Raw genomic sequence first — 144,179 nt, forward strand, 5'->3', positions numbered from 1 at the left:
TGTTGCTGTGTATGTTCTTTCCGTTTGACACTTCTCTGTTCGTCTTGGTCCATCGACCTTTTCCTTCCTCCCTTTGTGGGGAGAGGAAAAATAGGAAAAAAGCTTTGTGCCCTCTTGTTCCATGGACATTACTGAAGCGTTACTTGCTATAAGACTGTTTGCACGTAATGTGACTTTGAAATTACAGTTTAGTGATACTATAAGTAATGAAAGTGCCACTTTTAAAAAGAAAAGTTGCTATAATCCCCATTTGCCTTCGACTATAGAAGTCTTTGTAAAAGCTGTAGAGAATGATTAATATGATGGTTATAATAACTTTAATATGTGTTTGCAAGATAATTTAAATGCAGATGAAAAAATAGCCTTATCCAATTTGAAGAAAAATGTTGATATTATTGTTCGCCCTGCTGATAAAGGGGGTCCAGTAGTAGTCATGGACAGGCAATACTATATAGAATCATTACAACACATGTTAAATTCAAACAGTTATGAATCAATTTGTCAGCAGGACATCTCTACATTGATACAGCGAGTGTATTCCATGCTACAAGACTGTCTTATGTCGGGACTTTTTAGCTCAGACATGCATAAATTCTTTTTGGTAGAGTTTCCGGTCATACCTAGCTTTAATGGACTTCCTAAGGTCCATAAAGACATGTTCCATCCCAAATTCAGACCCATAGTGGCAGGATCAGGATGGCTTACTGAGCCCATTTCAGTGTTTTTGGATGCAGAATTAAAACAAGTATTACAACATTATAAGTATGTACTCAAAGATACTGCTCAGTTTCTGCAGGACACTTATGAATTTGTTGAGACCTGCACCAATAAACAAGGCATTATTTTAGCAACCATGGATGTAGTATCTCTTTTCACTTGCATCCCTAATGACAAGGGTCTTGAAATGGTTAAAAAGGTACTGATGGACTACTTGCCTTTGACTAAAGTAGATTTAATAATTTTGCTGTTAGAAACAGTACTAGAAAACAATGTTTTTCTGTTTATGGATAAATACTATAGGCAAATATGTGGTGTGGCAATGGGCACTAGCTGCGCCAATTCGTATGCAAACTTGGTGATGGTGGCATGGGAGACAGAAGTGATTTTATCCAATCCACAAGTCATCTTTTTTAGACGTTTTGTGGATGACCTATTTCTTTTTTGGGAAGGGTCTAGTTCTAGTTTGGAATCCTTTGTCCAATATGTCAATGAATTGGATGGGTTTTTAAAATTTACCATGGAGTATTCACTGACTAGTGTAAATTTTTGGATGTTAATATTTTTAAAACTAAAGATGGTTTTAATCTCTCGTAAACCCTGTTATAGACCTTCATACCTCCATAGAGAGAGTATGCATGCACCGTTTGTATTCGACAACATAATAAAAGGACAAGCACTAAGAACTTCAAGATTATGTTGTGATGAAAACAGGTTGGCAACTGAGTTGACGTTCCTTAAACAAGGCTTAGGAAGGAGGGGCTATAGAACAAATGAGATAAATAGTGTAGATTCTATAGTGCGTACCTTTAGAAGTACGAAAGGTAAGCTTTATTTTTCTAAAAGTGAAACCAGAGATGAGAATAGACCCATAGTGGACCGTAAACTTCCTATAATACTGCCGTACAGTAAGAACACTCCTATAATACAAAAAATAATACAGGACAATTGGAATATACTGCTAATAGATGACAAAATTAAAACGTTAATAGGTAATTGTCCTGTGTATTTTTTAGTAATAAAAGGACCTTAAAACAACAACTTTGTTTCCCTAAACTTATAGGTAAAGCCTCCCAAGAAGTTATGAATTATGGCAGAACTAAATGTAATCAATGTGCCCAATGTGGCTTTATTGATGAATCCAGGTTTTTCAGGCATCCTGATACAGGAAGACTCTGGGAAGTTCTTTGCAAATCAACATGCATGACCAAAAATGTGGTCTATGTTGCGTACTGTAAATTCTGTTTTCATTTTTATGTTGGAAAGACAAATAGGACTTTAAGGGAACGTATCAAGGATCATATGTACTGTTATTCAAGGGGCGATAGCAGCAGTGCCATAGCTAGGCATATAATACACTATGGTTCTGGACACACTTTCTTGTTTCAAGTTTTGCATGTTCAAGAAGAAAGTATGAGGGGAGGAGACAAGGTAAACCTTACTGAAGTAGTTGAGATGAAGTGGATTCTGCGCTTGGCAGCACATAGAGGTAGAGGGCTGAATGACACAGTCCCTCTAAAACCTGCACTTAAAGCGAGATCCATTAGATAATTATTTTTATATAAGTGGTAGATTGTTTGTTTTTACTTGCTGCCTTTACTAGTTTTAGGCATTGCAGCATTAGAACTATTTTTGTTATTTTTTGCAATTTAAGATTGTAATAACATTTATGTGCATTTTTACTTTTTATGAATCAGTTTTACGTATTAATTTTATAGTATTTGTTTTTCATATGCTTATATATTTAATACATAGAGCTTGACTCAATGTGTTAATATGTCTTTAAATTTTAAATTTGGTATATAATGTTAGTTTACCCAAGATGCAGTACGTCTGAAGAAGCAGAATTTGTAATCTGTGAAAGCGCTTACGTTTCTTGATTAAATGCTTGCGATTTTATCAGCAGAAGTGCCTTATTCTTTGGAGAATCTTGAAGTGCTTTATTTTTGGTGAATTTTGAAGTGAACATAAAAGACTTAAACATATTTTGAGCTGTTTCTGCTTTGCTGGGATTATTTGTTTCTCTATTTTTACATCGGCCTTGGGTTTGTCTGTTCACTTATATATATATATATATATATATATATATATATATATATATATGTGTGTGTGTATATGTGTGTGTGTGTGTATATGTGTGTGTGTGTGTGTGTGTGTGTGTGTGTGTGTGTGTGTGTGTGTGTGTATAGATCTATTACTTTCCCACCCTTTAAGGTATGGTATGTCGCTATACTTTCATGTTTATTAATGCAGAGCCATCACTCTATAGCTGGTCTGGAGCACTGACCGAATTGTCCATGGTAGTGCCACATGGGACAAAATCTGTGGCATCACAGGTTCATAGGTAGGTACTAGGCTATTGGCCCAAGGGCCTAAGTAAGCCTAGCCAACAAGGTTCCCTGGCTTACGCCACCCAATAATGTTATTTTCCTGTGTCACTGTTGAGCAGAGCCAAAGAAGTGATCCTCAGGATGTATTTCCTATTTCCCATCCACTCATCAAGATTTTTCTTGAAGACTGCTAATGAGGAACTTTGCTTGACATAGATGGGTAGCTTGTTCCAGAGTATGGAAAGTCTCTGGGACAGGAATCTATCCCTCCAGCATGTCCTGTTTATTGTGGTGGGAAGGTTTAGGTCCCTAGAGCATGTAGCTCGGAAGGATTGGGATTTATTTAGGTGTAGCATGTCACATTGGAGTAGGCAATATGCTACGGAGTAAAGCTGGAATTTTTTTGAGACGGTCAGTGTAGGGCATCTGTTTAAGGCCAGTAATCCTCTTTGTGAGGTTCTTCTGTGGCCTTTCCAGCTGCTGCAGATGTCTTGTGAGGTACATTCCTAAAGGGGCATTGTACTCTATAATGGGTCTGATGAGTGTCGAGTAGAGGGGGAACAATGACCTCTTTTTTCCTGGATGAGAACCCTTTTGTGATGAGATGTGCCATGTAGAAGGACTTCCTGACTACTGTGGCGATGTGATTATCAAAGAAGAGACTACTGTCCACCTGGGTCCCAAGGTTTCTTATCATACATTCGGTGTTAAGTAGACTGCTGCCTATGTGGTAGTTCATGGGTACAGTCTTTTTACCAAAAGGGACGACAATGCACTTTTTGGCATTGAGCTTGAGGCCATGGCTCTGACACCAGGCATCTGTCTCAGTGAGGCCCTTCTGTAGGATGTCCACATCATTTGGGAACTTGACTATGGCTCCTAGTTTGCAGTCATCTGCGAACTTCATTAGCCAGAGGCCTTCTGTGTTAGCTTGCACTTCAGAGAAGTAGATACCATCAGGAGAGGTCCCAGGAGTGAACCCTGTGGTACTCCACTTGTCACTGGTTTGAAGTCAGATTTGGAGACTGCAACATTTACAGTGTGGGTTCTGTCAGTGAGCCATTTGACAACCCATCTTGTGATGTAGGGATTTATACCTAGTTTAGTGAGTTTAGCTATAATTCCAGAATGGGGGATGGTGTTGAAAGCCTTGGCGAGTTCAAGATAGGCTGTGTGAACCACTTTACCCTCATCTACAGCTTTGGTGACTGCCTCAAAGAAGTCGATCAGGTTCAGAAGGCATGATCTGCCTTTCACAAACCCAAACTGGATGGGGTCCAGAGCTTGGAGGTTACCAATGTCTTTGTTTATGAGTTCCATGATGATACGTTCCATGGCCTTGCAGACCAGGCTCTTCAGGCTAATAGAGCGATAGTTCCCAGGATCAGTAGTGGCTCCCCCTATGTGGAGTGGGATAACTGTTGCTGTGCACCATTCAGTGGGCACAAAGCCTGATGTGAGGCTATGATTGAACATGGTGCTTAGGTGGGGAGCCAGTTCGTTTTGAAGTTTGTGTAAAACGCAGCCTGGGATGTTGTCCAGTCCCATGGATGCTGTGTTTTTGGCTTTAGAGAGTGCAGCTTTTACCTGTGTAGTTGTGATTACAGTGACCCTGCATTCTTTCTGTATAGATATGGGCCCTTTAGGGCGTGAGGGGTGGTAAAGTTAGCACTGAACCTGTCTACCAGGATGTTGGCAATATCAGGTGGTTCTGTAATTTTCATGCCATTGTGCTCTAACTCAGAGCAGATCTGGGTATTGCCATTGCGATTCTTGACATAGCTATAGAATGCTTTATTGCTGTCCTTAGAATCAGTGGCAATTTTGTTTTCATAGCTAGCTTTGGAGGATCTTATAAGGGAACTCAGCTTCTTACTGAGGCTGACCAGGGAGCTCCTCCACTCATGGGATATTATCTCTTTTGCAACAGTTTCTTCCTTTTGTTGTACAGTTTGTTTATGGCAGGGGACAATCAGACTGGCTTCCTTTTTTTGGAGGATAGCATATTGGTTCTGTTTGGGATAGCACGATCCATGCTCTCGTGTAAGTGCTTATAGCGTGCATTTGTGTAGGATTCAGCAGTCCTAACTGTATTGTCCATCTGCATGGGTGTCATGAAGTTCACCACTTCTGTATTAAGAAACATGAAGTTGGCTTTGGAGAAATTGTTTACCGTGGTTTCCTTAATGGGGGAGGTGGGGGCAGGATGTGGATATCTAGGGTGTTTAGCTTATGGTTGGATCGGACCAATGAGGAGTTGACTTCAGGTGTGGAACACCAGTCACTCATTTTGGTAATGACTAGGTCTAGTATATTGTTGCCCTTGGTGCGGGTGTGGATAAGTTGATCCTGGACATTGGAATTTATGAATTCCAGAAAGCGTTGAGTGAAGGAGTTGGTACATGAGTAGTTTTCCCAGTTAATGGCGGGGTAGTTGAAATTGCCCATTATTAGGGTGTTTGGTTGAACCCTAATATTTTCCAGTATATCAAGAAAAGATGAGTGGGAATCCTGGGGCATGGTGAGGGATCTGTAGCAAGTTACAATTTGGATTGCAGTTTTGCCCAGACTTAGTTGCACTTGGATAACCTCGGATGCATTATGCTGAGCAACTAGCCTGGAGGTGTGAATATCTTTAATGAATATGGACACACCTCCACCTTTGGTGTTCTGGGCCAGGTTACATGCCCGAAAAGTGTGCTATGAGTTATAGCCTGGTAGTGCAGGGGTACTCTCTGGAGCCTTGAACCACGTCTCAGTCATTGCACAGATATCGATGTTCTCCATTTGAAGAAGTGCCTCGAGTGAGTGCATTTTGAGATTTAGACTTCTAGTGTTGAGTAGCATTGCCCTCAGCTTTTGCTTACCTGTTCCTGTTATGGTGGTGAATTTGTCATTTGAACCATGCCTAAAAAAGGCACTATAGGGGTGGCAAGAGCCTTAGCCAGTATCCAGAATTGCCGGGGCAACAGGTGCAGGCCATCTCTGGCAAAGCATTGTGGTCTGTCAACCATGTCGTCCCAGGCAGACAGATACTGGATCCCCTTAGAATGACACCAGAAGCTAAGCCAATTGTTGAAGTCAATCATTTTGTCCTTGTACTGCAGTATCATTCTGGGTGATGGCAGAATGCTACTCAGGGCTAGGGTCATACCTGCCTGGGATACAAGATCAGAGAGCTCTTCCATGTCTCTTTTTATGTAGTCCAGGGAGGTACGTCTCAGGTCGTTCACACCAACATGGACAATGACAGAGTCATATTTGTACTTGTTGTGGAGTGACCTGAGTGCGTGGGTTATGTGGCGGATCCTGGCACTTGACAGTAACGTTATCCTTGTTTAGCCTGGTGAGTGGGACATCAGTGTGCCTGACTATAGAGTCACCTATGACTAGTGTGTTGGGTACATTGTTTTGCCTGATGGGCTGTGGTTGAGTGGCACTCTGAATCTGTGGGATATGTGTGTCATTTGAGTTGTGTTGGGGGGTGGAAGTTGCTTGTTTTTCTGCTTTGGAGGTCTCTGTTGCTTGTGCAGATTATTATTGAGAGTCTCCGTGAATGTTTTTGTGTTTCTATGTGTTGATTTAGATGGTGTAGATTTAGTGGGACTATGTGATGAGTGTGGTGTGGTGCAAGTGTTTACCTTCTCCTCTTGACTGTCAAGTTCAGTCTTGGTTGGAGAGAGCTTTACCTCCAGTTTGGCTAGATAAGTGCATCTCTCACAGGTTGTAGTGTTGGGTGGTAGGAGGAGAGGGTTGTCTGTGTACATGAGGCAATTTCTACATTGCCCCAAGATGCCCAGATTCATCATATAGACAGGAGAGAACACTGGGAGCTGACCCTTGGACATGCCTGAATAAAAAAAATATTTAACTCTAGACAAGTTAGGAAAGTGAGTACAAGAGCTGTTTTTCTCTAAGCAAGTGAGGAAAGTAAGTGGGTGGCCATGGTGGTGCAGCGGTTAGCGTTGCCTCCTCACAGCAAGAGGTTTTCCGGTTCGATTCTCGGCTGGGGTGCCTTCTGTGCGGAGTCTGCATGTCCTCCCTGTGGTCACGTGGGTTTCCTCCCACATCCCAAAGACATGCTGTAGGTGGATTGGACACTCTAAATTGGCCCTAGGCATGAGTGCGTGCGTGTGTGTGCCTTCTGTGAAAGGTTGGGCGCCGGGCTGGCAACTTGACACCATAAAACTTCACTGCCAATCATGAGCAGACAGGTGATCTACTGTGGCGACCCCTAACCGGGAAAAGCCGAAAGAAGAAGAAGAAGAAGAAGCAGGAGTGAGGAAAGTAAGTACAAAAACTGTTTTCCTCTAGGAAATGAGAAGGTTCTGAACAAGTGCTGAGCATGAATAAGCAAATTCAAGTGCTAAAACTAAGAATCTGTATCTGGATTAGTTACAGGAAAGAAACAAGTGCAAATGCAGGCTTTCAAATCAGAAAGTTGAGAGGGGTGGAAAAACTGCCCAAACGGCCAGTAACTACAATTTCTGGGCCAGAACCACTCATTTTGTGGTAGATAGGTTACCTAGTGCTTACTACTCCCACTGATAAGCTAGAAGGCTTCCCTCCAACATAGAAAGGCTTGGGGGGCTCAAGAGCTTACAAACCGTCCTGGATACAGCAAATCTATATCTGGACTAGACTAGTTACAAGAAGTTGGGGAAACAAGTGCAAATGCGGGCTTTTAAATCAGGAAGTTGAGAGAGATGGAAAAACTGCCCAAACGGCCAGTAACTACAATTTCTGAGCTAGAAACCACTCCTATCAACCTGCAATAATTTAAAGATATGTTTAAAGTGACAAACTATTTTTATTTTTACATAAAAAATGTTCACATGCATCCTGGTGCATGCAAACACTATTTTATATAAAAATAAATGTCCACTTCAATGCAGTTTTTTAAAAGTGTAACTTTTCAGAAAGCTTCCAGACTCAGAAGTATACGCTGTTCATGCTACACATATGGCATTAATATTAATATGCCAACAGACAGCATGTAAGTCACTATGGGGATCGTGTCCATTATAGCAGATTAGCAAGATCAAATGTCTGTAAAAACTATGTATTTACTTGTCAAGTGTTAAATTAACAGTTTGACAAAAAAATATTTTAAAGTTGTTTTCCAAACTATATAATTTAACAGGTTTACAATTTAGGCAAATGCAGTATGTATCTTTTAATCATTTTGAGCTGTGTGTAACAAATGTCTGAACTGCAATGCAAGTCCCAGTCAGGGTATCGCTTGCTTCAGACAGACGTCACCTTAATTATGTGAGTTTTCTTCATGAATAAAAATAATATATTTAGTCTATATTGCATTATATTTACAGCTGTATTGCTTAGGTAATTATAATTAACATTACTTAGGAACAGCATGACACTGTTATTATAGCTGTATTATGTTACAGTACAATATTTGGGCTTTAGGCCAGTTATTCTACATTAAGAAGCTTTTTGGTCTGCACTCTTGTAGGAGGAGAGGCTGGATTCTGCCCTTCTAAGCTGGGAATTTCTGATCACAGGCTTATTGTGCCTGCTTATTTGAACTGTTTCTTTCTGAAAATTGGTGCGCCTTGTTGCTGTAGCATAGACCAGATTCAGGCCTACTGAATCTAGATTTGTTTGTATAACTTGAGCACTGATCCAGGCCATCTTTTTTTGGAAAAGGTTCCCCTGCACCCTAGTGGCAGGAGTGTGCAGTTAGAACTTGCCTGATTGAAGACTGCTGGAACAGGGCTCAGTTTTGAGCTTTTTTTCTGGTTAATTGGGTAATTTGTTTAAATCAGTTTGTTCATTTCATTTTCTACTGTTTTATATATATATATATATATATATATATATATATATATATATATATATATATATATATATAAAACAATGCACTTTATTCATCTGATTTTACTGTATTTGTTTTTCTTCCTGCTTTATTACTAGGGGCATTGATTACAACTCTGATCTGAGATATATAACAATAATTATCCTTCTCTGTGCATTTAAAGTGTTTTTTTATTGTATCTGCTTTATTTTCTGAAAAAAAATACTTGTTTCTGCCTTTCTAAGCTAGTATAGTCCAGTTTTCAGGTTAGTGCTGAATTCAGGGCTGTGTTAAAAGTCTCTGTGTTTGTCCATACCTTACTTCGGTAGAAGGAAGTTTCTCTGCTCACCTTTGAGCAGCCTATCTGTCCCTGAAGGAGTGGTATCAGCCCAGAAATTAGTAGTTTATTGGCCATTTTGGGCTAACTCCTATCTCTTTCATTTCCCTGTTATAAAAAAACACATTTGCCCAGTTTTGCACGCTGGGCAGCACCGGTTAGCTAGGTTATAACTATTCCCGGCTCCACAAAGTCTCCTCTTCAATTTCTCCCTTGGAACTAGACAAACTTTCAACTTAAGCACTCAAACCATTCATTTCTCAGCCCAGCACTTGCTCAAAACTCATAGCAAGCACTTATAAACCCTAGCACTAGACTTCCCCCCACCTATACTGTACAGAAGGACTAGGCTCTCTATTCGACCTTACCAGCCAATCAGAAAAACAGTTCACTGTACCTATCCAGGCATGTTCAAAGAGCAGTTTCAGGTGTACTCTCCAGTCCAACTGGTGAATCTGGGCATTTTGAGGTAATGTTACAACTGCCTCATCTACACAGACAGCCCTCTCCTCCTACCACCAAACACTAATACATGCAATAGATGCAATTATACAGTCAAACTGGAGGCTAATCTCTCTCAAGCCAAGACTGGATCAGATGGTCAAGAGGAGAAGGGAAATACTTGCATCCCACCACCAGTCTCACATAGACCCATTAAACCAGCACTGGCAAAAAACACACATAAATACATGAAAACATAATTGGAGGCTCTAAATAAAAATCTGCAAAAGCAACACAGACCTCCAAAGCAGGCATCCAAGCAACCTCCACCCCCCAACACAAACCATGAAACACATACTTCACAAAACCAGTGTGCCCTGCAATCACAGCCCTTAAGGCAAAATGACATACCCAACACACTAGTAATAGGTGACTCTATAGTAAGGCACACTGATGTCCCACTCACTAGGCTGAACAAGGAGAAGGTTACTGTTAGCTGCCTGTTGGGTGCCAGGATCCACCACATAACACAAGCACTCAGGTCACTCCAGAACAAGTACAAATATGACTCTGTCATTGTCCATGTTGGTGTGAATGACCTGAGCCATACCTCCTTGGACTACATGAAAAGAGACATGGAAGAGCTTTCTGATCATGTAGCTCAGGCTGGTATGACCCTGAACCTGAGTAGCATCCTGCATCACCAAGAATGATACCACGGTATAAAGAAAAAAATTATCAATTTCAACAATTGGCTAAGTTTCTGGTGTCATTCAAAGGGGATCCAGTGACTGTCTGCCTGGGATAACATGCTTGACAAGCCATGCTGCTTCGCTAGAGATGGCTTGCACCTGTCACCCTTAGGCTTTCGAATACTGGCTAAGGTTCTTGCCACCCCCATAGTACCTTTTTTAGGCAAGGCTCAAAAGACAAACCCACCACTGTAAATAGCACAAGTAACAAAAAACTGAGGGTAATGCTACTAAATCCCAGAAGTCTAAACCTCAAAAGGCATGCACTCGAGGCACTCCTCAGTATGGAGAAAATTGGTATATGTGCAGTAACATAAACCTGGTTTAAGGCTCCAGAGAGCACCCCAGCACTACCAGGCTGCAACTCATACCATACACTTCGGCCACAGAACCCGGACCGAAATGCAAAAGGCGGGGGCACATAAATATTCATCAAGGATACCCACATCACCAGGTTAGTGGCACAGCACAATGCTTCAGAGATCATCCACATGCAACTAACAATGGGCAAAACTGCAATTCAAATTGTAGCTTGCTACAGATCACCCACCATGTCCCAGGACCCCCATTCCACATTTCTGGAAACACTGGGAAACATAAAGGTCCTATCAAACACCCTAATATTGGGTGATTTCAATTACCCAAACATTAACTGGGAGAACTACTCAAGTGCTAACTCCCTTGCCCAACATTTCCTAGAATTTATAAACTCAAACGCCCTGGATCAACTGGTCAGCACTCCCACCAGAGGTGACAACATATTGGACCTGGTCATCACCAACATGGGCGACTGGTGTTCCACACCGGAGGTCAACCCCTCACTGTTTAGATCTGACCATAAACAAATCACTCCAGATATCCACATTCCGCCCCTACCCCCGGTCAAGGAAACTACCATGAACAACTTTTCAAAAGCAAACTTCATGTTACTTAAGACCGAGATGGAAAGTTTCAAAGCCCCCATGCTAAAGAATAACACTGTCCAAGCTGCAAAATCCTTTACTAATGCATTCTACGGGCACCTACAAGAATGAATGGATCGTGCTATCCCAAGCAAAACCAAGACTCACTCCTCCAAGAAAAAGAAACCAGTCTGGTGGACCCTTGCCATAAACAAGCTATACAACAGAAGGAGGAAACTAGTACAGAAAAGAGCAAAATCCCAAGTAGGGAAGACATCCCTGATCAGTATCAGCAAGAAACTACGATCCCTCATAAAATCATCCAAGGCTAGCTTCGAAAGAAAAATTGCCAAGGACTCCAAAGATAACCACAAGGCATTCTTTAGCTATGTCAAGAATCTAAGTAGCAATACTCAGATCTGCTTGGAGTTAATGCAGAATGACACAAAATACACTGAACCAACCGATATTGCCAACATTCTGGCAGACAGGTTCAGTGCAAACGTCACCCCCCTCTCACCCCCAAAAGGGCCCATAACCATGCCAGAAGAATGTAGACCACCTGAAATCACAGGCACTCAGGTTAAAACTGTCCACTCCAAAGCCAAAAACACAGCATCAGTGGGACCAGATGGTGTCCCAGGCTGCATCCTACATGAGCTCAAAGATGAACTAACCCCTCACCTAAACACACTGTTCAAACTCAGCCTCTCCACAGGCTACATACCCATAGAGTGGCGAACAGCAATGGTTATTCCACTCCACAAAGGTGGAGCCACAACAGACCCGGGAACTATCGCCCTATACACCTGACTAGCTTGGTCTGCAAAGCTATGGAGTGCATCATCATGGAACTCATTAACAGAGACCTTGGGAACCTCCAAACACTGGACCCTTCCCAGTTCAGCTTTGTTAAGGGCAGATCATGCCTCCTAAAACTGGTGGACGTCATTGAGACAGTTACCAAGGCTATAGATGAGGGAAAGGTGGTACACACAGCCTACCTAAACCTCGAAAAGGCCTTTGACACCATTCTCCATTCTGGTATTATAGACAAGCTCACCAGCCTGAAGATAAACCCCTATGTCACAAGATGGGTTGCCAAACTGGCTCACAGACAGAACCCACATAGTGAGAGTTGTGGGAGCTAGGTCCTACTCTAAACTGGTTACAAGTGGCATTCCCCAGGGCTCAGTCCTAGGACCCCTCCTATTCGGCATATACTTCTCAGAGGTACAGGCAAGAGCAGGAGGACTATGGCTGACCAAGTTCACAGACGACTGCAAACTAGGGGCTATAACTGACTCTCTGGCTGACACAGACATCCTCCAAAAGGGTCTCACTGAGACGGATACCTGGTGTCAAAATCATAGCCTCAAGCTAAATGCCAAAAAGTGCATAGTCATCACCTTTGGAAGAAAAAAAAAAGTACCCACAAACTACCACATAGGTGGTAGTCCCCTAAATATGGAAGACATAATAAGGGATCTGGGGACCCAAGTAGATAGTAATCTCTCCTTTGATAATCACATTGCCAAAGTGGTTAGAAAATCCTTCTATGTGGCCCACCTAATCACAAAAGGGTTCACATCCAGATCAAAAGAGGTAATTGTGCCCCTCTACTCATCACTCATCAGATCCATCATAGAGTAGAATGCCCCATTTGGGATGTACCTTACAAGACACATGCAACAGCTGGAAAGACCCCAGAAGTACCTCACCAAGATAATCACTGGCCTCAAACAGATGCCCTATGCAGCTTGACTTGAAGAAACTCCAGCTGTATTCGGTTGCATACCTCCTACTCAGAGGTGATCTCTGCCTGACATACAAGGCCATGTCCGACCCAGAATTGATGGATATGTTCCACCTAAAGAAAACCATATCCCCTCGATCCACATGCTCTAGGGATCTAAACCTCACCACAACAATAAATAGGACATACTGGAGGGATAGATTAATGTCCCAGAGACTTCCCATGCTTTGGAACAAGATTCCAATCTACATTAGGCAGAGCTCCTCACTAACACTCTTCAAGAGAAACCTTGACGAGTGGACAGGAAACAGAAAGTTTACCCCAGGGATCACTTCAGTGGCTCTGATGGACAGAGGCACAGGGAACTAATCTAAGGGGATGGTGAAAGCCAACACATTCTGGCTAGGCTTATAAATGCCTTCGGGCAGATAACCTAGCACATACCTATGAACCTATGAACCTATCAGCGAAAAGCCACTGCTGTCCAGTTTGTTCTAATGGTCTTCCTTTGCATAGCAAGCGGTTAGAATGACTACTTTTATAGATTATAGTTATCTCAGTAATATTTGCAAAGTTTAACACATTTTTAACTGCCTATTTCATTTTATAGTGTTTACATAATCAAATTATATTATACTTACAATGAGCTGATACCGGCTCCCTATGGAAATGTCAGCAGTCAGAATTTCACGTGCCACCAAGCTGGAAAAAAGACCAAAAACTCAGGAGAACAGTGAATCTCAAAAATTGCTCTTCTTTAAACTTCTCACTCTAGCAAGTCCTAGACATTTCAAAAAGTAATGCTGACACCTGTACTTTAATAATCATTTGGTTTGTGGATAAGGCATGGTTGCAGTGCAATAACTTTTCATAGCTCTGTATATAATGCAACTTATCTGAGTTAACTATTGCTGTTATTCAGATTTTATTCTTTATTCCTCTTAACATGCTGTCTACTATTATTTTATTTATTTATTTTATTTTTATCTTAGATTTGTTTAGCGGGAGAGTCTGACTGGGTAAGAAGCCCATTTTCATATCAGAGGCCCAGGGAGAAAAGCTCCATTAAGGTACAAACAGTAGACATAGAAGCAGTGCATATAAAAGGCTTGAGTAGAGACCAGAAACATGGTTATAGCTGTTATCAATACATTACATTACTATCTCAGTTGAAATAAAGCAATTAATAAAGCAAATTTATTGTACTTTCCTGTCCACTTTATCTTTAATGCCTTTTGTTCTATTTTATAGAGCCTGTAACTTTTAATTTTGTCCAAAACATTTTCTGGCCAAATATATTCTGCCGCTGGATTCCTTCACATTTTCTCTGTGAAGTAACCTGCATTTAACGAATAACAGCACTCATAAGTAATGGCTTTTGCTACATATGCTGTCTACCAGTAAATATTATTTACACTATTTTGCTGAATAGTTTTCTGATCTGATCTACAGCTGTGTTACTATTGTGTAAATGTGTTCTAACAGAGTGAATATCTTTTTACTAGATCTTCCCTTGTCAGTGATAAGTTGGGGGAGTGGCTAGGAAAAGTAGGTCGACCCATTGACTGAGAAGTCCAACTGGTGTCCGCTGATTGTTAGATGTGGGAAACAAAAGTAAAATTAATAAAAAACAGTCAACAGTTTATATTTTGATAAGCACTCAAATACATCACCTCAAAATAAAAAATAGGTTTGCTCAATTAATCCAAAACCTGCCTAAATGAACCAAGTCAGCTAATAACTACACAAACACTGCGTCTTTATTCCTTATCCATTCTAATAGTCCAAAATTTCAACAACAAAAACAAACTCACCAGAAAATTGTCAAGGAGACTGGAAATGGCTCTAATAAAGATTAATATTGCGAAGCATTATGCAACATTAATTTACTAGAATTAAGATTATGCAACATTAATTTACTAGAATTAAGACGTGTACTAACTGCTAAACAATTTAAAACAATGCAGAATCTTTTCTACAAACCAATAAATAGGTTGTATTCTCCATTAGTATTACAAAATATGTTCCCACGGGATCCATTGGATCCCAGAGACAAAATTTGATAGACATACCCCCAGATTCACGAATCCTCTGTGTAAGACTTAATAAGTCTTACTCGGAGGCTGCAGTTGAACGGTATGATGTCAGTGTGCCATGAATATTCATGAGGGCATGCTGACTCAACCGTAACTCCTACATGGACCTAGTATGAAAGCAGGGGGCGTGTCCGATTGCCGAGCAGTCTAAATGTCCATTCCCCTGCAAATGTAGTAAAACCAAAATGTCAACACACAAGAGCGAGTTCGCTCAGATGTACTTGAACCCAACACCACACACCCTAATACTGTAAACCCCCATCACAGTTATAAAAAGTAAAATATTTATTTATTTTTTTTAAATCCATGATATAGCTGCCCGTATTTGCGAGTGTGTGCGCGGCTGTGCCCATTGCTTAGCTATAGTTAGCAATTCCGACATGGAAGAGCATAAAAAGAATGTTTATGCAAATCACACCAAATTGCAATAGTGTAATGGTAGAGTGTATGCACAAAGAGGAGGCATTCACGGTTCGAGTCCCACCACTCCCCTTCTTATTTATGTTTTAAATCAGTATTTGAAATAATACCAGACATATATGATTAAAATATTACTAAAAGCAGTGAAATGGCCAATGTACCAGTGAACAAAATATATATTTTTAAAGGATCCAGATATATAATAGCCTGCCATTAAGCAGTGCTTTACCCAGCTTAACAGAGGTGCCCATAGTTTAATAGCACTTTACCCAGCTAAGCAGAGGTGCCCATAGTTTAATAATGCTTTACCCAGCTAAACAGAGTTGCCCATAGTTTAATAGTGCTTTACCCAATGCAATAGAGTTGCCCAAAGTTTAAAAGCACTTTACCTAGCGCAATGTGTTTGCGTGGACGTGCACGCCGCGCCAACCAGGGCACCGAGGAGCAACATAGAGCAAAGTTGCTTAAATACAGCCACACCCCCTAGCCTGTCTGGACAATATGAAAATAAAATGAATGACAAGGCTTGAACCCAGGACTCTGTGCATCAGAAGCAAAGTACAGAACCACTAAGCCATGACAACATAGGGGAAACATCCACTGTTAACATTCATATACTTACGAATGATAGTTTAACCATTACTAAGCAGGTCTGCAGTCAGCCGAGAATTTTACAAAATGGCCAATCACAAAAAAGTGCAGGAAATGCGGCATATTTAAGCCCCACAGGTGGGAATACATGCCATAACTGATTGTAGCTTACATCTGCAGTTAAAATGTCTGGTGTTGGAGAGGGAACACGCTTCAGAGCGCAACGTTGGGGCATCGAGGAGTCCAAATACATGGTTTGGCTCCTTGTCCACTGTCATGAGTCAAGACTCCTGCAGGTCCAGTTCCAAGGGCGGAGTACAAGGCAGAGGCTTGGAACCAGTTAGCTCGTGACCTCATCAGTACCACAGGCATTCCTCGGACTGGTGAGCACGTCCGTCACCACCATGCAGACCTGAAGAGACGAAAGCAGGACCACCTGAACCAATGGATACAGGAGGCCCACAGGATGCGTGATGCCCAACAACTGAGTATGTAGCCATGGAATGTAGTATGTAAGAATTGATAATGGAGTATGTATAACGGATAGGTATGTCTCAATATCCCTTCCTTTACTTTACAGTTGCAGGTGACCGTGCTACGAATCAGCAAGCCTATGCTGATAGGCTGCTAAGGCTGCACCACCAGGCAGGTTAGTGATTATTCTGCATGTATTGTTATATAAAATATGGGAGAGAGCATGAAAGAAAGTGTTGTAGTCCAATAATACAGCCATAAAATTGCCTGAGTAAGTCCTCTGCATGTACTGTCAGATAAAAACGACAGAGAGGCAGAAAAAGAGTGTAGTAACCCATTAAGAAAGGTAACATTTGTCTGGAATAATATCTCTGCAGGCACTGTCAAATAAATAAGTGAGTGAGCCTGAAAAAAAGAGTGTGCTAACCTGTTAATAAAGGTATAATATGTATTGAACATGTCTGCCATATACACCGTTAAAACAAATAAAGGAGTGAGCCTGTGGAATCTATTTCCTATTTGGATACCCTTATTACTGTGGAAAATGGAAAATTTAAATCTAAGATTTATAGAAAGGAAACTTTTAGTAATTGTTACTTAGAGTATTCTAGTTGTCATCCTTTTAGCCAGAAAAGGAGAATAATAAAAGGACAATGTATACGGGCGGCCAGGATGACTTCTGAATTTTCAGATTTGATAGTAGAACTAGATTTTATAGGGGGATTGTTCACAAAGAGGGAGTACCCCCTTGGCATGGTGACTGACATTGTAGAATATGTTAAGAACGAATGGGGGAAGAAATACAAACCTTTAATATGGAGTGGGCCATTGAACAAAGGATGTGGTAGTATGGATATGAATACAGACAACCCCTGTGAGTTACAAGGGCATGTACATTACAATATGCTCTTTACAGTTCCGACATTAAGAACATTATTTCGAGAAATTGGAATATTCTAAAAACTGATAAGAATATTTTCAAGATTGTGGGTAAAAAACCTAATTTTGTGTCAAGGAATGGTAACAATATGAAAATGGAATTAGAAAAGAAAAAAGCAATGAGAAATATCAAAGAAGTTTCGAGGGGTACTACAAAATGTGGTACATGCAACCAGTGTAGGTTTATTATAAACACACCCCTACTTAATTTGGAGGATATTAATAAGACAGTGGTCAAATTTCAGAAGGGCAATTGTAGATCGCAACATCTAGTGTATTTAGCAAAATGCACAAAGTGCCCTTGTTTTTACATAGGAAGACCGATAGATGTCTTAGGCAGAGAATTTATGACCACTGTTATTGTATGAACAAAAAAGATGTAAACAATGCCCTATGGAGACATTTGGATGGTAACAAAATATGTGAAACTTTCCATTTTGGTATACTTGATATAGTTAGAGGTAATCCCAGGGGTGGTAGTATTAAGAAGAAACTAGGAGAGTTGGAGGCTAGATGGCAAATTAAGGTGAATGCCTCAGTACATCCTGGTATTAATGACCACATATCCATAAAACCTATTCTAGAAAACCTATTCTAGAAAACTTTAGTAGATGGTTCGCTAATTGAACTGCCTTGTTATTGTCCTACAAAATAATTACTATTATTAACTATTATTAACTAGGATGGTGGGTGCATCTAGGAATGTACGCACTAGAATGTTTTTACAGTTAGGATGTATGTATTTCAATGCGTTGCATAGAGATAAGGATGAGTTATTTAATAAGGATTTTAAATGTGAATGAAAATGTATTTTATAGTTAATGAAAAGGGATTAATACACTGGCACTTTAAAGCGTTAATATGAAGAAATTCAATTAATTTCCGATTGGTTAAAGGCTATATATAAACTGTGAGTATTTTAATTTGTGTGTTCTGATGAAGTCTATACTATTAGATGAAAGCGCTTAACAATTTGTATTTCGGAAAGAATAAAGTGGTTTTGGAGACATTTTATCGTACTTGGTGTTCAACTTGTGCTAGTGTAAAGTTCATGCTGCATCTTGGAACAGAATTTTTGTGTTCAGTTTACAGTGTTGGCCGTTTCCAGCTTTATTTCTCTTTATAGATATATTGAACTAGCCAAACCAACTACACAACCTAATGTATGGTGGCAAGTGTAATAATACATGTAGGGAATATACACCTGCAGTCACTAGGAATGTAGTGTAGAGTAAAAGTGTTTATAAGATGTTAACGGAGGTTTTTTCTACACCCTACTGTTTGTGCATAAACCATGCAATTCCACACCTCAATGGGTATGTGTAATCTTAAATATTTGTTGGAACATATGTCCTATCATTTTATAAATATTTGCATTCATGTTGATGCATGTGCCCTGTTCAAACACCACGTTCATGGTGGCCTGTTGCTACCAAACATCCCTGCATGCTGTTGAAATATCCACTGTCATTCAATATACGCATGTGTTATGCTTGCTGTTCAACTGTTGGAACCTTGGTGTGTTGGGTTAATGGGAATATTACTGCATGCTGTTACAACTAATCTGGAATGCTGTTGCTTATGTTGTAATTAAACACACCTAATCACAGAACGTATGGGAAGGCCGGTCCCGGTGGACCCACCTGTCCATCCTCAGCAGGCGAGTGCACCTGGCACCAGCAGCTCTGGTGCCCAGCTCGGGCTCCCCTCCTCTGTTGGTCCTGTGCCACCTTCAGGTGGAAGCACTGCAGGGGATGGGACTCGTCCCCCCATGCAAGCATGAGCGGAGAAGAGCCACCTGTCACCCTTCGAAGGGTCCGGGCTGTGGTGCGTAGGGAGATCCAGCGTTCAGTCGCTGATCCCCTACACCAGCTTGAGGTGAGAGTGGCGCGTCTCTCGGGTGATTCTGCCTGTCCTACTCAGCCCCCAGCACAGCCACCCTCGGGGCTGTGAAGGTGCAGTGGTGACTGCCCATGGGTGGGGATCTCAGATCCACTGTTACCATCTGTGGGCTCATGGGCTTGCAATTTCCAAACAACCTTCCCTGTCCATTGTGTTCATTCACCCCATGTGTCAAATTCCACCCCTGTATGCGTCTTGTTTGTCTTGTCTGTTTACCTCCCTAACCTACCTCCCCACATATACCTACTTCTTTTACCTCACCTACCACTCTCACCTGAAAAAAAAAAAAAAAAAAAGGGCAATCTGTACCCCAAAAAAAGTACGCCCCATACATAGCTTCCCATTTCGCACACATGTCCATTGGACATGTACACCAATAATTCTAATTGGCAGTGCAACAAACTATGTTGTCCTCACCCCTCTCTCAGGGGTGGAAGGTTTCAAATCTCACTCCAAATTTTCAACATATGCACAGCTGTTGCTGTTAAAGAAATGGGCAGCTATGGGCCTTCCCTACACCCTTCCTGCACATCCCGAGCTTGTTTCCCTACTGTCTTTCCCTCTCTGTGTCCCCTTTTCACCACTTTCCTATCTCCCCATTTTCTTTTCTTTAAAATAAATTAGCATGGGGGTTAGCGGGAGTAAGCACTCTTAAGCAGTAGTAAGCTGGATTAAGCGAGTGTGTGCATGTGTGTGCTTAGCTAAGCGTAGCTAAGCATCACGCAAACCCACGCAAACCCACTTACAACTGCTTAAAAGTGCCTTATTCACTCTGTATGACAGGGCCCTTGTACTGCTCCACAGCAAAATAAAATACCCTTGTCAGTTCCAAACCCCAGACCTTGGACTCACCAGTCTGCATGACGTACCACTAAGCCACAGCAGATATACAATAACTTGGTGCTGAAAGAAATATAACATGCATTACAATGAGTGAATATAAAGGGAAAATAGGAAAGCCATAGGAATACATTGCAATAACTACTGTTGTATGCCAGTTAATTCTCTAATTTGAAATTAAAGTACATACTCCCATGTCTCCAGTGTTAGCATTAGGAGGTGTGAGTAAACCTACACACTGAGAAGAATGTACTGGAAGAAGCGACAGTCAGGTGTCAGTACAACATGCATTCCAATGGCTACAACCCAGCTGCAGATATGAGACATATACCAACCTTCTGACTGAGGCAACAGTGTCCACAGCAAACAAGCATGGTCCCCACCTTGCAAAACTGAAAGGGCTACACCTACCTAACCTATCATTTATAGCAATGTCCTGAAATCACAGTGAGAACTGCAATTACCACACAGCAGGCTGCATGCAATTACTAAATGGTGGGCACCAATTGCTGCAGAGGCCATCACATGCACATGTGCAGATACCTAGAAAAGCAGCCTGTATCTGCTGTCCACACATGCAATAATATCATTGCACCAACTGGGAGAGAGAGAGAGAGAGAGAGAGAGCGCAAGCGAGAGAGACAGACAGAGACAGACAGACAGACAGATGGATACAAACAGGCAGTAGGAGACAGACACTGAAAAGAAAGACCAACACACAGAGGAAACCAAAACCAAAAAAAAAAAAAAAAAAACAATAAACCTACAACAGACGGAGGTGGGGAATACAAAGGTAAGGTATGCTACAGATATGTATTTGCTGACATTTGAATTATGTGTCTGAAGTGTACTCTACATACTGTGAATCATCCATATGTGGCAGCAGTCCATATCTATATGTACATGCACATTTGCATAGGGCAAGGGACATACTGCAACTGTTAGTGAAGGCTGGACATATGAATGTTAGTGAAGGCTGCTATGTGCACATATGTAAGTAGGTGGTATGTCCATTGCGAGTCACATGTGAAGGCACAGTGGGGTTGCTAACTGTGATTGGCAGACCTTGATGTCATATGTATGGGTATGACTTTGCACCCCAGCCTCTCAGCTATTTACATCTGTTATCCCTGTATGGTTGACATTGTGATATATAGTAGGGCCACCATAAATGAAATTAGCAAAACCCCTCCACATTGCCCACAGGTGTCACAAACTCACACCCACATCTACACAGGGCACCAGTTACAAACACACACACAAACACACACATACCTGTCACGTCTGGGAGTAGAACCCCTACCTAGCTGGTTTACTACACTACAGCACTACAGTTATATTATGTGCCACGGACATTACTGAAGTTCATCTTCCCCAAAGGTGTATTTCATAATTAATGACATCAGCAGGACTACCAAAATAGGGCATTTGTAATGTACTGCGAGTGAGTAGCCTATAATGCATTGCTCCATACACAGACACTGAGACACACACATCACATCTGGAATTGACATGGATGTTGATGAAACACTACTACCATTCTAAATCACACTACAGCAGTATGGAGTTACAGAATGTGCTACTGTAGTTGCTGGGCTATCAATTTCACAGAGGTGTACTTCTAGATGAGTAACATTGGCAGCTTTGGCAAAGTAGTGTATTTGTATTGTATGGAGTGTGGGTAGCCTAAAAAGCATTGCTCTCTACCCAGTCAGACACACACACAGTTGCCAGGGCTGAGGTTTGAACAACTGCCTAACTAGTTTATCACACTACAGCAATACGCAGTTACAGGATGCACCACAGCGATTACTGAGCTATCATGTTCCCAGAGGTGTACTTCTAGATGTGTGACATCGGCAGACTTGGCAAAGTAGTGTATTTGTATTGTAAGGGGTGTGGGTAGCCTAAAAAGCATAGCTCTCTACCCAGTCAGACACACACACACACACACACACACACACACACACACACACACACACACACACACACACACACACACACACACACACACACACACACACACACACACACACACACACACACAGTTGCCAGGGCTGGGGTTTGAACACCTACCAAACTAGTCTATCATACTACAACAATACACAGTTACAGGACATGCCACGGCAATTATTGGGCTATTATGTTCCCAGAGGTGTACTTCTAGATGAGTGACATCAGCATCCTTGCCAAAGTTTAATATATGTATTGCACGGAGTGTGAGTAGCCTAACAAGCATTTCACTCTACACAGTCAGAGGCAGACAGGCGCACACACAAACACACACTCACACAATTGACATGTCTGGGGTTAGTGCTACTACCTAACTACTCTGTCACTACAGCAGTACGCAGTTATGCGATGCGCCATGCATTTTACTGAGCTATAGTTCTCCCAAAGGTGTAATTCACATTGGATGCCCTCAGCAGGCTTGTCATACTACTGCTATGGAGAGGGCAGTGTGTGCATGGGCCATACCCCATTCATGTAGGGGTTGACATGCCACATGCAGGCACACACAGGGTCATATGTCACAGGTGTGTGTATACAGCTACTAGATGGCTGCTTCCTTGTACAGTCTTGTTGCACAGCTTGCACATACAACACATAGTCTGTCATGCTGACAGGTACTGGTGGCTAGTATCCGCAGTGGGTTACATCTGCACCTCATGTGTTTGGGGCCCTTAGACTGTATGCCAGTTGGGATAGTCCCTCATGGCTCCTTGTCACAGTCACCCTCTTCCACACATCTATGCCTGTGTGCCTGTGGCTTATTATAGTGTGTTGTCCTTACATATTTTTATATCCACTATCCACTATTTTCTATTTTCTATATTTTCTATTCCTATCCACTGTGTGCAAGGCAGGGGTGGTGCATATTTGACATGTGTTCACACTGAGAACTGCAACTTCCAGATATGTCTGGTCCACTGGTATTTGCGGACATGGCCTTCATGTGTTTGTGTGAGCATGCCCAGTATGACCTCTCAGTATGTTGTTGACTGACATTGCCTTCATTCCTCTAAGTATGTGAGCATGCCCAGTAGGCCATCTGTGTTGCATGTGTGGACCACGTCCAGGTTGTTTGTACTGTGGTGCTAACCTTTTGTTGTACACCAGTGAGTAGCATGCTGTGTCTGCAGGGTATCCATCGGTCATTTGCCATTGACTGTTGCTACATTTCTGCCTAGCGTGGGGGGGGGCACCTTACTGTTTCTAATGTTCTACACAGAAATGGGGGGGGGGCACACCTGACTGTTACTCTATGTGTATGTTGGATGGAGGGGTGCACCTGACACTTGTACACATTTGCTAGGACTGTGCTGGTAAGTCAGGTACTCCATTTCAGTCTGTAGTCTTACCTATCCTGCTGGCTAGGGCTTACGAGTGTAGTACAGATCCTAGCTTTGTTTACCTACATATTAGTGTCTGACTTCCTAGCCTTCACAACTTACATCCGAGTGCCTGGCCTGCTGTGGTCTGTCTGTGTAGGCCTGGAGGAGGGGTTATCCATAGGGCACATTCGGAGGCCATAGTACAGCATTTGTTTGTGTTTATCTTCACCTGTCCTGCTGGCTGAGACTGATGCTGGGTATGTGATCCTTCCTGACTGGTATGTGTGGCTCTTATGGACACCCCTGTCACTCAGGCCATTTCCTGCAGTGGGTTTTGTCACCCTGTGTAGTACTGGCTACTATGGTGACTCCAGTATGTGTTAAAGATCTCATGCTGCCACTATGGGTGTAAACTCTCTGCTGCCTTGACATCTGGCCACCCAATTCCCTTGCATGTTCACATCCATACCATAGTTACAGGTAAAAACACATTCTACTCCATTTGACAATTGGTAGGTTGATTGACTTACCTTGAGGGTGAGACTTACCTGGAGGTATACAGAGCTGAGTATATATTTCCAGCACTTCAGAGTTGTGTACTGGTAATTGTTGTTTGACTAATTTTATATCACTGCTGGCTGACTTCAGAGTTTTGCACTGTTATGTTTGCTTCACTGTATAGTTTTTCAGATGTCTGCTGAAGGTGTTGGTTTTCCCATACCCACCCTCCCTATTCCTGTGTTGTTGTTTAAATTTGGAGGTTTTTGCAGTTGCCCACCCCCACTGTAGATTTGATCTGGGACACTCCCCCCAGTCCCATCTCTTTAGCTCATTCTACCTAATAGACTCCTTCTGCATTGTTTTTAGTAATTTTTAATTTAATTGCATTTTTAAACTGTTTGGTCTAACATTGCTACATACTCAAGTGGGCTAGCTTGCATTGCATTTGAATTGTTTTGACTGCTGTTTTAGCTACTTTTCTGTATATATATATATATATATATATATATATATATATATATATATATATATAAATATATATATAAAAAAACTTTAAACCTTTCCTGTAACTAGTGTAGTCCAGATTCAGATTTGCTGTATCCAGGACTGTATGTAAGCTTTTGAGCCCCCCAAGCTTTCTGTGTTGGAAGGAAACCTTCTAGCTTATCAGTGGGAGTGGTAAGCACTAGGTAACCTATCTACCACATAAGGAGTGGTTCTGGCCAGAAATTATAGTTATTGGCCGTTTGGGCAATTTTTCCATCTCTCTCAACTTTCTGATTTAAAAGCCACATTTGCACTTGTTTCTCCCCTTTCCTGTAACTAGTTTAGTCCAGATACAGATTCTTACTTTTAGCACTTGAATTTGCTTATTCATGATCAATACTTGTTCGGAACTTGTAAGCACTAAATAACCTACTAATTACTACAGCACTCAACCTTCCTCATTACCTAGAAAACAGTTTTGGCACTTACTTTCCCCACTTGCTTAGAGAAAAACAGCTCTTGTACTCACTTTCCTCACTTATCTAGAGGAAAATAGTTTTTTTATTCAGGCATGTCCAAGGGTCAGATCCCAGTGTTCTCTCCTGTCTATCTGTTGAATCTGGGTATCTTGGGGCAATATAGAAATTGCCTCATGTACACAGACAACCCTCTCCTCCTACCACCCAATACTACAACCTGTGAGAGATGCACTTATCTAGCCAAACTGGAGGTAAAGCTCTCTCCAATCAAGACTGAACTTGACAGTCAAGAGGAGAAGGTAAACACTTGCACCACACCACACTCATCACATAGTCTCACTAAATCTACACCACCAAAATCCACACATAGAAACACAAAAACATTCGTGGAGGCTCTCAATAATAATCTGCTCAAGCAACAGAGACCTCCAAAGCAGAAATGCAAGCAACCTCCACCCCCAACACAACCCAAATGACACATAGCCCACAGACTCAGTGTGCCACTCAACCACAGCCAATAAGGCAAAACAACATACCCAACACACTAGTCATAGGTGACTCTATAGTCAGGCACACTGATGTCCCACTCACCAGGCTAAACAAGGAGAAGGTTACTGTCAGCTGCCTGTTGGGTGCCAGGATCTGCCATATAACCCACGCAGTCAGGTCACTCCACAACAAGTACAGATATGACTCTGTCATTGTCCATGTTGGTGTGAAAGACCTGAGATTTACCTCCCTGGACTACATGAAAAGAGACATGGAAGAGCTCTCCAATCTTGTAGCCCAGGCAGGTATGACCCTAGCCCTGAGTAGCATTCTGCCATCACCCAGAATGATGCCGCAGTACAAGGACAAAATGATCGACTTCAACAATTGGCTAAGCTTCTGGTGCCATTCTAAAGGGATCCAGTATCTGTCTGCCTGGGATGACATGGTCGACAGACCATGATGCTTTGCCAGAGATGGCTTGCACCTGTCACCCCTGGGATTCCGGATACCGGCTAAGGTTCTTTCCACCCCTATAGTGCCTTTTTTAGGCAAGGTTCAAATGACAAATTCACCACCGTAACAGGAACAGGCAAGCAAAAACTGAGGGTGATGCTACTCAATGCTAGAAGTCTAAATCTCAAAATGCACTCACTCGAGGCACTCCTTAAAATGGAGAACATTGATATCTGTGCAGTGACTGAGACCTGGTTCAAGGCTCCAGAGAGCACCCCTGCACTACCAGGCTATAACTCATGCCACACTTTTCGGCCATGTAACCCGGACCAGAACACAAAAGGTGGAGGTGTGTCCATATTCATTAAGGATATCCACACCTCCAGGCTAGTTGCTCAGCATAATGCAGCCGAGGTTATCCAAGTGCAACTAACTCTGGACAAAACTGCAATCCAAATTGTAGCTTGCTACAGATCACCCACCATGCCCCAGGATTCCCACTCCTCTTTTCTTGATATACTGGAAAATATTAGGATTCAACCAAACACCCTAATAATGGGTGATTTCTACTACCCCACCATTAACTGGGAAAACTACTCATGTACCAACTCCTTCGCTCAACGCTTTCTGGAATTCATAAACTCCAATGTCATGGATCTACTTATCCACACCCCCACCAGGGTAACAATAGCCTAGATCTAGTCATTACATTTATGAGTGACCGGTGTTCCATACCTAAAGTCAACGCCTCATTGGTCCGTTCCAACCATAAGCTAATTACCCTAGATATCCACATCTTGCCTCCACCCCCCATTAAGGAAACCATGGTAAAAAATTTCTCCAAAGCCAACTTCATGCTTCTTAAGACAGAAGTGGTGAACTCCATGACACCCATGCAGATGGACAATACAGTTATGACTACTGAATCGTACACAGTTGCACTTTATAAGCACTTACATGAGTGCATGGATCATGCTATCACAAACAGAACCAAGACGCTATCCCCCAAAAAAAGGAAGCCAATCTGGTGGTCCCCTGCCATAAAGAAACTATACAAAGAGAGTAAAATCCCACATGTGGAGGAGCTCCCTGGTCAGCCTCAGTAAGAAGCTGCGGTCCCTGATAAAATCCTCCAAAGCTAGTTATGAAAACAAAATCACCACTGATTCTAAAGACAACCACAAAGCATTATATAGCTATGTCAAGAATCTCAATGGCAACACTCAGATCTGCTCTGAGTTACAGCACAATGGCACTAAATATACAGACCCAACTGATATTGCCAACATCCTGGCAGATAGGTTCAGTGCTAACTTTACCCCCCTCTCACCCCCTAAAGAGCCCATCTCTATACCGGAAGAATTCAAAGTTCCTGTAATCACAGCTGCACAGGTAAAAACCACACTCTCCAAAGCCAAGAACACAGCATCCATGGGACCATAGAACATCCCAGGCAGCATTCTACACAAACTACAGAATGAACTGGCACCCCACCTAAGTATCATGTTCAATCATAGGCTTACCTCAGGCTTTGTGCCTGCTGAATGGTGCACGGCAATGGTTATCCCACTCCACAAGGGGGGAGCCACCACGGACCCCAGGAACTACCGTCCCATTAGCCTGATGAGCCTGGTCTGCAAGGCCATGAAAAGTGTCATCATGGACCTTATAAACAAAGACATTGGTAATCTCCAAACTCTGGATCCCACCCAGTTCAGGTTTGTAAAAGGCAGATCATGTCTCCTAAACCTGATAGACTTCTTTGAAGCAGTCACCAAAGCTGTAGACAAGATTAAGGTGGTGCACACAGCCTATCTAGATCTTGCCAAGGCTTTTGACACCATCCCCCACTCTGGAATTATAGATAAACTCACTAAACTAAGTATAAATCCCTATGTCACAAGATGGGTTGCCAATTGGCTCACTGACAGAACCCACACTGTGAAAGTAGCAGACTCCAAATCCGACTTCAGACCAGTGACAAGTGGAGTACCACAGGGTTCAGTCCTGGGTCCTCTCCTGTTTGGTATCTACTTCTCTGAAATACAGGCTAACACAGAAGGTCTTTGGCTAATGAAGTTCGCAGATGACTGCAAACTAGGAGCCATAATCGAAACTCCTAATGATGTGGACATCCTACAAAAGGGTTTCACTGAGACAGATGCCTGGTGTCAAAGCCATGGCCTCAAGCTCAATGCCAAAAAGTGCATTGTCATCCCCTTTGGTAAAAACTCTGTACCCATGAAGTACAACATAATTGGTATTATACTTAACACCGAAAGTGTGATAAGAGACCTTGGGACACCGGTGGACAGTAATCTCTTCTTTGATAATCACATCGCCACAGTAGTCAGGAAATCCTTCTACGTGGCACACCTCATCACAAAAGGTTTCTCATCCAGAAAAAAAAGAGGTCATTGTTCCCCTCTACTCATCACTCATTAGACCCATTATAGAGTACACCGCCCCTTTTGCTATGTACCTCACAAGACATCTACAACAACTGGAAAGGCCGCAGAAATACCTCACAAAGAGGATTACCAGCCTCAAACAGATGCCCTATGCAGACCATCTCAAAAAACTCCAGCTTTACTCTGTCGCATATCGCCTACTCAGAGGTGATCTCTGCCTAACATACAAAGCTATGTCAAACCCAGAGCTGTTGGACATGCTGCACTTAAAGAAATCCCAATCCCTCTGAGCTACATGCTCTAGGGACCTAAACCTTGTCACCACAATAAACAGAACATGCCGGAGGGATAGATTCCTGTCTCAGAGACTTCCCATACTCTGGAATAAACTACCTATCTATATCAAACAAAGCTCCTCATTAGCACTCTTCAAGAAAAATCTTGATGATTGGATGGGAAATAGGAAATTCACCCTGGGGATCACCTCTGTGGCTCTGCTCGACAGTGGCACAGGAAAATAATTTTCTTGGGTGGCAAAAGCCAGGGTACCTTTTTTGCTGGGCTTGTATAGGCCCCAGGGTCGATAGCCTAGTACCTACCTATAAACCTATGAACCTATGAGTCACTCTGTACCTGCACAGGCCTTGGCAATGGTGGGGGGCTGTGTGTCCCTGCCCCATGCTGCTCTTGCTGCAGCTGTTTCTGCAGGATCATATTGTGTAGCATAGCACATACCATTACTATTTGGGTACGTGTAGCTGGTGAATACTGCAGGGCTCCACCAGATGTGTCCAGACACTGGAACCGTGAACTGACCATCCCAAACACATGCTCTATTATAAGTCTGGCCTGTGCGTGTGCATCATTATGGCATTGTTGTTCCGGTGTGTGCATTTCTGATGGGTGTCATCAGCCATGGCTCCAGTGGGTACCCAGCATCCCCCACTAGGTGACCATAGGGGATGTCCACATCGGCAAATGTGTGGTACAGCTGCATCAGTTGCCATATGTGTGAATTGTCAAAGCTTCCAGGGCAGCCGGCACACACATTCAGTATAATGCCCTGGGCATCACATACGATCTGGCAGTTGATGGAGGGGATGTCCTTGTGGTTGATGTAGACCCTACCCTACTCACCAGGTGGTGCTTTGATGTGTAAGTGCATGCAGTCTGCAGCACCCACTACCCCAGGGTAGTTAGCTATTTGGTGGAAGAGATGCATATTGCGGGTCAACACCTCATGTGTGTTGAGGAAATATACGTGCTCACTGGCATGTGCTGACATGGCATTCAGGAATTGGTGGAATACTCTGGATGCTGATGCCTATGAGGCACCCATGTTATCCCCAGTTGTAGTTTGGGAGTTACCTGTGGCTAGTATAGCTAGGCCTCCACATACCTTGGTTTCCACTGGGATGGGTTCCCCTCGGCCAGTGTGGTGTGTTAGGTGTGACCTGCACAGCTCAACGATTTGCTGTAGGAGGTCTCTGTCCACCCTATAGCGCTCCACTATCTCCAGCTCATGTAGCCCCTAGTAGGTTTCCCTGGGTCTGTACTCTCTTCTCTGTCTCCTCATTGTGGGTTGTTCGGCAGCATTGACATCCTCACCACCCTCAGCCTCTTGCACATGTTGTTCTATGTTGCCTGCTGCAGCCCTTCTCATTTTGTAGGTTTGGTTTTAAAGTGTCCCCGCTTGTATACACAGGTGGTGTATAATGTGGAAAAACCAGGGGGGTAGGTGTTTGCTTGGCTTATAGTGGTGTTCTGGGCTGGGCTGGTCTGCTTCTTGTGTGATTAGCTGATTCTGATACATTTCACCTGGCAGCTCAACTAGGTCTCCTTGATTACCTTCCTACTGCTGTTTTCCCTTCCCATTGCCTCCCTGTTTAGGCCCGTGTGTGCACCGCGCAAATGGAGTGCTCAAATGTACACAGAGCTGCTTTTTCCTGGTTTAACTTCCTTTTTCTTCCTGTACAACCTGGTGTGCTGCACACACACCTGCTTACACTTTGTAAAGAGTGCTAGGCAAGTTTAGACACACCCCTAGCTTAGCTGTGCTACACTAAGAGCAATCCCGAGCTACAGGTCTTTAATCCACTTACAGTATGCCTGACACACCCCCACATGATGTCCTCTATAGTCTAGTCTTGCACCCAGCTATTTATACTGTTACACTCTTGGGACCTACCTCACACCCTGGGAAAATTTGGGATTCACTAACCCTTCCCTCATTTGCATAGGATTGCTTGCTAATGCATAGTTACATGTCCCACACTGAGCCTCCCCCCTTAGCAACCATTATGCACTGGCCAAGTTGTCTTCTGACTGCCATTGACTTGCATGGCAGAACACTGATTTGTGCTAGAATGCTTATTTTAGGTTTATTTTATTAATTTCCCCCTGATCCCATTTGTGTGTCGCTGCCCTATGCTTAACCGGGCAAGATCAGCGATGATAAAATAAAACGTTGTTTTAATTTTTTCTTTTACATTTTGCAATGCCAATGGCCTTCTACTTGGACATTGGCATGTTTCCTCAATGATTTGCAGCCTTTATTTGGAGCTGTCATAGCTCCGTTTTGTAGATTGCTGAACTGTATTTGGTTACTAACTGAGTACATTTCTGCACACTGCACTCGTCCTGCACAGACGGCTGCCAGATTCCTGGATCATATATTACCCTCATTTGCATGGGTTTCACCTGAAAATTAGGGTAATTTGCATACAGGAGCTCGGTCCATGCAGGATTAGCCTAAGAGCTCATGTGCACGTCCCGGGAGCTCGTTCCTGGATCGCACATCGACCATATTGCCGAAAATAGCTCTTAAATTAATCCTGCATGCTATAAAGGGCTTCATAAATTTGGGAGACTCTCTATCACATTTCAGTTTTAAGTCTTTTTGCCCCTCAAAAGACAACTAAATCACTATCATCTATCTATGTACCAAACATCATTTGCCACCTGTATGTTACAGCCTGTTTCTTCAAGCTAGTCTATGATATTTGCTTGTTATGAAAATCAGTCAGACAGTTTTTATACAGTTTAGACTTCTGCAGATAAAAGAGATAAAGTGCCCTTCATGTCTTACCAGAGGAGCAGCATGTCTCTGAATTGTCTAATGCAGTTCTGCTAGATCAGGAGGAGTAAGATGGCTTCCTCTTATTTAGGGAGAGATGTTTGACATTCACAGGTGGCACTAGATGTGGGCACATGGGAGCACTTGTCCACACCCTCATGATTGTGTGTGCTCCCTAAGTGCCCTAGTCTCTGGAAATAATAAAAACTGAGTGAAACTGGGAATACTAAAACAAATGTGTAATGCTTTCAACTGAGTGTATGCAAAAGGATGTGCACCCATACATAAGCGCACCACACAAGTGCAGTCAACTCTTTAGTGAATCTTTTGAATGTCTTCTGGTCGGGAGATTAAGTGAAAGAGTGATATCCATTACTACATTTAAGTGACTTGCTCTGAGTCATACAGAGGAGGTTCAGATAAGCAAACATTGTACCCTTGAAACAGCTCATTAAGAGCTTGGAGCTTTAATCCTCTACAACAAACCTTACATAACTTTTTTGGTAAATCAAACATAAGAGTTTCATAGCTCTCATTGTTCAGAAAATGCATGTCCATACAGCACCCATTGTAGTTCTCTTAATGTTTTAACCGAGTTAGATTTGTGCAGCACTTAAGGTTCTGAGCTGTTAATGAACTATTCCTGTAATCAAAGGTGTAGGGTTTCAGTCCTCTCACCTCCATTTGTCTATCCTATGATGTAACTATGAGAAAGCTACTCAGACAGTATTTTGTCCAGAGAGTTTACCTGGTTAACAAACAAATAAAAACAATAGTATTTAAAATTTGTCCCTTTGACATTTACAGAATTATTCATCATAGAAACTGGGAATTATTTTGGTCTGTTACTTATAAAACCTGCAGCTTTCCTGGCAAACTGTTGTGGATTACAGTCACTAAATAATGTCAGGAATGTGAGTTTCAGACTTTGTATACTTGAAAATGCTTGCTACTCAAATGTTGAAGTATATAAGAGAAAAATTTCAAATATGTTCATGATTGTTGAGTCTTTGTCTCTGATTCTTGAATTAAGAATTTGGGAGGGCATGGGGGTGTGCAATAGATTTCATTGTATTTTTCTTACAGTAGTGAGCTGAAATACATGTCTGGTCATTATTTATATATTTATTTATTTGTTCATTTTATTGCAAGCAAGCATCTGAATATACTCAGTCTTACAAGGGGGTTGTAACTGATGATCACATTTATTTGTTGGTGTAGTTATTGTATAAAGGAAGGAATCAATTGTTGTAAATGTGGGCTTCATGACATGACCCATGTGCTTGGGGTACAATTTTTGGTTTACAAGTTCCATATGACTGTTGACAGTGTGTTTATTTGTCTGTGAATAAACTTTACATCATTAAGTCTAAAAGTTTCATGTTAAAATATTCCCTATGGATGCATTTTAATTTAACTTATTTTTGCAGGCAGAAGGATGTGAAATGCACTGTGTTGAGCTACAACAGTTTGGTAGTTATTGCAGATTAGTTAAAGCTATGAACTTTAAAGAGTTGCTTACTGTCATGCAGCCTTTGAGTCCATCAGCAACTCTTCAGTAAATGCATTTTGATGCAAAAATATTCTGTTAAAATTTTAAGTGAATTAGAGAAGTCCTTCCTGTAGTCATATATAATTGTTTTTGAACCTGCTTAGTACCCCACCTCTTAACTATAATTTTTAACATGTTATTCTGTATCAAGTTTCATCCCTCACTTACATTTCTTTGGATTTCTAAGCACTAATAACAAAATCTATCATGTGTTCAACAAACCCCTAATACACTTCTTCAAATACGTAATGCTCAACAGCTTCTTAATGCAGATGACAAGATGACTTGAGTTCTCACTGATATGCCATAAGATAGCACATTTTATATGGAACACATCAAAAATACGACACAAAAATCTAGACAGTCTGTGAAAATCTGGACCTTTGAGGGGTATGCCCAGGTACATGGTTTGGTTATGTGTTCAACAAACCCGTAATACACCCCTTCAGATACATAATGCTCAACAACTTCTTAATGCATAAATATCTTTTATACTGTAATAGGTGCCTTTATTTCATATGAATGTAGTCTAATTAGCAAAAGTATGTGTAATTGTTGTTGCATATTACTTAGTGTCGGTTCATGCAATTACTGAATGCCTATCCAAAAATGTATGCAATATGATGAAGCTTTTCTCCCCAATCCACTGCTAAAAAAAAGTTTTTTTTCCACTAAACCCAGTTGGACAAAGTCAGTAAACAAAAGCAACATAAAAATAATTAACTGCCTCTTATCTGTGTTTAGTTTTGCAAAACTTCACTGATTCTGCCTCATATATATGCCCTGTGCTTCATTATCTTCTTTCTTCTGGTAAATCACTGAGGATTACTGTCAGCCAGTAATGCCAGTAATTATAGTTTCATAGTTTTTGTTGTTCAGAGAATACTCATCCATGCAACAGTTATTGCTGTCTTAACATTTCAAGCGATTTGGAGTTGTCTAGTACTTATGTTAACAAACTACTTTCTGTTATCAGAGATACAAAGGTTGAATCCTTCCACTTTCACTTGCCTATTGTTGTGACTTTGAGCAAGTCACTTAAACAAACCATGTTCCTGGGCATACCCCTCAAAGGTCCGGATTTTCACAGACTGTCTAGATTTTTGTGCCGTATTTTTGATGTGTTCCAAATAAAATGTGTTAACAAAAAGAGTAGGGATTCTTTATTGATTGTCACAGCTTATATGCTTTATTTACATAATTACAATAAAATACAGAAGCCTTGTTACCGCAGTAGGTAGTGCATCAGTCTCATAATCTCAAGGTTATGAGTTCAATCCTCACACAAGACAGTTTCAACTTTGGGTTAAGAGGTTGGTATAATTGTTAAGGTATTAACATTACAACTATAAGGTGCATGGCTTGATTCTCACATGAGGTAATTGGCTAGGCTTAAAATGGCCCAAAAACGCAGTTAATCTGGTACTAATCAATGAGCCTATAAATATTAACATTATTTACATTTTTCATCTACAATATAATGCAGTTACATATACTTTAATCATTTCCTCCACCCTTTTTCCATAACCAAAAACATATTTTCTTTAAAATTTTAGAAATGATCTATTTCTCACTAAATTTTATTTTGTTCAGTCTCTCATTCAATATCATCCATAAAATATAGAACAGTTGGTATCAATTTCTTTCACCTTTCATTTTCTATTACCATAGTACCCATATTCTAGCATGTTCATATTTATATCTTCAACACTTTTAACATGTTTCAGTACCTTATTTTCACATACTTTCTCCCATAATTCCTTTACTCTCAAACAATTTAAAAAAATAAAAAAAAACATGTTCTGTTGTTTCAACTTCCCCACAATAACTACACATCCTCTCTTGTATTCTTTTGTAAAGCATATTAGCTTTGACAGGTAATTTACTTATTGTCGATGTCCACATAAAATCATTACATTTATAAATTTTCTACACTATGCAAGTATTATTTTAATCACATTTCTTTTTTCATTTTCTAACAATCTGTCATATGGCAAAACAATCAATCTGGTTATCTGGTTAATAAAGTAGGTGTCTCCCAAGGCTCCATTCTTGGACCATTACTTTTTAATGTATTTATAAATAATCACCATACTGACTCCCTACATAGTTCTCATCCAGTATGATGATGATTCTACCATTATATCCTCAGCCAGCAACTTCCCAGATCTCCTCAAAATAACACCAAATACCTTCTCAAACATAGAAACATGGCTAGACAATGCTTAGCTACTACTAATTCCCAAAAAATCCAAACTACTAATATTTTCATCCAAACCACCATCACAAAACTTTAAAATCTACTCCCTAAATAATACGGAAATTGAAGTAGTGAACACAGCTAAACTTCTGGGCATTACTATAGATGATAATCTATCATTTAAACAACACATTCATAATACAATCAAAAAAGCATACTAAAAACAAGTAAACTATATAGACATAAACTGTACATGGATATGCCCACAAAAATAAAATTGGCAGATTCCCTCCTACTTCCCTAACTCCTCTATAGTTCCCCCATCTTTACCAACCTTCACACATCCTTAAGAAATAAACTACAATCATGCTAGTATAAAATTGCCAAATTTGCTTCTGGACTGTAAAACCAAACTTACCGCTGTCATGCCATTAACAAATTGAAATGGTTGGAATCCAACTAACTCTTGCTCATAAACTAATATACAATCCAAGTAACTACCCCTCACTCCATTCTATTTTGCAATCCTACATCCCAACCCAAAAGCTTTGCTCTACTAATAAACAGCGCCTTACTGTATATAAACCCAATATGAGAGCTGGACAAAGCTTATACTCTTTCCTCCATAGCAAAGCTATGGATTGCCCTACCCCCCCTCCATAACATAAATTGAGTCTCTGAAAACCTTCAAAGTCACCCTAAAAAAATCAATTTCTTAATAATCACATCTGTCCTTGTGTTCAAAACTTCAGACCACCATAAACCAACACCAGTGAATTTACTGACTAGAACACTCCTTTTCTAGATCTACTGAAATACTAGTAAACCAATTGTACTTCTTTGACTTTCTTTTAAACAAAGGAACTTCCACAAGGCAAAACATATTATCTCCTTAATTTTGTATTTAATTTACTGTGACTTATGATTGTTTACATTATATGTCCACAACAAGTTATCCATTTATATACTGAACGAGTTCTACTGTCTTTTATTTTGACTGCATAATAACATAATACTCTGTATATTTCTATCACTAAGACATGTTATTTATACTTGTATTGTTTCTTATGATTGTAAATCTTATACTGTTGTATAATAATTTTGTTTAGTTGTTTGCTGTAGGAATTTTAATTTGTTACTGGAGCTTTTCTCTCCGGGTTTCCACTGAAAATGTGTTATTCTGACCCAGTGGACTTTCCCAATCAACAAATGTCAATAAATAAATAAATAAATGCTTCCATGGATAAATATATGCTCATTCATTTTATTTAAATACAATTATTTTCTGTTTTTCCTACCTTTTTTATCTTCAATTTCGATAAAACACTTTTGCTCTGATACTCTTTTATGTCTTAATTTATATAATTTTATCATCTTTTCCCTGGACCTATTTTCTTCCAAAAATCTTTATATTTCATTATGACATCTATTAAATTCCTGTTTTCTTCTTTTAATTCTTCATGAACAATTTAGTTAATTAACCCTAATCCTTCTTCTTCTTCTTTAATATACAAAATCCTTGTTTTAATTGGATTGAATCTTGATCCCCCAATAAATGAGAATGCAGTAGGTAATAACACTTTTTCTTACTTCAACAGGATCATATATACAGTTGCTAAATAAGCAATTTACCCAAAAGAATAGATTTGTTTTCTTATATGACAATTTATATGACTTCCAAAATACACACATCTCTCTTAATTTCTGTATAATTTTCTCCCACTGTCTTTCTATATGCATATTTGTTCCAAATATTATCCTCAACATATCTATAACCACATCATTACATTGAATGCCTTCTATATTACCCATTAATCCAATCCCTTTACTTTTGTCTTTATTTATACATAAAGCAAAAATCTTTAAATTCCAATTTAATTTTCTGATACCTTCTTCCATCTGCCCCTTATTCTTAATAACTTAAATGATATTATATGCATAAGTAAGAATTATTAGAATTTGTACTTCATCTGTTATTTTATATCTTGCCAATTTTAACACTATTAATCTTTTTAAAAACTACATTAATAACTAATGCAAAGAAAATTCTACTTGCAGGACATCCCTGCCTTATCCCACACCCTATTTTTATTTCTTCACTTAATCAACTATTTAATATCACTCTCACATTATTATTTTCATACAACAGCATCATTATTTTTATTTTATCACTTATATTATAATTTCTTAATATATCCATAAACTGTCATTTTAGTTTCCACCTTTTTATGTGTAATATCAGCTATCACTTCTCTCAATATCCATAATAGGTCTTGACTTCCTTTCCTTTTCTTACCAAAAATCGTATTCTCAAGCAATTTATCTACACTATTTCCTAGACTTTTCTCCTATTATTTTCATAAATATCTTATAATCTGTATTACTCAGCACTACTGGTCTCCAATTTTTATATTCTCTTTTTTTCCTTTTTTCCATATAAATTTCATGACCCCAGTAAATATTTTTTCTAGTATTCCTTTTTTAACCATTCATTTAATGCTTCCACAAAATACATTTTTTGCTTTTCTTTCATGTTATTATAAATGTAATATTCAATGCCTTCCATCCCCGTAGCTTTTTCTGTTTTTAATTCTTTTAGAATTTGATTAAGGTCTTTTACACTTACATTTTTTCCATATTCTTATTATTCTTTTTACTTATTTTTTTTATTTTCATTTCTGCCTCTGTTTTATCTCCTTCTTTTAAATGTATTCTCTATATACTTCCTTATTACCTTAAATATTCTTCATTATTCTTCAAATTTCTTATTATTCTCTCATTTTTTTCTTACCATCATATTTAAATACGGTGTGTCTCTTCTTTTTTTCCTTGCAAGAAATACCTTAGCTTATACTGCATTTTCTTAATCTTCTACTGATTCATTCCATATAGCTTCTTTTCCTTTTCATAAAAAACTTATTTTTAACATCTCTATAAATATTTCCTGAATCAACTGCCTATATTTTAGTTTTTATTTCATTTTCCTCACAGCTTGAAATTCCAAAAAAAAATGTTTTTATGCTTTTCTTTAAAACTTATCCACCAACTCATTCAATTTTCATAAAAAATTCTCACATCTTCATGATCTTTCCATAATTGAATAATTTATCTTCCTTCTTTCTCATCTAAGTCTTTTTCATTAAATCTCTAAATGCCTTTACCTAGTCTTATATATCATTCCTTTTCCTGCATATCTACCCATATAGCCAGATCCAAGAAGCCTGTTTCCTATATTCCTTCTTGTACAGTTTTCAGATTATCATATATTAAAAAATAATGAATTTCTGTTTCTATCTGATTTGTAAGTCCAATGTTTGTTATCCTATATATATATATATATATATATATATATATATATAAAACGCTCTACTTTTCATTACTTCATATACATTCTTCACATCACTTCCTTCTTTCTTTATTTTTCTTAAACCACAATTAAAGTTCCCCACTAATATTATTTCTATATTCACTCCTACATAATTTAGAATGTTTTAAACATTGTCTCCCTTTCTTTTTTTATGACATATGCATATATTTCAATAATTGTATACGTCTTTCCATTTTATGTATATCACTGTTGTCCTACCTAATTCTACTATAGTGTATTCTAAAACTTTTATTGTTTCATTACATAACACACCAGCTCCTGAACATGTTTTTTTCCTATATTCCAAATAATAATTCTAACCCATAACTCTTGCATTTTTAACTTTTCTTCTTCTGTTAATATTCTTGTGTCTTCTAATATAATTATATGCATACCAAGTAATGCACACCATTCTAAGACACCTATTCTTCTTTTAATATTCTTTATACTATTAACATTTATAGATACAAATTTCAACTTCCTTTTAAAGTACGTCTATTGTCCATTCCACCTTTACCCTTTACCTTTTTTTCTTTTCTTTTGGAATTACACTTTTAAACTTTTTTTTTCTATCTTTCATCCTTTTCACTACAGAATTCTTTTTTCCTCTCATCACCTTTAAGTTTGCATATTCATCTTCACTTGTTTCCTGTACTAATCCCCCCCCCTTCAATTTCCATTTACTAATTTTTCTTTATTTTCTGGTGTGGTTATCTGTTCTTCATCTTCTTCTTTTACACTCCTTTCTGTATTATGTACACATTCCTGTATCTGTACTTGTTCTTTAACTTCTATATGTTCCTCACAACCCACCCATGCACGTCCAATTTGTCCACATTTTTAACACATCATATCACATTTCTTAGCTTCATGCAGTGGCTTGCCAAAAATAAAACATTTTTTGGAGACAATTACTGATCAACTGATTGCCTTTTCCACAAAATAACATGTTTTTGTGTCCCTAATGTTACATTTTACATTTATCACACTTGGAATATGTATGTTTTTTTTCCATATTCCATTTTCAAAATCATCCCACATTCCCATCCTCAGTCCATAAGCCTCTATCATCATAATTTTTTGTAGTGTCCATAACATTTTCTCAACTTCAGTTTGAAATTACACAAAATTCATTTTTTTGTCTCTCTACTAAATGTTTATACTACACATGGATTCCAATCTCTCTTACTCTCAAATTTCTTTAGGAATTTTTCCATATAATGTCCTGTCTCAAACAAAATTTCATAAAATGTCTCTATTAATGTGTATATAAGCTCTTGCCTCTTTAGGTGAAGTACCTAAGGCTGCAGTCACTGTGACCCAAACCTCATACCTTTCAAGCTCTTTTTCATTTTTACTTCTCACCTTTACCATTATTTTCTTTCCTGCCGTCTCCCTTTCTCCTTCCACTCATTTCCGGCCTTTTTTACCATATGTGAATATTTTTTTTTCTTTTCTGTCATCTCTCTTAACTCCTCCTCCTCTTGTATTTTGTCCATAATCTCGACCCCATGTTGCTGCTCTCTCACTTTCAGGTTTAATCTGGCTCAACATTTCTTTTAAGTAGACATCCTGCAACCCTTCTGATTGGAGAGCTGTAATTACACACTCCGATTGAGATCCACTGCCTCCTTTGAACAAACCCCTCTGAAATAAGTATTCTGAGTCATAAGAGTATGAAATTGTTAGTACTGACACTTATTTTAAGGATAAACTTTTATATAAAAAAGCCAAGCCATCTATATTCTTAAATTTATACTCTTATACCTAATGGTATGAATTCTGAACTTAATTGGAGAGTTCTTCTTTAATTATGTTTGTGATTTTCTTTAATTGAATTTGTATTTAATAATTGATTGTGGTATTTATATGGAGTGTTTTTTGGGTGTGTTTTATCCTTTGAAGGCATTCCAGCCGAGACATCAGAAAGAGAAGAGAGTGAATAAATACTTCTGGATTCTACTGGGTTACTGGTCTTTTGGTTGTTTTTCTATCTTATTTTATTTTGTTTTAGTTGTGTATTAGTACTAGAAAATTGACTGGGTAGATCATTTGCAGGCTAGCCATTGCGATTTCCTTTTTTGCTTCCATTCATCCATGCTATACCTGAAGACAGTGAAAGAACTACTTTGCTTAACATGGAGGAAGTGTCTGTTCCAAAGGAAATAAAACTTTCAGGTGAGATATTCTATCACACCGGCAGCTTTGGTTTATGTTATGGTAAATGTTAATGCTTTTAGTACAGGTTGCTATACTGTTATTTGTTTAGCAAATATGAATGAGGTTGCTCAGGATGGAAATACCGCATATAATCTAATGTTCGTAATGTTGAACAGGTTTTATACTGGCAGAAGTGATCAAAACTCATTTGATCGCTTCTGCCTGTGTTAAGTCAGATTGTGAACAATGGGGATCAGGGTATTTGCCTTTTCTCCACTGTACAGTGATCTTGGAGATCATATATAATATTAGCAGGGGATGTGGGAGGTGCAAGGAGGGCTTCACCCCTTGCAAAAAAGGTTCCTGTTTTTTTAGGTATTTTGGCTTTCAGTCTTTTGGGCTAGATGTTCAGACATTCAAGATTTGTGTAGTTTGATGTTTCAAAATACATCCCTGAGGACAGGATCATTTGAGACCTTGTAAACAAGGCAGAGGTCATCCCTAGGTGGTCTGTATGGAAAAAAAGAAGTATTCTTAAGCATTCTGCATAAATAGTATAACTTAGGTGTTTAATTTTCTTTGTGAGGAATGGTCTTTTTTAAACATCTTTATTGGAACAGATAAAACCCGTATAGATGTAAAAGAGCTGTAACTTGTAAAATGACATAGAAATGATATCAAGGCATTTCTCTAACTTGCACTAGCACAAGTGAAAACACAAACATAAAATATTATGAACATATGTTAAAGCAGTTAGGGTACTGTAACATCTGCATTTACCTAACAATGAATGGCTATTGCCCCAGATGTTCCCATGCATAAAGGAAAATGCATCATTACCTGTTTAAAATCTGCATAAAAATCTATGAACTTATCTTTGCAAACTGAGGGCAATGGCCTGAGGTAATGCATTGCAATGCGTAAGAAGAATCACAGAGACAATCAATTGCAAGTGGAGTAAACATTTCCATTCATTACTTGTTTAAATTAAAGAGGTGAGGAAGATTCCCAAAATACAGAATTACAGGTCTTGGAGGGGAATATGGGTTTTCTCATAGCAAATTCTACTGCTTTGTGAATTTTAGCCCAAATTTGGTAATCATCAGGGCCAGTCACAACAAATGTAGATAAGCAGCATCTTGGCCTTATATTCCCAGCATGGACAGTCACCCAGTTCTAGCGCTTGCCCTGTTTTGAAGTGACATGCTAAAAATGAATTTTTTAAGCTGAATAAAAGACAACGGGATGCCCAGCAGTTTTCTTCAGTAATAAGTGTGCTTCATGCTGTATGATGTATAACTAATGCAGTCACTTGAACCCATTTCAATCTGTCAGATTCAAAGACCTTAGGATCATAGCCATCTAGCAAGTGGTAGAAAATAGAAAAGAGATTAGCAGCAGTTGGGCTGTGCCTATTTCTATCTTTAATCTATTCACTGAACATTATCTCTGGATCTATCAGTGGATGAACATCATCTCATGCTAAGCTGTCTAACTGTAAATATTGCCACCGGTGAATGTTTTATATGTATTCATCTACATTACATTCAGGAAAGTTAAGGGCCTTGAAGCAGTTCGGCATGTAAAAAATAACCCAATGTAAGAAGCCCCTTAAAATCCATAATGAAAGATCATTGGCTTGTTGTCTATAGTGGCATTTTCATTCACCTAGATTCTTTCCCCATCTACATTGCGGAAGGGAGTGGGCAGCCCATTGTTCAGTCCTAGAAATGATTCTGAGGATTCTATTATCCATGTCCCTTGGGCCCTACAGCCTTTGTCTTTCCCTCATGCTATATGTCTGCCAGAGCAGGTGCATAAGGCATAGTTAAGGGAAACCCATTTTGATCTTGGATGAGTCCTTGCCTTTACAAACATGGCCGCATCGGCTGACTGTGCATATCTAACTAGGTCAGGAAGACCCAGTCCTCCATACCATGACTTTTTTCCTGACAAGTTGGGGATGTCTGTTGTCCCAAACTAACAACAGTTTTGGAGCTTTTAGTTAAGTAGATTAAATCGAAGGCCTGATATGAGATGTCTGGATAGGTACATACCAAAGATAGCATTGTATTCATTTAGGGGTCTAATAAGAGAGTGGTTGAGAGGAATGATAATAGCCTCAAACCTAGAGGAAATACTTTGTAATCAACTCAGCTAAACAGAAGGATTTCCTAATAACTGTTGAGATAATTCCACTAGCTGATTATTGATTAGTAGTTCATCTAAATGTATTGTTTCTCACACTAAGATTGATGTTTGTTTTACTTTTTTTTTTATTTATGTGTCCTCGTTTTACTATTTTAGAGTCTATATTCTGTCCACTAGTGTTAAACTCTAGTCATTCTCTTACTTCACTCAGCTACTTAGTTCCATGCTACCTCACCACCTCTCCTTCCCTCTACTGCAAGGACATTAATCAGGAAATCTTCATAGTTTTCTCTGTTTCCTCTTACAGCTTGAAGCCTTGTCCTGTGACACGGGCTATCTTTCCAACAGCTACCTAGTACATCTAAAGAATTTCCCAACTGAAATGAAAGAATACCCAATCAGTAGAACCTACCCTGGACTACCTAGAAGTGCTTCCTACAACCTCACTGTGTAGGTGATAACCTACTGATTTTTTACTGTAACATTAACATACGATATTGAGTGTTTGTCATATTCCTATTGTTGGGTCAGTACACCTGTGGACCTACCCCGAGGCCATCCATCCCACTCTTTTTCCCCCCTATTTCTCAAACTAGTTCAAATATTAGGTGCAGTTCCCTATGGTTGCCAATAGAGGGCAGCAAAGCACATGGCTTGTAATCCCTGTAGCTTACCTATATGCTAAACTTCTCCAGAGTTGCTGTATGAACCTATTTTCAGCTATCCAAGTTTAACATTATACATAGCTAACCCCCCCCCCCCCGAAAGGAAATAGAAGACATTAACCTATAAGTCAGTTAGGCAGTAAGACAGAATAGCTAGAAAACTAACTTACCTTAACTAAAGATTGCTGCTATATTACTGCATATTAATTCCTTTTTCCATAATAAGTAGACATAAAGGACTCCCCTAGTATTTCAAAGGAATTGGTGTCTCAAAGAAGTGCCACATACCTACAAAAAGTCTTGTAAATCGCAGTCTCACTGTAAAACTGATTACCTCTCAGCACCTCTTAGCTCTGCCCGCTCCGTTTGCCCTACTGGCTCACTCCACTCCCCTACCCTACCCCCAATTCACACCCACCCCCAAGGGTCCTAACCCTATACTTCCTAAAAACACACCCTCTCTCCTACCCAAACAATCCCTGTCTCAAATCAATCAATTTACTTTAGCCACACCCATCCTTTTATAATTTTTCCTTTACTCTCTGTCCTTTACTACCTCTACCTATACTACTTTCGACAACTTCTCTACCCATAGCATTTCTTCTTCTCTACTACCCTACCTTAACTTTGCACTACTTTAGACAACTTCTCTACCCATAAAAGTTCTTCATTTCTACTACCCTACCTTAACGTTAAACAAATTCTCTACCCATAGCAATAACCTTAACATTAAGCAACTTCTCTACCCTTGCATTTCTCATTCGTTACTACCCTATCTAACTTTATACTACTTGAAGACAGCTTCTCTACCTATAGCACTTTTCTTCTCTACTACCCTATCTTAACTTTATATATGATACTATTTCATCCTAGCCCTGTCTGTCAGTAATAGTACACATATACATAGTAATATGTCTACAACAGCTAAAGCTATCCTAACCATGGTAATACACTTAGCCACTCTTATACCTGTCCTCACCACTACCTATCTCCTCACCTCTTTTGAAAAGGTGAATTACTACCACTTCAACTACTCTCCAAAACAAACAACTATACATAACAATAACCTTACCCATTCCCAAATAAATATCACTTCCACTTCCTGCTACTTGCTAGTTAAATATCATTGACTTACACCCATTAAATTAAACCACCCCACAGTAAAAATGTTAAATATCTACCTAGCCTTAATTCTAACCTACTTTCTGCACTAAAATCCCCCACCTTAAAAGATGGCAACATCCACCCTAACCCAGGCCCTTCTAATCTCTCTACTATACCAATTCTTTGTACCTCTCCCAACACCCTTACTACCCAGACCAGTCTCTCTAACTCTTTACAAATAGGTAATCTCAATATCCGCAGTATTAACAACAATGTTGCCCATCTCCATGCCCTTCTTGATATTCATTCCTTTGATGTCCTCTGTCTCACAGAAATGTGGTTAAAACCCACACCAAAGGATAATGAAATAATCCCCCCAGGGTACAATACACTGTGACACGACAGAGTAAAACGCAAGGGGGGGGGAGTAGCCCTACTGTATAGAAATGAACTACACATCTCCTCTATACCTTATAACCCATCTCAAGATAGTAAAGTTGAACTCTTAATCTTTAGATTTCAACTCAACCCTAGCAAAGCACTATACATAATCTGTATCTACCTACCCTCAGCTAATAACATTACTACAATAAAGGATACCCTATGCTGGATATCTACTACTTACCCACAAGAAACTATTATTCTAGGCGATTTCAATACTGACTGGAATAGTATCAATACATATAATCCTTCTTCTCATATTAATTTGCATGGCTTTAACCAAACAATCACCACCACTACTAGAATTAACAAACCAAACAAAAAAGAGACTATCCTAGACTGGATTCTAATCAATAAACAAGAACATACTTATAAAGTAGGAACCTTGCCTGATGATGTAAGTGATCACATGCTTACTTACATCATAAGACAAAATAATGACATTACCAACCCCCCCCCCCCCGAATTATAGTATTTCCCGAACCAACAAACACTTTAACCCTGTATTATTTCTAACATAACTTAGTGCCTGTGACTGGAACCCTCTAAAAACTCTCCCTCTTGAAGAGGCTATTATATATTTCAATAACAAATTCTTAACAATCATTGACAAGCATGCACCTAAATGATCTATTAGAATAAAGTCCAAACCCGCCCCCTAGCTCTCAAAAGATACTAGACAAAAGATATTACTTAGAAATTAATCCTGGGCTAAGTGGAGAGCAACCAGAAATACCTCAGAACAACAAACTTTTAGACAGTTGAGAAATGCTACAAAAAAGCTATACTCTGACAAAAAAATCTACTATTGTAAATTGCAGCAAATTCACCACAATAATCCACAAAAATTCTGGTCAAGCTTAAATAACCTCCTTCATCCTGGCCACTCTAGCACTCCTTCTCCTCTAGGGTCAGAAAACAATACCTCCCATCAAACTGCCAATGCCTTTAATACCTTTTTCACAGACATCATACAATCTCTAGCCAGTGAACTAGCCTCAGACAATTCGGATCTACTTAACTTCCCACCTGATACTCGGCCAACTTTCCAACTACAACCCATCTCTACCTCTTACATCCAAATACTTATCCACAAACATAAGCCTTGTACCCCCTCTGCCAATGAGTTGCCATCTGAATACCTACAACAAGCAGCTAAAGTAGCTGCCTATCCTATATCCATCCTGATAAACCATACCATAATTGAAGGAACCATTCCAGATCTCTGGAAAATCTCCCACATGATCCCCTTACATAAAGGAGGTAACTCTAATGACTATTCTAACTACAGGCCTATAGCTCTCCTTTCACCATTAGCAAAGATTATGGAAAAATGTATCCACCATCAGCTAATGGACTACTTAACTCAACATAACATTCTAGCAAACTGCCAGCATGGTTTCAGGCCTTTTCATAGTACCACCTCAGCCCTCCTACCCTTCACCAACTCCATTAACAACAACTGTAATAACAGCACCCTCTCATCAGTACTCTTTATTGACCTGTCAAAAGCCTTTGACATGGTTAACCACCTCCTATTCATAAATACTTTGTCATCCCTCTCTCTAGATGCCAAAGCAGTTCTCTGGTTCAAGTCTTACCTTAGTAACAGACAACAGGCAGTTCTTTGGGAGAATCAACTATCATCCCACCTGCCAGTCTCCCTTGGAGTCCCTCAGGGCTCTATTCTAGGTCCTCTTCTTTTCTCTTTATTCATCAATGACCTTCATGTAGCTATCCCTCAAGCCACCTGTATACAATATGCTGATGATTCAACGATCATATGCTCTGCCAACTCTATATCTGAACTTCAATCTTTAACCCAGACAGCTTTCAACACAGTAGAGTCATGGTTCTTGAAATGGTGCCTTCTTTTGAATGCCAAAAGACCAAGCTACTACTGTTTACACCAAACAGTAAGTCCTCCCCCATAGATTTCTCCATCCGATCCACAACGGCACCCTTATATCCCCTGATTCTACCACCAAACTATTAGGAATCACAATTGATAATAACCTCACCTTTGATAATCACATTAATAACACCATTAAATCTGTAAATAAAAAACTGGGCAACCTATATAGGATAAAACCCTTCTTAACTCCAACAGCCAGAACTACTATTGCCCACTCCCATCTAATTTCAACTCTTCTTTAAGCTGCACCCATATACACAAATCTAAAAAAATAATCTTACTAAACTAGCTAACTCCTACAATAGTATTGCTAGATTTGCCACTGGAAACCCATATAGAACTCACCACTGTCTTAACCATCAGCTAGACTGGCTCGAACTAAAAAACATTCTGATACTTTCCCAACTTACCATTGTCCATAGGATTTTCTGCCAACCCAACAGCACATTGATACTCAACAACCTTATAGCATCCTATCGAAATCATAATTCCTTACGCTCTTCCAACAAACTTCTAGCTAGCAACACCAAGTCTAATAACTTCACTGGGGACTTCTTGTTCTCCAGTACCACTGAAAAACAATGGAACCTCTTGCCGTCTGACCTAACCTCACTACCCTCCCTTCCACTCTTTAAACAAAGTCTCAAGAAATACCTTAAAACTCACTGGCTATACCCTTGCTGTTACCCAGACTAATCTTCTGGATTTTTCTGCTGCTATCTCTAGACTTCCTACTTTCTTCCTCTCTTTGCTGTCTACCCCTCTGTAGTAGTAGCACCTATAAGCAATCTGAACTACTTAGGTTATGTATGTATCCTTGAAAGTAGTATTCTTGCCTATCTTTATACTTCCTCCTTTTTCTACTACTACTGCTTACCCCCTTGGAAGTAGTAACTGACTGGAGTAAACTAGAATAACCGAGGATATGAATGTATGTTAGCAATGTACTGGTAATTGCCTTAGATATTCAAAATGTAAAAATGATTTGTAAGTGTATTATGTTTTAGTGTAATGTGTTTCATAGTTTTACCCATTATTCAAATTGTAATACTTTTTCTTGTACATTGTAAAACATTTTGTTATTTATATGTGGAGCTTTTCTCCCCGGGCCACTACTGAAAATGGAAATATATCCAGCTGCACCAGCCCGGTCAACAAATGTAAAATAAATTAATTAAATGGCTTAATAAGAATAGATTGTCAACAAATGCCCCCAAGTCTCTGATAATGTTATCTGTTTGGGGGGGATTATTAATGTGATAAGAGCAAAAGTGCTACTGTTTGCCCAAGGGTGCAATATTACACATTTTGCCATGGCTATTACACCATTTGTCTGCGCATTATTAGTCCTTGTTGTAGACTCTGGGAGTACAAACAGGAGTTAATGATCACTCCAAGCTTACAGTTATCTCCAAACTTAGTCATCTAAAGACCCTTGATATCAGCATTCATGTCAGAGAAGTCAATAGAAAACAGCAGTAGCCCCAGTACTGATCCCTGTGGGACACCAATAGTGATAAGCCTCTTCAAAGAGATTGTGCTCCCTAATCTTAGTTGCTTGGTTCTCTGTGTTAGCCAGTTTGCTATTCATTGATGACATAAGGGTTTATGTTTAGTTTGGTAGGATTATCTGTGATGCCTGAATGAGGAATTGTGTCAAATACTTTAGTTAAGTAAGCTGTGTCTACTGGATGCAGTCATTCAAGGCCTCATTGTCTTTTTAAAACTACTTGATCGAATTTACAAGATAGCATCTGCTTTTCACAGATTTGGTTAAGGGGATTTTGGACTACCATAAGGGGATTTTGGACTGCCAATGTCCATGTGTAGGAGGTCCATAATGATATGTTTCTATTCAATTGCACATAAGGTTGTGAGGCTTATGGATCTATGGTTACCAAGTTCCATGGTGGAGACTTCCTTGTGTAAAGGAGTGACGGATATATTTCTTCAAGCCTCAGGCACAAAGACAGACAACTGGCTTTATACTGGCAAGGAAGCACCCCAACACAGTGATGGGCCCCACTGAGCTATTATTAATCACCCCCAAAAGAGGCTTTAGGACTTGTTCAAGGGTTATATTTTGGATGAGGACAACAAGAAGTGAAATATGTGTAGGCCAGTTTGAGATAGTGGGAGACATTTGAACTACATTGGTCAATACATCACCAGTGCTTTCAGAGGCAGGGTAGGTAGAACTGTTGTCCATCATCTCAGAAAAGTGCTTTGTGTTGTTTCTAAGGTCCCTGATATAGTTGAAGAATGACTAGTCATTGTCTTTCAAAGAGATGGCAGGTTTGAATTTGTAATTAGCCCTGGAAGATTTGATTTTTTTTTCTAAGCTTTTTGTCTAATTCTTTCAGTTTAATTTGGAACTGTGAATTTTCATTTTGTTTGCAAAGGAAGAGGCTTTGCTTTTTTTCTCTCGTCATAAAACTCATTTATGCTAGGGTTCCACCTAAAGGGTTTATTCTTAAACTTGATTCTGTACTCATTATAGATAAGGACACATGTCTTGATGCAGGCATTGAGGTAAAAATAGGACCCTTGCATGACTACAGCAGGTTTGCTGTTGAGTCATCAAGAGGATGGAACTCTTGCAACTCCTCAGGTCATCATATATTTGAAGTAAATTTGCTTAGAGAAATATCTAGAGATGGCAAGGTTTGTGAGTGCTTTGGGCTAGGTTCTAATGGTGAGAATCACTGATTGATAGTCAGACCTAACTAAGCAAGGTGTAATTATAAGTACAGAGAATAATGTTGTAGTGTTTGTAATGAACATATCCAATATATTTAATCTTGTCATAAGGCAGAATGTACTCTGGTCTAATGAGTCTGCATTAATGAAGTCTAGGAAGAGTTGAGCATATTTACATGTAATTGTATAAATTCTCAGTTAATCAATGGATAATTGAACTATCCAAGTATTACACTGTTTGATTTGATAGTACATGACTGCATCATATTTACATATGTCTCAGATTTTGGGTGTCATACAGTGGTGCCAATGTTTCTCAGGGAATGGTAAGGGGTGGTATTTATATTTGCCAGGATGTGAAGGAGTTCATGTTCAACTGTGAGTATAGAGGTGAAGGAGTCACAGTGGAATGCTGACAAACCACCACCTCTTACGGGGGTAACATCAGTACAGGACCTGAACATGTGATAAGCATTGATCTTGGGTAAGAAAGGGGCATTATCACCAAACTAGGACCATGTTTCAGGAATTTCATAGGTGTCTGTATTTTCTAGTGCCAGGAAGGATTCTAAGGAGGGCAGTTTCTTATCCAGGCTTCTTGCATCAAGTAGAATCATCTTTATATTGTCCTGGTTTTGCCTGGCTTGGTTGGAAAATGGAGTAGGTTTACAGTGCCTAGAAAGGCCCACTAGGTGTTGAGAAAGTTCTGGGCAATATAGAAAAGAACTGCAATTAAAGTTGCAGGCCATCACCAGTGGTTAAGATAGGACTGTCAACCATTTCACTCCAGACTGATGTACTTTAGCCCCCCCCCGAGCGACACAAAACTGAATCAATTGTTGGTCAAGTCATCTTTTGTTTACATTAAGCCATAATTTTTGGTGATGGTAGACTGCTACTGAAGTCAAGCTTTATACCAGCCTTGGATGTGTACTCTGAGAGCTCTATCATGTCCCTCTTCATATAATCTAGGGATGTGTGTCTCAAGTCATTCACACCACATAAAACACAGTGACTGGTCATATATTTTTATTGATGGCATAATAATGTTGATAAATGCATACTTTGACTGCTTTCTTACTATTACCAATGTAAACAGCTAGGCACAAAACATAGATTACAACATACAATACCCACTTGTGTTGCAAAGAAAAGGAAAGTGTTTTATTACTTAAAATAATATATTTACCACAATGTACAAAACTGCACTGTTTGCAAGTAACACAAGTAAACATACCAACTTCCCCTTTTGAACATCAAACAGTATATTTAGATTCATATCTACATTTTAAAGTATTTCCACCCTTGTAAATAATGTAAGATTTATCCCCAAATTTATAACACCATTTGTTAGAATAAGAAAGAATCTGCCAATGTTTCTTAATAATGTTCTGAATATTCTTATTTTCCGCAAAAAATCTTAAACATATAGCATTGTTAAAGATTCTGTTTGCCATGCCTAGAAATCCAAGGTTTTCTTAAAGTGCATTGGTCATGTTCTAAAGCATATGTGCACGTGTTAAGTAACACACTTTTGGAGTTGGATATAACCTTCTTATTATATACAGTGCCAAATGTTGCAGTTTTAAAGCAAAAAATATGCTGGTTTTGCATTTTATTTTGTTGATAAGAATGGCTCCCTGAAAATTTTTGTCAAAGCTGAATGCTCCTGCCATGACATCATGAAAGACTAATGAATTTATAATCTACTGTGGTTGCACCATAAATATTTTTTTCTTAGTAGAAATGCTCATTCTCAAAAAAGAGCACCTTATATAGAAAATTAATCCATACTGTAGTAAAACCTTAATGTAAATAAGACACAGTTTTTACTAAATAGGTAAGTTATTTTTAGTTTCCTATAATGCACTGCCATTGTATGTTAATCATTCTCAGTGCCTGTCATGGCATCACTGAGTAGGTATGGTTATAGTAAAAACCCAAGTGAACAGTGTAACTAAAATGGTAAACAGCACACAGTAATTTTTATTTTTTAACTTGCAACTTTATCATGAGCAGTACAATGGGAAGATAAATTAATTGTAAAGCAAAGCTTCCAAACATGACCAATACACTTTAAAATAGGAGCAAATCTGTCCCTTCTGCCATTCATAATTTTAGTAAAAATCTTATCTACTATGATAGTTGGATATTTATGTTCTAAAGACTAATTTTAAGAATAAAACTTCCTTTCTGAATGTATCATTTTTCAATATCATTCTAGACAAAAGAGCATATTGATATTTCACTATGTTATGCTTCATATAAAAAGGATGATTATTATGGTCATCTAAGTACAAATTGTTAAATATTGCTTTTCTGAAAACTTTGGAGTCAAACATATTTTGTACATAATTTTTGGATATTGTAATATCCCAAATGTTAATCTCATCACAGGACCAAGTGGAAGAAAACTTTAAAAATGTTGTAATATTTTGTAAATAATTAAAAAATCCTTCGAAAGCCACTAGTTACCTGATCAAAGAATAAACACTTCATCCAAATAATGTAAATAGAGTTGGATACATATAAAAATCTCAGAATTAAATACCATTTCCTTTTCCCACTTATATACTGTTAAATTAGTAAAAAATGGAGCAGGAGCTGTACCCATCATAACAACCAAATGCTGCTTTAAAAAATTATATATATATATATATATATATATATATATATATATATATATATATGAGTCTCCTTCTGTTTGTCAAAAACACAGCTTGATGAGAAACAGAAGGTCGAACCGACTTAAGCGAAAGTGCACTACACCGGAAATGCACTTTAGCGAAAGACGATTCACCAAAGCATGTTACAGTGGGGATAAAGAAATATATCCTTTTCCCCACTGTAGTGTGATCTCTGAGTTAGTATATTTAAGACGGGGGGGGGTGTGGGGTGCAGGGGGACTTAGCCCCCTTGCAAAACAGTGTTTATGGTACTTTTTCATTTTTTTCCGATTTGGTGAAAGTGCACTTTCGATGTAGTGCACTTTCGTGGAATTGGGGTTTTACTTTTCTTTTCTGAGATTGTGAAATCTTGATAAAGAAAAGTAGACCCATATATGTATATATATATATATATATATATATATATATATATATATATATATATATATATATATATATATATATATATATATATATATATATATATATATATATATACTTTCTAACACTTTTTCCATTAATTCACATACCAAATCAACATCATTGGAATAAATAAATTTGATGTTCAGTAAGATATCTTTGAACCAGGCCATGCCTACATCCTGAGATATGACAGTAAATGAAAAAATTAAAAAATTCTCACTGAAATGTATTATGTAATATCTCAAGGCAATGCCAGTGATCTCTTAAAATTGTGAAAAATAATTTTAAATATCCTACAGCTTAATATCAGCAAAAACCACCAGAGGTGCTCACTCATTACCTCTGTCAGAATAGTAGGCCTGAGAAGGGTCTTGGTGATGTTTGTGTGGTATTTCCAAATATTTATGGAAAATATGTGCCTTGACTTCTTAAAGATAAAACAAATCAATAATTCATTTAAAAATAAATCGATTGTATGGTAAGCTATATGCATTTTGTTCTTTGCAATGGATTTGGACATATTTTTAGTAAGCAATTCAAATATTTTAAAACTATAATCAACTGATTTATTAACACAACCTACCCCCTGTCCTTGTCTTGTTTTATGATACACATTTTGCTGTTCTTAGAAAGATTGGACAATAAATCAAAATCTCTTATTGTTATTCTTCAATATTTAGCTAATATCGTTCTTGCTTAAGTTTTCAAAAAGAGATAATATGCAGGATACTTGTGGGAGGGGTGTATAAACTGCATCATTATAGTTCTGTACATTGTTTCCCCCCAAATATTAATACAAAGTTGAGTTTTCTGGCAAATAATTTAAGGTGCATTATTGCATCCAGTAAATTAACCCTAGGAGAAGGAACACGTGTAAACCCAACAATGATCAACAGATGTCCAAAACCTCCCAATCAAAACTGTTAACTGCACAGATTTTTGCAGAATGTCCAGATTTTTGCCTCATATTTTTGGTCTCTTCCTCATAAAATTTATAGCTTGCTCTCAAATCATTATGGATTGAAGTCACGAAATAATGACATACATTTGAGTTTCAGACTTAATATCTTTAAGGAAATGCATGCTAACACAAATCCTGTTAATCTGAGTTTATAATAGCAATATTTAAAATCTGTCCCTATTTTTAGTCCTTTGACCCCTATTATTTTAGGCTTTGTCCAGATTTCGTGCAATAAGAGGTTGAGAGGTATGCTCCACATGTGTAAAATTAAAAGCATTAAAAGTATTAAAGTCACTTGTAGTCTTGTAATATTTTGAAGCAGAATCAGAGAAATGGTTGGCAGAATGCTCAGTGCTATTGTCTTCATGAATTATTTTTCCTAAATTCAAGTTGTATACCATTTTACTTCTCAGAATCTCTGCCAATCCTGCTGTTGTCCTTTGTAAGACACTGGCTAGCCATGAACCTCCACTGTATGTTTCCAGTTGTGATTGGTCAAATGGTCTGATCTCCTTGATAATGATGGAGTCAATAAAAATATCATCAGTGTGGTTCCTATTCCCATAATATTCAAATGTTTCATGCTGAAAAAATAAAGTATATCCAAGTGCTTATTCCTCTGTTTTGAGAACCCCTTCACAGTCATCCTATACCCACTATTGAAATCATTGGCAATTTGGAGCTTTGTCTGGGCAAAAGGTTTCTTATGCTTTACTAAGGATATGTTAAGTTGTTCATGTAGTCCTTCTCATTTCTGTTGAGTTTATTCATTTTTCAAATGTAAATAATTATGATGTGCTCTTTGAGCTTGCCAAACACATTTGTTTATTCATTCTTGTTGATCGAAAAAAAGTCATTCAAAATAGATTTGTTAAGATTGTCACTGTATTTCTGTAAATTGTCCATTAAATTAGCATTATGTTTAATCAAAAGCTCAGGTATTTCACAGCCAAAACTAACAAAAAAGACCAACAAATCAGTGTATAATGGTAAAACAGAATTACAGGAAATTACTTAAAAATCTTTCATTGACATTGAAATATGGCTAAGCAATTCTGTCTTGCTGCTTCCCCTATTCTTACAGATATCAACACTACATATAAAACTAAACTAGCCTCCTGCTAAATTTTCCACCAGTCATCCTTATAAAACACATCACTCATAGGTTCATAGATTAGTACTAGGTTAACTGCCCTTCTGGGCCATTTTAAGCCTAGCCAGTTACCCCATGTGAGAATCAAACCGTGCACCTTGTGTCTGTAAGGTACACACCTTAGCCATTAAGGCAACCTCCCACTCCCTTGCATTAAACAATTACTCTGTCTTGAACTCCCAGACCAGTTGACATACTCACACACTCACTAATCATTGCCCACAACCTATTGTACTCTCCAGACAAATGTCCAGCATTACAAAATACTCTGCTGTATTACTCACCCACTAGAGACCTTCACTCTAGCAGTACATTTTACTGTGTATCAGTAAGACATTCAAATTGCTGAAGACTCTCTGTACTTCCATTATGTGCCAAAATTCTGGAATGAAATCCCCACACAGTTATAACAGATAGAAAACTTAAATAGTTTCAAAACGTTATTGAAACAGCACCTATGCCTAAAGATTGCTCTGTTCCTCCTGCTCACTTGGCTATCTTTTCTCAGATTCCTTTTCTCCAACTCTTACAGATACGTTGCTTCCCGATCTTTTGTACCTTATTGCACCTCCTCATATGGCACTAATTTCCTAAACTCTTCCACTTCCGCCTTCTGTTACACCCACCACTAACTACAATTTCCTCCTCTGTCCATTTATCTCCCCATTCATTTACATAGTTTCTCCTTTCATAGCTCTCGTATCACTGGTTTTAAGCTACATTACTATTTGTGTGCCTGTAAGTTATTACTAACCTGAAAAACACCCCAGTCTGATCTTTTTCCTGCAGCCATCATGCTATTGCTACATTGCTACTTTAGTTGTTATTGTATTTTATTTTTCTGTCCAATATTTAACAGTCTTTTTTGTGTTAAAATGAGCAATTATAAATGTGCATCATGTGTAACTTAAATGTGTAGCTTTTCTTCTAAGGTCTCCGATGAAAATCGGTTTTATTCAGGTGGACTTTTCCTTGTCAACAAAGACAAATAAATAAATAAACAACATTTCAATAACACCGTTGGGAAACTTGAAAATATGTAGAACCTTAGGAATATTGCATCACTTCAAACATTCGATAAAGTATGCAATATTCAAGTGTAGGGATTTAGTCTTGACTAACTCAGTTTCTTTTTAAAGTCTTCAATTTATTTGGTTAAAGTTGAAAAGTCTGAGAAAATCCAGCCCACCATCTTGTGCAGGTTCTGAGGGAAAATCACCCTTTTTCTTGGCATTAGTGTTTTCATTGTTCATAACCTTGGCATATAACTTCTCCTCCTGATTCAAGTGTGAGCAAATTCCTGTTTTACAACCACAGGCAGTTATATTATTAGGCATTGTAACATACTGAGACATTTGCAAAAAATTGGAGATGGATTTTCAAACCAATTGACATTACCAAATGGTCCTTCTGGGGTGAGGAACTTCTAGTACAGAATTGTGTGGACAGCATTACCAACCATCAAACTTTCTGACACTTTGTATACATGGTTATGGTTTACAAGCTGCCTTCTGCTGAGCTAGGCAAATTATCAGGAATGCATTCAGTGTTGTCAGTAAATGGTACAGCATGTCCCACTGTCCCATGCAGAAAAACATGCAGCACAGCCAATGTTCTGTACAGGTTATCCATCTGTCTCATGTACAATTAAACAGATGGGCAGGAAGAAATAACAACGTGACTTAGTACAAAGTTCACTCTGCCTTGCATTCCTAAACAGATCAAAACAAAATATGCAGTGTGGATCATGTACAGTACATGATATCTCACACTCTTATGCGGCTAAACACTTCAAAATAAGGAAATGCAGGTGTGGGAAGCACAGAACGGGATATCCCAGCTTCTTCTGTACTGCTGAATGGGCCAACAGGAAGAGTTGCAGTATGCATAGTATATTGTGCAATGTGTTCAATTGTCTCGCACCACTGAAGAGAGTAACAGGAAGAAACTGTGATCTTAGTATGAAGTCTTGATATGTGCTAAGTCATGGTTAAACATGGGCACTCTGCTTTTTATATTAGATATTAAACTTTAAATATTGAACAGAGTTAGCTGGGTCTATATTATATGTTCGAAGTCTGAAAACTTCAATCTCATATGATCGACTCCATATGAGTAAAGTTTACAAACTCTAAACGTACATTATAAACAAAATAAAAATAAAAACCTACCTGAATGCTCTATGCAGGGGGGCAAGCCCCCCTGCACCCCACAACTCCCACTACCTAAATATACCAACTCTGAGATCGCACTACATTGAAGTGAAGGGAAATATTCCCTCCGTCAATCTCTGCTGTAATGTTCGATGTTTGAAAACTTCGCTCATATGATATCAATCATATGAGATTCAAAGTTTTCAAACTTTGAACTTACGATATAAACCTGAGTTAGCCACTTTTCACACAATTAGCCAAAGTAAATTTTATTGATTTTTTTTTTATCAAGTAAAGAAAAACAGAAATGTAGCATTATAGATTAGTACTAGGCAAACTGCCCTTGTGGACCATTTTAAGCCTAGTCAGTTACCCCAAGTGAGAATCAAACCTTGCACTTTGTGTCTGTAAGGCAAATACCTTATCCATTATACTTTATTTATTCCTAGCCTTTTCATGGCTGGTTTTATAAGTTCATAGGTTCATAGGAGATTACTAGGCTAACAACCCCAGAGGTCTTACTACCATAGCCATATTTATCCCAAGTCACCCCAATTGTCAGTGGTTAGGTGAGTGAAGTTCACAGACATCTATGGTAGCTAATACCAACTTCCTCTGTCCAGGAGGGACGTAGGCACCACCCCAGGAGTGAATTTGTGGTTATCCATCTACTGATCTAGGTTGCATTTGAAGAGGGTTAGGGAGGGGATCTATTCTGTGTGAACTGGAAGCTGTGTTCCAGAGAAGTAGCAGTGTCTGGGAGATGTACTTATCTCTCCAGTATGACCTGTTTATGTCAGAGGCTATGTTAAGATCCCTGAAGTGAATAAGCATCCTGCATTTTGATTTATGAATATGTAACATTTCCATTGGGGCCAGGACAGAGTTGCCCTGTAAGCCAGGCACAGATCAACCCTTAGTAACCTGTAGGAGACAGAATACAGTGACAGGGCTTTCAGTCTTTCCACATAAGACTTGTTTTGTGTACCCTGTAATTTCTTAGTGAGAAACCTCTGTGATCTCGCCAGTTGTTTCTAGGTGTCTGATGAGGTACATGCATAAGGCAACATTGTACTCAATTACTGGTCTGATAAGGGCCAAGTATAATGGAATTATAACATCCTAAGACCTAGATGCAATGCTCTTACTTAAAATATCTGCCACATAGAAGGATTTCCTTACTGCTGTGTATACATGGTTGTCAATGTTCAAATTGCTATCAACCTGAGTACCCAGATCATGTACCAGTGGGTCAGCACTTAGGGAGGTTCTGTCTGTAATGTAATTAGCACAAATTTCAGTTTCCCAAAGGGAATAATAATGCATTTTTTGCAATTAGCTTTAATCTGTGGCTTTGGCACCAAGTCTGCATTAACCCTTTCTGCAGTATATTAACATCATTGGAGGACTCAATGATTTCTTCCAATTTGCAATCGTTGGTGAACTTGGTCAGCCACAGACTGTCCAAGTTTGCCTGAACCTGTGAGAAGTAAATTCCAAACAGTAAGGGGCCCAGCATGGACTCTGTTGTACGACATTGATGACTGGTCTTTTGCTAGAGGTGAAGTCACTCATTTTGGCAGCATGCACCCTGTCTATGAGGCAGTTGGCTACCCATCTGGTAATGTAGGGGCTAATTCCTAACTGGGAGAGTTTTTCTATAATAACTGAGTGGGGGATTGTGTCAAATTCCTTTGTTAGGTCAAGATAGGCAGTATGTCTTTCCCTCATCCAGGGTCTTTGTGACTTTCTCAATATAAGATAGGCAGTACGTCTTTCCCTCATCCAGGGTCTTTGTGACTTTCTCAAAGAAAAAGTAAAAACAAGCAGTGTGCCAATAAGGTAAACCAAGACCATATAAAACACAAATACCTCATAAAGAACTGCCCAGAAAACACCCTGTAGTAGGACAACTTAATTGTACTTCACAGATAAAAACTCAGTACAAAGATAAAAAACTCCAGTCAAGCGCTTTCGTCCATAAAAATTCAGGACTTCATCAGAACAACATACACAAAGTTACAAGTAGTTTAAATAGTGAAAAAACAGCAACTTGCCTCAATTAAAATTAGTGACATCATCACTATTTAAAGGTCCAGTATGATTAAAAATCAGGAACTAAAACAGTCATGTTAAAATAGTAGATTTGTATTTCAAAACAGGCATTAGGGAACAGCAATCATTAATACCTGGACTAGTATTGGTATTTAACCTCAGTTGCCCAAAAAGTTCCATTGTTTCCAGTTTATTTTGCCAATGTCCCTCTCTAATGTCTTCCTTCACTGTCTGTTTGTTCTTTTTTCAGCTTTTCTCGGTTAGGGGTCGCCACAGTGGAACTCCAGTCCACTAATGATTGGCAGTAGATTTTTATGGGGCCGATGTGCCAGCCCGACACCCAACCTTCAACAAAGGCACGCCCATTCACACATGTCTTTCGAATGCCACTCGACCGCAGGGAGGACATGCAGACTCCACACAGAAGGCGCTCCAGCTGAGAATCGAATGGGAGAACCTCTTGCTGTGAGGTGACAAATTGGAATCCAGTGCAAAGGGGAGAATTTTCTAGGTGCCTAAATAAACTATGGTTTTCATTTCTAGTTCTTATTGCATATTGATGCTCGTAAATAGGTTTTTGAAAGAGTCTCTCAGTTTTCTCAATGTAAAATTGTTGACATCCTGTACATACTGCAATGTATACCAGACCCCTTGACCCACAGTTTCCTGCAGCTAATCTGACCTTCATGACAAGGTCAACTACACAGATGTCACTCTCTTCCAAGATATACCTACAATAACCACAGGCACCACACTTAAATGTATACTTAGAATTTAAATTTTCCGGGATTTTTTGGTGCTCTTACAAATATTTCAAGTTGAAATCAGTTCTAAATACAAATCTAGGGGTGTTACCAACACTGATAAATCTCACTGTTACTCCTGAATATAACTCAGTTCTTCTCTAATCTGTCTTACCTTTCCACTAATGTCACAAGTTAAAACTATAGACTGAACATATGACCCCTTGTCAACCTGTGAGTTATTGTCCACAAGAGGAATAACTAGCAGGGGTATGTACCGAGTACACATGACCTGCTCATAAGTGTTAATGATCATGTCCCTTGGGTAACCTCTATTTAAAAAAAACTGAACAAGAGTTCCCATCTCGTACCTAAAAACCTCCAATTTAGAACACATCCTTGCCTGACCATTTAGCCCTTAACAATATTTTTCTTTTTCATAAAACTGAGAGACTCTTTCAAAAACATATTTACAATCATCCACATGCAATAAGAACTAAAAATTAAAATAATGGTTTATTTAGACACCTAGAAAATTCTTCCCTTTGCACTGGATTCCAATTTGGTATTTTACAGATAGTGAAGGAACACATTAGAGGGGGACATTGGCAAAATAAACTGGAAACAATGGATTTTTTTTTGGCAGTTGAGGTTAAATGCCAGTACTAGTCCAGGTATTAATGACTGTTGTTCCCTAATGCCTATTTTGAAATGCAAATATACGATTTTAACATGACTGTTTTAGTTCCTGATTTTTAATTGTACTGGACCTTTAAATAGTGATGATGTCACTAATTTTAATTGATGTGAGGTCTTGTTTTTTCACTATTTAAACTACTTGTAACCCTGTGTATGTTGTTCTGATGAAGTCCTGAATTTTTATGGACGAAAGCGCTCGACTGGAGTTTTTTACCTTTGTACTGAGTTTTTATCTGTGAAGTACCATTAAATTGTCCTACTACAGGTTGTTTTCTGGGAAATTCTTTACAGGGTATTTGTGTTTTATACTTTCTCGAAGAAGTCAACCATGTTTAAAAGGCATGACCTGCCTTTAATGAATCTGAACTAGTTTGGGTCCATATTTTGAAGATTACCTACTTCCTTGTTAATAAGTTCCATAATGATTCTTTCTATGGCCTTGCAGATGTGACTAGTCAAGATTATGGGCCTTCAATTTCCAGGGTCGATTGATGGTCCACATTTGTACAGAGGGATTACTGTTACTGTCTTCCATTCTGTTGGAACATAGCCAGTTCTTAGGCTGTGGTTAAACAGGGATCCAAGTCCGTCTGCTAAGTCATGTTTTAAGTTGTTTAAAAGGCAACCTGGGATGTGGTCTAGTCCCATTGATGCTGTGTTTTTGGCCTTTGAGAGCACCAAGATGACCTGTTCTCTTGAGATAGTAGGCTGAGGAATAGTGGCAGGTATACGTTGGGGAATGACTGGAGGGGGCAAGGGTGTGAAGTTTTTCTCCAACTCTGTCAGCTAGTCGGTTGGTTGTTACCTCCGGTTGAGTATGGCCTGTGCCATCCACAAACTATTTATCACATTTCTGGGTATTCTCTTTTAGATTTATAATGTAAAGAATACCTTGCAATTATCCATAGCTAGGGAGACTATTTATTCTTCATAATGAGCTTTGGAGTACTTGACAAGATCTCTCATTTGTTTGTTTAAACTACAGAGGGATTTCTTCCTCTGCTGAACCATTTCCCTCTTGTTCTTGGACATCAGTTTTTTTCTCTTGTTGTATAGTCTGTTTATACTAGGGGTCCACCAGAATAGCTTGTTTTTTGGCTAGAGCTGGTTTTAATCTGATCAGGCACAGCTGATTCTATACAACTGCTTAAGTGGTTCTACAGGGCATTGGTGTACATCTCTACATAGAAGTCCATGTTATCTGCATTTGAGGGGGTTTTGAAACTTCTTATACCATCACTTAGTATGAGGTAATTTGTCTTTTGAGCTTGATTGGGTATCTGGTCTTATAATTACATTGAACAAGACTGATTTGTAGTCTGTTCTTACCAGGAAGACATCACACGGGGGGGGGGTGCAATGCTCTCCCATCCTAGTGTGTACTATGTCCAGGACATTTGAGCCTCTTGTGGGTGTGCTGACTAGCTATTCCAGAACATTTGTATTGGCAAAGTCCAAGAACCTCTGAGCCAGCATGTTTGTGGTCATGTATGATTCCCAATCAATGGTAGGAAAATTAAAATCACCCATGAGTAAGGTTTTGGGCTGTGTGGCAAGTGCCCCCAGTAGTGGTAATGCTAAGTCTTCCACTTATCTTGCTTTAGACTGAGAGGTTGAGCTCAAAGAGGGGGAATTCAAGGAAAATGTTAACTATGAGAAGGGAGAAAATAAAGAAAGAGAAGTGAATAATCCCAAGTGCTGTTAGTTGTATTATTAATTTTGCTGCAGTGAAGATATATTGGTTTCCAATACATTCTACCAGTGTCAGGGAAGCCAAAAAAAAACCAAAATGAAACCCAAGGGTTCAATGCACTTTGCCCACCATAGACTTCATCTTTTAGTCTGCCAGGATGTCTGAAGACCTCTGCATTATACTGTCCTTTCTCCCTTCCCCAAAGAACATATATCACTGCCAAGGCATAACAATTTCAGAGACACGTGCATTACTGAACTATTTTTTTCTCACCTCTATCAATATCAGAAAAATCAGAAGATATTCATATACAGGAACCCCCCCCCAAAAAAAAGAACACACGCACACATGTACACAAACACATGTACACATGTGCGTGCACACACACACACACACACACACACACACACACACACACACACACACACACACACACACACACACACACACACTTCACCCCACTAGCTTTTCTTCCCAAAGTTCTCCTGGATTTCAGGTAACTTCTTGTCTCATTACCATGTCTGCACTCCTCATGTATACAGACAGCAAGGTCCAGTGAAGTTGGAAAAAAAACTCAGCTGAATTCTTTTTCTTTTTTGTGTGTACAAAAGCAGTGGGAACACGAATTACTTTCAGAAAGCCAAAAGAAGACAGATACCAGAAGCTTTGCACCAGTAACGCAACTCAGGCATATTCTGTACGCAAGTGGAAATTATACTTCACAGCCCAGTGGTGGGAGATGAGCAGTCTCATTCTCTCTGTCCAGTATTCTAATTGTCTATTTTCCAATAGGGATGAATAAAACAGACAAATATCAGCCATACTAGAATGTTCTGTTCTGTTCTTTGTGATATGTAAACCTTAAATCCAACAACACACTACTGTTAACAGTAATAGCTCATGTATAGTAGCTTTGAAATGCACTGTGCAGAGAACAAGATTGGATTTGCACATGCAATATGCACTTCTCCAAAAAAGATACTGTTTAAATGTTGCTATACTTTTAAGGCATAGATATTAATGTGTGGCTATGTGGCACAGAATTTGGATGTGCTTTATACACAGTAGCTGAAGAGAGATTCCATCTCATGTGATGTAATTCTGTCCTGCATGGTACATTCTGTTCCTACACACTTTATGTGCTTCTGCTGTTTCCAATGAGCACCACGGGGCTGAAATACTTGTAAAAGCAAAGCATTCCTTGGGAAGCTGTCACGTCTGTGTAAGATGTAAGCACTGAGAGAGAGTGCACAGCTTCTTAGCTGCATACAATCTGAGATTAGACCTGATAAGTAACACTCTGCTTTGGTCAAGATCACTCTTCCCTTAACTTTTTAGTTCTTAATATTTCAAAAGGAGGGAAACCTAAATGCCCTTGAGATATCATATTTGGTTTTGCAGAATGTATACAACTTCAAAAAATGCATATAAAATAAAAGAATATTAAAACAAAAAAATGTTTATTACATGACACGCAATCACTGTATAGTTGGCTTAACCTACCTATTTCCCTATACATTTGATATCTCACAAATCATACTTAACCAGCAGATTGAATCATGGTCCCCATCCTCAAAAAATGGCACATGTCTGTCAAACACACGTTTAAAGGACTTGGTATAGGTAACTAAAAATCAGTTGGTTTCACAAATGACTTGTTTTAGTTCAGTGATCCCTGATGCATCCCAAGCACTGTGTTCTCACCAATCACTTAGGTCTGTTATGTCCAAACCAAGAGTGTTGTCCCCCTCACCTGCGTTCTTTGGCTGAACCAAGATTCACCCTACAACTACAGGAACTCGACCCTAAGATGGGAAAGTGCACTCATTCTGCAATGTATGTCTTTCACCACTGCGATTCAGCTAAGTTCCATTTAATTTTGTAAATAAGCAGAAATGGAGGATTGGCATGCGCACTAGCTGGGATGTTATCATTAGCCCCCACACACACTATACTTTAATCATATTTTTAACCTTTCTGACAGTTTTACATAGTCACTTGCTAAGATCTGTACCACACATCCATTTCCTCTGCTAAACTAGATATCTTTCTATTTTCATACATAACTTAGAATGTTGCCTGATAATTAAGTAGGGATAGAAAACTGGAATTTCCTTCAGTTGGTACCTGCTTTAGGGTACTGGGATTCTGAGAATATTGACACTGACCTGCTGTCTTTGCTTTTCAGATAATTTTTTGCAGCTTGTTTCTCCTTGATCTATCAGTCACCAGGTTCTCTGTTTTATTTGCTTTTTGGCAATATTCTCCCCAGATTGAGTGCGGCTTTAACTGTGCGCCCTTCCTTACCTAATGTTACTAATGACACCAGTATGGCAGGTGCCATTTTTAAGAGAATGTTTTAGTTCAGTGGTCCCTGATGTGACCCAAGCACTGTGTGCTCACCAAGTAAGTTTCCTTTGTTCCATTATATTTTGTTGTTTGCTTACATGTCTGCTCTAGACATTTAAAATATTGTATATAATTCTGCCAGCTACACAACAAGTATTAAGCTAGAATTCGTGAGACACTAAAGGTCTGCTTGTTGCAGTCAGCTGACCGATACGTTTATAAACCAATAATCTGAAGTAGGGACTTCATTTGTCAGCAACCTGTGGGTCTTGGATCCGATATCGGATCCGAACAGGCAACTTGTTTCATAGCCAATGGATCCGAGCTCCTAGCTCCTCCTCTCACCCATAATCCCCTGCCAACCCTCCATGACCTCAGATCTAGTTTGCCGCGCTTGTGAGTAGCTGGATTTTTCAGAGCTGTTAGCGATTTGTTAAGATAAGTGTATTTTCTTCCTTCTTTTCTGTCTTTAGATTTAAAACAGTGTGTAAGAGTTAGGTTCCCTTTATTATTTGTACCTTTTATATAGTTTTTTCCCTCCCCTCGCTGGTTGTTAGTGAGTGTGTGTGTGTTAGTGTTTTGGGGCCTGTGTGCTTGTGTAGTACTTTTCTTCCCTCCAGTATGGCAGAGGCCCCAAAAGCCATTTTTTCAAAATGTACTGAGTGTGGCCATAAGTTCTCCCTGGCTGATGGCCACACTTGGTGCGTTCGGTGCCTTGGGGTTGAACACCTCTCCTCAGGCTGTACCATTTGTGCAGCGTTCAACCCCAGGGCACTGAAAGAGCAGAGGTCGAAGCTGGTCCTGGCGGGACTTTTGCCCCCGGACTTGGCTTTGGCCCCCGCTCCTCCCGTGGCACTACCACAGCCTGTGGTGGTAGCCACTCTTGCCCCCTTCCTTCGGCTGGGACTCAAACTCCCACTAAAGCACCGGAGGACAGGGAGGCCAGGAGGGAGATATTGAGGGGGAAGCACCACAAGCGGCGGGCCGAGGCCTCGCTGACCCCGCCGGCTTCTCCCTCCACAGCTTCTAGGTCTCCTCCTCCTCGGCTCCGATCTCCTTGTTTCTCCCCAGGACTCAAGGAGGAGGAGGCCCGATCTCCATCGAGGTCATTGAGGCGGCATTCCAGGCCTGCCTTGGTGGCCTCATCAAGATCGACTTACAGTATGTCAGATGCGGACTTGGACCAGATGATGCAAAGGTTCATCCAGGCCCAGCTGCAGATGGGAGTGCTCTTGCCTCCCCTTTGGGGAGCTCCGACCTTTTTTGCTCCTTCTCCGACCCACTTCCCGGGTTCGGAGCATTCAGAGCTGAGCAGCGTCGGAGCCGGGGGAGGATCGGTGCCAACAGTACTTGGTACTTCGGATCCGACCCTGCTCTCGAGTCTGTTGGATCCGACCTCTCGGAGCCGTGGGCCGAGCTTCGGATCCGAGGGATTCAGTGTGCCTTTGGCTCCGTCCAGGTCAGAGCACACTGGTCCTTTGGATCCGACGGTCTCGGCGCCGGCTCCAATCCCTTCATCAGATCCGAGTGGGAGTCAGCTCTCAGAGCCCAGGCGCGCCCTCGAGATGTAGTGGAGAGGGCTCTGTCGAGAGCATCCGGACCCCCGGCCCTTGTCTCGGCTCCACCCTGCACTCCCTCTCTGCTGGGCCAGGCTTCCATCTGGCCACAGGGGCAGCCTGCTTCGATGTCCCAGGTTGTTCCATTGGAACAGGATGTTGCTGGCGAGACCTCCTCGGACAGCCCCCCCCCCCGAGGAAGTGCCTCGCAAGCACAAGTGTAAGAGGAGGCACGTGGACTCCCGTGAGTCCTTAACTGAGGACACGGACTTGGATGAAGGGGAAGGCTCCCCAAGATCACCCCCTGAGGATGTCCCCTTTGGAGACATCATGGAAATGCTTAGGATCAGAGGTGGGTGGTCTGCCCCAAAGGCTTCTTCCGACGAGTCCGTGTTTCTGGAGGCATTCAAAGCAGGCCCATCTACCTCTTGGGTGTCCCCTCCGGCCGACCCCCTGGTGGACCTTATTACCACCAGGTGGGGGACCGCGGAAGGCGACCGGACACCATGGAGCCAGTCCCTAAATGCCCGGACAGGATACTGAGCCCCCCCGCAGACCGGTCCCACTGGAGCAAGGGTCCCCCCATAGATGCCATGTTGATGGCGGCAGCCACGAAGAGGGAACTAGCTCAGGAGAGCCCCTCGGTCCATCCACCGAGCAAGGAGTCCTGCTCGATGGATCGCTTAGGGAAGTGAGTTTTTAGTTCAGCGACTTTTTTGCTAAGGTCCCTGAACTATATGGCACACTTCCCTAAGCGATCCATCGAGCAGGGATGCAGCGGGATCTTATCAAAGAATACGCTGCCTCCCCCCCTGAGTCCATGTCGGCGGAGGACAAACAGTTGTACTCCACCCGAATGGCCACTCTGAGATCCATTTCGAATACCTCTATGCGGCTATTGTCCCACACCACCGAGGGAGCCGCTAGAGCTAGTCATGAGACGTCAGGCCTGGCTCTGGTATTGTGACTTTGCGGACCCCTTTAAAGCGTCCTTTGCGAATGCCGCTTTTCGGTGGTTCTGCCCTGTTTGGCAAAATAGTTCGCGAGACGCTAGTCCAGAGCGAGAAGGACGGGAAGACATTGTCTGCCGTCGGAGTCTGCTTCTCTGCTCCCCAGCGGTCCTTTTCAAAGAACCAAAAGGGTCAGAAGAACATGTGGTTCTGGAAATCGCAACATTCCCAACCTGCTCTGGACAACCAGTCCTTCCGTGGCAGAGGAGGACAGGGAGGGCCCAGGGCAGAGGGGCTCCGAGGAACTTTGGGTCCAGAGAATCCTTCTCTGACTGGCCCACGCAGCAGCCCTGAATGGTTGCCCGGCTGCTCCACTCTGGAGGCAGTCTGGGGTGCTTGTCAGAGCACCTAGCGGCATGGGAGTCCATCACATCAGACCGCTGGGTGCTTCGAATTATATCCAGAGGGTACAAAATTCCAATGCTTCATGTCCCCAAAATCAGGAACCTCCCCGATGTACCACCCGATCAGAGGGAGGCTGCAGCCGCAGAAATCCAGCAGCTGCTGGGAAAAAGAGCCATCCAGCCGTCCCCCAAGACCAGCTCAGATTAGGGTTCTACTCCAGGTTCTTTCTGGTGCCAAAAAAGACGGGGGACTTGAGACCAATTCTAGACCTTTCCCGTTTGAACCTGTCGGTAACCAAGGAAAAATTCTGAATGGTCACTCTTCAATCTATTCTCCCCCTCCTATGGGAGAATGATTGGATGTGCTCTATAGACCTCAAGGAATGTGTACTACCATATTCTAATGGACAGACGATCCAGGAGGTTTCTCCACTTCTGGCTGGGAGCTAGTCACTACCAGTTCAGGGTCCTTCCCTTTGGACTCACCACAGCCCCCAGGGTGTTCACCAAGGTGTTAGCAGTGATAGCGGCCCACCTGAGACTCCAGGGAATGCAGGTCTTCCCATACCTGGACGACTGGCTCCTGACCGCCCCAACAAGGCATCTACTTTGCTCAGCCAGAGATTACTTTCGCCGCCTAGCCCCCCAATTAGGCATCACGATCAATGCAGAGAAATCTTCCCTTGCTCTGACACAAGTCATAGAATTTATAGGAGCTAGAATAGACACCAGAGATCTACAAGCCTTCCTGACTTCGGAATGACTACGGAATTTGCAACTTCATGTGCAGGCCATCCTCCAGTCAGAAGCCCCACCGGCGGAATTGGTCCTGAGGGCACTGGGCTCCATGGCGGCAGCGATAATGCTCCTTCCATGCGCCCGCCTAAACATGAGGGTACTGCAGTGGACCCTTCTAGTGCAATGGTCCTTTCAGTCTTTTCCTCTCCATCACCCCATCGCTATCAGCAAGGCTTGCAGGAGGGCCCTGTTATGGTGGCTTCATGCATCGGATCTCCATACGGGCCGACCCTTCTGCACTCCTCCCCCTCTCGCCATGGTGACCACGGACGCCTCCTGCCTCGAGTGGGGGGGGCATTATTCAGGCAGGACAGTCCAAGGCACGTGGAACTATACAGAGACCTCCCTGCATATCAACGTTCTGGAGATGAGAGCGGTGCTGTATGCGTTGCAAGCACTTCAGAATCTCCTCCCTGTAGGAACTATTGCAATTCAGTCGGACAACATGTCTGTTGTCTGGTACATCAACAAACAGGGAGGAACCAGGTCCTACCCTCTATGCCGCCAAGCCATGAGAGTGTGGGAATGGGCGATTTCCACCAACCACTTTCTGATTGCAACGCACATTCCGGGGCGGGCCAACATCCTAGCGGACAAACTCAGCTGCACCATTCTTTCCCCTTACGAGTGGTCTCTCAACCCACTAGTAGTGAAGCAGATATTTGCAATATGGGGGCAACCCTGCTGTGATCTCTTTGCCTCTCCCTCAAACACCAAATGTGACAATTTCTGATTCCCCTCGAAACTCCAAGAGATGCTCTGGTGCATGCTTGGCTGCCCAGTCTACTTTATGCCTATCCTCCTTTACTCCTGATGCTACAGCTCTTACAGAAAGCCTCACGGTTGGGGAGAAGGATGATCCTCATTGCCCCATTCTGGCCTCGGCAAACTTGGTTCCCTTACCTGTAGTCTCACCTAGTGAATCCCCCCTGGATTCTGGATCCCAGTCCGGATCTAATCTCCCATCCGTCGGGCTTGTCGACCCCAAATCTGGACATTCTGAAGCTGACAGCTTGGTTGCTCCAGTTCCACTCCTAGTTAGGACTCCCGGTATCTCTTCACCAGTCAAAGCCATCCTTGTGGGAGCGCATAAACCTTCCACCAGGAAAGTGTACCGCAGTAAATGGAAACGTTTTTCCATCTGGGTGGAGCATCATAATCTAGATCCCTTTACTGCCCCTCTTCCATCCATACTAGACTTCCTAACCAGACTCTTTCAGGAAGACGCTAGTTGCTCAACCATCAAAGTACAATTGGCGGCCATCTCCCATTACCATGTGGGACATGACACAGGGCCCTTGATGTCGGCCAAATTGTGTAAAACCTTTCTCAAGGGTACTTTTCTGCTCAGACCCCCTATCAAAGAAGCCGTACCTCCTTGGGATCTTTCACTAGTTCTTCAAGCCCTAACTGCTCCTCCATTTGAGCCTGCCACTTCAATGGATCTCAAATACTTGTCCTGGAAAACAGCATTCCTTGTAGCCATTACTTCAGCGAAAAGAGTTTTGGAACTTCAAACCCTTTCTGTGAAGCCTCCTTACTTGATTTTTCATCCGGACAGAGTGTACCTCAGGACCAGTCCCTCCTTCCTTCCCAAAATAGCATCAGAAACTAATATAAATCAATCCATAAATCTACCAGTCTTCTTTCCTAAATATCAGAATAAAGGAGAGTACAAGCTGCACTCATTAGATGTTCATAGGCAGCTACATTTTTATACTCATAGGACTGCTGGTCACAGGCAATCCGACCAGCTGTTCATCTCCTTTGCCAAATTCAATTTGGGGAAAGCTGTCTCAAAAATCACCTTGTCACGCTGGATTTCCCAATGTATTCTTTTAGCGTACCAAGCTTCTGGGAGACCTGCACCTGGTGGAGTTCGCGCACATTCCACTGGTTCCATCTATACTTCTGCTGCCTTCAAATCTAGAGTTCCGTTGGATGATATTTGTTTGGCAGCCACTTGGGCCTCATCTCATTAACCGCTACAAACTGGACGTAATTTCTAGAGGGAGAGCATCCTTTGGCTCCGCGGTGCTCCGCAATATCCTTCCATGATGGCCGCCCAAGATTCAGGTAGCTGGGGACTCTGTCCCACAGGTTGCTGACAAATGAAGTCCCTACTTCAGATTAAGAAGTTATGTACTCACCATAATGTTCCATCTGAGTAGGTGGCTTCATTATCCCCCTCCTTCCCCCTGGCCTTCAGAATGGATCTATGTAGGTTGTTTATTGGAATACCTCTTTTGGGTATCTATAGAGGGGCAAACTTGATCTGAGGTCATGGAGGGTTGGCAGGGGATTATGGGTGAGGGGAGGAGCTAGGAGCTCTGATCCATTGGCTATGAAACAAGTTGACGGCTCGGATCCAATATCGGATCCAAGACCCACAGGTTGCAGACAAATGAAGCCACCTACTCAGATGGAACGTTATGGTGAGTACATAACTTCTTATTAATCTCTACAGCTATCAGTAACAAGTGCAGTAAAAACCTGGACTAAATTACTTATAAAATGCTGACTTTTATTTTACATTTGTTAACCAGGAAAGTCCGTCTTGGAACTAAGCCAATTTTCAACGGAGGCCTGGGGAGAAACACTTCAGACTCATGTCTTTTTAATGGGGGAGGAAACCCACACAGATGCAAGAAGGACATGCAGACTCCACACAGAAGGCACGCAAGCCAAGAATCAAACTGGAGACCCTCTTGCTGTGAGGCCACAAAGCTATCGCTGCACCCCTTTTCAGTTAACTATGGTGAATGTTAGTGGTCTAACCTTGTTACCACTCATTTCAGGTTACTGTAGCCTTAACTTTATTCAAATGCTAGTTATTCTAGTCATTTATCGATTGCTTCTTACAGTCAAGATTATGCATTTTACCGTACTATTTATTACTAGAACTGTCGAATCTGTTTTACAGTAATTTTACATTGAATGTCAGTTATTTTTTATGGGTGTTATACTGTTTTTAGCAGATATTTCTTGCTGTTTTTCTGCATAGCTCTTTCCATCTACATTTTCTACTTTCTTGCTGTTATATTATCTAAGTTTCCTTGCAACACTGTATCCGCTGTAACTACAGTGATGCAATTATAGCAATACAAGTTAAGGCTGTGCTCCATTTTCCTCAGGATGCAATTATAGCAATACAAGTTAAGGCTGTGCTCCATTTTCCTCAGGATGCAATTATAGCAATACAAGTTAAGGCTGTGCTCCATTTTCCTCAGGATGCAATTATAGCAATACAAGTTAAGGCTGTGCTCCATTTTCCTCAGGATTTCCCTGTAATACCTGTCTCTTATATGCTTCTTCTTTTATAGTCACTTAAGTCAGTTATCTCCAAACCAAGAGTGTTTCCCCTCACCCATGTTATGTTGCTGAACCAAATTTCACCCTACACTTGCAAGAACTCGACCCTAAGTCAAGAAAGTATGCTCATTCTACAATGTATGTCTTTCCCCATGGTGCTTCAGCTGTTAAGTTCCATATAATTTTATAAATAAGCAGAAACAGAGGCTTGGTGTGCACACCAGCTGGGACACTATTGTTAATTCCCCCCTTCTCCCACCATGTTTTAGTCATATTTTTAAATGTTTTGTTAATTTGTCATATTTTTAAACTTTCTGCCAATTTTATATAGTCACTTGCTAAGATTTGTACCACACAGCCACTTCCCCTACTTAACTAGATATTTTAATATTTTCATACATTACTTAGAATGTTGTCTGATAATTACGTAGGGATAGAAAACTATGGAATCTTCTTCAGTTAGTACCTGCTTTAGGGTACTGGGATTCTGAGAATATTGACACTGACTTGCTAACTTTGCTTTACTGATAATTTTGTCTCTCCTTGGTCTATCGGTCACCAGATTCTGCCCACTCTGTTTGCCATCGCTTAGCTTGGGCTCACATCGCTCCCCACCCTACCCCCAATTCCCACACATCCCCAGTGCATCGAAACTTACTTTAAACTAATCACACCGACCAATTATTAATATCCAATCAAAAACATCACCACACAATCTGCACCCACACTATACCCACCCATATCTACTCACTCATACACCACATACATATCCCCACTTTCTTTTTCTTCTTATCCATTAATCTGATTCTACCCACTAGACTTCACTTCCCTTCTCTCCTATAATACATTCAACACCCTAGCACATTTACCTCAGAAATTGACATTTCCCATTTTTAATTATAGTGCTATCCCAAGCATCAGAAATGTTATTCTTATACACATCCACCCTCATACTCCTTTCTTTAGCCACTCATCTAACATCATATCACTGTCAGCTATTCAACACTTTCTCCTCCCATACCATATCATTCCATCATCCACTACACTCAAAACCCATAAACTTCCAGATAACATCAGACCTTTATAATATTACCTACATAGTACATTTTATATACAGATATTCACATCAATATTCCACATCTCAAATTTCTCTCACATACAATAATTTGATAACAAAACTCTCACCTGCAACTACTGGAGAAGCCACAAAAGTACCTCACAAAGAGGATCTTAGGCCTTAAACACTTGTCCTATATGGACAGATTCAAATAAACTGCAACTATTTTCTGTCTCATGTCACCTACTTAGAGACGATCTCTGCTTGACTTCCAAAGCCATGTCTGACCCAGCTCTACTAGAAATGCTACATCTAAAGAAATCCCAATCTGTCCTCACTACATGCTCCAGAGACCTCAACCTCATCACCACAATCAACAGAACTTGTTGGAGGGACAGGTTCATAACACAGAGACTGCCCATGCTATGGAACAGACTTCCCATACATGTCAAACAGAGCACCTCACTGCCCCTCTTCAAGAGAAATCTTGATGAGTGGATGGTAAATAAAAAATTCAGCACGGGGATCACTCCAGTGGATCTACTCGACAGAGGCACTGGGAACTAAGATCGGGTGGCACGATGCCAGGGTAATCCTATGGGATAGGCTTGTAAAGACTCCAGGGCCATTAGTCTAGAACACACCTATGAACCTAAATCAATATAATACTTAGAATCTTGTCTCAAACTCAGTGGTGACATTCACTCAGACCCTGGCCCCAAACTGATCTACAGATACCCCTCAACACACCTCTGTTACAGCCCCACAGTATATTAAATACCTCCTCTAAAGGTACAAACCTACTCCTCCTTAATATGAATCTCAGAAGCATAGTTAATAAGATACACAAACTCCATGCCAGTGTTTCTTACTACTCCCCTGGCATTGCTGTACGAACAGAAACCTGTCTGAAATAAATAAAAATGAAATTCTACCTCCAGGGTATAACATGCATAGACTTGACAGAAAAAAACAAACGTGGAGGTGGAAAAGCTATTATTTATAAAAACAATCTGAAATTACAACTTCTAGAACCAAACATCCCAGAATTCAATAGTGCCAAGATACTCAAAATAAATTCCAATAAATACATAACCATTATCGGTACTTATATTCCTCCTGGTAATAGCCTCACTATAATTGAAGAAATGCTCCACTTGACATCCCTAACATTTCTTTAACAAACCATGATATTGGGAGACTTTAACACTGACTGGTTCTCCTTCAACTCAGAGAACCCCACTAATTTCATAAATCTCCACAGCTTCACCCAAGTAAAGTAATACAATCTGCAACCAGATTAGATAAAGTCACTGAAAGACAATCTATTCTAGACTGGATCTTAAGTAACAAACCACCTTACGCTTATCACTTGGGTTGCCTCCCTGATAGCATCAGTGACCACAACCCTACCTACCTACTTAGACAATCTCTTCAGCACCCCACAAACACCAACTATCAACAAATTCTAATAAAAAATATGTTAATGCGCAAACCTTCATCTTCATCCAGCAACACTGTAACTGGTCCCACTTACTTGATTACCCCTAGATATTGCTGCAGATTACTTGAATACCACATTAGGTTCATAGGTTCATAGGTTCATACTAGGCTATCTGCCCGAGGGCATTTACAAGCCTAGCCCATAGTTTTGTGGCTTACGCCACCCCTTTAGTATGGGGAACTATACCCATTATTTTGCTGTGCCTCTGTTGAGCAGTGACACTGAGGTAATTCCTTAACATATTAAAAAAGCTAGCACCATGCAAGATCAAATTCTGCTCCTTGGCTAACAAAAGTTACCAAAGTACTACTTAAACTAAGAGATAAAGTCTGGGCACAGTAGCATTCCAATAAAACCTCAGGTCAACCTAGATCACTACCAACAACTTAGAAAGCCAAACTGCAGATCATAGTAGACTACTACAGTGAAATCCAGCACAAACACCATAACAACCCACAAAAATTCTGGTTTGCTGTAAAAAAACTCATCCAGCCCTGCCAATCTTCAACACACTCCCCATCAACCACTAACAATATAGACAGTGTAGCACCACAATTCAAATCATACTTTACTAATTCTACACTATCTCTTTCTAAGAACAATAGCATTTCTCTGTGAACTATCCTGATAGCACCCACTGATAATAATGACCCCTTCTTCTTCAAACCCATCCAAACCAATACTATAAAAAATTGCTCAGGAAACTGAAGCCTACAACCCTAGCAGCTGACAACTTACCTGTAGAATATCTTAAACTAGCAGCTGAAGCCGTCTCTTATCCTATTTCCAGTCTGATTAACCACTTTATCTCTGAACACTACATTGAAGTCTCCAGTTATAGACCCATAGCAATTTTACCTCTCCTAGCCAAACTACTAGAAAAGTGTATTCACACCCGACTCATGAACGACCTCTTATCTAAAAATCTCCTAATATGCAGCATGGTTTCCACCCCAATCATAGTACCACTACTTCCCCTTTAAATTTTACAAATACTATCAACCAATACAAAAATGAAGGCAAACTAGTATTTTCCATCTTCCTGGATCTGTCCACAGCTTTTGATTCCATCTACCACCATAAACTCCTCACTGAACTCTCAGACCAAAATCTCTGTCACTCTTCTCTAGCATGGTTCCAAAACTACTTTACTGGTTGACAACAAGCTGCAAAATGCTATCAAGATCTCTGTTTTCTTTTACCTGTCACCAGGGGTGTCCCTCAGGGCTCAGTTCTAGGTCCTCTTCTCTTCGGTATTTCTATAAATAAACTTCACACCACTGCCCAGCTGACCTCTGTCATTCAGTACACTGATGACTCTACACATATCTGTTCTCCTCCCACCCTACAACAACTAGAAGATATGACACAGTGGTCTTTCTCTGCTGTGGAATCCTGGATCTCAAATTCTCAATTGATTCTTAATCCAAGAAAAACTAAACTTATGCTCTTCCATCCCAACAAATCCATAGATTCTCCATCTTCATTTCAAATCTATTCCTCCAACAATAGTATAATAACAGTATTCAAAATGAAACTCCTAGGTGTTCTATTTGACAATAATCTGAAATTTGATAAACACCTATTTCAAACTATCAAAAAGACACATATTTTAGATACTCTATTTAGAATCAAACCTTTTCTCACCAACTCCACAAGACAGGTGATTGCCAGAACCCACTTGCTCTCTACTCTGCTATATGCTTCCCCCATATTTACCAACCTAAAGAAAACAGTTTGGACAAAACTAAAAACGTGCTGCAAAAAAATATCCAAATTTGTTACAAATTCCCCACACAGATCCCAACACTGCTCTGCCCTACAACAACTCAACTGGTTTGAATTTCCCCACTATGTACTCTATCTCCAGCTCTTCAGTGCCTCCAAACTGATTCACCAACCAGAAAAATCCCCTTCCCTTCAAAACCCATTCATACCCTATAACAATTGGGTCCTTCATTCCTACCCTATACCAACAATCGGATCCTTTGTTCCTCCAATAAATCTCTACTACAAATCATCAAATCCAACAATATAGCTGGGGGCACTCTTTACTCTTACTATGTCTCCAAAATTTGGAATACTATCCTTCAACATATTATAACTACAGTTAAGTACTCTACTTTCAAAAAACTACCTAAGAATCAACTTTTTCACAACTGGCTCTGCCTATGCTCTAACCCTGGCTGAGACACTCTTTTCCTGTCATTAGCTTCCCACCCAATATCCTTTCCACTTAATTACCGATGTTATATAACTATTTCATTTTTTATTACTCCACCTGGCTCCAACCATGAACTCTTTATTTCCTTTCTCACTTGTCTCTTTCACTCTATGTAACCCACTTTTCATTACACTGCTGTCAATTTACATAACCCCCCTTCCTTGTTAATCTAATTCCTTCCTTTTACCTTAACCCCATTTTTTCTCTTTGTCCACATACTCCCAACACTTAACTTTCTCCAAAAATGAGTTTCCTCTTGCTTTCGCCCTCTCCCTATACATACCCCACACATCACTCTTTTACCTAACCTCCTATCTCCCGTCTATACCCCTCTCCTTTTTCATGCCTGTTTTACATAATCTACAAGTTTGTATAAAGTCTGTTCTATTGTTCATTATTGTATTTTCAGGTTATTTACAAATTGTACTACTTTGTTGTGGAACTACTTTTTGTAGCTAATGCATCTTTGTAAATTTGCTAATAGTTTCTGGAGCTTTACTCTCCAGGCCTCCACTGAAAATGGGTTCATACCCATTCAGACATTCTCGGTAAACAAACGTTAAATAAATAACATTTTTCCTCAAGTAATACTTGCTTTGCTTTTCCTTTTGAGGGTGCAGCTTCACAATTCAAGTCCCTTATCTCAATGCATTTGTTACCTTAATCAGCACAGTGGCCATGGATATGATGTTCTTGAACTCTGCAAGGTGTCTAAAACTGTGGGCATTTGCCTGTCCAGTGCATTCATAGAATCTGCTAGAATTTCTTCACCCTCACCATGCAGTTCACAACTCTTTTGGTCCTCTCCCGCACTTAAGTCACTTTGTGTTGCAGGTCAGACTTTGAGTGATAATTCTCCCTGCACCTCTGAACTTGGTTATCACTGTACTTGTATAACCCACCATATATCTTTGTGGCTTGTACTTTATCTACTGAATCCTGACATAGTTTACATATCATTCAAACATATTCCCTGGCCTTGTAAAAGGATAAACTCTCTTCCTTGACTATAGCACCAGTTTTAGTCCATCCACCCATAGTTTCATAGTTTCATAGTTTAGTACTAGGCTATCTGCCCTGGGTTATTTGTAAGCCTAGCCATAGTGATGTGGCTTTTGCCACCCCATGAAATGGTACAAAAATGTACAGAATAAATTTAGAATACTGTGCCTCTGTCTAGTAGTGACACAATGAAGGTCCCCTTATATAATATAATTAGTTTACTGTGCTCCTGTCTAGCAGTGACACAGATGTGACCCTGGGGTAAACTTACGATCTCCCATCCACTCATCAAGATTTCTCTTGAAGAGAGTCAGTGAGGGGCTCTGCCTAATACGAACTGGGATCCTGTTCCAAAGCATGGGAAGCCTCTGGGTTATGAATCTATCCCTCCAGCATGTCCTATTCATACTTGTGCCGAGGTTTAAGTCTTTAGCTCAAGTTGTCCTGATGGATTTGGATTTTTTGAGGTGGAGCATGTCCATCAGATCCTGATTGGACATGGCCTTGTACGTCAGGCAGAGATCACCTCTGAGCAGGCGGTATGCTACTGAATAGAGCTGAAATTTCTTTAGTCTGGCAGAATAAGACATATGTTGGAGACCCTTGATCCTCTTGGTGAGGTACTTTTGTGGTCTCTCCAGCTGTTGCACATGTCGGGTGAGGTACATACCAAATGGGGCATTGTACTCAATCATGGGTCTGATGAGGGAGGTGTATAGGGGTACAATGACATCCTTGGATCTGGATGTGAATCCCTTCATGATGAGGTGTGCAAGGTAGAATGTTTTTCTAACCACTTTGGCAACGTGGGTGTCAAATGAGAGGTCGCTGTTGACTTGGGTCCCTAGGTCTCTGATTACTTTTTCCGTACTCAGTGGGTTGCTGTCTATGTGATAATTTGTGGGTATTTTGTTTTTCCCAAAGGAGATGACTATACATTTTTTGGCATTTAGTTTAAGGCCGTGACTCCGGCACCAGTTGTCCGTTTCTGTGAGGCCTTTTTGTAGGATGTATGTGTCTGCTGGTGTATCGACTATGGCGCCTAGTTTGCAGTCATCTGCGAACTTTGTCAGCCACAACCCATCTACAACACCATCTCCCATTTTTGCACATGGAGTTGGATGCTGTCAGCAAATCATACTAAAAACTTGTATTTACTAAAAGCTTGTATTTATCAGGCAGTGGATTGTGTTTCATTACTGAAACTAAGCTGAAATTCCTTAAGATTCCAAGAGTAGAATAAATTATTTCTTACACTTATTTCACTGAACTGCACTTCTGAAACACTTGCTGCACAGTTGATCTGCTACATGTTGCACTGTTATAACGCTTTTTTTATTGTTTCACTGCATTTATGTACTGTTTTATACAGTTTTAACTGTATTTTTCATTGCTAGATACTGTTTCATTACTCTAATTGCATGTTTACTGAATTACTTAACTGTAAACTGTTTTTTCATACTGAGAGTTGTATTTTCTGTGTGCGAGTGCTCTATCCAAGCTTTTCTGTGCATTTTTGATTTTTTGAGGTTTCTGTGTTCTACAGCTAGGAACTGTAATAGTGTGCATTACTATAATTGTCTGTTTACAGTTAAAAGCATTCTCTAGAGTCTGCTTGCTCCTTGATCTGTTTAAAACTTTCATTTAGTGGCTACAGCTAGGAACTGTAACAGTGTGCATTACTATAATTGCATTTTTATTTAATTATTAAATTGTAAACTGCTTTATCATACTGAGACTTGTATTTTCTCTTTGTGAGTGTTCTTTCTATGCTTTTAAAGTGAGGTTTCTGTGTTCTGCTCAGGTGACATAATCTTGATAGAGGCCTGTTGTCTAGGCCTGGTAGTTTTGTTTGAGTTTCCTGTGTTTTTGGAAGCCATTTTCTGCTGATACTCTGTCTTCATTATTATTGAGAGTAACAAGGCCTCCTGACCTTCTGTAGTACGAGTAATAGGGTAACAGCAGTGGCTGAGTAGTAATTTGATCTTCTAACTCTTCCATCCTTACTAGTATATAAACCCTGTGTCTTGAAAAGGTTGTGCTTGTATTTATCAGGCTGTGGATTGTATTTCATTACTGAAACTAAGCAGAAATTCCTTAAGATTCCAAGAGCAGGATACATTATTTCTTACACTTATTTCACTGAACTGCACTTCTGAAACATTTATAATTAAGCTATACAGTTGATCTGCTACATTTTGCACTGTTATAACGTTTTTTTATTGTTTCACCGCAGTTATGTACTGTTTATACTGTTTTAACTGTATTTTTCATTGCTAGATACTGTTTCATTACTCTAATTGCATGTTTACTGAATTACTTAACTGTAAACTGCTTTTTCATACTGAGAGTTGTATTTCTGTTTGTGAGTGCTCTATCTGAGTTTTTCTGTACATTTTTGATTTTTTGAGGTTTCTGTGTTCTACAGCTAGGAACTGTAATAGTGAGCATTACTATAATTATCTGTTTACACTTAAAAGCATTCTTTAGAGTCTACTTGCTCCTTGATCTGTTTAAAACTTTCATTTAGTAGCTACAGCTAGGAACTGTAATATTTCCCACCCAGCCACCCTCCCTATCTTATACTTGGTGGCTTTGCAGTTGCCTGCCCATACTGTATATTTGATCTGTGACACTCCTCCCAGTCTAGTGTCATTAGTTCATTCAATCTAATAGAGAACATTTGTGAAAGCCAACCCACTCAGATTTTTAACGTTGAATTAACTTCTGTTCCAGCTTTCTCCATTTCCACTTTACTGAAAAAAAATTCTAAGCTTGCTTCCCGCCTTTCCTGTGGCAGGTCTTGTCCAGATATGGATTTGCTGTGTCCAGGACTATTTGTGATCTCTTGAGCCCCCCCCCCCACTTAACTAGTGTTAAACTATTCCTGGCGCCATAAAGTCTGCTCTTCAAATTTTCCCTTGCAACTAGCCAGCTTTTTAGTTTTAGCACTCAAATCTGTTTCTCTGAGCTCAGTACTTATTCAGAACTTGTTGCAAGCACTAAATAAGCTACAAATTACTACAGCACTGAACTTTCCTCACTTGTCTAGAGGAAAACAGTTTTAGTACTTAATAAATAAGCACCTATCCAGGCATGTCTAAAGGACAGCTCCCAGTGTTTTCTCCTGTCTACCTAATGAATCTGGGCATCTTGAAACAATGCAGCAATTGCCTCATGTACACAGACAACCCTCTTCTCCTACCATCCAACACTACAACCTGTGAGAGATGCACTTATATAGCCAAACTGGAAGCAAATCTCTCTTCACCGAAGTCTGGACTAGACAGTCAAGAGGAGAAGGTAAACACTTGTACCGCACCACACTCATCACATAGTCCCTCAAAACCTACACCACCAAAACACACACACAGAAGCACAAAACACACTCCTATATTCGCGGAGGCCCTCAGTAAAAATCTGCCCAAACAACCGAGACATCCAAAGCAGAAATGGGCGGCACAGTGGTGCAGTGGTTAACATTGTCGCTTCACAGCAAGATGTTCTCCGGTTCGATTCTCGGCCGGGGTGCCTTCTGTGTGGAGTTTGCATGTTCTCCCTGTGTTTGCGTGGGTTTCCTCTGGGTACTCCGGTTTCCTCCCACATTCCAAAGACATGCATCTGGAGCATTTCTCCCTGGGCCTCCACTGAAAACAGGCTCTGTGGAACCTAGTCAGACTTTCCCCATCAACAAATGTTAAATAAATAAAATAAAAAAAAAAAAAAGAAATGCAAGCAACCTCCACTCCCCAACACAACCCAAATGACACATAACCCACATACTCAGTGTGCCACTCAACTACAGCCCATAAGGCATAACCTACCCAACACTCTAGTCATAGGTGACTCTATAGTCAGGCACAGTGATGTTCTGCTCACCAGGCTAAACAAGGAGAAAGTTACTGTCAGCTGCCTGTCGGGTGCCAGGATCCGCCACATAATGCATGCACTCAGGTCACTCCACAAGTACAAATATGACTCTGTCATTGTCCATGTTGGTGTGAATGACCTGAGACGTACCTCCCTGGACTACATGAAAAGAGACATGGAGGAGATCTCCGATCTTGTAGCCCAGGCAGGTATGACCCTAGGCCTGAGAAGCATCCTGTCATCACCCAAAATGATACCACGGTACAAGGACAAAATGAGTGACTTCAACAATTGGCTAAGCTTCTGGTGTCATTCTAAGGGAATCCAGTATCTGTCCACCTGGGATGACATGATAGACAGACCATGCTGCTTTGCCAGAGATGGCCTGCACCTGTCACCCTTGGGATTCCGGATACTGGCAAAGGCTCTTGCCACCCCTATAGTGCCTTTTTTAGGCAAGGTTCAAATGACAAATTCACCACTATAACAGGTACAAGCAAGCAAAATCCGAGGGTAATGCTACTCAATGCTAGAAGTCTAAACCTCAAAATGCACTCACTTGAGGCACTCCTTAAAATGGAGAACATTGACATCTGTGCAGTGACAGAGACCTGGTTCAAAGCTCCAGAGAGCACCCCTGCATTACCAGGCTATAATTCATATCACACCTTTCGGTCACCAAACCTGGACCGAAACACTAAAGGTGGAGGCGTGTCCATATTCATTAAGGATATCCACATCTCCAAGCTAATTGCTCAGCATAATGCATCCAAAATTATCCAAGTTCAAGTAACTCTGGGCAAAACCACAATCCAGATTGTAGCTTGGTACAGACCCCCCACCATGCCCCAGGATTCACACTCCTCTTTTCTTGATACACTGGAAAACATTAAGGTACAACCCAACACCCTAATAATGGGTGATTTCAACTACCCCACCATTAACTGGGAAAACTACTCATGTATCAACTCTTTTGCTCAACGTTTTCTGGAAATCATCAATTCCAACGCCTTGGATCAACTTATCCACAACCCCACCAGGGGCAGCAATATCCAAGACCAGGTCATCACCAACATGGGTGACCGGTGTTCCACACCAGAGATCAGCTCCTCAATGGTCATATCCGACCACAAGCTAATCACCCTAGACATCCACATCCTGCTCCCACCCCCCATTAGGAAAACAACCGTAAAAAATTTCTCCAAAGCCAACTTCACGCTTCTTAAGACAGAGGTGGCAAACTTCACGACACCCATGCAGATGGACAATAGAGGTACGACAGCTGAGTCCTACACAAATGCACTTTATAAGAACTTACACGAGTGCATATAACATGCTATCCCTAACAGAACCAATATGCTATCCTCCAAAAAAAGAAAGCCAATCTGGTGGTCTTCTGACATAAAAAAAACTCTACAACAGAAGAAAGAAACTGCTGCAAAAAAGAGTAAAATCCCATGATTGGAAGAACTCCCTGGTCAGCCTCAGTAAGAAGCTGAGATCCCTCATAATATCCTCCAAAGCTAGTTATAAAAACAAAATCACCACTGATTCTAAAGACAACCACAAAGCATTCTATAGCTATGTCAAGAATCAGAATGGCAACACGCAGATCTGCTCTGAGTTACAGCACAATGACACTAAATATACAGAACTAACTGTTATTGCCAACATCCTGGCAGATAGGTTCAGTGCTAACTTTATCCCCCTCTCACCCCTTAAAGGGCCCATCTTTATACCGAAAGAATGCAAAGTTCCTGTAATCATGGCTGCACAGGTAAAAAACTCACTCTCCAAAGCCAAGAACACAGCATCCATGGGACCTGACAACATCCCAGGCTGCTTTCTACATAAACTACAGAATGAACTGGCACCCTACCTAAGTACCATGTTCAGTCATAGCCTCACCTCAGACTTTTTGCCCATTGAATGGTGCACCATGATGGTTATCCCACTCCACAAAAGGGGGGCCACACAGACCCCGGGAACTACCGCCCCATTAGCCTGACAAGCCTGGTCTGTAAGGCCATGGAATGCATCATCATAGAACTCATAAACAAAGACATTTGGAGATCTCCAAACTCTGGACCCCACACAGTTCGGGTTTGTAAAAGGCAGATCATGTCTCCTAAACCTGATAGACTTCTTTGAAGCAGTCAGTAAAGCCATAGATGAGGGTAAGGTGGTTCACACAGCCTATCTAGATCTCGCCAAGGCGTTCAACACCATCCCCCACTCTGGAATTATAGATAAACTCACTAAACTAGGTATAAATCCCTATGTCACAAGATGGGATGCCAACTGGCTTACTGACAGAACCCACACTGTGAAAGTAGCAGACTCCAAATCAGACTTCAGACCAGTGACAAGTGGAGTACCACAGGGTTCAGTCCTGGGTCCTCTCCTGTTTGGTATCTACTTATCTGAAGTACAGGCTAACACAGAAGGTCTTTGGTTAACTAAATTTACAGATGATTGCACACTAGGAGCCATAATCAAAACTCCTAATGATGTGGACATCCTACAAAAAGACCTCACTGAGACAGATGTCTGGTGTCAAAGCCATGGTCTCAAGCTCAATGCCAAAAAGTGCATTGTCATCCCCTTTGGTAAAAACTCTGTACCCATGAACTACCACATAGGTGGTAGTCTACTTAACACCAAAAGTGTGATAAAAGACCTTGGGACACAGGTGGACGGTAGTCTCTCCTTTGATAATCACATCACCACAGTGATCAGGGAATCCATCTATGTGGCACACCTCATCACAAAAGGTTTTCATCCAGAAAAAAAAGAGGTCATTGTTCCCCTCTTCTCATCTCTCATTAGACCCATTATAGAGTACAATGCCCCTTTTGGTATGTACCTCACAAGACATCTACAACAACTGGAAAGGCCACAAAAATACCTCACAAAGATGATTACTGGCCTCAAGGGGTGGGAGATTGGCCCAATGGTTAAGGTGTTTACCTTACAGACACAAGGAGCAAGGTTTGATTCTCACATGGGGTAACTGGCTAGGCTTAAAATGGCCTGAAAGGGCAGGTAGCCTAGTACTAATCTATGAATCTATGAATCTATGAAACAGATGCCTTACACAGACCGACTCAAAAAACTCCAGCTTTACTCCATTGCATATTGCCTACTCAGAGGCGATCTCTGCCTAACATACAAAGCTATGTCAAACCCAGAGCTGTTGGACATGCTCCACTTAAAGAAATCCCAATCCCTCTGAGCTACACGCTCTAGGGACCTAAACCTTGTCACCACAATAAACAGAACATGCTGGAGGGATAGATTCCTGTCCCAGAGACTTCCCATACTCTGGAACAGACTACCTTTCTATGTCAAACAGAACTCCTCATTAGCACTCTTCAAGAAAAATCTTGATTATTGGCTGGGTAATAGTAAATTCACCCCGGGGATCACTTCTGTGGTTCTGCTTGACAGGGGCACAGGAAAATAATTGTCTTGGGTGGCGAAAGCCAGGGTACTTTTTTTGGCTAGACTTGTATAGGCTCTAGGGCCAATAGCCTAGAACCTACCTATGAACCTATGAACCTATAAAAACAAATACATTAAGTAGGAACAAATAAATTAAGATTGGCAACTTAACCCACAGCTGCAACAGGTAACCCTAACATTAGTTACACATGGTTCCCAAGCACTGCTTATCACAGTCACATTTAAACCAAGTTTTGCATTTGCCTAAACAGATACCCATTAATGACTAACTACCCCCAGAGATAGTAAATCTCAATGTCAGAAACTCTCTGTCAATCAAATAAAGTTTTACTTCACAGTGGACAAAATGGAAGGCCAGCCTATTTGTCTTTCCTCTGTTTCCAGACTCATAGCTTTAGGTATCCTAAAGCAGTGTAGCAACTGCCTTACACTCACAGACTATGAACTCTTATGAACCACAGTTAACATTGGTAAAATAGTTAAGAGACATGGAGGCCTCGGTCTCACAAAAAAAAAAAAAAAAAACACACTACAAACCAAATCCTGATGTTGTAAAGAAATCCTTTCCTAAAACTCCCAGACCTGTAAAGATTACATTTAAGCAAAAATAAAATTTAAACATTGCATCCCATCTTATCTTACCCTTAAAAAAGAGTCAATATGAGACAATGGGTCTCAATTCCAGTACATGATGTGAAGGCTGCCAGCCTAGCCAGATAAAATTTTGCAGATAATTCTATCATTTGAAAATATGAACACAAACTACAGGCTTGTTGTCTTAAATATAAAGAAATAGTGTTAGATGTTGAACTGGTAAAAAATTAAACAACAGTGCTCTCTACTGACCAAAGTAAAGCATGTTGTGACCCTTTGATTTAGACAGTGGTGCCGAAGGGTCTAGATGAAGAAATTATTTCTATTGTTTTAACCAAGAGTTAAATTGCTAGATTTAAACATGGAAATATATTTTTATTGCTCTGCTTCCTGACCAGCTGCAAGATAACAAAAGCAGATGTTAAGAATATAAATGCAGTTTCTGTTAGCCTGGGAACCCAGAGAAGTGTGAAGAATGGCGCAATGTATAGTCTGGGAACCCCAGGAAAGTGTGAAAAATGATGTAATGTGAATCAGAATTGCAATTTCAATTTAAACAGAGAGAACCAGAGAGGATTAGGCATTTTTGTCTTGACCATCCAACTCATAGCACTGTCTTGCTCATATGTAAGTTATCTTAGACGTGTGTTTTCTTTTAGAAAATAGCTAGAAACTAGAAAGATTAGACTGTGTTTTTCTGTGATGTCAAAACTATACTACTGAATTATTTTAAGTATTTCTCTGTGATCTCTGAACTCTTGACTAGCAATGTGTAGTAAGAAGTATTGTCTTGTATTTTTATTATTTATTATTAAATATTTTAAAACCTTTCAACTGTGGCAGTTTTGTGTAGAGATAATTTAAGCTCTAGAATACATTGCATATTTATATTGATTACTGTACCAAGTCACTCTAATAAGCCTTGACTGTTTAGTTATACTACCAATTGGATAATAATATTGCACAGTAATAATTAGACACCCTTTTAAGGGCCTTTGAGTAACTGATAAATATTATCTGGGTGGTGGCAGGTGGTACTACCATATAGTCTGGGTAATAGGGGCACAGCTGGAGAACCTGTGCCAGCCTTTCCCAGGAGTGTCTGTGTGGTTGTATAAACTCTTATCTCAAAGTGTGTGTGTGTGTGTGTGTGTGTGTGTGTGTGTGTGTGTGTGTGTGTGTGTGTGTGTGTGTGTGTGTCAGCTACTTGGGCAGGGACACGAAGCACTGATTGGACAGAGAGAGTGCTGGAGGTTTTAGCTTGCCCAGCTAGGCTGAGATCTGGAATCTATAGCTGTGCCAGTGGGGAGTCCTATTGGGGACCTGGAAAGGAAGGGAGCGACCAGCCCCGGACTGACTGTGACCTCTGTGTGCTGTTAAGGGAAATTGCACTTTACTGTGTGTATTTGTTATCCTTTCTTCATATATGAGATGCCCTCTCTGGTGTTATTGGTGAGGATTGAGGCTCCTTGATTGCTGGGCCAGGGCATGGGTGTCACATATTAATTGTTTGGCAGAGGTGGGATATCCAAACCACATATTAATTGGTTGGCAAATACTAATTGGCTTGTAGTGGTGTAGGTAGAGTGAATTCCTCTAGCCTGTGTACAGTGAGCTTTGAAGGTGTTTTATACTCTAAAACAGCCACACAGTGAATACTCAAAGTTCAGATCACAATTGTTTTATTTCTTTTGTTAGCTTAGTTAGTCAGGGTGAGCAGGCAGCATGTCAGCAGAGGAGTATGGAAAGCTGACAAGGAGCCAGCTGGCGGAGATGTGCCAGCCTAGGGGACTGGTGCATGGAAACCTGACAAAGGCAGACCTGATTGCAGCCTTGGTTACAGCTGCATCAGAAAACAGCAACCAGGAGGACAAACAGACTGGCAGTGGAGATATAATACCCTCGGAGAATGGACAGCTCAACCTTTCTGCAGAGGACTTAAAATTCCATCTGGAGCTAAAGAGACTTGAGTTGGAGGCCAGGCATTTGGAGATAGAAGCCGAGGAAAAGGAGAGGCAGAAGAAGCATGAGAGAGAAATGCTGACTCTTCGCCAGAGTCATGGAGGTAATGGGGAAGGGAGTAACTGGAACCCAGAAGCACAAAAGGTCAGTAAATGTCTACCGCAGTTTAATGAGGGGGATAATTTTGATAGTTGAATTTATACGTTTGAGAGGGTATGCAAACAGTATGGTGTTGACCAAAGGCTCTGGGTATGGTTCCTTACCCCCTTACTCCATGACAAAGCTGTAACTGTATTGTCTAAAATGTCTGACATTGCATATTTTGATTATACTGCTGTAAAAACTGTCTATTAGAGTTTTTAAGCTAACACCTGAAAAGTATAAGAAAACGTTTCGTGAACATAGACACAAGGCAGATGAAAGAGTGTGAGTATGTTGTTGAACTTAGCACTTATTTCCATAGGTGGGTGAGTGGATGTCAGGTCACCACTTTTGAAGGGCTGGCAGACCTTTTGGTGAGGGAACAAGCCCTTAGCACTTTACCTGAGGACATGAGGACCTGGTTAGCTGATAGACAATGTGCTACTTCAGATGAGATGGGGAAAAAGGGAGACCTATACCTGGCAAGCAGGGCAGTCCTGCACAGCAAGGGAACCCCCAGAACTGCTCATGGGTCTAAAGGAACCTATGGTGGGCAGCACAGACTGCCCCAACAGAATCTGCCAGTAGCTGGGAAGCCACTAGTCCAGGTACACATCCAGGAGCTAGGGTTAAATGTTTTGAATGCAATCAGTGGGGTCATGTGGCATACAGGTGTCCATGAAGGCAAAGTGGGGGACAAAAGGTGAGGTAGCCAGTAAGTGGGAAAGACAAAATGCCAATAGTAGGTTGTCTTGAGACAACAGAGGTACTAAACTACATTCCTGCATATGTCCTGAGTGGGAAGGATTTGGATAAGGCAGTACCATGTGCTTATGCAGTTACACGCAGTCAGGCTAAGAGACAATCATGTGGGTCTGGTAGCCTGGGGGAGACCCAGACAGACTGCATACTTGCAGCCAGGATTGATGAGGTGGTTACTTCAGGGAGGGAGCTACTCTGTAGCAGTGAGACTAAATGTGAGCCACAGCTGCTTGTGGGTACTGATGTTCCCTTGGGTAGAGTGACTGCAAAGGTAGAGGTGAGTAGTAGTACCTAGGCTGACAGTGAGGCACCACTGTCAGAGGATGTTAGACTTCCTGTGGAACGGGAGCTGGGAAGGGTTACAAGGAGAGAGATGAGACAGGCTCAGCTCTCAGACCCTACATTGCAAGTCCTGAGGCAGGTAGCTAGGGAGGCACCTGATTCTCAAGTAAAGGGCGAATCTGTATACTGGGACAGGGGGTTACTATACAGAGAGTGGACCCCTGAGGGAAGCTAGAAGGTGAGAGAGTACAGCAGTTGGTAGTGCCTAGCGCCTACCATCTGGCACTTCTAGCCATCACCCATGATATTCCCTTTGCAGGTCATATGGGCATAAGATGTACAAAGAGGCATATTATGCAGAACTTCTATTGGCCTGGAATTTCCAGAGATGTAACCGGGTACTGCAGGATCTGTAAGCAGTGCCAAAAGGTAAGCAAGGCAGGAGACAAGGTGAGAGATCCTTTGATGCCTTTGCCTGTGATTGTGGAGCCATTTCAGAGGGTAGCTATTTATATTGCGAGTCCTCTGAGTACCCCAAGTTCCACAGGGAAAATGTATATCCTAGAGGTAGTGGATTATGCTACACGATACCCTGAGGCAGTGGCTTTGTTCTCCATTGAGGCAGAGAAGGTGGCAAATGCTTTGTTAGAGATTTCAGTAGGGTAGGTTTCCCAAAAAGAATACTGACTGACAGAGGTGCCAATTTCATGTCAGACCTGCTGGCTTGTCTGTGGGAGTCCTGTGGGTTGAAGCACATGAAGACCACCCCCTATCATCCCCAGACTAATGGTCTTGTTGAGAGGTTAAACTCTACAATCAAGTCCATGCTACGGGCATTTGCAGATCAGTTTAAGAGGGAGTGGGACAAATATTTGCCCCCATCTGTTATTTGCTTACAGAGAAGTTCCCCAGGAATCCACAGGTTTTTCACTCTTTGAGTTGTTGTACAGGCATAGGGTGAGGGGACCTCTAGATTTACTTTGAAATGAGTGGGAAGGTGAGTGTGATTCTCACAAGAAATCTGTTGTGGCATATGTCCTAAACCTCAGGACAAGGCTCAGGGAACTCATGGATTTGGCCCAGGAGAACCTGGCAGAAGCCAAACAACAGAAAAAGGTGTAGTATGACAGGAATGCTCGAGCTAGAGAGTATGCTGTGGGGCAGCAGGTAATGGTTCTCATTCCTGTCAGACACAACAAGTTGCAAGCAGCTTGGTAGGGACCCTACAAGGTGGTAAGAAAGGTAAGTGATGTTAACTATATGGTGGAACTGCTAGGCAGAAGGTAGGGGCACAAATTGTACCATGTTAACATTATGAAACCTTACCATGATAGGGAGGTCCTTGTATTGAGCATTTGCAGTGGATTGCAGGAGGAGTCTGAGGGAGATTGAAGGAATAATCTCCTCAGTGAGGCTTGGACTGACACCTCAGTGGAAAGGATAGCAATGTCCCAGCAGCTATCTCCTACCCAGGTTTGAGCAATCCAAGCAGAGCTGCAGGAATTTGGGGACATATTCACTGGGAAACCAGGGTACACCCACCTGGGGCAGCACCAGGTGGATACAGGACCCCAAAGGTCTATTAGGCTGGCCCCTTATAGAGTGCTTGAGAGAGTCAAACAGACTCTGAGGGAGGAGGTACAGGTGATGTTGGAACTAGGGGTGATTCAAGAGTCCAGCAGTCCCTGGGCCTCCCCAGTGGTGCTGGTGCTAAAGAAGAATAGCAGCACCAGGTTCTGTGTGGATTACAGGAAATTTAATAGTCACACAGAGTCAGATGCTTACCCCATGCATAGGACAGATAAGGCCCTAGAGCAGCTGGGTGGAGCTAAGTATCTTACAACCATTGATCTTACCAAAGGTTACTGGCAGGTGCCCTTGACTCCCAGTGCTAGAAAGATGTCAGCCTTTGTGACTCCTTTTAGTTTGTATGAGTTCACAAAGATGCCCTTTGGGATGAAGAATGCCCCAGCAACTTTTCAGATGTTGGTAAATCATATCCTAGCAGGAGCAGGAGGGTTTGCCCTTGCTTACCTAAATGATATTGCCAGCTACTCTGTAGTCTGCTAGACAGACTACAGAGGGCAGGGCTGACCATTAAGCTGAGCAAATGTCAGGTGGGTATGGCAGAGGTCTGCTACCTAGGACATAGAGTGGAGAGTGGTAAGATAAGGCCAGAACCTGCCAAAGTGGAAGCCATTCAGGCATGGCCTGCACCTGTTTCTAAAAAGCAGGTGAGGGCATTTTTAGGGACAGCAGAGTACTACAGAAAGTTAATCCCCAGTTATAGTACCATAGCTGCTCCCCTCACAGACCTGACAAGGAATAACAGGCCAGATAAGATAGTATGGACCCCAGAATGTGAGCAGGCATTCCAGAGGCTTAAAGAAGCTTTGGGAGGACCCTCTGTGTTAGCCAGTCCAGATTACAGCAAAGAATTTGTTGTGCAGGTGGATGTTTCGAAACATGGGGTGGGGGCTGTACTTATCCAGATTTCTTCAGAGGGGGAAGAGCACCCAGTGGTTTATCTCAGTCGTAGGCTCCAACCCAAGGAGGAATGCTATGCAGCTGTAGAAAAGGAATGTCTAGCCATAGTGTGGGCACTGCAGAAACTTCAGCCTTATCTGTATGGAAGGAAAATAACTGTAATGACCAATCACACCCCCCTAATGTGGTTAAACAGAGCCAGCTAGCAAAATGCCATGTTGCTAAGATGGAGCCTAGAGTTGCAAGCATGTGATATGTCAGTGCAGCACCACAGTGGGGTTAGCAATGCCAATGCATATGAGCTCTCAAGACAGAGAATGGGGTAAGGTACAGTCAGATAGACCTAACCCTCTCAAGCAGCATTTATCAAGGGTCACTTCAAAAACTAGCTTGAGTTCTCCGGGGAAAGAAATGTGAAGGCTGCCATCCTAGCCAGATAGAATTTTGCAGATAATTCTGTCATTTGTAGATATGAATGTAAACTACAGGCTTGTTGTCTTAAATGTAAAGAAATAGTGTTAGATGTGGAACTGAAAAAAAATGAAACAACAGTGCTCTCTACTGACCAAAATAAAGCGTGTTGTGACCCTTTGATGTAGACAGTGGTGCCGAAGGGTCTAGATGAAGAAATTCTTTCTATTGTTTTAACCGAGTTAAATTGCTAGATTTAAACATGCAAATGTATTTGTATTGCTCTGCTTCCTGACCAGCTGCAAGATAACACAAGGAAATGTTAAGAATGTAAATGCAGTTTCTGTTAGCTTGGGAACCCAGGGAAGTGTAAAGAATGATACAATGTGTAGCGTGGGAACCCCAGGAAAGATGTAATGTGAATCAGAACTGCAATTTCAATTTAAACAGAGAGAACCAGAGAAGATTAAACATTTTCATCTTGACCATCCAACTCACAGCACTGTCTTGCTCATATGTAAGTTATCTTAGACTTGTGTTTTCTATTTGAAAATAGCTAGAAACTAGAAATATTAGACTAAGTGTTTTCTGTGATGTCAAAACAGTACTACTGAATTATTTTAAGTATTTCTCTGTGATCTCTGAACTCTTGACTAGCACTGTGTAGTAAGAAGTATTGTCTTGTGTTTTTATTATTTATTATTAAATATTTTAAAACCTTTCATCTGTGGCTGTTTTGTGTAGAGATAATTTAAGCTCTAGAGTACATTGCATATTTATACTGATTACTGTAACAAGATACTCTAATAAGCCTTGAATGTTTAGTTATACTACCAATTGGATAATAATATTGCACAGTAGTAATTGGACATCCTTTTAAGGGCCTTTGAGTAGCTGATAAATATTAGCTGGTTGGTGGCAGGCAGTACTACCATATAGTCTGGGTAATAGGGGCACAGCTGGAGAAACTGTGCCAGCCAAACCCAGGAGTGTCTGTGTGGTTGCATAAACTCTTATCTCAAAGTGTGTGTGTGTCAGCTACTTGGGCAGGGACATGAAGCACTGGTTGGATAGAGAGGGTGCTGGAGATTTTAGCTTGCCCAGCTAGGCTGAGATCTGGACGCTATAGCTGTGCCAGTGGGGAGTCTTATTGGGCACCTGGAGAGCAAGGGAGTGACCATCCCCAGACTGACTGTGATCTCTGTGTGCTCTTAAGGGAAATTGCACTTTACTGTGTGTATTTGTTATCCTTTCTTCATATATGAGATGCCCTCTCTGGTGTTAGTGGTGAGGATTGAGGCTCCTTGATTGCTGGGCCAGGGCTCGGGCATCACACATTAGACCACTCCTCAAACAAAAATTGTTTTAGTGATTGGTGACTCTATAGTCAGACCTATGGATTCCCCCCACTCACTAGACTGGATAAAGACAGGGTGACAGTGAGCTGCTTTTCAGGTGCCATGATTTTAGATGTCTTGAGGGTCTTTAGAACCCTTGGGACAGGCAAATATAATGCCATAAATGCAGACGAGACTCAGATACTGAGTGTAATCTCCTTTGCTCACAAAGGATAGCTAGGTATAAGGAAAGTATGACTGACTTCAATAACTGGATAAACAATTGGTGTCATTCTAGGGGAATACAGTATGTGTCAGCATGGAGCAAAATGCTTGACAGTGCCATTTGCTTTGTAAAAAATGGTCTGTACATCTCATTTAAAGGCTTCTGCATACTGGCTATAGATCTTGCTTCCCCCATATTGCCTTTTTCAGGCAAAAGTTCAATTAATGAACATTCCAATGTAGCAATCAATCAGTATCAAAACAGAATCAAATTAATGTGGCTACATAGTTATTGAACATTCCAATGTAGCAAACATCACTATCAACACAGGATGAAATTAGGATGGCTACATAGTCAATGAACATTCTAATATAGTAATCATGTCAGTATCAAAGCAGGATCAAATTAGAGTAGCTACATAGTTATTGAACATTCCAATGTCAGTATCAAAACAGGATGAAATTAATGTGGCTACATAGTCAATGAACATTCCAATGTAGTAATCATGTCAGTATCAAAACAAGGTCAAATTAAGGTGGTTTTGTTCAGTGGCACAAGTGTAAGCAACAAACTGCCTGACTCTGAGAAACTCCTACATCTGGAAGGCATCCGTGTATGTGTAATCACTGAAACATGGTTTAAATGCCCAGAAAGCAATGTCTCCATACTTGAGTTTATTGTCTAACATGTCTTAAGACTCAGTGCCATATCTGTCATGGGCTGTATCTCCTCTAGACATATTCCTAGAACCCTCAAATACAACTTATCTAACTCTAGATCATGCTAAATAAAACTGGCCATCGATCGCTTGTTACAGCTCACCTTCCATGACCACAGAACTTCATCTCAGGTTCCTAAACATCAGAGAGTAACCCCCACATAAATAATAACACCGTCATTCTGGGAAATATTAACTACCCACGGTTGGAGTACCTCCACCTCCAAAGTAGGATATGCACAGAAGATTTAGATCTAATAAATAAAAATTAATTGGGCCAATTTGTTACTAGCTCAGTCAGAGGACAAAATATTATTGACCTGGTACTTAAAAATGTAGTGTTATTATGCACATCTCCTGGCAACTCCGTCTCTGATTAAGTCAGACCATAAGCTAGTAACCTTTTTTCTCAAACTGTCTAAACATCCTGAAACCAATATATCAGAATTCAAAGACAACAAGCACACAAAGTTCATAAAATTCTGTGATGAAGTCTCAAATCTCAGTTATAACATTACTTCAGATATCACCTCAGTAGAGAGATTAGCAAAGGAGTTTTATACCAAAATAATAATGTATAGACTTGGCAGTCCCATCTAGAGATAAATACAATGGGAAATTTAACAGTAAACCACACAGCATAACAGAAATTGACAACCAAAGGGAAACAAGTCATTAGAGTATAAAACAGATCTAAAGACCCCAAGTCAAGGAAAGTATAAGGAATAGACTAAGATTTGTTTTAAAAGTTAATAGGTTTACTAAGGCAGCCCAGGAACTCAGGTTGGCATCTGAAGCCAAAGACAATCACAAATCCTTCTTTACTTGTGTCAGTAAGCTAGGCAACAACACTCAACAATGTATAAAACCCATACTAAATGGTAAAACCCACTCATTGATCAATATACTAGCAAATAAAATTAAGTACAAATTTGATTCCTGAGTTGAATATCCAAAGCCCTATGATACCTGTATCTGTCAATTCCCCCATCATCAGTACAGAACTTGTTCTGAAATTGCTATTTCAAACTAAGAACCCTCCCTCCATAGGACCAGATAAAATAACCAGCCTGTTTGTTAAACAGTACTAGACATGTCCTGGTTGAAACTTCCGATAAGCTATTTAACCTGAGCCTGGCTACAGGGTCAGTCCTGGAAGTACAGCATACAGCACTGGTGAGGCCACATCAAAAAGATGGCCCTACTACTGACCACGGAAACTATAGGCCCATCAGCCTGACAAGTCTCATCCATAAGGCTATAGCACACATCATAACAGACTCGATTAGCATGCACATTACAAATCTCAACAGGCCAGATCTGTAACAACTTGGTTTTGTAAAAGGTAGAGCCTGTCTAATGAACCTGGTAAACATCTTCAAAAAAGTAACACGAGCTGTTGGCAGCAGTCACCCTGTACATAAACAACCTAGCCTGGTCTCCAGTGCATAATTAATAAACTAAATGAATTACCTGTGTGGTGAGGATGATAGCAAACTGGTTAAAGACAGAGCCCATATGGTGAGAATGGCAAGGACAGTCTTAGAGGAAAAGAAGGTGGCCAGTGGTGTCTTGCTGGGATCAGTTCTGGGACTGCATTTATTTAGTATTTACTTCTCTGACCTACATGCTGAACACCAAGACCAATGGTTACCCAAGTTTACAGATAACTGCAATCTGAGAGTTACTGTCAAATCCCCTTTCTGACCCAGAAACCCTCCAGCAGGAACTTAGACTTATAAATACCTATTGTATTAAAAATGTGCTTACATTAACTGTTAAAAAATGCAATATTGTTGCATGTGGTAAACAAACAATTCCTCCAGCATATACCACTGACAATAATTTACTTTGAACTGCAAATGTAGTTACAGAGTTGAGAAGCTGGGTTGATAATTCCCTTTCCTTTGGTCATCATGTGGCATTGGTTGTCAAGAAATCCTACTGAGCACAGCTGATTACCAAGGAAATATCAACTAGATCTAAAGATATTATTGTACCTCTGTATTTATCACTGATCACACCAGTTACAGAATATAACAACTCCTTTGGGATACACCTTACCAGACATATCACACAGTTGGAAAGGCCCGAGAGGTTTCTAATAAAGAAGAACACATGCTTAAAATCCCTGAGCTAGAAGAACGACTAGAAGCACTGTCCTTCTTTTCTAAGTCTGAAAGTGTCCTTAGAGGAGACCTATGCCTTGTCTCCAGAGCAATCAGGGACCCAATAGTCGAGGGTCTCTTGTACCTTCACAAATCACATGTTCCACAAATAATAAAACAAAAGGATTTAGCCTACTTCTGCAGATCAAGAAAAAAAGGCGGAGAGACAGATTTGTTACTTTGCATCTCCCTCACCTCTGGAGCAAACTTCACAGTCAGAAAAAGCAGTGCAATACACTGTCTTCTTTCAGATGGGACCTGGATAATTGGATAGACATTCATAAAGTCATGCTGGGCCTGACTGGTCTATTCTTCCATGAAAGTTGTGGTACAATCAAGGGTGGAAACTAGCAAGGCCTAATTGACATAATACTCAGTAGCTTTGAAATGTCTGTGGTTCTGTGATTCTGTGATAGGAATGGTCCTACTCCCAAGCATTGCCCTACACCATTGGTTAATTTGTAAGACATCTTGGTCCAATCCCTGCCGTCTCTTTTCTATTCTTCAATCACTTCTCCACCCATTTTATTAAGCTGAGTCCCACCTCCAGATGACCCTCATTATTACCAATAGCTGACAGTGTGACACCACATTGAAGTCCTTAGTGAAGGGACATTGACTAGGATTAAAATGGCCTTTAAGGTCAGCTAGCCTAGTATTTACCTATGAACCTATTAAGACAGTCACATTTCCTGTGTTTACCTCATTTTGATACCCTTTTTATCTTTCTTTGTTTAATAAATTTTTTTTCAACCTCACTCCTGTCGCTGTAGTTTCCAATCTATATATTAAAAGTCACACTAAATTGTTTTATCCACATTTTATCCACATTGTGTCTTTTGTATCCTGTCCTGATTTTAGAATAAGTACCATCCATGATCTAGTGAAATAATAGTTTAACACTCCCATTACTCAGCATATGAGAAAGTTGGGTCAACATCTTCTTTCCAGTCATCGTAAATAATTCACAGTTAAAACTATCCTGTGTCAGGGCTTTTAGTTCCAACACTAGACACTCTAAAAGTCTAAGATTCCGTTCTTCCTTAAAAGTTTGGTTATATTTATCTGACTCTGGATCTGGATCCATATAAATATTTGGTGTAAGAGGCCCACTAGCATGAGACCAAGGTTGCCATATTCTAGGGACATTTACAGTGCTGAGAAAAAAACAGGTCAGCTTTGACTGATAAATGAAGCAGGCGCACATATGTTACACAACTGCAAAACTCCCCATCAACAACAAATCTACAGGGTTTTCATGGTCTTTCCTTTTTAGTGCTTATGCCTTTTGGATGATGGCATTTCTAACATTTCTTCACATTTGCTAGCCAACCATCCTAAAATTGTGTATCCTTAGTTTGACTGGATTGCTCTGAGTCTAAATGTATTGTGACACTCACTGCCTAGTGACGTATTTCTTTTTTCCCTGTACTCCAATGTGAGGCATCTTGTTAGCTCCCTTTAAGAATGTCTGATACATACCAGCTGTCTCTTCTCAAATCAATACAACCAACATCTCTTCTTCATGATGCTTCTGGATCAAAAGATTCCTTGTCAAGTCTTAGAGGGTAAGACCACCATCCTGTGAAGAAATCTCATTTCCACCACTTGTACCTCTGACCTTGTTTATTTTCTCCCTACTCACAGGTCAAGAGGAAGACACAATCGAAATCATTCAACTCAGAACTTTGCTTGAGAACTCATCTCCTGCTTCACTTCCAAACATCGCTTCTCTGCATCTAATGTTAAATTTATGCTCTCCTTTCTCACTACTCATAAGCAAGACTCCAGACTACTCAAATTCCACCACTAAGTGACCTTAAGTGACCTATCTAGTACTCAGAAACAGGAATCTGCTGTTTTCTGGGAGAGTATCATGATATCACATGACATCAGAGTGAGATGAGCAACTAATCATGTCCTCACAGACCAACTGCATGAAGTTTAGAAGTCACTGTCAAATAGGGTCAAAAGGACAACATCAACTGCAAACAACAAAGAAGACATCTTTATGTTTTCAAATAAGATAGCCTCCCAAAATTACCTGTGTCTGAATATCTTGTCCATAAAAATGATTAACAAGAGCTGTGAAAAGACTCACCATTACTACAGCAATGCACTTACTGAAAATTAATTTGACTCATTATGTACAATGCAGATATAACTCTCACAACATTCATAGAGGGACAAAAAAGCACTTAACACCAGTTCTTGTACTCCACCCACACTCCTAGGGGACCTCCCATAGAACCTCCCACAGAACCTCCCACAGTGCATGCAGAAGCAATCCGACATAACCATTCTTCAAATCCACAACACAACCACACCATTAACTCCTCACACATCCATGTAAGGCTAAATATTTGCTGCAGTGTTTTATTGCCTAGAAGGGTGGTGCATTGATGGTTCATTAAAGCCATTTCTATGTCAAGAATATAATAAAAACTGTTATTTATGGCCAGATGAGTAACACAAACAAAAAATGCATCAGACTTTAAAATAAGTTTCCATTAGGAAGTATATTGCTGTGGTATCCAACACACTGTCCTCGATGGTAAGCAATCATCTTGCAAGCTTCATAGATCCAGGGATACTGAAGTTTTCCAAGAATACCTGGTAATACATTTAAATTGTTGCAAGCATATATTTCCCTCTGAGTTCCATAAAGTTGCTCATAGTCGTGGCTCTAGTGATGTTAGAGCCACTTGTATGGGCTGATGATGTAATGGCAGGCAAGGGAAAGAAAGTATAAACAAATCAGGATTTAAAGGGCCCACTCAGAATTTCTTGGCACCCTTTTATTTTCAGACAAAATTACAGATTTCCTGGCAATTACCCAACAGCTGTGAGGTATATTGTCATCTATTATACAGGTTATATAAGTAGACTATAACTTTCTTTCTGATATACTCAGATGTGTGGTCTGTAAACCCAGTCTGTGTACTGCTGTTACTTCATAGGTGCTTACTAGGCTGTTGATCTGTGAGGATCTTAAGAAGCCTAGACATGCATTCCCATAGTAATTATTGGCCTTTATACAAATTAATCTCTCAAGACAGGCTGAACAAGTATATGTTGGAATAATTACATGTTTCCCATACCCATCAGTGCCATTGGTGCTAAACTTGGATTAAATTGTGGTCACCCATCCATTCATCCAAGTTATGTTTGAACAGAGTAAGAGAAGTATTCTGCACTATGTTAACTTTGCAAGAGATATTAAGGTGACTTGAGTGGGTATTTCTGATAACATTGGACTTGTGCATGTCTAATAGGTCTGACAGAACAGGGTCTGTTATTGCTGTATTTCAGGTCTCTGCTCAGTAACTTGTATGATACCAAGAAAATAAAGATGTCTTTGAGGCGGTATACACAGTTTTTATGATTTAGACCCTTGATTTTTTTAGTGAGGAAGCATTATAGTCATTCTAGCTGTGACAGATGTTTGGACACCATACCTTTATGTATAAGCTGTGTGATGAAAAATTGCTTCCTTTCAATAGTGGATACACGGTGATTAAAGGACACTTCATTGTCAACATAGGTTCCCAGATCTGTAACTATAGGGTCAATTTTCAGGGGAGATGTTGTCAATTTGATAGTTACAAAGGGAGTCATGCTTCCCAAAGGGTATAATTATGCATAATTTGTTAATTAGTTTTAGTCCATGGTTTTAGCACCAGCTATTTGTTTGAGACAAACCCTCTTGTAGAATCCTGGTGTCTTCCAGGGAGTTTATAATGGCACCAAGTTTTCAGTCATCTGCAGTCCTGGTCATCCACAACCCTTAACATCAGTTTTGATGTCTGATAAATTAAAGAAATAAACTTTCAAGATCGGAAAAACAAACTAGCGAAAACCACCGCAAATTCAAAAGCCAAGAACTCGACTCAGGCCAGTCCAAAACGTAAAAAACATGAAAAACAACAAATTTTATTAAGCCACTATAAAAGCTTTTCGTTAGTACCTTGCACTAACTTCTTCAGACAAGCAAAACATTCACACCATTACAAGTGAGTTTAAATACCAGCATTGAAACACTTAACCACGCCCCTTGCTCTCCCTTTAGCTCCTTAAAGGTACAGATCACAGCCCTTTAAGGTGCATTTGCAATTCTCTATTAACATAATAAAAAATTCATACACCGAGACTGTAATAATAACAGGCTTTGAAACTGAAAGAAAAAAAACAAATATTTTGATTATTAAACTATATAAAGTAGATAAATATGTAAAATATATAAAATAACATAAAAATGACGTTCAACCTACAACATAAATACTAATAATGGTAGCGCAACGCTTCCTAATCAAAAATCATTGGTGATTAAAGGACACTTCATTGTCAACATAGGTTCCCAGATCTGTAACTATAGGGTCAATTTTCAGGGGAGATGTTGTCAATTTGATAGTTAAAAAGGGAGTCATGCTTCCCAAAGGGTATAATTATGCATAATTTGTTAATTAGTTTTAGTCCATGGTTTTAGCACCAGCTATTTGTTTGAGACAAACCCTCTTGTAGAATCCTGGTGTCTTCCAGGGAGTTTATAATAGCACCAAGTTTTCAGTCATCTGCAGTCCTGGTCATCCACAACCCTTAACATCAGCTTTGATGTCTGAGAAATTAAAGCCAAAGAGAAGTGGCTCAAGTATTGATCCATGTGGGCACTCCACTAGTGACAAGGTCTTTTGGAGGAGGTAGAGCCACCTACCCTTACTTCCTGGGCTGTATGAGCCCCCCTTACTTCCTGTGTTCTATGAGCCCCATTCTTACTTCTTGGATTCTAGGAGCCAGTTTGCTCTCCAATGAGTTACATAGGAGTTCGAATTTAGCCAGGAGAGTTTATCTGTGATGCCGGACTGTGAAATGGTGTTGAACACCTTTGCAAAGTCCAGAAATGCAGGCAGTACTGAGTTGCTCTCATCCATTACTTCAGTGACCTTTATGAAGAAGTCATCAAGGTTAACTATGTAGGACCAGCTCTTGATGAATCTGAACTGGGTTGGGGTGAGTGTCTGTAGGTCACATGTATTACTATATATGACTTCTATAATGATCCTTTCCATAGGCTTTTAGATTAGGCTGATCAGACTTATAGGTTCATTGGTTCATACTAGGCTATCTGCCCTAGGGCATTTATAAGCCTAGCCAGAATGTGTTTGGCTTTCGCCACCCATTTCAGATTTATTTTGCTATGCCTTTTTTCGAGGTTAGTATACTGTGCCTCGGTCTAACAGTGACACAGAAGTGATACCTGGGGTAAACCTACGATCTCCCATCCACTCATCAAGATTCCTCTTGAAGAGAGTCAGTGAGGGACTCTGCCTAACCTGGACTGGGATTTTATTCCAGAGTGAAGGGAGCCTCTGGGTTATGGATCTGTCCCTCCAGCATGTCCTATTTATTTCCGTGCTGAGGTTCAAGTCTCTCGAGCGTGTAGCTCGATGGGATTTGGATTTTCTGAGGTGCAGCATGTCCATTAATTCCGGGTTGGACATGGCTTTATACGTCAGGCACAGATCGCCTCTGAACAGGCGGTATGCCACTGAGTAGAGCTGGAGTTTCTTTAACCGGGCAGCATATGGCATCTGTTTGAGCCCTTTGATCCTCTTGGTGAGGTACTTTTGGGGTCTTTCCAGTTGCTGCAGGTGTCTGGTAAGGTACATCCCAAAAGGGCATTGTACTCAATTATGGGCCTGATGAGGGATGAGTAAAGAGGCACGATGACCTCCCTGATCTAGATGTGAATCCCTTCATGATTAGGTGGGCTATATAAAATGTTTTTCTAACCACTTTGGCCACGTGGTTGTCAAATGAGAGATTGCTATCAACTTGGGTCCCCAGGTCCCTAATTACTTCTTCTGTACTTAATGGATTACCACCTATGTGGTAATTTGTGGGCACTTTGTTTTTGCCAAAGGGATGACTATGCACTTTTGGCATTTAGCTTGAGGCCATGGCTTTGGCACCAGTTGTCTGTTTCTATGAGGCCCTTTTGGAGGATGCTTGTGTCGGCTGGAGAGTCGATTATGGCGCCCAGTTTGCAGTCATCTGCGAACTTGGTCAGCCACAGTCCTTCCGTGTTTGCCTGTACCTCCGAGAAATATATACCGAACAAGAGAGGTCCCAGGACTGAGCCTTGTGGGACACCACTTGTAACTGGTTTGGAGTCTGACATGGCTCCAGCAATTCTAACCATGTGGGTTCTGTCCTTGAGCCAGTTTGCAATCCATCTAGTGACATAGGGGTTTATATTTAAGCTGGTGAGCTTATCTATAATGCCTGAGTGGGGTATTGTATCGAAGGCTTTGCGAGGTCCAGGTAGGCTGTGTGGACCACCTTCCCTCGTCAATGGCCTTGGTGACTGTTTCAAAGAAATCAACCAGGTTTAAGAGGCAGGATCTGCCCTTAACAAAGCCGAACTGGGTAGAATCCAGTGTCTGTAGGTCCCCAATATCTTTATTTATGAGGTCCATGATGATCCTTTCCATAGCTTTGCAGACCAAGCTAGTCAGGCTTATGGGGCGATAGTTTCCAGGATCCGTTGAGGCACCACCTTTATGGAGAGGGACCACTGTTGCTGTACGCCACTCTTTGGGCACATATCCTGTAGTAAGGCTGAGATTGAACAGTAGTTTTATGTTTGGGTTTAGCTCTTCTTGGAGTTCATAGGACGCAGCCCGGGACACTGTCTGGTCCCATTGATGCTGTATTTTTTGCTTTGGAGAGGGCGGCTCTTACCTGAGCATCTGAGATGTCAGGGGGGCAGCACTCTGCTGGGATATATATTTGCCCTTTTGGTGGGGGGGGGGTTTGCTCTGAACCTGTCAGCTAGGATGTTGGCAATGTCTGTGGGTTCGGTGTATTTTTTGTCATTTTGGACTAATTCTGAGCATATCTGGGAATTACCACCCAGGTTACTAACATAACTAAAGAAAGCCTTGTGATTATCCTTAGTGTCCTGTGCAATTTTTCTCTCGAAGCTGGCCTTAGACAATTTTATGAGTGCCCGTAGTTTTTTGCTAATACTGATCAGTGATGCCTTCCCTTTTTGGGATTTTGCTCTATCATTTAGTAGCTTCCTCCTTCTGTTGTATAGTTTGTTAATGGCTGGGGTCCACCAGTCAGGACATCTGCCTTTGGAAGATTGGGTCTTGGTTTTATTTGGGATTGCATGATCCATGCATTCCTGAAGGTGTTCATAGAATGCGTTTATAAAGGATTCTGTGGTCTGGGCCGTATTTTTCATAGGCCCGGGGGCTTTGAAGGATTCCACCTCGGTTTTGAGGAGTGTGAAATTTGTTTTAGAGAAGTTTTTCACTGTGGTTTTCTGGGCAGGAGGTGGGGTCGGGATGTAAATATCCAGTGAGATTAATTTATGGTCTGATCTTACCAGTGAGGGATACACTTCTGGTCTGGAGAATAGAGTCCCCATGTTGGTGATGATCAGGTCCAGTATGTTTTCCCCTCTTGTGGGAGTGGTAACAAGTTGTTCCATAGCATTTGAGTTTATAAATTCTAGAAACCTTTGGGCTAGGGTGTTGGAGCTAGAGTAATGGTCCCAGTCTATGTTTGGGTAGTTGAAGTTGCCCAATATAATGGTGTTTGGAGAGACCTTCATATTTTCCAGTGTTCTCAGGAAGGCTGAGTGGGGTTCCTGGGTTTGGGAGGGTGGTCTGTAGCAGGCTATAAACTGGAAGGCAGTTTTACCCACTGTTAGTTGCACATGGATAGTCTCTGATGCTTCGTGCTGTGCCACCAACCTGGAGGTGTGGGTATCTTTGATGAATATCGATACTCCCCCTCCTTTTGTGGTTCGGTCCAAGTTTTGGGGCCGAAAAGCATGGTATGAGGTATAACCTGGTAATGCTGGGGTGCTCTCGGGAGCCCTGAACCAGGTTTCTGTTACTGCACAGATATCGATGTTCTCCATGCTAAGGAGAGTTTAGAGTGCGTGCATCTTGAGGTTTAGACTTCTGGCGTTGAGTAGCATTACTCTTAGTTTCTTATCCCTTGTGATACCTATGGAGGTGGGTTTGTCTTTTGTGCCTTGCCTAAAAAAGGCACTATGGGGGTAGCAAGGGCCTTTGCCAATATCCGAAAGCCCAGGGTGACAGGTGCAAGCCGTCCCTAGCGAAGCATCGTGGCTTGTCGAGCATATCATCCCAAGCTGACAGGCATTGGATCTCCTTTGAATGACACCAGTACTTAAGCCAATTGTTGAAATTGATCATCTTGTCTTCATATTGTGGCATCATTCTTGGTGAGGGTAAGATGCTACTCAAGGTCAGGGTCATACCAGCCTGGTATACATGCTCAGAGAGCTCCTCTATGTCTCTTTTCATGTAGTCCAGGGAGGTACGTCTCAGGTCATTCACACCAGCATGGACAATGACTGAGTCATATTTGTACTTGCCTTGGAGTGACCTGAGTGCTTGTGTTATGTGGCGGATCCTAGCGCCCGACAGGCTGCTCACCATGACCCTCTCCTTGTTCAGCCTGGTGAGCGGGACGTCAGTGTGCCTGATGATAGAGTCACCTATTACAAGTGTATCAGGTGTGTTGTTTAGTCTTAAGGGCTGCGACTGTTCGGCACACTGGCTTTGTGAGATATGTGCTGCATGTGTTTTGTTTTGGGGTAGCGGTTGCTTGGGTGTCTGCTTTGGAGGTCTCTGCTGCTTAGGCAGATCTTTATTTAGAGCTTCCGAGTATGTTTTTGTGTGATTATGTGTTAGGTTTGCTGTCGTGGTAGGTCTATGTGAGACTGGAATTGTAGTGAGTGTGGTTTCCTTCTCCTCCTGACTGGTTATGCCAGTACTGAGTTGAGAAAGCTTAGCCTCCAGTTTGGCTATATGGTTGCATCTCTCACATGTGTTGGAATTTGTTGGGAGGAGGAGAGGGTTGTCTGTGTACATGAGGCAGTTGTAACATTGCCTCAAGATTCCTAGATTCACCAGCTGGACCGGAGAGGAGATTGACAACTGACCTTTGGACATGCTAGAATAATATAGGAATTCCTTTATAATTGAAAACAAGGGCCAGTGGGGAGTGAGGGTGTAGTGCTTTTAATTTTTAGTGCTGACTTATATAATTGCTTTAGTGAGCAAGTGCCAGGTAACTTAAGTGCAATGTGTTACAGGTAACTTAAATGCAAAAATGACAAACAGTAACTTTCTTTCAAGTGAAACAAGAAAATAAGTACAGTAAGCAATGCAGATATCACTAGTGATCCTCAGAAGTGCTGAGAAGCCGCATATTAGGTGGAATTAGCGTTCCAGGGAAATAACAAGCAAACAAATAACAAGCATATAAACAAAGCTAGATTCAGCAGGCCTGGATCTAGTCTATGCTACAGCAAACAAGGTGTACCAATTTCAGTAAGATACAGTTCAAATATTCAGGCACTATAAACCTTTAACCAGAAATTCCCAGCTCAGAAGGGCAGAGTCCAGCCTCTTCTCCCACAAGAGTGCAGACCACGAACCTTCTTAATGTAAAATAACTGGCCTGAAGCCCAAGTGCTTAAACCAGAACTAATACACTTTAAGAATAACAGACACTGGGCTCGCAAGCAGCAGTTCCCAACTTAGAAGGATGAAAGCTACCTGTCCTGCCACCACAGTGCATGCCACAAACCTTCCTAATGTAAAACAACTGGTCTGAAGCCCAAGTGCTTAATCCAAAAGACTTAGAATGATAGCTACACTTTAATCAAGTTACTACCAAGCAGTAATAAATACAATTGAATACTTTAGAGAATGCCTGGATTAGTGCTCAAGTTACACAAACAAAGCTAGATCCAGCAGGCCCGAATCCAGTCTATGCCACAGCAAACATGGATCTATAATTTTCTGAGTTCATTGTAGCTCCACCTTTGTACAAGAGGGAATGACTGTTTCTGCCCTCCATTCATCTGGCACAAAGCCTGTTTTGAGGCTAATGTTAAAGAACTTCTACAGGGATCTGACAATTCATGCTTTAGGCTGAGTAGTATGCAACCTGGCATGTTATCCAACCCCACAAACGTATTGTTCTTGGCTTAGGATAATGCCTTGAGTACTTGTTGTGAGATCTGAGGGGGGAGATAAATGTGGGTATTTGATCTGGGAATATTGGAGGGAAGAGGGTGAAGGCAGAGCTGAATTTGTCTACTTGTCAACTGGTTATGTCCTCTGGATCTGAGTATGTGAAATTATTTGCTATTAACCCTTCATTGTGCTAGGCCTTGTTTCTGAGATTTCTAACATAGTTAAAGAAGGCTTTTTGGTTATCTTTTACCTAGGTAGCTATTTTTCCTCATACTTGGATTTGATTTATTCAGCATTTTTTGCTTAGTTTAGGATGGGTGTTTATGGCTTCTTAAGAGTTATATTTATTTTTGCAAACAGTGACTTATTTTCTTGTAGTATAGAGCCTGTCTATATTAGGATTCCACCAGAAGGGCTATTTTTTTAATTTGGCATTGTATTTATTTATGAGGTGGACAGATGCATTTTTGCAACTATTTACATATGAATATGACTAAGCAATAAAGTATTCTGCATAAGCAATTAGATCATCAAGGTGGAAATGGCTTTCGAATTTATTCATAGGTTCATAGGTGTGTACTAGGGTAATGGCCCTGAATCCTTTACAAGCCTAGCTTCAAGTCATCACTCCATTTTAGTAGATTAGTCTTCACGTAGTCTCTAAATACAATGTCTTTAGGTAAACGTGACTGACAGGCAGAGTTGAACAAGTTGGGGGGTTCAATAGTTGGAGATCAGAGCTGTCACATATTGGTTTGGATCAAGTCCGAGATTTTATCTCCCCTAATTGGAGTTTGAACTAATGTTTGTATTTATGAAGTCCTGAAATATATGGACATACATGTTTGAGGATGTATAAGTCTTTATTTTATGGTGAAATAGTTGAAGTCTAATAGGAGAATGGTGTTTGGCTTAATACTAGTTAGGTAGGCAGAATGGTATGGGGACGGGAGGACATAGAGGTAGTCTTATAGTTAATTATGATATGATACTGGGTTTTGTTTATAGTAACTTGGACATGGATGAGTTTCATAACTTCTCCATCTACTGTGGAGGTATGATTTTTTTTAAGAATATACAGACACCTTCACCTTTAGTACTTATTTCTAATGCAGTTGGCTTATATAACTGATAGGCATTGAAGCCATCCTCTGATCAGGTGCTTTCGCTGGTCTGTTTGTTGATACTGGTACAATACTGCTGAGCAATATATCTCTGTTTATACTTCCTTGATTGAATTCATCTGGCAAGCAAAAAAATTCCTGCTTTTATGTGTATATTCTGTATATATTACTGTAATCACTGTAAAACTGTATCTACTTTTGTAGCAATTAATGTTTAATATTTTCTGTATCTATGTTTTTGTCAAAGCTTTTCTCCCTGGGCCTCCACTGAAAATGGGTTCTTTTAAGCCCAATGGACTTTCCCAGTAAACAAATGCAATAAATAAATAAATAAATAAATAAATAAATAAATAAAATATTATGACATTATTCATACTGATGATAGAATATTTCTCAAGGTTAGGTTGATTCATATCTTGAATACATACTCCAAGAGCTCCATCATGTCTCTCTTCATACAGTCTAGGGAGGTATGTCTCAAGTCGTTTACACACAAATGTACAATGATTGTGTCATATGTGTACTTGCAGTGCAGGAACTTGAGTACTTACATCATGTGGCAAATCCTGTCACCTTATAGGCAAGTGACCGTGACCCTGTGTTTGCACAGCCTGGTGAATGGTGCATTAGTGTGTCTCACTATGGAGTCACCTATAACAAGGATGCTGGCATGTGAGATCATTTTCTTTATGCACTTTGGAATTGAGTCTTTGTGACTCCTAGACGTATGTTTCATGGTGGGCACTGTGTGCTGCCTGGGATGTGTGTTAGTGAGGCTGTTAAAAGTAAATGCTTCTTGAGATAAATCTACGAGGTTTCTGTGGTTCTGGTACTTTATTTCTAAGAGCTACAGCACACATTGGTCTATGTGTTTGCTCTGAGATGTTTGAGACTGGTTTAATGTGGAATTGTGGAGTTTTGACAACCTGCTAATTATTTGTAGTAACTTTATGTTAAAGCTTTGCCTCTAATAATATTATAAAATTACATCTTTCATACACTGAGACAAATTGTTTAAGTGACAGATGGTTGTCAGTAAGCATGAGACAATTGCTGTGTAATCTCAGGATGCCCATTTCAAACTATCTGGACAGTTGGAAAGTGCAGATCAATGGTTCCATTTGGTTACTACCACGGACTGGTGAGGGAGCCATGCCTAAGAGAGTAGCAGTTGCTGAACTGGAGTGCTATCTGTCTAAAACAATACAAATCTACACACAAAGAAGTACGGGCCACTTCAATCAGATTCAGTGCTGTTTGTGCAACTACTGACTCTTTAGTACACTAAAAATTTCTGGAGTAGGTTATATAGAAAAAGTTATAGTTCTAAGTACCTGCAGCTATACAATGTATGGTTAACCATGGCGCACAATGAACAGCACAGTGCAAATATGGGCAACCTATAATAGCACAGAAAAAAAAATCATATGAGCCCATTGTCCAATAGCAAAACAGCACAATTCAAGGTTCTGTGAGAAATATGAGGTCTACAAATGGCTCCTTTCTACCTGTACTCCCACTGAAGTATAAACCAAAGCAATTCTAACTCAGTTTAAAATAAATGCCAAAAAATAAGTGCAGAGTCAGAAATGCAAAAGTACTTGTCCTAGGTGCTTCTTGGTTTGTAGTTTGGGAAAGCTGCCCCCAGATTCTCTATACCTTGCACGGTGTGCAAGAATGGTGCAGGAGCTCTAGCAGGCAATATGTCTGCCGTGCGATCCAGGAACAGCCTGCAGGGGCATGCACGAGCGCTCCTGCACTAATCCTACATGGACTAAGCCCCTGTATGCAAATCACCCCATTTTCAGGAGAAATCTATGCAAATTAGGTGATTTTGCAATCCAGGAAGCTTGCAACCGGCCGTGCAGTACTAGTGCAATCTACAGAAATGTACTTGGTTAGTAACCGAGTACATTTCTGCAAAATCCAAAATGGAGCTGTGACAGCTCCAAATAAAGGCTGCATGTCATGTAGTAAGCATGCCAATGGCCAAGTATAAGGCCATTGGCATTGCAAACATTGAAAAAAACACAAAAATCAACTTTTATTTTTTTTAGCCAATCTTGGCTGTTTAAGCGTAGGGCAGCGGCAGGCAAACGGGATCGGGGGGGGGGGGGGATAACAAATTAAACCTAAATTAAGCATTCTAACTAAAATCAGTATTCTGCCATGCAAGTCAAAGGCAGGCAGAAGACAACATGGCCAGTGAGTAGTGGTTGCTAAGGGGGGAGGCTCAGTGTGAGACATGTAACTATGCATTAGCAGGCAATCTTATACAACTGAGGGGAATGATAGTGAATCCCAGTTTTCCCCAACATGCTAGTCAGGTCCCAACAGTGTAAGAGTAGGAATAGTTTGGTGCAAGCCTAGGAGTTAGGTGACATCATGGGTGTGTGTGTCAGGCAAACTGTAAGTGGATTGGAGCCCTGTGGCTCGGGTTTGATCCTAGCTTAGCACAGCTCAGCTAGGGGGTGTGTCTGAACCTGCCTAGCACTCTTTACATTGCCTAAGCGGGTGTGCGCGCTGCTCACCGGATTTTAAAGGAAGAAAAAAGAGGTTAAACCAGGAAATAGCTGCACTGTGCACATTTGAGCACTCTGTTTGCGCGGCGCGCCCCCGGGCTTAAACAGGAAGGCAATGGGAAGGGAAAACAGCAGTAAGAAGGTAATCAAGGAGAACTAGCATAGCTGGCAGGTGAAATGTAACAGAATCAGCCAATTACACATGCAGCAGACCAGCCCAGCCCAGAACACTACTATAAACCATGCAAACACCTTCCCCTTTGGTTTTTCCCACACTCTACACCACCGGTGTAAACAAGCATGGAACTTTTATCACTCACAACAGCAAAATGATAGGGGCTGCAATAGCTATCATACAACAACTTGTGGAAGAGGCTGAGGGTGGTGAAGTTGTGAATGCTGTCAACCATCCCAGAGTGAGGAGACAGAGAAGAGTGTACAGACCCATGGTAACCTACCAGAGGCTACATGAGCTGGAGATAGTAGAGTGCTATAGGGTGGACAGGGACCTCCTACAGCAAATTGTTGAGCTGTGCCAGCCATGCCTGACGCACAGAACTAACAGAGGGGAACCCATCACAATGGATACCAAGGTATGTGTGGGCCTAAGAATACTAGCTACAGGTACCTTCCAAAGGCCAACTGGGGATATGTTGGGGATTTCACAGGCATTAGCATCCAGGGTACTCCATCAGTTCCTGGATGCCATGTCAGCACATGTCGGTGAGCATGTATATTTCCCCAACACCTGTGAGGCGTTCCACCAAATAGCAGAATACCCTGAGGTAGTGGGTGCTATAGACTGCACGCACATATGCATCAAAGCACCACCTGGTGAGTGGGGTAGGGTCTACATCAACCGCAAGGGCTTCCCCTCCATCAACTGCCAGGTTGTGTGTGATGCCCAGGGCATAGTAATGAATGTGTGTGCCGGCTGCCCTTGAAGCTATCACGATTCCCACATCTGGCATCTGACACAGCTGTACCAGAGATTTGCCAGTGGGGATATCCCTGATGGTCACCTAGTGGGGGATGCTGGATACTCACTGGAGCCGTGGCTGATGACACCCATCAGAAATGCACACACAACCGAACCAGAACTCCATAATGAGGTACATGCACAGACCAGAATTATAGTAGAGCATGTATTTGGGATGCTCAAGTCATGGTTCCATTGCCTGGACACATCCGGTGGAGCCTTGCAGTGCTCACCAGCTACATGTACCCAAATTGTCCTTGTATGTGCCATGCTACACAATATGATTCTGCAGAAACAGCTGCAGCAGGAACAGCACGGGGCAGGGCCACACAGCCCCCCACCATTGCCAAGTTCTGCACAGGCACAGAGTGACTCAGAGGAGGAACAACCTGAGCCTGCCCCAGTAGGCAGAAGGAAGCATGCCCAGTATGCCCTGGCTTTGGCAAAGAGGCAACACATAGCATATACACTGACACAGGAGGGACCCAGGGAATAACACCTCTCTCTGACTTTTACATACAGTAAAAGGGATGCCAAACATTACACTACCTGTGCTCAACCATGTGTAGGGAGTGTACTATGTGCATCTGACATAGGCAGCCCTGCAGCACCACTCTCAGTACTGGGACACCCACAAGGTAAGTGGCTCACACATGCCAGTGAGGGGGGGGTTCACATACCCAACAACAGTCACAGCCAGCAGGACAGGTGTAGACAAACACAAACAGAGTCTTGTGCTATGACCTCTGAATGAGGCCTGTGGGTAACCCCACTCAGGCTTACACAGACAGACCACAGCAGGTCAGGCAGTAGGATGCCAATTGTGAAGGGTACGAAGTCAGAAACTAATATGTAGGTAAATAAAAGCTAAGATCTGTAGTACACTGGTATGCCTCTAGTCAGCATGATAGGTAAGACTGCAGAATGAAATAGAGTACCTGACATACCAGTAGAGTCCTAGCAAATGTGTACAAGTGTCAGGTGTGCCCACCCATCCTACGTAGTAATGTAATAACAGTCAGGTGTGCCACCACAATCATGTGCAGAAATGCAGAAATAGTCAGGTGTGCCCCCCCATCCTATGCAGAAATGTAGTAACAGTCAATGTCAAATAATCGACAGATACCCTGCAGAGACAGCATGCTACCTGTAGGTGTACAACACAAAGGTCAGCACTGCAATGCAAACTACCTGGACTCGATCCACACAGTCAATACAGATGGCATACTGGGCATGCTCACATACTTAGAGAAATGAAGGCAATGTCAGTCAGCAGCATACTGAAAGGTCATACTGGGCATGCTCACACACTTAAACACATGAAGGCCATGTCTGCAAACACCAATGGACCAGACATATCTGGCAGTCACAGTTGTTAGTGCAGACACTCCTCAGTATGCACCACTCATGCTTTGCACACACAGTGGATAGGAATACAGGCATATATGTAAGGGCAACACACTATAATAAGCCAAAGATAGACTTACATAGATGTGTGGAAGAGGGTGATTGTGACAAGGAACCATCCAGGCCTGTCGCAACCAGCACACAGCTAAAGAGCCACAACCACATGAGGGGCAGATGTCACTCACTGCAGATACTAGCCACTGGTATCCATCAGCATTACAGAGTATATGGTGCACATGCCAGCTGTGCAATATGACTGTTCAAGGGGAGTAGTCATCTAGCAGCTGTATACACGTACCTGTAAAATATGACCCAGGTCGTGCCTGCATGTGGTGTGTCAACCCCTAGATGAGTGGGTTATGGCCCATGCACACGCACTGCCCTCCCCATAGCCCTACTATGACAAGCATGCTGCAGTCATCCACTGTGAAATACATCTTTGGGAGAGTTTTAGCTCTGTAATCTCTGTGGCGTATCCCATAACTGTATACTGCTGTAGTGTGATAAACTAGTTAGGCAGGAATTGTAACTCCAGACTTGGCAACTGTGTGCGTGTGTAGAGAGCAATGCTTTTTAGGGTAGTCACACTCCCCTACAATTCAAATGCTCTGCTTTGGCAAGGCTACTGATATCATCCACCTAGAAATACACCTCTGGGAAGGCTTTAGCCCAGTAATCTCCATAGCATGTGCCATAACTGCGTACTGTTGTAGTGTGATAAATTAGTTAGGTAGGAGTTTTAATCCCAGACTTGGCAAGTGTGTGTGTGTCTGTCTGTGTAAAGAGCAATGCTTTTTTAGGGTAGTCACAGTCCATACAATTCGTATGCTCTACTTTGGCAAGGCTGCTGATGACATCCACCTAGAAATACACCTCTGGGAAAGTTGTAGTACAGTAATCTCTGGAGTGTGTGCCATAACTGCATGCTGCTGTAGTGTGATAAATTAGTTAGGTAGGAGTTCTAATCCCAGACTTGACAACTGTGTTTGTGTGTGTCTGTCTGTGTAGAGAGCAATGCTTTTTAGGGTAGTCACACTCCATACAATATAGATGCTCTACTTTGGCAAGGCTGCTGATGTCATCCACCTACAAACACACCTCTGGGAAGGTTGTAGTACAGTTATCTCTGGAGTGTGTGCTATAACTGTGTGCTGCTGTAGTGTGATAAATTAGTTAGGTAGGAATTATAATCCCAGACTTCGCAACTGTGTTTGTGTGTGTCTGTCTGTGTAGAGAGCAATGCTTTTTAGGGTAGTCACACTCTATACATTTCAGATGCTCTACTTCGGCAAGGCTGCTGATGTCATCCACCTACAAATACACCTCTGGGAAGGCTGTAGCCCAGTAATCTCCATAGCGCGTGCCATAACTGTGTACTGTTGTAGTGTGATAAATTAGGTAGGAGTTTTAATCCCAGACTTGGCAAGTGTGTGTGTGTGTCTGTCTGTGTAAAGAGCAATGCTTTTTTAGGGTAGTCACACTCCATACAATTCGTATGCTCTACTTTGGCAAGGCTGCTGATGACATACACCTAGAAATACACCTCTGGGAAGGTTGCAGTACAGTAATCTCTGGAGTGTGTGCCATAACTGTGTGCTGCTGTAGTGTGATAAATTAGTTAGGTAGGAGTTCTAATCCCAGACTTGGCAACTGTGTTTGTGTGTGTCTGTCTGTGTAGAGAGCAATGATTTTTAGGGTAGTCACACTCCATACAATTCAGATGCTCTACTTTGGCAAGCTTGCTGATGTCATCCACCTACAAATACACCTCTGGGAAGGTTGTAGATCAGTAATCACCATAGTGTGTGCCATAACTGTGTACTGCTGTAGTGTGATATAGACCTCTGTTAGGGCTTCTATACACACACATGTCGGTAGTGAATGTTTTGTGTGTGTTTCAATGTTTGTGTAGACAGCAATGCATTTTAGCCTAGCCACACTCACTACAATTCCAGTGCCCTACTTTGGCAATCCTGCTGATGTCATTCATTGTGAAATACACCTTAGGGGAAGAAATTCCCCAGTAATACCTGTGGCGTGCCCTGTAACAGCTTGATGCTGTTAGTGTGATATAAACCTCTGTTGGGGGTTCTAGGGGGTTGTGGATGTTTTGTGTGTGTTTCAATGTCTGTGTAGGGAGCAATGCATTTTAGCCTAGCCACACTCACTACAATTCCAATGCTCCACTTTGGCAATCGCGCTATCATCCAATGTGAAATACACCTTTGGGGAGTGGGGCTCTCCAGTAATCCCTGTGGTGTGCCCTGTAACAGCTTCATGCTGCTGTGTGATATAGACCTCTGTTGGGGGTTCTATACCCACACATGTTGGTTGTGGATGTTTTATGTGGGTTTCAATGTCTGTGTAGGGAGCAATGCATTTTAGCCTAGCCACACTCACTACAATTCCAATGCCCTAATTTGGTAATTGTGCTGATGTCATTCATTGTGAAATACACCTTTGGGGAAGGGGTTCTCCAGTAATCCCCATAGTGCACCTTGTAACAACCTCATGCTGTAGTGTGATATAGACCTCTGTTGGGGTTCTATACCCACACATGTTGGTTGTGGATGTTTTGTGTGTATTTCAATGTCTGTGTAGGGAGCAATGCATTTTAGTCTAGCCACACTCACTGCAATTCCAATGCCCTACTTTGGCAATTATGCTGATGTCATCCAATGTGAAATACACCTTTGGGGAAAGAGTACTCCAGTAATCTCTGTGGTGCATCTTATGAATGTGTAGTGCTGTAGTGTAATAAACTAGTTAGGTAGGAGATCTAATCCCAGACATGACAGGTAGGTGTGTGTGTGTGTGGGTGTGTGTGTGTGTGTGTGTGTGTGTGTGTGTGTGTGTGTGTGTGTGTGTGTGTGTGTGTGTGTGTCTGTGTTTGTAACACATATTCTGTGTGGAGGTGGCTGTGAGTGTGTAACATCTAGGCCCAATGTAAAGTAGGTTTTGCAAATGTCTTATATGGTGGCTCTAGTATATATTACAATGTCCACCATACAGGGATAACACATGTGAAATTGCCAAGAGGTTGGGGTGCAAATTCATACCCATACATGTGACATCAAGGCCAGGCAAACAAAGTTAGCAACCCTAATATTACCCTGGGAACCCTCCCAACCCATGTCTCATACACATGCACATTTGCCTAGGCAACAGCCACTATGTTGGTAGTACACTGCATATTGCCTACTGATAGTAACAATGTAGTGATTGCAGTGGGCTACAGGGGCCATGGCACCCTGTCCACCTGTCCAATAGGCACGTACATGCAGACAGTGCATCTTCCCCATGTTCCCCACTGGACACCCGCAACACCTGTGGTGCCATCAAATGTGAACCACAAAGGACATACCATGCCTGAAAACATGCCCTGTATGGACAGATGCCACTAACATCAGGGAATGCCATTAGCATGCTATCAATGTAGGTGCAGGGTAAACCTGCTGTCCATAACCACTTCTCATCACATGAGGCCAGGACTAGCACATCTGATGATAATCTGTGTTCACAATATGGGCCAGACACCCCAGGTACAGTTCCACATGTCACTGTACATGCATGTGGGAGGTGTGCACATCACAGACACTGTCCATGTCATGGATGAAAGTATACATACATGGTGAGCAATGCACAGCATTGGCCACATGCAATAGTCACCCAGGTGACTGGAATATGATTACAATACTCACCTGTGTGGCCACCTCCAGAAACTACACCCCTGAGCCACAATAAAGACCATTGTTATGTGGCCTGCTGCCAACCTATACCCATCACCTAGCCATGCATATCTGTCTGGCACAGTTGACCACTACACACCCATGAATCAATGCACCCATGCATGTCAGTACTGGCACTGTGTGTGTGTGTGTGTGTGTGTGTGTGTGTGTGTGTGTGTGTGTGTGTGTCTGTGTTGTATGATGCGTATATGACCACATTCACTCTCACTACAACCCCCATTGGCATACTGAAGCATGCTGTCTGATGTCAGACACCTCCCTTACCCTTTGCCCATATAACCTCCGTATGACCCCTGTGGTGCATGTGATACCTGCACAGTAAGGTGTTGTGGCAGTCTCACTAGTGATGAGTTGTCTTCTTGGCCCTGCCAAGTGTGGCAATGTGTGTGCTTCCCTGTGAGACTGTGGCTGTGTTGACGCTGACACCCTTTCATGTGGGCAGGCACAGGTACTAAACCTACCACATAGCTACCATAACCCTGTTACAGATGTCACTCACCATCACATATATGTTTTGGGGCTCCCCATCATGTAACCTATGTGGCACATTAAATAACTGCATGGACATGTGGTAACAATGCATAGTTGTTGGGAGGGTTAATACCCTGTACTGGTAGGTGTGTGACACAGACATGTGTAAGTTCTACTCTCAAAACCCTCCCTGGCATTTCTGTGCCTCTGTCTGCCCCTTTTACTCCCTCTCTGGTGGATGTGGAGACCTCCACCTGCTTTGCTTAGGCAGCAGCATGTGTATTTGAAGTGATGCTCAGGATCAGCTGATGGTCTCTGCATGAATTGCAGCTCTCCTCTAGCTGCTTGCATGTGGAACAGCTGTGGTAACATTCCCATAGCCAATTGCATGGAAACACACACCAATATCTAGGAACATTATGTTGCCGTTGGGCCTTTCAGTCACTGTGAGCAGGAACTCGATATGTTGTTTGGCAAACATCATCTCAGATGGATTGGGGTGTACCTCTAACAACATACACTGTGGAAGCAGGCCAACACACAGGAGGGGGATGTGCCTGACCTGACTACAGACTGTAAGTGCTGTTATACTGCATTTGGAGTAGTGTTGGTTTAACAGGGTGCGTGTGGATATGGCTGTCCTACATGTTTACATACCTTCCATGGTAGTGCTATGTTAATGAGGGAACACCCATCCCTAGGGCCATCTGCAGACTGACCTGTGTGTGGTGCCTTTTGTTTCAGGTGTTACCCACTGAGCACCTATCTGTGAACTGCAGAAGGTAGTGTGAGGATTGCAGTCTGTAGATGGTGACAGCTGTGAGAGTTAGTGACTTCATAACCCTCATACAACATATGGTACAGTAACTGTATGAGGTTATCACAGCAACATGTCACTATTGGCCCTGTGTATGTGCCTTCAGCCACAACCCTGACAACCTTTATACATATGCCATGCAGTAAGGGGTGCAGATGTACTGCACACCATAATTGGTGACATCATATCTGGTAACAAGCCAGTGAGATATCAGACTGCTACACATGTAATGTATAGTAGGGGTTATATTTGATAACATAACCTGGAAATTCTGTGGTTGTGTGTACAGTACTGAGGTCTGTGTAGTTATGGTGATTGTCAGCACTGTGTGTATTGTTAATATGTATCTTGGCCTGTATACAGACTGTGGTAGATGTCATTGTTCTTTAACTGTTCTATCTGATGTTACATGCTGCTCCACTGTCTGTTACCCTATCAGCTTACATGTTTGTAGGGCCATACACACACATGTCCCATACCACAGACAGGCAGTTGACCACACTGTGTAGCGGCCCAGTATATGTAGGGTTAGTGTGTGGGTGGCACATATGAGGTTGGTGTTGAACAGATAGTCCATGTACTGTAATAATACTCTAGCATGCCATATGTAGCTGTGGCTGTGTTCACAGTGGTTGTGGTGATGCACTTACACACAGGTGTATGTTACTCTGTACCTCTGTGAAGTGGAATGCCTTTGCAGCCTGCTATGCCATACAGACCATACTGTTTGTCAGTGTGCCTGTGATGGTGTGAGTTGTGTCTTGTTATGTAACAGTTACATCCCAGTGTGTCAACTGAGGTCTTTACCCCCTAGGGATTGTCTACAGAGTGTAGATAGAGACTGCTGAACTATACACCTGCATTACTTACCGTTGATTGTTTGGTATCTTGTGGCCCAGTCTGTCTTTACTATTGTACTACTTGATGGCCTGGACAGCAACATTTGTTAAAATTTCCAGACTACTGTATTAGTATACCTGTTTCACAGTTGCATTACTCAGTTGATATGGATGTCCGTGTCTAAACACCTATATGACATAGCATGTGCAACTGTAATAGTACAATTAAAGGTTTCCCATTTATGCACACCTGTGTGTGGTGTTAAAGCCTTTGATATCTCTGTAGGTATATGTTGCAAGCAATGAATGTTATTTGTATGGATGGTTCATACAGTCTCCAGTTGGTAAGGTGGTAACTGTAGGAATAGTGGATGTTCCATATTGTGTGCATGTACTACATATGTAACTTCATGTAAATATCTGTGTGTGTGTGTATGTGTAGTTACATATATATCTATATATATGTATACATATATCTGTATATCTGTATCTGCATATATGTGTCTGTGTATATGTAACCTAGGGATGCCAATGTCCTGTCAGGTCCTGGTTATGGTAGTGTACTGCAGGGGGGACGTGTTTGGCCGTGGGGGGGTATACCTATTTGTACAAAACATATAGTGTTTGGGCCCTCCCAACCCCATTAACGTTGGATGTGGACATATATGTATTTGTTATTTCTCCATTGTTATCTACAGATGCATGTCCGTATATACCTATATCTATATATATCTATATATATCTATATATATATATATATATATATATATCTATATATATATATATATATATATATATATATATATATATATCCAAAGTCCAGCAAACAGTCCATAAAACACAGCCAGGGCAAACTAGTATTTTCAGCATATATCTCAAAAGCCCAAAAGGCAGCACATAGAACACAGCCTGAGCAAAACAGCATTTCAGTTGGAAAACACCATAAAATGACTCGTGATCCTTCGAACATACTCCAAAATGAACTGCTTAAAACAGACCACGCATTTATTAATCAGGAACAAAAATAAAACTGATAAAATAAAATATCGAAGGATAAACGCTTTCAGGTCACTTCAACAACCCTTCTTCAGATCCATATAACCTGTACTGCGTCCTTTATTTTTGTGTCTGCTTAGGGCAATGTTTTATTGGTGGAAAGTGATTTTAAAAATAAAGGAGTTTGTTTGTTGTATCTGTTTAGATGTTAACATATGTACACACACACAATACATGTAAATGTTGGAATACATTTTCTGTACTGTTTAATGACTGCACTGGATGATATGTTATTGAAAACAGTAGGATTATGTAAATCCAGCATGGCTTAGTGGTAAATCACTTTGGCTATGGTGTGTAGAGTCCTGAGTTTGAGCCTTGTAGAGGCTGTTTATTTTATTGCTGGGCAGAACATGGGCTATTGGATACAGAGTGATTAAGGCACTTTAAAGCAGTTGTAAGCAGGTTTATGCAGAGGTAAGCACTGCTAAGTTCTGGTTACAGTTTCTTATACTCTGCTAGCTTCTGAATTGCTTAACCTGTGTAGGCATTGCTTACCCCAACGCCAACAAGGTTAAACCCGGTTACTGCTGCTTAAAAGTGCTTACTCCTGCTTACCCCCCCACTAATTTCTTTAAATGAAAAGAAAAAGGGGTTGAGAGGAAAGTGGTGAAAAAAGGAGCACAAAGAGGGAAAGACAGTAGGGAAAATAGTCAGGGATGTGCAGGAAGATTGTAGGGAATGTCCATAGTTGCCCAATTCTTCTACAGCAATAGATGTGCATATACCCTGAATTTGGAGGTGGATTTGGACACTCAAATGCTTGGGAGAGGGGTGAGTACAACAATAATAAGTTGTGATGCCAATTAGACCAGATTACATGTGTCCAGTGGACATGTGTACAAAATGAACAACTATGTATGGGGCGAGATTTTTTTGTGGGAACAGATTGCCCTTTTTTATTTTTTTCAGGTGAGAGTGGGATGTTGTGGAGGGGTAGTAGGTATATTTGGGGAGTTAGGTTGGGTAAGTTAACAGACAAGACAAACAAGACGTATACAGGGGCAGGATATGACACATATGGGGGGGTAAACACCTTGATGGGAAGGGGTGTTGGGATATCGGAAGCCCACAAGCCCCCTAGTGGTAACAGTGGGACTGAGGTCCCCACCCATGGGCAGACACCACTGCACCTTCACAGCCCTGAAGGTGGCTGTGCTGGGGACTGTGTCACAGAGTCAGGCTGACTCTCTAATCATGACATGTGGCCCTCGAGCTGGCGTAGAAGATCACCGACCTGCTGCTCGATCTCTCTATGCACCATGGCCCCTACCTGGCAACGGGTGACAGGTGCCTGTCCGCACCCACTCCCAGGAGGGGCGAGCCCCATCCCCTGAGGCAGTTCCACACAAAGGTGATGGAGGACCAATGGACAGGGAGGTCCAGGGTTGGGCCCCAGACATGCTGGTGCCCGGTGCCACGCCCAGCTGAGGTGAGACAGGTGGGTCCGCTGGGACCCCAGCCTTTCCAAGCGTGCTATAGTGTTTAGATTTCATCATCATATATGGGTTAGTAATAGTCAACACATTCCAGGGTTAGGTATAACAGCATGCATAGATATTCCCATTATCCTAGACAGCAGATACAGAACAGTTGCATAGCAAACAGAACACATGCATATATGGCACCACAGTGCTAATATGAACATCATGCAGGGACATTGATGGCACTGTGCCACCAATGTTGGGGTAATTCAATATAGCACATGCATGGGAACCATTGAAATATTTATCAAAAAATCGGACATTATCAGAGTCATTACATACCAGTCGGGGTAGGCATGTAGATTATTGTTGGGGATATGGTGGGGGGAAGAAAGATATCAATTAACAACTAGTATATTCCTGTAGCCCACATTACTTTCCTAGTCAGTGTTGTTATCTGTACCTTACAAGTCTTACTACACTACCCTATAGCCTTAGTTTGGACAGTGATATGGCTGTCATCATCATTACACATGAACCGGTTTTACCTGCAGTATACACCTCTTACCTTGTATACCTGTGGAGGGAATGTTTGTTAACACTAACTAACTGTTTCTACACATACTCCCAGATTCTGGGTTCCTGTTTTGCACATAGCTATCCAACTTTTTCTGCAAAGACTCTGGCCATGTGTTGACCACATGCTGGTGTGCTGGGACATATCTTGAATATTGCCCTCTTCAACCCTTAGTGACCTGACACACACATATACATGCTTTCTTACACAGTTATATTATGTAGCACAGTGTGGGTGACAGTGACCAGTGATACTTTATTATTCAGAGAAACTGCAACACTCTCAATTCCCTATAACACCACAGTGAACAGTACCAGTACAGGTTATTATGGTCTGTATTTCAAAGTACAGTGTTTGTACCCAACATACCGGTGGGAGCAATGTTTGTTAGCACTACCTAGTTGTTGCCACACAAATGTCCGGATTACACATTAGTATTATGTACATACGTCTCACTCTGTTACTGTACACACTCTGGTCACAGCTTGACAACATGGGAGTGTAGATAGGACATACTTGAAATATTACTCTCCTAACAGTTTTGGGGGTTGCTACAGTGATAGGTGTGTTCATGTGATGTTTGACAATCACTTGTATTCCCTGTTTGCTAGCTAAACATCTGGGATCATTCCACAGACTTACCAGGGGGATAGGGGGACAGGCAGCAGATATGGGCACATATACTGGACATTCTGGCCTCATCTGTACAGTTATGGGGTATGAATCTGTATGCAGCCTAATTCCACTCCCAGGAGTCAGACCATGGCTGTGTCTGCTACAACTTAAAGACTGTCCATCACAGTTGTGTGTGCTATATAGATATTGCTTTACATCTCCTATCTGTTTTCTGTCTTATAATTCTCCTGTGGTTTTGCATTCTGACCTTGTATTACAACACTCATATACAGATTTCCTAGACAGTTATATATTGTAGGACAGTGTGGATGACAGTGATGTGTAATACCTCATTATTCAGAATGACTACATATCAGTCTTGTATTTCTGGGCACAGTGTTGTTATTTGACAGACCTGTGGGAAGATTGTTTATTAGCACTACCTAAATATTCCCATACACAGTACCAGATTCCACATTACTATTATGCATATACATCTCACTCTGTTACTGTACACACTCCGACCACAGCTTGACAAGTTTGGAGTGTAAATGGGACATACGTGGCTTCTTAGTCACATAAGGAATTGGGGAGTAGCCCATGTGCCAGCTTTGTTCTCATAGCTGTATGTCAATCAGTTATATTTCCTGTTTGCTGCCTATATGTCTGGGATCATCCCACTGATTTCCCAGGGGGACAGGTTGACAGGAGACAGATATGGGCCACTTTAATAGACATTCTGGACATATCTGTACAGTTGTGGGGTATGATTCTGTATGCAGACTACTACCACTGGCAGGATTCAAAATGTGGCTGTGTGTGCTAAAAAAACAACAATTCACATCTCATTTGCATGTGCTGTTTGGTTTTTGTTGTCTGCATTTTTACTGTTTACTGTCTATGTGTCTCTCAGTTGTACTAAATGGCCTCTGGGGATTACACCTGTCATATACAGGTATTCCTTCACATTCAATTTATGGTGCACGGTGTGGGTAACAGTGCTTAATACTGCAGTAATATTCATGATTGCATATCTACATTACTGTATGATACCAGGATATACACATGCAGTCCAGCAGTTAGACCTGTTTTCTCAGTCTATTACACTTTTATTGACTTACAATCAATATGATACTCTTCCTGTCATATTCTCTAGTGTATGCAGTACTTGCCTTGAACAATACAGGTTTTATACAAGCAATTAATTCACTACTAAGTAATATATGTGTGTGTGTGTGTGTGTATATATATATATATATATATATATATATATATATATATATATATATATATATATATATATATATATATATATATATATATATAGTACTATAAGAGGAATATTTAGCTATACCTATCCATGATCTACTGGAGCTGGCAATTATTACACGCATACTGGGGTGATACTTGCACACAACTGGAACATCCCCTGCTGCTCTAGCCTCTTGGAGCCACTCCTCCAAGAGGTCCCCCTTCTACCGCTTCAGGTCGGCATAGTGGTGCCTGACCTGCTCACCAGTTCAGGGTATGCCAGTGGCACTCGTGTGGTCATGGGCGAGACAGTCCCAGGCCTCTGCCTTATATTGGGAGCCCTCATACTGGCCCTGCAGCAGTCTCTGAGCTTGGTCTTTCACTAGGAGTCGTGCCATGACCTTGGACTCCTGGATGCACCAATGTTGCACCCAGAAGCGCACTCCTTCTCCCCTTACTGCCATAGTGCTTGCAAGAGGAAGCTACAACAAGTTATGAGATGTATTCCCACCTCTTGGGTTTAAGTAAGGCCGATTTCCCACACTTTTCCGTGATTGGCCAGTTTTGAAAAGGCTAAGCTATGGACAAACCTGCTTACCTAAGGTTGGCATTGTTTAAAGGGGTATACCACTGAGCACAATGAGTTAACTGGTCTGCATATTGCTTATACCTCCTAAGCTGGCTTGTGCAATGCTTAGCATTGCTTACATTAGACTTTCATTATAATGTCTTTTTGGCATTGTGTTATTATTCATTACACCTTATATGTATGCCTGGTATCCATGATTAATGTGTACGCACACTCTGTGGGGTCATTATATTTTATTGGGGACATCAACACTCGATTACAACTACACCTCACTTCAGGGCTTACTGCTGTACTCCATTTCACATATTTATGTTATGTAGTGCGTTATGGTACATATGACTGTATACTAATTTCTTTCACAGGTTCAGTTTAGTTATACTGTGGAGAGGACTTGTTTGCTACTACCTCATTCTTTTGTACTTCTGTGATGGCTTTGTGGATAACTACTGGGACTATGATGTATAGGGTCTTGGGTTCGAGATCTGCATGGCTGTTTATTTTGTTGATGGGCAGAATAAGGGCCATTGGATACAGAGTGATTAAGGCTCTTTTGAGCAGTTGTAAGTGGCTTTGCATGACAGTAAACACTGCTAACCTCCCGTTACATCTGCTTACACAGTGTTAGCTTTTGAATTGCTTAATCAGTGTGAGCATTGCTTACCGCCGCACAAATGGGCTTAAGCCCACTTACTAGTGCTTATATATGCTTACTACTGCTTATTTGTGCTTACACCTGCTTACTAGTGCCTTATTCATTATGTCACTGACACCTCACATGTGCATTTGCTACAGTACTCCAGTTTATAAAAATATGTTATTTAGTGCGTTATGCAACATAAATGTTACTCATAATGTGCTTTGCCATGGAAACTGCTGCAGTGGGACTCAGACTGGGACTGCCTGCTCGTCAGACAAATGCTCACTACACTATTGCTAAGCTTTTTCATTTCCATATAGCTTCCTTGTTATCCTCTTCAGCCATTTAAGCTGCATTAACCATAGCTAAGCGATGGGCACACCCACGCACTATGGTTAGCTGTAATGGGACTTTTAAAAAAATAAAAACGGTTTCTTCATTTTATTTATACATTCTGTTGCTGTTATACATAAGAGGGACTGTTGCTGGGGATATGCGGTCATCTGTGAGCGGTCTCGCTCATTGCATACCCGTTTCTGTTGTTCTACATTATGGGGGAGTGTTTATTCTGACAGCTCTGCTCTCAGACACACCCCCTGCACTCTTACACGCTCCATATAAGCCTGGGAGCTCGGGCAGCGTGCCTCATTAATATGCATGGTGCACTGCCGTCCTGTTCCGACATGGTCGCTTCCATGCAGGACTAAGCTAGTTCTGCATGGAAGATTAGCAAATCTGGGGACTGGTCTAAAATAGCCTTTTACTTGTAGCCTGAGTAGGTTGTAAGAGATGGTTGTAATTGTACTTTTTAACATTCTGCATGATGGCATTCTAACTTGTAGATATAATTTTCTGAAAATGTTTTCTCTCCTATTGTTAGACTGAAGGAATATCTATGTAGCAATGTAACCTCTTGGCTTCTTTGTGAATTGCTGGTAGTTTTGCTCTTATTTTGTTCTTTAAAGGAGGACATATGATTTCAACCTCATTTGCACATTATCACAATCACAATATCCTAAATGATGCTATTTGGATTTGTATCATAATTTTGATTTTTGATATTTATTTCCTTTTGTTTTTGGGTTAATATAGCACACAAGGTACAATTTCAGCAAAATCCAAGTGAGAGAACAAAGCCCGAGACTGCAACATATGCTTTACCATCAATTTTAGGAAAATTTTGAAAAATAAAAACAGATACTGATTTGGCAAATACTGATGTCTTTGACACATATGGACAAAGTTTTTACAGGTGAATGCTTTATGGAAGACTAGGAGAAAATTGTGTATTATGCAAGGTCATGTGTGCGCTGTGTGAAGTCCCTGTCAGAAATTGAATACTGATACAAACATTCACGGAAATCAAGAAGAAAGTCAAAAGTATTTGCCAGTTTTGACATAACGTGGTATTTTCGAAAAAAACTGTTTTGATAACAACTCCCATACTCAAACATGCACACACACACACACACACACACACACACACACACACACACGTGCAGACGCAAGTGCACACAACACACACACACACACACACACACACACACACACACACACACACACACACACACACACACACACACACACACACACACACACACGCACACACATACACAAACATGCATTCTGAACCTTAGACCATTCCATAGCTTCACAAACCATAAATAATAATGCACATGTATGTAGATATTTTAGACCAGGTTGTAGCATTTTCTATGACAAATCATAGGAATAAACTAAACATTTTTTTCAGGTTTGTTAAGTTTCTGAATCATTTTAAGAGAATCACCAGCTTTTGTCAAAATGAAGAATCTGTTTAACCTTTTTCAACCTTTTTTTTGTGCTGCCCCTAACCTGCACCCCACCATTGGGTTCCTGTCTTCTGTCATCCCATTCAGTCTTCCCAACCTCTGACTTCCTAAGACATTAGGAGACAAAGGCAAAAAATAAGTATCCTTTTCATCATCCAGCAGGGGTTAGGACACTTTGTGATACGTTCCCAAACCCCCCCTCCAGGTTTCTGGAGAATATCTTGTAATGGTCAATGTGCCTGATCCAGTATAACTACAGACTTCCACACACTTGTGATTCTGCACACCTGAGATTTCCAGCTACAGTGCATGATTGTACTCCCTGTATCACAGGTAACAGGAGCTGTAGTACCTGGTCTTCTCCCAGGAAGAATTTTAGAAGGACTCCAAGCGCCCCCCACTCCAAGAGGTGGGTGAGCTGGCATCTCTCTCTTGCCAGCTATACCTAGCAGTCAAGGCTGTTAAGAGAACCTTTTCATATTTAGGCAATATTTTTCCAAGAGTAATTTTCTGTAAGTTCATATCCATTTCTGAGGAGACAGTAGTGGGCTTAGAGAACGAAGTCCTCAGTGCACTCAAGACAGGCTGCAAGACAGCAGTCTGGAATATTAAAGTGAATTGATGTTACACCCACCTTCATGCACTGAAATGTAGTCTCATGAATAGTTCATAGGAATAAATAGTTCATAGTAGATAGTAGGGATGCAGTCCATGGGGTCATTGAGGAGCCTGATCTCATTTGCTGACTGTCCCTGACCACTGCCTGGTTAATTGACTTGCTCAGAGTCACAAAGTAGGCAAATGGAAACAGAAGGATGAAACCCTGGACTACAGGCATCAGCTTTTTAGCATCTTTTTAGCAGCTATTAACCTCAATCATCTGTTGTAATTTCCAGTTTCTGTTGCAATCTTTTCATACAGAATCACTGTAGTCTTTCTGAAAATGTCAAGCCTTTCCATAAATACCAACACTATCTAATTTACATAAAATACATGAAAACCCAAGACAACTACGCTCTAGTGACAGGACCTTAATCAAAATCACCAGATCCAACAACTCAGCAGGAGACTCCCTATTTCCTAACTACATAAGCAGAATCTGGAAATCACTGCCCCCTGATATTACCTCAGCAAATTTTGTCATTAGGTTTAAACAACTACTAAAGGAACACCTACTTACCAGTAGGCAATGCCCATGCCTTCCGCCAGGTTGACCCTCTACACCTGCTTTTCCCCCAGGACTTTCTCTGTCAACCCCCAAATACTAATTTACTGCAGGTACTACTACTCTTAAGACGCAAACCTCATCGACTAGCAGTTCTCCTATATTCTTGCAAACTCTATGGGAAAATTACCGGGTTCATATTACGTTATCGAAAGATAACGTAATCGAACACTCAGAACTTCGAAATGGCCGCATATCGAAACTTTTATTGTGGGGGGCTGCTCCCCCCACTAAATATATATTCAACTCCGAGATCGCACTACAGTGAGGAAAGGGCAAATATCCCAATCTTCACTGTACTGTGATCCCACAATGCGATCTTCGAAATGCTGCCGTTTCGAAGTTCTGAGCATTCGATTATGTTATTATACGTAATAGGAGCCCAAATTATCCATACTCTCAAAAATTCAAGAAGAAATTACTGGTCATGCAACTAACATGTCCTGCTAATACAATTTGCAGCTACAATATTTTTTGCCTAAATACTTCTAAAATGTGCAGCCAAAACACTTTTTTTTTTCTCTCTTTGTACTTCTAAAATGTTATGAATTGTATGTTGTCTGTGTATATGTGGAATGACTCTGTATGTATTTACTTGCCTTTGTATGCCTTTGTATATTTACAAAGTCTGGAGCTATTCTCCCTGGGCCTCCGCTGAAAATGGACATTTATCCAGTCGGATTCTCCCGGTCATCAAATGTAAAATAAATAAAATAAATAAATAAATAAATAAATAAATACAGAAACACAAATGTATAATGTTAGATACAATACACTTTGCATAAACACCTGATTAACAACACTTAGTTATCCAATTGTCTGTTCCTTTTACTGCAGAGGGAGAGACAAGAATTAAAGCCTTCACCACATTACACGAATGATGCTTGATAACACTGAATATGGCTGCTATGGTTATGTAAGATTAAAACTAATGGGGGCAAGAGCGGCTTTCAAGAAATAAAAAAAAAACAGCAGATCTGGGTATCACTGATCATGAGGACCATAGAACACCTTATAACAGCATGCAATTAACAGTCCGGTGAAATTTAATTTTTCAGATCATTAAAGGGCCTGTGACAACCTAATCAGAGTAATAAAGTAGTTTGAATTTTTATACCAACTGAACTACATACCCCACATTTAAATCAGTAACCAGATATAATACATTTCTTGTTCAGAAAATGGGTTAACATATATGATGTTCACATCTCCGTTCATCACACTCACACACACACACACACACACACACACACACACACACACACACACACACACTCTCTTCCTATCTCTCTATCACACACACACACACACACACACACACACACACACACACACACACACACACACACACACACGTAGACAATAATCTGTATACAGGTGACATTTTTACATTCAGTCTTTCTTGAAACTTTTAACTAGTAAATATGAAATTAGAAATGCAAGTGTTGTTTTGTAAAAATGAAATTGAAGTTAAAAATCCAAGTAAAAAGCAACAGAAAGAATAATAAAGTTAAACTGTTGGAGATCAGTAACAATGAAAGTGCAAAATACGATATTCACTGATATAAGAGAGGAGACATCTGCAGTCATTTTCAAAAGGCAGTGTTTAAGTGAGATGTTATGGTACTCATGTCAGATTGTGAAAAGTACTTCATGTACAAAACAGTTTGAGCTGCTAAATGCTTTACATCTGGGATTGCATTGATATTGCATACAGAGAGACATTCTGATATGCTGTAAACTGATGAAACCTTCAATAAATGTAAATTCACTTGAAAGAGCTCTGCCTCTGATATCTTATATCGGGATCAGCTGTCAGATGTATTGATTAGAAAGGTAATTCTGTGCAAAAATGACAAACTCCAGGGAGAGAGAAAAAAAATGTTTAGGAAGGAAGTAGAAGAATACAACTTGATAAATGCGAGCTGTTACAAAGCACGATGAATTTGCAAAATAGAGAAAACCTGAAATTCTATAAGTAAAGCACACCTGTAGCTTGCTGTAATGTATTTATAGCTGATGCACTTCTAAAACTATTTGTGCTACCTACAGAGTCACTGCAGTTCCTTACAAATGTAAATAAAACATATTTTGTGGTATTTAGACATCGTTGTTTTTACAGTGCTTAGAAGATAGTTGCTGTTTTTTTTGGTTTATTTACAAGCATTACTGTATAGGGACCTTTTTAAAAAAGTGTAATTTATTTGTCAACCAGGTAAGTGAATTGGTCCTCTGACTCTTTTCAGCCATGACTCCAGCAGCAAGTGTATGGATTAAAGTAGTACATACACGTACACACAGACACACACACACACACACACACACACACACACACACACACACACACACACACACACACACACACACACACACACCAAGCAAAATAACAGTCACATTCAAACACACACACACACACACACACACACACACACACACACACACACACACACACACACACACACACACACAAAACACACACACACACACATACACAGCAAGCAAAATAGTCACATTCAAACACACACGGCAGTTGTATTCAAACACACACATACACAGCAAACAAAATAGTCACACTCAAACACACACACACGGCAGTTGTATTCAAACACACACACATACACAGCAAGCAAAATAACAGTCACATTCAAACACACATAGCAGTTGTATTCAAATACACACACACACACACACACACACACACACACACAGCAACTGTATTCACACACAGACTCACACACATGTACACACACATTTACACACACACACACACACACACACACACACACACACACACACACACACACACACACACACACACACAAACACCAAGCAACATAACAGTCACATTGAAGTGCGCGTGCACACTTACACACACACACACACACACACACACACACACACACACACACACACACACACACACACACACACACACACACACACACAAACACACTCACATATATACATAAGATTTTATTGCAAAATGAAACCAATGAATGACAAAATGATTGTTAAATGTCATCAAGTGTATGAGTACACAAACTTTGCAAATATGCAGCATTGCAGACACATGCAACCACTTCTTTACAGACTGCATACACAACACCACCACAAATACCACATGTGCTTCACAGAATCAAACTAAATGCAAAGAAAATACTGATTTATATAAATACTAACTCAGTCTAATCCTGCTCAAAGTACTACTGCCAAAGAAAATCATTAACATCCTTGCAGTAACAACGCTAGCAGTTATCCCACAATAAACACACAGTACCATCATTCAATTTAAAAAAAAAAAAAAAAAAAGATGTACCCTGGGATTCAATATGCCTGTGTAGGCTTTGCACAAAGCCTACATGGAGTTTACATGTTTGCGCGGTGAGCAGCAGCTTTTAATGAATATTCATGCCATGGCTTGCCTTCAAATGTAAACAAACAGGTTTTTGTGGTGGCCAGGAAACCATATAATGCAACACAGATAACAAACTTAGTTACTGCATAGCAAACTGGGCTAGCGGGATTGTGTGGAATGCCACACTGACCACCAGGGTTTTTCATATATTAGTTTATTATGTTGCGGGGACAGGACAGGAGAGTGCATGCGTACACTCTAGCATACTAGTCTACTAGTCTTGCAGGACTGCATGGAATGCCACCAGGGTTTTTCATATATTAATGTATTATGTTGTAGGGACAGGACAGGACAGTGCATGTGTACACTCCTGCATACTGGGCTAGCAAGAATGTGTGAAATGCCACACGGTCCATCAGGATTTTTCATATATTAATGTATTATACTGCGAGAAAAGGAGAAGACAGTATATGTGTACACTCCTGCAAACTGGGCTAGATGAGTTGCATGGAATGCCACAGGGACCACCAGAGTTTTTCTTATATTAATAGATTATGTTGCGGGGACAAGACAGTGTATGTGTTCACGCCAGCATACTGGGCTAGTGGGATCATGCTGAAGGCCACACGGACCACCAGGGATTTTCATATATTAATGTACATGTTGCAGGCACAGGACAGGACAGTATACATAGTGCTGAGTACTGTGGAAGCTCAGTGATCTGTAAGGGTACATGGACTGCCATTTATAAAATACCCTCATGGGAAGTGTGTTTATTGAATAGGGGTACACAGATGAAGTTTATGGATGAACACTAGGAAGGAGGATAGGTGAAACATTGTAATGTACTGCACATGAAGGAGTGCAAAGGAAGACAGCTGCAGCAGGAACACTAATCACATCTCCACATGGCACAGTACAGACTGCACAGTGAGAAATGCATATGATGTGACTGTCACACAAGGTGACATAACAGTGGAGGATGTCTGTGTGATATAAGCATCCAGACATGAACAATGGAGAGGACATGTATCAGACATGAACAATGGAGAGGACATGTATCAGACATGAACAATGGAGAGGACATGTATCAGACATGAACAATGGAGAGGACATGTATCAGACATGAACAATGGAGAGGACATGTATCAGACATGAACAATGGAGAGGACATGTATCCGACATGAACAATAGAGAGGACATGTATCAGACCTGAACAATGGAGAGGACATGTATCAGACATGAACAATGGAGAGGACATGTATCAGACTTGAACAATGGAGAGGATATGTATCATGGATGTCAAATACAACTGGGGTTGGGTGCATATTGTGAAGCTGTGCAAACTGATTTGCCTGAGTATGCCTGCATTGCCAGCAGAGGCTTCAGACAAGTAGGACACAGTTACAGGCTCATGGACAACAGTAAACAGAAGCATGCACAATCATGGAGAATATCAGAATAATACCACCAGTAATCCCATGACTCTGACACAACATATGTGACTGAGTGAGCATAGATGGTTCTGCACTAACACACTTGTACAACTATTAGGACATCTCAGCAATCTATGAATATAATCAAGCAGACTGTCCTGATACTAACATATGCAGGAAGTGTGAGGAGACACACTTGGCATTATGATCACTACAGGCTAGTTGATTGGTGTACATTGCAGAGATATATATGGCACAGTCCAGACTATAACACATTAACCATGCCATCAATGTTGTTAAACAGCTATCTATGTAATGAGTGCATCACCGAAACAGATATCACATATGCATGTGGTATTACACCTCGATGGGGGTTCCGTGCCCTCAGACAGTAATGTTTATGCAACAAAACTATTGTCTAGGTATGCACAAATAGTGTGACAGCTTGCAGTGACAAAGGTTATACACTTCAGTTATATATCATTGGAAGATGTGTATAGAGGGACATGAGGAAGGGTGCATTGTACAGATATTGGTGTGGTGAAGGCTAGGAGTTATGAAGGTGTCATGGTCTGTCATGTAGATATCCTGTACATACTAAGTAGTTGTGTTACATACAAGGGAGTAATCACCACCATGAACACATGTAGGTGGACATTCCACATACCATATATCCCAGGACACAGGACACATAACAAATGGTCTGCTGATAGGGTGTGACGTCAACATGATCCTTGGTTTGTGCATTTGTTTGCACGACAAAACAAATTCCCACATGTTTTTTTCATCTAATGTGTTGTCATGGCTGTGAAAGCAATCTTTGATGTGCATTGACACTATCTGTATTATATCAATATCCCAGTTGGAGTCAATGATTGTCCACACTTGTGGTCCTCCAGACAGCTGTTGGGACATCAGATTTGTATACTATTCTTGACATCTGTGATTTCAATCTTGGGCAAGAAAGGGCCTAACAGACCACCCAGATGTACACACATGATCGCTGGACATGAGGTATAGGTCACTTCACACATTTCCACATATTTAGATGCCACATATGTGATTCACTGTTCTACCTACTTGGTTATATAGGTATTGATGGCCACATCTGTCATTGTGGAGTGAATACCTCATTGTGGACTCCTGTTGACTGCCTTGGCCTTTTCAAGTTCCACAGGATGATGCTCTTTGAGGACATCTGACAGATGTAACAGATATACATGTAGCATCAAAAACTCACACGTCTGTTGCACACAGCCAGGATATTACTAGTGTCCATTTAGGGAAGGTCTATGATGACGTGTTGGTCTACCTCACTAATCATGAGGGTCAGGATGTGTCTATACATGCATGTATCAGGTGCTGTCTCCAGCCCACTCAGATGGATGCATGTCGATGTATACCTTTCTATGGGAACATATTCCATCTGGAGGGTGTGTTGAAGTGTGTATCACACCATGTCAGGTAGGCGCATGTTCTGAGTCATGCTATAGGTGATCTGTGATGTTGTCACAGCCCATTGATTTTGTGTGATAGGCCTAGATGAAGGTAAGACAGTGTGTACTGCCTATCTTGATCTTTCCTAGGGTTTGGACACAATCCCCCTACTCAGGTATCATTGACAAACTCCAGCAGCTGGGGATTAACACTTACCTCACTATATGGTTAACCAATGTCCTCACCGACAGATCCCATACTGTGAAAGTTGGTGAATCAACCTTTACCATTGCAGCTGCCACTACTGGTTCATAAGTTCATAGGTGTGTACTAGGCTAAAGGCCCTGGAGTCTTTACAAGCCTAGCCCATAGGATTACCTTGGCATCGTGCCACCCAACTTTAGTTCCTAGTGCCTCTGTCGAGTAGAGCCACTGGAGTGATCCCCAGGGTGAATTTTCTATTTCCCATCCACTCATCAAGATTTCTCTTGAAGAGGGCCAGTGAGGTACTCTGCTTGACATGTATGGGAAGTCTATTCCATAGCATGGGCAATATCTGGGTTATGAACCTGTCCCTCCAGAATGTTCTGTTGATTGTGGCAATGAGGTTGAAGTCTCTGGAGCATGTGGTGCGGAGGGATTGGGATTTCTTTAGATGTAGCATTTCTAACAGAGCTGGGTCAGACATGACTTTGTAAGTCAAGCAGAGATTGCCTCTAATTAGGCGATATGAGACAAAGAATAGTTGGAGTTTTTTGAGTCTGCCCATATAGGAGAAGTGTTTAAGGCTTAGGATCCTCTTTGTTAGGTACTTTTGCGGCCTCTCCAGTTGTTGCAGGTGTCTAGTGAGGTACATGCCAAATGGGGCATTGTACTCGATGATTGGCCTAATGAGGGAAGAGTATAGGGAGACAATTACCTCTTTCTTCCTGGATGCAAAACCCTTAGTAATGAGATACATAGAAGGACTTTCTGACCACAGTGGCAATGTGGTGGTCAAAAGAGAGGTTGCTGTCAACCTGTGTTCCTAAATATCTTGTAACGCCTTCTGTGTTCAGTGGACTACCATAAATGTGATAATTCAAGGGAACTGGGTTGTTCCTAACGGGGATGACGACACACTTTTTTGGTATTGAGCTTAAGGCCATGGTTCTGACACCAGTCAGTCTCATTGAGGCCTTTCTGTAGGATGTCAACATTACATGGGGAGTTAATAATAGCTCCAAACTTGCAATTGTCTGCAAACTTTGTCAGCCAGAGTCCCTTTGTGTTGGCCTGGACTTCAGAGAAGTAGATACCAAACAGGAGAGGACCGAGGACCGAACCCTGTGGGACTCCACTCATGACTGATTGACAGTCTGACTTGGAGTCAGCTACTTTCACACTGTGGGTTCTATCTGTGAGCCAGTTTGCAACCCATCTAGTGATATAGGGGTTGATGCCTAGCTTAATGAGTGGGGTATACCCCAAGGATCTGTACCAGGCCCTATACTGTTTGGAATCTATTTCTTAACAGTTTAGGCTACAAAATACAACCTGTAGCTTACCAAGTTTGCTGATTGTATGCATATTGGTTGCATTCATTGAATCCACCAGTGATGTGACTATAGTATAAGAGGGGCTGACACACACAAATGATTGGTGCCAAAGCCACATGGTCTACTAATACATACAAAATGTGTCAGGATTGTGCCTTATGTAAAGTGGAATTTCCTGGTAAATATACCATTGACAACACTCCCCGCTATTCTGAAACTAGTGGTGCATGATTTGGAAACACACATAGATAGCAATGTGAACTTTGACCAAGTGTATACAGTGGTATGGAAACGCTACGTCATGCATCTCAGAAGTCAGGCCATTGTATCCAGATCTGAGAAGGATATAACAGCACTGTATTCAAACCTCATCTGAACACTAATACAATATAATACCTCCTTTTGCATGTACCTGATCAGACATCTCTGACCCTGCTCTGATGTATATACTGCACATCTACAAATAAGCAGAGTCTGCTGAGAGGAAGATGGTAAAATCAATGTCCCATATGCTGTTGTAAAATGCACTCTCTACTGTCAAACAAGTCCAGAACCCCCCCCCCCCCCAAGTGGACTGCAATGAGACTAGCACCCCTACCTATATAAGTTCATAGACTACAGACCACAGTATCTTATGCAAGTGCCATGGCACAAGTCTGACTTGGAGGGACTCAGACAACACTTTATAGGTGATGACATCAGCAGTGTCTGTTAGGGAGAATATAACAGTGTCCCACATGGAGTAAAATGCTCTCTGTAATGTCAAGCAACAGCTCACACACACACTTGACTGTAGTAATACTAGAACCCTTGCCTATCTAAGTTCACAGACTACAAAACATAGTACTTTACACAAGCGACAAGGCACAAATCTGATTTTTGCATGGCTGCAGGTCAACTTATAGTGGATGACATCAGCAGTGCATGTTGGAGAGAAGAAGTTACGAAGCCTGCATAAACTGGATCTGTAGGCATGTGCAAGTGTCAAAATACTATCAATTTATGGGATCAGAGCAGTAACTGCAGGATACTTACTTCTGCTTTTCTGGCTAGACACACACACACACACACACACACACACACACACACACACACACACACACACACACACACACACACACACACACAGTTGACAGCAGTGAAAATAGAGTCCCTACCTAAGTACACAGACTACAGAACACAGTATGTTACACAAGTGCCATAGCAAAAGTCTGATTTTTACAAGACTGCAGGTGAACTTATAGCAGATGACATCAACAGACCACGTGGGAGACAAAATGTTAGGAGGCCTGCATAGGCTCATAGTTTCATGTATGCATAAGAGGCTAATAGCCTAATGGCCATACAGTGTTTACAAGCCTGACTGTATAAAAACACAAGTTTATAGGTTCATATGTGTCCACTAGGCTTATGATCACAAGGGCCTTTTTATGCCTAGCCATGCATTACAATCCTTTGACAAGTTCTGATACCCTTGATAAGTGTAAGCATGGGCCTGGGAGATTAACTATTTACAGATTACCTGTGTCCATTAGAGACATAGGTGCCAAACCAGGGATGAATTTCCAGTTTCCTATCCAATTGTCCAAGTTGCACTTGAGTTGGGTTAGGGAGGAACTCTACTTCACATGGATGGGGAGCCTGTTCCATAGACAGGGTAGTCTCTGGGATGCATACCTATCTCTCCACCAGGTCCTATTTATATCATAGGCAAGGTTTAAGTCTTTAGAATGGGTAATTTTGGTGCTGTTTGTTTTGTGGATATGCAGGAGGTCCATCAGAGTGAGGTCTGACAATGCCCTGTATGCCAGGCATAGATCTCCCCTCAAAAGCCTGTAGGAGACAGACTACAGGGATAAGGCCTTGAGGTGGTCTACATAGGACATTTTACTTATGCCCTGTATTCTTTTAGTGAGGAACCTCTGTGGACATTCCAGTTGTTGAATATGCCTGGTTAGGGACATACCAAAGGGGGCATTGTACTCAATGATAGGTCTGATGAATGCTGAATACAGTGGAACAATGACTTCCTTGGACTTAGATGCCATACCTTTGTTTATGAGTTGCGCAACATAGAATGATTTCCTCACCACTGTAGACATGTATTAGTCAAAGGCTAGATTACTATTTAGGGTGTCCCTAAGTCCCTGACTACTGGCTCAACTCTAAGGGATGTGCTGTCAATATGATAGTTACTAGGGGTGTATGACTTCCAAAAGGATACTATTATGCATTTCTTGGCATTTAGTTTTAGTTCATGGCTCTGACACCAGTTGCTTGTCTGTGTCAGTCCCTCCTGGAGAACATTTGTGTCAGTGTGAGATTCAGTGACAGCTCTTAATTTGCAATCATCTGCATATTTAGTAAACCAGAGACCAATGACATTGGCCTTGACTTCTGAGAAGTAAATGCCAAAAAGGAGCAGTCCAAGGACTGATCCCTGGAGGACTTCACTTGTGACTGGTCTCTTTGTAGAGGTGGACTCCTCAATTCTAACTTCCTGGGTCCTGTCTTTGAGCCAGTTGGCTATCCACCAGGTGACATACGGGTCTGTACCTAACCTCTTGAGTTTGTTAACCATGCCTAAGTGGTGTATTGTCCTTATTGTACCCTTATTGAGCATAGTTATCTGGTCGTTGTTAGCAGAGCAATTTTGTGAGCAGCGCCAACTGACCTGTCCATGAGGGACATAGGTGCCACCTCAGAGGTAAATTTACAATCACCTTGTGCTTGAACAGGGTCATTGAGGAGCACTGATTCACAACAATGGGAGCTTATTACTAAGAAGTGCGAGTTGTTAGGGGATATATCTGTCTCCCCAGCATGTTCCGTTTATGTCACAGAATAGGTTGAGAACCCTGGGCCAAGTTATTCTTGTCTAATTTAATTTGCAGATGTGCATTTCCAGCAGGGAAGGGTCTGAAACTGCTCTGTAGGGCAGGCATATGTCATCTTTCAGTAGCCTGCATGATACTGAGTATACTGACAGGTCTTTCAGTTTTTCCATGTATGTTATGTTTGAGGCCCTGGAGTCTCCCAGCTCAACCCTGTGTTTTCTCCAATTGCTGTAGGTGTCTGGTGAGGTACAGGCAGAAAGAAGCATTGTATTCAATTAGTGGTCTGATAAGGGTAGAGTACAGCAGAGGTATGACCACCCTGGTCTTGGATGTGATGTCAATATGTATGATGTGCGCAATGCAGAATGTGTGTGTCACCACTATGGACACATGGTGATGAAAGTGTAGATTGCTATCAACATGTGTTCCCAAGTCTCACAACATTGTGTTTGAGATTAGCGTGGTATTATGTATATCATAATTAGCAGGGGTACTTCATTGCCAAAGAGGACACTGTGCCGTTGTATGCTTTACTGTTCAGTATGTGAGTTTGGAACCAATCATTTGTGTGCGGTAGCTCCTTCCGTAATATACTACCATGATTCGGGGACTTTATATTAGTGCATCCAGTTACCAATCATCTGCAGACTTGGTAAACCTCAGGCCATCTACCATTGCCTGAACTTCAGGGGAAGTAGTTTGCAAATAAAACAAAACAATTTTAAAAGGTTCACTGTTTTGTCATTGATAGAGCTCAGCTGACCCCACTATGCGGTGATATAGATTACTCCACTATGTGGTGATATAGATTACCCCACTATGTGGTGATGCAGAATACCCCACAATGCGGTGATATAGATCACCCCGAGTTCCTATCGCGTGATCGAAAATTGCAAACGGCGAACGTGTATTGAACAAACCCGATTGGTTGAAACATCGAAATGTTGCACAAGTAACACGGAAATCGCAGTAGGGAATATTTTCCCTTTACTTCAATGCAGTGCAATCTCGGAGTAGGAATATTTAAGTAGCGGGGTGTGGGGGGTGCAGGGGGCCTTGCCCCCCTGCCTACAGTATTTAGGTAAGTATAGTTTTTTATTTTTATTTTTTTATTATATTTTCGAAATTTCAAACATCGCTCATATGGTGTCAACCATATGGTGTTCTATGTTTGAAACTTTTGAAAATATAATATAGACCCATTACCCCACTAGGTGGTGATATAGATTATCCCACTATGTGGTGATATAGATTACCCCACTGTGTGGTGATATAGATTACCCCACTAGGTGATGATATAGATTACCCCACTAGGTGGTGATATAGATTGCCCCACCAGGTGGTGATATAGATTGCCCCACTAGGTGGTGATATAGATTACCTCACTATGTGGTGATATAGATTCCTTTCTTGATAGTAAGGAATTGTGTTGGCAATTGAGGCTTTATGCCTCCCAGACTTCAGGCATAAATGACACTGTATCTACTTCTAGTATTTTGAAAATTAGAGCTAATATTTTATGATGTATTTTATCTTAAGGCTTTTTTATAAATGATTCACTAGGTATTATTATTTCTTTTTTTCCTTTTATTTAAATTTATTGATGTGGTTCTGAGTTAATTGCTTGCACTTTTTGATTTATTTACTTTTTCTTAAAATGAATGTGAGTATCTTTGTTTGTCACTCTGATGAAGTTTTAGTTAGCCTCCGCTGAAAAAGGGCAACAGCTCAGTTGGACTAACCCGGTCAACAAATGTCAAATAAATAAATAAATAAATAAATATATAAATAAATTAAGATGACAGCACTTAGTCAATAAAGTTTTATGTGGTGTTTTTCATGACTTGGTGGCATCCGATTTTTGTTTTATTTGTGGCTTCGCTGAATTTGTTCATTCAAGTAGTTTGCAAAGACTTGAGGGCCCAGCACAGATACTTGTGGTATTTTAATGGTAACTGGCTACTGGTGGAGGTACAGTCTCCAACTTTGAGTGTGTGTGTGTTATGTCAGTGAGGCAGTTGCCTATTCCTGTACTATTGTATGGCTTAATTCCCACATGGAAGATCTCCACTATGATACATGAATGGGGCATAGTGTCAAAGGCCTTGAATAAGACAACATAGGTGGTATGTCCTGTTATCCACCACCCAGGTCTGTGGGGTCAGTATCCAAGAAGTCCACAAGGTTCAATAAACAAGATCTACCCTTGACAAAAACAACATGGGTAGGGTCAAGTGTGTTGAAGGTCACCTGTGTCCCAGTGGATATGGTCCATGCTGATTCCTTTCCTAGCCTTCAGATAAGTATTTTAGGCATATGGGTCAATAACTGTAGTTCTGCATGTTACCAGATTGATGTGCATTGCATATAACAACATTTGATATTACATTTTGTACTGTGGTTGATATATGTGTGGAAAATGTACTGAGACACCAGGGTTGCAGATGGCTGTATTGTAAATATGTGACATATTGTTAGGTAGGGCCTTCAGTTTGTAATATTTACACATGTAATTTCATGTCATACACAGGAAATGGATAGTAAACAGCAGTAATACAGCATAATATAAATGTTCCCATAGTGTACTGAGCAGCGGGTTTGCTCACTGGTTAGCAAAGTGCATATTCATGCAAGATAGACATGTTTGAGCACAAGTAAGCAGTGCACATATGCGAGCCGCATTGCTAAAGCCTGACAGTTAGTACTGAGTCTGAGTCTATGAAAAACCCCTGTTGCTTAACTGACTCTGTGGCAGCATGTGTAATTACATTAATGCATTCATTTTTTGGCCCAGATGGTACTGGGTTCAAATCCAGGTACCTCTGATACTTTAAAATACTTCATTTTAAAGAGTGATAATGTAATGACACAAGTTGTTTATACGACATGCAAAATATTATCTGAATTTGGACTGTCACCTCCAGAGAGATAGGGGTGACCACAACACAATCATGTTGTATAGCCAATTGAACCAAATCAAGTGTGTCAAGAAAACATGTGTGTGAAATGGAAAGCTATGTATGGCATGATTTTTTTTTTTTTTTTGTGGGACAGGTGCCCATTTTTTTTCGAGAGAGAGAGGAGGAGGAATGAATGTTGGGGAAGGGAAATAGGAATGTCTAGGTGAGGTAAGTTGGTTAGGTGAGGAACCAATTGCAGACAGACAAGATGAAGAAGACAAAAGACAGGGACAGTGATGGACACAAAAGGTTGGGGGACATCACGGTTGGGATGAGGGTGGGGGCATCCCGAACCTATGGTTACCAAGCTGGGTGACAGTGAGAATCAAGTTCTCACCCACTGGACTGTCATTACTGTCACCTCACTCCTCCACTGACTGGAGTACCTAACATCTAAGTCTCCTCCGCCATTCCTAACAATAAAGCACAGGTGATAAAATTAACACATTCGCCACTGCTCCCGGAGGGTACCACTGGACTGGTTTCTGGGGCACCTGGGGCAGGACTACCTGAGGTAGGAGGTAGTGCAGGGGAAGCAGAGGCAACGCTGCCAGGGTGGCTCTCAGATGTGCTGGGTAATGGAGCTGGAGCCGGTGGAGGGGGCAGGTGAATCCTGTGGGTCAGGCCTACCCTGCTGTGCTGTGGAGCATTTAGTGATGTGGTAAATGTGATGCCCAACCACAGTGGACAGTAATCAAGGAGCCTCAATCCTCACCACTGATAACAGTGGGGGACACAGAGGATGACAAGTACACACACAGTATTTCTAGATGCATCTCTCTGCATCAAGTGTAATTTCCCTTAAGAGCACACAGAGACCACAGTCAATCTGGAACTGGTTTCTTCCTCTTTCTCCAGATACCCAATAAGACTCCCCATCGGCACAGCTATAGAGTTGAGTCCTTAGCCAGGGTTCCAAGCCAAGTCCTTCAACTCTCTCTCTGTCCAGCCAGTGCTTCGTGTCCCTGCCCTAGTAGCTGACACACACACACTCTTGGAGATTTGTTTTGCACACGCATATGTGGGAAAGGCAGGCACAGGTTTACTAGCTATGCCCCCTTCTGCCCAGACTATAAGGTTGTTATGACTGCCACCAGAACCCCTTATCAGCTACATTAAGGCCCTTAACAAAGGGTGTCCAATCTTACTGTGTAATGTTACTATTAATACAAAGGGTAGTTTGGCCAAGAGCAAGACTATTAGGAGTGGCCCACAGTGTCACCAATAAATATGCAAGTACTCTCAGAACTTAAATATCTCTACATAGATTAGCCACAATGAAAGGTTTAAATCAGTGGTACACAACATCTGGCCCGGGGGCCAAATCCGGCCTGTGATGCAACACCATCTGGTCTCTAGAGAGTAACCAAAAATTAAAAAAAAAAGTGAAAAAACACTATGCCTTACTCTAGTCATGCAAACTTTCCAGCACGTGCTTATTTACCTAATTGACTGAAGTTGCACAAACCTCTCATTTTAGCCACAGAAGTAACTGCTGTTGTCATTGACGAGTGTGTTCAAAATGTAATCACATTTAATGTGAATACTGTGACTCGGTTTACTAATGTATTATTCAGTGTAGTGAAGTCTATGTTGCAGTTTGCTGCTGTCTTTAGTAAAAATGCCAGTCACCTGTACCTACTGTTAACTCATAATGACTTAACTATGTTTTGAGTTGGCCCGCAGATGCATTAAGAATTCGTGTAGTGGCCCTCCCCACAAAAAGGTTGTGCACCACTGGTTTAAATGTATTTAATAATAAATAATAAAAGAACAAGACAATACTAAATATTTATTTACAGTGACATCAGAGTTCAAAATCACAGAAAATATTTAAAGCAACATTGCAGGACAGTCTCAAATAAATAAATAAAAATATCTAAACTAAGTTTTGCTATATTCCTGACTATATCTAAGAGAATTATACAATTCCCTAGAAACCTACTTACAGGAATATAGTACACAGTATATCCATACACATACATGTGATAATAAATAAATATATACATACCTGACACAATAGTACTGTCTGAGCCCTCATATCTATATTAATATCAGCTCAAATATGTCAACTGTTGTAAGTTAGACTGACTATAATGGGAAATGGAACAACAGGAAAAGAGTATAGAACAGTGTGTATTCGAACCCAGGATGTTGGGGATGGCAGTCCTACATTTACACCTGTTGCCACAAGAAAACTGAAAAAAGCACTTGTCAATGTAGCAGTTCATTACCATAAACTGTAATGTCACAACAGTAAAATAAAGGTTGCACACCTTTACTAGAATCCAGGACCAGCTTTACGCCAGCCCTCCACTTATACCTGCTGCCACAGGACTAATTACATGACATTCCCTATTTTGTTAATCATTCTTAAGGTCTCACTGTTAACTGCTTTGCCATATCGCTTAGCGGGCTGGTGTGATGTCTAACAGTAATAATTGAATGCATCTGTTTTCAGTTTTCGACTGGCTGGGTCCTGTCTGGCCAGTTGTCCAGTTTGTGCACTGCCGCACTTCATGCAAACGAGATAATTACAGCCAAACCTGACATTCATTTTTTTCTCTGGCTGCTGTGTTTGCATTAAATGATGCATCTCGCAAACAGTGCCCCCCCCCAAACAAAAAAGAAAAAAGGGAGGAATAGTTGAAATGAGGAAAAGCAATCTATGACATACACACTAGAAAATGTTACTATGTAATCACAGGTGTACAGGTAAAAACCTCACTCTCCAAAGCCAAGAACACAGCATCCATGGGACCTGACAACATCCCAAGCTGCCTTCTACATGAACTACAGAATGAACTGGCACCCCATATTCAGTCATAGCCTTACCTCAGGTTTTGTGTCCATTGAATGGCGCACCGCGATGGTTATCCCACTCCACAAAGGGGGGGGCCCACAACAGACCGTGGGAACTACCGCCCCATTAGCCTGATGAGCCTGGTCTGCAAGTCCATGGAATGTATCATCATGGAACTCATAAACAAAGACATTGGAGATCTCCAAACTCTGGACCCCACACAGTTCGGGTTTGTAAAAGGCAGATCATGTCTCCTAAACCTGATAGACTTCTTTGAAGCAGTCACTAAAGCCATAGATGAGGGTAAGGTGGTTCACACAGCCAATCTAGATCTCACCAAGGTGTTTGACACTATCCCACACTCTGGAATTATAGATAAACTCAATAAACTAGGTATAAATCCCTATGTCACAAGATGGGTTGCCAACTGGCTTACTGACAAAACCCACACTGTGAAAGTAGCAGACTCCAAATCAGACTTCAGACCAGTGACAAGTGGAGTACCACAGGGTTCAGTCCTGGGTCCTCTTCTGTTTGGTATCTACTTCTGTGAAGTACAGGCTAACACAAAAGGTCTTTGGCTAACTAAATTCGCAGATGACTGCAAACTAGGAGTCATAATCAAAACTCATAATGATGTGGACATCCTACAAAAGGGCATCACTGAGACAGATGCCTGGTGTCAAAGCCATGGTCTCAAGCTCAATGCCAAAAAGTGCATTGTCATCCCCTTTGATAAAAACTCTGTACTCATGAACTACACATAG

This window comes from Protopterus annectens, chromosome 8.part0 (genome assembly GCF_019279795.1).
Source record: "Protopterus annectens isolate FY-2018-M chromosome 8.part0, PAN1.0, whole genome shotgun sequence".
NCBI lineage: Eukaryota > Metazoa > Chordata > Ceratodontiformes > Protopteridae > Protopterus > Protopterus annectens.